This window comes from Podarcis filfolensis (genome assembly GCF_964270895.1).
Source record: "Podarcis filfolensis genome assembly, chromosome: 11".
Classification (NCBI taxonomy): Eukaryota; Metazoa; Chordata; class Lepidosauria; order Squamata; family Lacertidae; genus Podarcis; species Podarcis filfolensis.
The window spans coordinates 41,044,013-41,188,191 of NC_139613.1; the positions used below are offsets into that span (position 1 = coordinate 41,044,013).

The 144,179-nt window shown below is 42.0% G+C and overlaps 1 protein-coding gene across 1 annotated transcript; it reads left to right on the forward strand.

Annotated features, from left to right (window-relative positions):
- Positions 1 to 5,920: 5,920 nt before the first annotated feature.
- MAN2A1 (mannosidase alpha class 2A member 1) lies at positions 5,921 to 65,810 on the forward strand. Its single transcript, XM_083576586.1, has 22 exons — positions 5,921 to 8,051; positions 17,929 to 18,189; positions 21,824 to 21,968; positions 23,491 to 23,662; positions 27,526 to 27,653; positions 28,976 to 29,149; positions 32,380 to 32,566; positions 35,933 to 36,110; positions 36,791 to 36,993; positions 38,300 to 38,485; positions 38,716 to 38,830; positions 40,439 to 40,506; positions 52,172 to 52,337; positions 53,690 to 53,923; positions 54,034 to 54,156; positions 55,418 to 55,532; positions 56,649 to 56,782; positions 57,899 to 58,040; positions 58,430 to 58,563; positions 60,195 to 60,389; positions 62,208 to 62,318; positions 62,899 to 65,810. Exons 1-22 carry the CDS (start codon positions 7,917 to 7,919, stop codon positions 63,049 to 63,051), a joined length of 3,459 nt encoding a protein of 1,152 aa, XP_083432712.1. The 5' UTR covers positions 5,921 to 7,916; the 3' UTR covers positions 63,052 to 65,810.
- The last annotated feature ends 78,369 nt before the right edge of the window (positions 65,811 to 144,179 follow it).

The window sequence follows — 144,179 nt, forward strand, 5'->3', positions numbered from 1 at the left end:
ATGAATTAGCGGCACGGAAAGTGCAATAGTTTCTCGTCAGTGTTGGTGGGTGGGGGGTTGCAATTATGCAAATAGGTGTGAGAAGAGGGAGAACGTACGTCTCAATGGCACAGAAGCCTACAAACATGAGCAACCTTGCTATGGTTAATTTTCTGTAGCTTTTATGGAGGATTTTTTTTGGGGGGGGAGGAGGATTTCTTAGAGATTAAAAGTCAAAAGTGGATTAAACATATCCTGTTAACCCCTTCTTCTTCTGAGCATCCAAGTTACAATGCTGCCTCAGCCAGTGAAGCAGTCTGTAAGATGGGAGAGGACAAGCAAAGTCATATGATTAGGGCTAAAGTACATGCGATGAAGCAGGTCCGTGATCAGATTTTTGGATTCCTCCTACCCCCCCTGCGCCTCCCATCTACTGCCAAGCAGCCACAGGAAGCTAGTTATTTGAATGGGGGAGTAGAGTTGCGGGTTCAAACCACAACGCTGTAGAAGGAGCAAGAGAGAGGCGGGGCCTGGATTTTTTTGCATCGCCACTGAAATTTGAGAACCCAAAGTCTGCCACAGCCCAGACCAAGCTCCTTCTGTAAGCTACACCCCTCACCTGCACCCTCCGCGAGTGCTTTTGCTAAGCTAGAATGTGTCCTTGTTCATGATAATGGCCTTTGCTTACTCGGATGAAGAGGGGTGTCTATGGCGATGTGCCCTCTGACTTTTGAATGGCTGGAATGTATCCTGCTGCACAAAGCTAAGACATCATATTGCTTGCCTGGCCCAACTGTGTTTCTCCTCCCCCCACCTTTTGCTTCTGACCTTGCCTGCCTCTCACATGTGGCCCCCAGAAAGTTGCCTATGAGGGATTGTGGCCCTCAGGCTGAAAAGCTTTCACCATCTTTGGTGTTCAAAGCCCATAGCGCAGAATGATTTCATGAGCTAATGTAGTGTAGCAGCTGAGAAGCTGACCTACAATTTAAGACGTCTCCAGTTGGAATCTTCTTCCTTTTGCTGTGGGAGCTTTCTTAGGTAAGCTACTCTCTGCCTCAGTGTACAATATGGGATGATGATAATAATACTGAACTAGCTTGCAGGGTTATCAATGCGAATGCAATAAAATGCGAATGCAAATCAATTAGCTTTGATCTTTGGATTTTCTTCCTGGTTGTGCTATTTGTGTCTGTATTTAGGAATAACTGCACTGATGTGGCGTGCGCTTTCATAGAATCATAGTGCTGGAAGATACGCTGAGAATCATCTCACCCAACTGCCTGCAGTGCAAGAATATGCAGCTGGGGATCAAACCTGTGACTTTGGCGTTATTGGCACCGTGCTCTAACCAGCTGAGCTATCCAGTGTTCCAGTTGTCAGCTAACATTCCACAACACCTTTTGATTTGCTTTCCAAGTCTACAGTAAGTTACTGGAGCTTGTCTTCAGGAACTGAACAGAGCGGCCTATATAGTGACTTACATATGACCCCCAAGCCCCCATACCCGTTGTTTACCTTTACCTTTTTCACTTTCTCCTCTCTGCACTTATATTAATAGTCAATAATAATAAAGCAGTTTTATTTTAATTGTAAGTAGGGAGGATAACTCAGTAAACAAAGCTCTTTCCACCCCTTGCGCTACATTCAAGGAATAAATGTTTCCAGAAAGCCTGTTTGAAACTCTTACTATCCTCCCTATAGTGTGTACAACTCAACTTCCCCGAAATCTGACAGAAGTAATAAAATAATTTTTAAAAACCCACTTTGTATTTCAGTAAGTGCTAAGTAACAATCAGCACAAATTATGCAAATTGTGTTCCATATTGTCAAAATTATTCCAGGGACTGCAAATTCTGAGACATATGTGATGATTTAATTAGTTCGTGTACCATACGTTAAAACACCTGACACACACTCAGGAATGTTTGCATTCTGAAGTTATTATAGTGACTACTTTCTCTCTTTTTTAAAGTGAAGAATTCAAACAAACCACCAAAAGATGAATAAATAGTTAGGTGCAGTTGATGTTTTTTGCAACCATGGAAGCATATTCACAGAGGGGAAAAGAAAGCTCCTGAGTCACTCCAAACGGCAATTTTGTTCCAAACCGTGATGATTGTACAGTACAGATGTCTCTTTACCATTTGGCTTAGTGCTTACGTTGCATGGCCACAAAATACCTAGCCGTCAACATCCCGGAAGGCTTTGGGTTCAAGTGTTGCTTGTCTTTACATGAGCGACTGCCATGCAGAAGTTGGGAAACGATGCTTGGGATATAGCGCTAGTAAGAACATTCCAGCTCCTCTAACACAAATAAGCCCATCTAACGAAAATATGTCCTGCTAAGGATGCTGAAAATCAACTTTGCATCATTGGCTGTAGTCCTAAGCAAACCTTAACAGGTAAATAAACCTGCTTCTATTTAGGAATGCAAGGTTACATTTTCACTAGGAAGTGTCCTCAAAGAGGAAGTTCCTGTCTCAGGACTAGCAATTAAGCGTTCCCATGTGATGGGGTAGGGCGAAAAAACAGCCGCCAACACTAATTACAAGTATCCAGAGATTTCAGATAGAACGATGCAAAGGCTGGGACAAAAGCAAGCTTCCATGAATCAGCCTTTCAGTTCTCTTCTGCTTTTCTCAGACTGGTGTCCTAAGAGAATCCTGTTGGGCAGTGTTTAATTGTACACTATGCAACTTTATCACAAATGCAACATGTACTCAAGGCAAGGCAGAGTCTAATTTAAACTCCTGCGGTTTTCAGAGCCAGTTGAATTTGTGGCAACAAAGACAAGGAACATTTTTGAGATAAGCAAACTTTATTATTTCATAAGCTTTAATGAACTACAGTCCAGTCTAGTTTATCAGATGTGTTAGCTGGCAGGAGTGTGTGTGTACACACACACACACACACACAGAGAGAGAGAGAGAGAGAGAGAGAGAGGGATATATACGTTTGTGTAGGAATGTTAATGGATGAGTTCAGAAGGAAATAATGTTGCTTTCTGATATCAAAGATTTGAGGTTGAGAGTCTGGACAGTACTGAACGATTTCTCCAGCTGCTTCAGGTCAATTCTTTAGTATTGCTTTGGCAATAAACTGTAGGCAGAACTTAAAGGTCTTTCCTCAGCTTTAGCAAAAGGTATCAGATGAACTCTGACCAATACAGATTCACTTATTTGCTCTTCCAAGTTCCTATCTCTGCTTGGAATGTGGCTATACCCGACTGGCCTCTGTGCACACTTTCTGGTTTGAGTTTTAACTGTGCAATCCTAAACATGTTTACACAGAACTCCCCCCCCCCCCCCCACTCTGTAGTGTGCCTTGGATTTCAGCCTAAAATGCCTTTTGCTTCTCTAACACAGCTTCACCATTTTTCTATTCCAGGATCCAAACCAGGGATGTAGGTTGCAAAGCAGATTTCCCTGGGGCCAGCAATGAGTGTGCTTAAATCTGTGGACAATCGTTTAATTAAGGGTATTTTGCTAATGAAGCATCATGCAGTCCTTGAAGCCTGACTAGTCAAACCTGCCTTGCCACATTTCTCCTCCAGGCTTTTAAAATTCTCTCTTGCCCCCATATGTCACACTGGTTCAATTATGGGAGGTACTGAATATGGCCCCACTTAAGCCCTGGGACACCATTCTAACGTGTTTATACTTCTTTTCATTGTGGTGAGGTTTGATGATAAAAGATTTCACAGGACTTCAGTGAGGCCTATTTTTTTTTTTAAAAAGATGAATATTTAAGCAGAAGTATTTTTGAGTCTTGAACCAAAGTAGTAACCTCTTCACATTGTGGTTATGGATGGCTTCCACTCACATATTTTGAGCTATGGTGAATTATAAATGTGCAGTTTACAAAGATGTGCTCACATTGAGCAATAAGGTGAGATTAGCACCTACTCTTCCATGAGTAATAAAATTTGTACAGTGGTACCTCTGGTTACAGACTTAATTTGTTCCGGAGGTCCGTTCTTAACCTGAAGCACCATTTTAGCTAATGTGGTCCGGCGGCGCGGCGGCAGCAGGAGGCCCCAATTTCTGTTCTCATCCTGAAGCAAAGTTCTTAACCCAAGGTTCTTAACCCTATTTCTGGGTTAGCGGAGTCTGTAACCTGAAGTGTATGTAACCTGAAGCGTATGTAACCTGAGGTACCACTGTACTATGATTACTTTTTACCCCTTTGGTAAGGATGTGAACCGGTTGTGGGGGAAAATTAAAAATATTTGCTCATATTTCATGAAATAATGCAGAACTTTCTTTTTTTAGAATAAGATTTTATGATGTTGCAAACATGCGTTTTTTTTAAAAAAAACTATTGGTAACAGCAGTTTTATATAAACAACCTTGATACCTTGGTTTGCAGTTTTATGAAAATTATTATTAATAGTATAAAGGGGACTGGTATGCAGTATAATTTATCCAGGTATGAACAGACTGACCAATGCTGAAATTTACTCAATGGCTTGTAACTGTTCTCTATTTAAGTAACAGTCAATGAAGTGGAAGCATCATGCTGAAGAGATGAAAATGCATGATGGCTGACGATGGTGGCAGAAGGCTGCTCTAAATTTATTTTTCCTCCATTCTGACCAGTGAACTTTCTGGGCAGCTGAAAGCAAACTTTCTTGTGCTGAAAAGGGCACATAACAAAATAGCTGTAGTACAGTCCTACTCACAAGCCTCATGAATTTGACTGAATTATTCAAAGATAGCCTTAGACATGAGCACACAAATATTTTGCCGCCTCCCATCTACAACAAGGGTTACAGGAGGGATTCCCACAATATATGAATTCTGCATTGCCAATATTATATGTGCCTGCTTGCAAGTTAGTCCAACTGAGCTCAGCGAGACTTACTCCTATCCAAGTATGTATGTACAGTGGTACCTCAGGTTAAGTACTTAATTCGTTCCGGAGGTCTGTTCTTAACCTGAAACTGTTCTTAACCTGAAGCACCACTTTAGCTAATGGGGCCTCCTGCTGCTGCCGCACCGCTGTTCTTATCCTGAAGCAAAGTTCTTAACCTGAAGCACTATTTCTGGGTTAGCAGAGTCTGTAACCTGAAGCGTATGTAACCTGAGGTACCACTGTAAAGGACTGCAACTTTAAGTAACATTAGTCTAGGGAAACATGAACCTAAATACCCAGGCTGTCAATGGGGTTCCTCTGAGGAAAGTGTGAATGACATCCTATTCTATCTTTTTGCACAATTTTGGGGGAATACTGTAAACTCTCCCACTGAGCTCCAGAAGCTTGGAATGGTACATATGCAAGATACCACGCAGAAGTTACTACAGAAGACTAGGCCATTTGTTCAATATACCACAAGGCTGAAATCGTACACACATTCACCCAGGCATGAGTCTCCTTGAATCAAATGGTATTTGCTTATGTGTAGTCAAAGGATTATCGGGACGCGGATGGCGCTGTGGGTAAAACCTCAGCGCCTAGGACTTGCCGATTGCATGGTCGGCGGTTCGAATCCCCGCGGCGGGGTGCGCTCCTGTCGTTCGGTCCCAGTGCCTGCCAACCTAGCAGTTCGAAAGCACCCCCGGGTGCAAGTAGATAAATAGGGACCGCTTACCAGAGGGAAGGTAAACGGTGTTCCGTGTGCTGTGCTGGCTCGCCAGATGCAGCTTGTCACGCTAGCCACGTGACCCGGAAGTGTCTGTGGACAGCGCTGGCTCCCGGCCTATAGAGTGAGATGAGCGCACAACCCTAGAGTCTGGCAAGACTGGCCCATATGGGCAGGGGTACCTTTACCTTTAGTCAAAGGATTAAAGGCACAAACCCAGAAGTAAGTCCTATATAATTCAATGAGACTTGGTCATAAAGGTTAGGATTGCAGCCATAGTTATTTATACTTTCACCATAAGGTCCCAAGGCTTTCTATAGCATAATACTACAATATTAAAAATAAGTTTAAACAATTTACAACAGAATATTAAATATTAAATTCAGTTTTAATAATTAACATAAAAAAGAAGAGGGGTAGGCCCTAAAATATATATTCCAGTTGTCATAGAGCAGGCAAGGAAAGCCATACAATGGGGAGGAAATTCTACAAGTTTCGGGGCTGACACACAAACCGCCCTCTGGCGGACCACATAATAATTATAGTAATAATTTATTATTTATACCCCACCCATCTGGCTGGGTTTCCCCAGTCACTCTGGGCATCTCCCAACAGAATATTAAAGCACAATAAAACATCAAACATTGAAAACTTCCCTAAACAGGGGAATTATATTATTATGTATTATTATTGATAATATCCCATTCATCTGGCTGGGTTGTCCCAGCCATTCTGGGCGGCTTGCAACACATATGAAAACATAATAAAACGTCATTTTTTTGGGGGGGGAGGGACACTCCAAATCCCAAGTGTGAGGGAATTCCCGAGAGGCTCCCCCTGCGATCTCCAGCCCCACGCGGGAAGGATGAGGTTTTTCAGCTATTTCCGATCCCATCTCCCCTCGCTTCTTAGTGTGACTGAAGACTTCCGAGCAAGCACGCGATGCCAAGGCGCTGCGAGCTAAGCAGCCGCGCGCTCTTCCGGCCTCCATTGCCGAGCCCTGCAATTACCCCCCGACGTACGTGGGAGCGAGCCGCGCCTTCCGCTCCGCCCCCGGCAAGAGCGGGACAACTTTCTAACTCGTGCCGGGGAGGGAGGCCGCCCCACCCAGGCGAGCATCGAGGGCCCTCGCTCCCCTTTCGCGGAAGAGGAGCGCCAGGCAAGTGCCTGTGTCCCGCCTCGCACCTGCCCGCCGTCTCTAAGGCAGCAACAGCTGGAAGCCTCCGAAGGCTCCAGGGAAACGGGCGCAGCAGCTGCTGCTCCGCTCCCCGCGCCGCAAAACACAAAAGGCGCATTCTCCCGCCGGCCGGGCATGCCAAGCTCGCTTCCTCCCATTGACGCGCAGCTGCGATCCTATGCTAGCCCTCTTAGAGCAGCCTCGGCTTGAAGCGGTGGGAATCCCTTCCTAGGGCTCTGGGTTTGTGCAAGCGTCTTTTTTTGGGGGGGGGAGGGAAACTGATCTCTGCGCCGAGATCCCCCAAGTGCCGCCTTTCTGCGGGAAGCGCGATCGCTACGGCGCAAGCGGAACTACCGGGGCGCGCAGAACAGCCGCGAGCCGCCTCGCAAACGTAATAACGGCGGCAGAACGAGGCGCGATCGCCGAACGCCTCGCCGCCCGCCCGCCTCGCCTCCCAGCGTGGCCGTGGCGCTGTGTGGCTGGTGGTGGGCCAGGCTCCGCCTCGCCTCGCCTCTCCTCCCCGGTGCGTGTCTGGGGGCGGAGCGCGTCGCTCTCCGGCGGCGGCAGCAGGCGCTGTTGCTGCTGGACTGGCGGGCCAGGCGGCCGCGGCTCCTCCCCGCTTCCTTATCAGCCGCGCCGAGCGTGGGAGCGCCGAGCCCTCCTCGGCCACCGCCGCCGCCGGTTCCAAGTCCCGCTTCTGGCGGAGGCGATCAGGAAGCAGCGCATCCGGAGCTCCGGCTGTGTCGAGGCGCCCGGGCGGCTGGCTGCCCTTCGCCGGCCCCGCGCGGCTTCCTCGCTCCCCTTCGCGCCGGAGGAGCTCGAGCGGGGGAGCCCTCTCGCCTTTCCCCGAAACTCCCGGGCGTATCTTGGTGGATTTGTCGAGGGGCCCCGACGGGAGGGGAGAACTTGCCCCGAGGCACTCGGAGAAGCGGCTGGAGGCTTGGCTTCGCCCCGGCCCCGCTGGCTGGCGTCCGCCCGGGCCCGGGAGGGAACTTTTGCCCTTCCTGCCGAGCTCTCCGGCCCGGCGGCGGGGCCGGGATTGTTGGAGATCGCGCTCAGAAGTTTAGTTGGAGCCGGAGCCACTGCCGTCGCTACTGGGCGGGGTAGGGCGCAGGGCGCATTTGGGTAGCTGCGCTCGGGGCTCTTTTTTGTGCTTCTCCGCCTTTGCTCGGCGCGGCGATGAAGCTGAGCCGGCAGTTCACGGTGTTTGGCAGCGCGATCTTCTGCGTGGTGATCTTCTCGCTCTACTTGATGCTGGATCGGGGCCACCTGGACCATCCCAAGAACCACCGCCGCGAAGGCTCCTTCCCCCAGGTGAGTTGGTGCGGGGTTAAGGGGCAGATGGATCGCGGGTGCGCGTGTTTGTTGTGTGTATTTGTGTGTCATACAGGCTTGTATCGCAACTGTGAGCAGTTACCAGGAGAGAAGGAAATGCAGAAAGCTCGTTTGAGCGACCATAAACCGATTCCGGATCAGTGCCCTTGCCCGTAGATAGGATCTGAGTCAAGTAGGGTTAGGGGTTGGGGTGTCTCCGGAAAGGAAAGGGGAAGTTGCTCATACTTCCCCCTTGTTCGATGGAGAGTGGGGAGCACTAGGAGACTCCTATCTGCCCCCTTTCTGCGCCCACTTATCAGTCTGATTCGAGAGGACGAATTCCCTGGCGGAAACTGCACGTGGGATTGTAGCCTTCCCCTGGGGAAAAGTCGCATCCTGACCGACTTCGAATGGGAGCTCAGCGCCTTAGTGCCCTACTTTCTATGTTGGGTAGGCTTAATTCGAGCCGCAGGCCAGTCCCGGAGCCAGATTTGAATGTCACGCTCGGCACAGCCTTGGAGTACGTACTGTAGTAATAAAAAGTGCCTGCTTCTTTCTGTCCTTTACTTACTCCAGAGGAGTCATAGCCAGAGAGTAGGGTGCAAGGCTTCAGACAGGTGGCGTGGCTCTCAGAAAAGGACTACAATACTCTGCTGCCCTAAAGTAGACCTGGGAAACGAAGGGGATGGTGGCTGTTAACGGCTTGATAGGAGCTGCGTGAATGTGGGAGGGAAACTCATTTGGAGAAAAGCAAGTTTTTCCTGTGTGCCTGTTAAATGGGTGCTGTACTAGTCCCAAGGCACAACTGTTTTTTATTTGCAAAGTCTTATTTTTCTCACCCTCTATATTCCCCCTTATTCCCCAAAGAATGCAAGGCAAAATACATGGGAGCTGCCCTGTGTTTTTTTCCTAAAAAAAAAATTATTTGGCATACTTTAGGCCCTGTGTGCGAGGCTGGACTGAGGCTGCCAAGTTAGCATTGAGCTAGGTTTCCATGTTTGAAATCCATTGTAGTTACATTACATTATCAAGTTACTTGCTTGTTGCTAGAAAGTTAATACAGTGTGAAGGCATAGGGCTTATTTTCTACACATAAACACACCTTGTTTTATGATTTGTACTTTTCCTGTTCTTGTATGACAAGTACAAATCAAGTAATCTGACGTTCCTGGCTAGGATCAAGTCACCCAAAAGAGTTATGCCAGGCTGAATAATTTTCCTGGGATATATAAGAGGGTGTGCTTGCTTCTGAGACAGGTAACTTTGGCACAGAAAGGTGTGCATTTGAATTGGGTAAATGAGGCTTTTCAACTGCTTAACAGGTTAGAATGCACCGCTGGAAAAGAATTGAAATTAGTATCTTATATCAGTAGGAAAGAGCTTATTTTATTTAAACCAGCTTTTCCTGCAGACCTTGGCCTAATGCTCAGAACTGTAAAACTTAACGTGGGTTGTGTAACAAAGTAAGTGTATTTCAACATTTAGTACAGGGCTTGGGGGCGGGGGAATCTTGCTCTTTTCCAGCTCTGTGGTTCTAAAATTTCCAAATTCCTATGCTATTAAGTAAAGTATAGTTACCAAAGACTGCTAGTAAATCTATCATCTCTTGCGTAACCCGTGCTTTAATATACACATTCTAGAAAGTGGTATCCTTGCCTTTATGGAGCACAGATATTATGGAAATGATAGGTTTCTAAAGTGTTTAGTGCTTTGATTTTTTTTTTTTAAAAAGCTGCTTATAAAGTTTTCCTGCGCAACAGTACGTCAGCATGCTAGGTTTCATAGGAAGAAGGCCTTTGGAAGCTGTTGAAAAGAGTTGTGACATTCCTGGTTTTGTGTTTGAGAGAGCCTTAGCTCAGCAGCGGCTTGAAAATAGAGGGTTTTCTAGTTACTCCTAGTAACTTTTGTGGTGTGATTATCTCACCACAAAACACACTCAGATCAATAGTTGCTGCCACTTACTGAGGGAGCAGTATGGATTCTTACTACTTCAGTTAAAAGATCCGGTTAGGGTACTGAGTTGCAAGTATTCCACCTTTGGACCCTCTCAACAGCCATCTTCCCTCCCTAAAGGGATAATGATCAGTCTTTGCTGAACAGATAAAGCTCTCATGTGAGGTGACAAGAGCCTAGTTTAGAAATCTGTTCATATCAAGTTTCCTTAACCAAGAAGATCACTTTATTGTTTAAAACAAAACATTAAAAATGCACTTTCAGAAATAAAGGTAAAATGCAATTTCTAGTTTAAAACGTGCCTCTCGATAAATATGTTAGACAGATGTTTATGCTTGCCTGGTTACAGATCCAGAGGAAAAGGCAGTGATTCTTATTCAAATTCAGGACCTTTCTACTTGGCAGAAAGGTACAATGTAGTATTCATTAGTTCACCATTAAGCCTCCTACAATATTCCTGGTTGTATACTTGGCTGTGAACTAGCCCCAGGGCACGATCTGATCTTGAATGGCAGACCAGGGCAAGTTCCAGCTTGTCTTCACAGACAGTGTGGCATCTGGGGTGTTCAGATACTGTCTAGAGTGTCAGCTTAAGAAACACACACACAGTTCGCCCTTTGAAAAATAGGCAGGCTGGCCTCAGCAGATGCAGACTCAAAGCGATCATATTTAACTCAGATGGCGTCATATATTCCTAACACTACAGATAACTTAATTGCCTTGAGCACTTGTTTCTTCAGTATCCCAAAGTTTTTTTTTGAAGGGAGGAAATGTGTGATAAGGCATGTGAAGTAGTTGCTTCTTACCATTTGCATGCGTAGTGTCAAACAAAAGGACATTGTTTAGTGCATTTATATCTAGCCTTGCTTCCGTCATGAAACTCAACATGTGTACAAGGTGGTGTACTTTGGGTTCCCAGGTGGTCTCCTACCCAGGCACTGCCCAGACCAAAATAGACGAGATAACAAGTATAGCTTTGGTTCTATTATAGATTCTGGTTAATTGGAAGTTAAATTCAGTGTGTTGACATGTGGTTCTCCAATACGTGTTGGTTGAAATCTAAATAATAGGATTTACGCAGTGCTGTTTTTCTAGAAAAAGAGGTGCTGGAACTCAACATGATTTCCTCCCTCATTCTCTTAGAATGGCCATGGTGCCCACCTGAGAGAAGCTGGAACGGAGTTCCGGAGAGTTCCGGAAGAAAAAAAAGCGCCCTGGATTTATGGCCTGTTAGTATGCAGAGTCAGGCATATTTTAAAATATTCAGTGAGACCAGTGGATTTAAGTAAACCTAATTCTTCATAGGATTGGGCTGTTAATATGCAAGTGCTGAAAGGAACACAGTCCTGGTAGCTGTGCAGTTTTCTGACTGGAATGAGTTTGTCTCTTGCTTCATCAGTTTGTCACTTCTTTCAGACTACGGATTAAAGCCTTCCCAACCCAAAGGGACTTAGACACATCATTTCCATTCACAGCCTATTGTGTGTGATCTTGTGCCCACAATACACAAATATCCAGAGACTGAGGGTCATGAGTCAGACATGTCATAGACATAGGAGACTTCCTGGTATACCCATGGAAGACTCTAGTGGTGCTTTGCTGTGGCACTTTCCCCTAAAGAAAGGAAACTAATGTTTAAGAAACTAATTCTAAAGGTCCTGAAGTTTTTAAGTGTGGACAAAATGAAATAAGAACCCAAAATAGCAGAAGTCCTGCTACAGGTTTACAACATAATACTGTACACAATTCAGAAGGGGAGAGGGTGAGGACATATTGCGGGGGGGGGGGGGTAAGCAAGATCAGGCACCAGTCATTACACAATACTTGATTTTTTAAAGTGGGAAACTTGACTTAAAGTCACTTCAGTTTAAAAATCAATATGTACTTTGGGGGTAGAGTTCAGTGAAGTGCTCCTCAGCAAACTGAATCTGTGGAGATGGCAAGGCAGCGCCACACATTACAGAGTAAGATTGGTCCTTGTGTCTCACTGCCATGGGTAAACATCAACATTTTGGCATGATTGAAGGACACTTGAACACACAATCCATACGAGGCAAGGCAGATCAAATGCACTTTTCCTGTAACATCTGAAGAGAATTTAGCATAGGGGCCTGGTTTGCACATTTACAGTAAACCATAGTTAGTGGGTTTAATTTGAACACATATTTGTGGTCTGTCTTGCTCCCTCCCTGCTAGCACTGGCTCTGCGTTGCATCTGTAGTGTCGCTGTCAACGAAACAAACAAAACCGACAAAATTGGTCTGGTGTTCAGTGATGCAGAGCTCTTTATTGTAGCTCAGGTTCTTAAAATAAAACAGCAGCACCTAGTTCCTCAAAGCTAAGTACCTCAAAATCAGCCTGCAGCACAACATTGTTTTTTATTCTCTCGGTTTCTATGTCGAACATTTGTTTTGAGCCTTCCAAAGTTGGACGTAACAGTAATCCAGGGGTCAAGGTTTGCTTCATCTGCACATAAGCAGGAAGAAGCAAAAAAGCCCTTTTAAACTTTCCTCCCTGTGTTATCAGTGTTCTACTACCTGTCTCAAATGTGCAAACGTTTTGCAAACTTTACAGAACAGACACAATTGACCCAGTGTGGTAATGCACAGACTTGTTCTGTCACATGCAGAGCAGATCTCTCTGTCTCTCTCTCTCTCTTTATATAGTTGAAATATCAAAGAATAAGACTATCTGGGTGTTCAGTGGTTTCCTAGTTGAGCAAAGTTATTCCAAAGGGTAAGACTCCTTTGCCGTACATTTTTTAATTAACCCATCCAAGCATGCAGCTGAAAGTTGTTAGAAGAACAATGAAAAGTACGACTTGTGTTTGCAAAAGGAGTCAGCTCTGACTTTCTATACAAAAACAAGAGATTACCGATTCATTTACGGGCTGCAAGCTGAATCTTGCTAGATCTGTTAGTGGGAAAACAGATCAATGTTTCTGTAACACAGCATTCTCTAACAGCTCAAAAGATAACCTCAATGCATTTTGGCCTTAAAGTGTACATGGCACAAAATGCCTGGCTCTGTTTGAATATGATCCTCCCTGGAAAGTTTTGTGCCCTTTTTAGATTTATTGAACGATGTGACACTTGGCATGAATGCCATGAAATAATCAGTTAAGTGTGGCTTTCCTTAAATCTAAACTTCTTCCTTTAAACAAAGTGACTCCTTGGTTTTCTAAAGCAGCATCTGAGTGAAGCTAAAGTTTCAAAAATATAAACAGGGTTGTCATTACTGTTTGAATGGAAACTTTCAAGTCAGGCTTCCTCAACCTTGGCCCTCCAGATTTTTTGAGACTACAATTCCCATCATCCCTGACCACTGTTCCTGCTATCTAGGGTTCATGGGAGTTGTAGGCCAAAAACAAGGGCCAAGGTTGAAGAAGCCTGTTCCAAGTAGTCCAAAATTCAACTTCTAATTACTGGCTGGGGTTCCCTTCAGAATGCATATAATGCCTGTTTTAAAACAGCTGCATTGATTACCAGTCTGGGCTCAATTCAAGGTGCTCACATTAGTGTTTGAAACCCTAAATGACTTGGGTGCCAAATATCTGAAAAACCACCTCCTTCTCTACAGACTCTTGAGTATTAAGACCAGCAGTGGGAGCCCTCCCTCAGATGTTGGGCGGAAAAACGTATTATGTGTGGCAGATGTGTTTGGCATCTTCATTATGCAGCTTTTATCATATGATAAAGACACACCTCTTTGCCCAGACCTTTGATACTTGAGATAATGTGTTTTCAGGACCTACCCTATTCCTATGGCTGTCCTTTGTTCAAACAGCTTTTAATGTTGATTTTTAGATTGTTGTGGCCCATCTTGTGACTTCCTGGTGAAGTCCAGGCTGTAAATATTAATAACAATGCAGTAACAACATAATCTGTTGTAGTGTTCCTATAGTCATAGAATTGTAGAGTTAGATGGGACCACGAGGATCATCTAGTCCAACTCTTTTGAATCTTTTGCCCAACGTGGCAAAATCTCCCAAAGGACAGTGTAACCATCTCCTAACCTTAGTTGGAGCTTAGGAGCGTGTTGTCGGGTCTCATTCCTCCTTTTGTCTGATCTGTCATTTCCCATGCAAACTTCCCCTACTCTAGAGGGGAAGACTTGGGAGATCTGAATTTATATGTCTGCCAGTGTTAGATACTCACATATATGAGCTAATTGCCAAACGGCACCTAAAACCTAGGTTACAGCTGCCACAATGGAATGTCTAGACCAGGCACCCCCAACCTGCGGCCCTCCAGTTGTTTTGGCCTACAACTCCCATGATCCATAGCTAACAGGACCAGTGGTCAGGGATGGTGGGAATTGTAGTCCAAAACATCTGGAGGGCCAAAGGTTGGGGATGCCTGATCTAGACACCTTTTTTAAAAAAACAATGAAATTTATGGTGATGATGATTCATTTCATTTCTATACCTTTCTATATTTTAAAGAAAAAAATATCATAGCCATTTACAACACATTAAATAAAACAATTTGGTATGAAACAAATATAAGCTTCAATAAAAATAGATCCTTCCCTAAGTGACATTTTGCTTTCCCCATATTTATTTACCTACTTAATTTATATACCTGCCCCAAAGCAGAAGTACTCTAGGAAGCCAGTATAGTGTAGTGGTTAGTGTTGGACTGGGAGATCAGGGTTTAAATCCCTACTCAGTCATGAAGCTCACGGGTTACTTTGGGCCAGTTGCTGTAGGGATTAACTGAGGAGGGGAGTACTCCGTGGAGAAAAAGGTGGGATATAAATGCAATAAATAAGCTCTTATTTACCGGAGAGCCAGTGTGGTGTAGTGGTTAAGAGCGGTAGCCTCGTAATCTGGTGAACCGGGTTCGCTTCCCCGCTCCTCCACATGCAGCTGCTGGGTGACCTTGGGCTAGTCATACTTCTCTGAAGTCTCTCAGCCTCACTCACCTCACAAAGTGTTTGTTCTGGGGGAGGAAGGAAAAGGAGAACGTTAGCCGCTTTGAGACTCCTTCGGGTAGTGGTAAAGCGGGATATCAAATCCAAACTCCTCCTCTTCTGCTTACCATCTTAAGAAAGCAGGAGGGGCCAGCCAGATGGAGATGTCAGTTGCCAACTTGGCATCCAGTGATCTCTACGTGTTCGCAGTTGGACCTGCACAAGTCGCAAAATACGCCTAGAGCCTAGGGAATTTTTAACATTGAATTGTCTGCTCAGCTATTAAGCTTGCTTGGTAGTATTGTGCAAATCACTTTTATCGGCTAAATTGACTCTGATTACTGAGTTTTGGATACCCAGAACTTTGCATTGCTTCAGTGCTCCCCACATCTGGGAGGGGGTGGGAAGCCCATGAGTAAAGTATAATTATGAATGAAGCAATTCCTCTTCTAAAGCTACTTTATCTGTTGCAGCAAAAACAACAGTTTTGCATCACAAAGCCAAAGCTTTTTATTATGGCATAAGTTTTCAAGGAAGTGGACTGTAGTCCGTGAAAAGTTACATTCGCCAAAATAAGTGTATTATCATTAGGTGCTGTAAGAGTCTTTCATTTTTCTTCTAAAGCTGTTATATTCTTAAAGTATTTTTGATATTCCAGAATGCTACTAAAGAATGAAAGCCTTAAGCCCTGTGAGAATCCATAATTGCGAATACAAAGAATTCAAGTTTTGTACTGTTAGAGATGCAACTGTGAATTGAGGTTGTAAGGTTTCAAAAAATACCAAGTAAATTTTATATCTGGTGCTCCTGCTTGAAGAAGAGCAGGAACCAACTTGCATGTGGTTGCAAAACATTACTTCTGTAGTCAAATATCATATCTGTGTTTCCTGGAATCATTAGTTCAGGTGTTCCAAAATTATGATAATAAGGTAATAGATTTGAAATGCACACCACTTGCTCATTGTCTTAACTGGAAGTGATTTTGTTGTTGTATAATTCTCAAGGACTGCTAAGATTAGAATGTTTCAGCTAATTTTGGCCTTAGACATTTGGTTAATGTACCACCAGGGGGCATGAAGTAACACTTCAGTGCTTTAGCTCTTTTTTAAAAAAAACTTTCTCAGTGCTGCCATAATATTTATAAATTGCTTTCAGATGCTCAGCTTTGCAGATGCCAGAAAGAATACTGCGAACCTTTGTATCCCCCCCCCAAAAAAATCTGTCACATCAAAGGAATGATCTAATCAGCAACTAGTGTGGCTTGTAAACCTGATAAAAACTGTAACATTTGAATGGAAATGTATTAATGAGCATTCCTTTTAGAAAGCAGCTCATTCAGACAGAAGCTTAAAAAATGCAACTGTGTATTAAGACAGAAAATAAAGGAGCTAGCTGCAAATGGTCTAGACTGGGGGAAAGACAACAACCCCCAGGATTCCTGCAGAAATACTAATAAGAAACAGAAATGCCCCGAAGGAGAATTTATATGCTGTTGAATGGATTAGCGTTACTGTACCTGGTATAAAACAGGATGTGTTGTCCTTCAGTAGATAGAATTTGAGTTTTAGCTGGTTCGTCGTGTGTTCCTGTTCCTCTTGTGGACTTTGGGCAGATCACTGTCTTTAAACTTTATTTTTTTAAAAATAATTTTTATTGGTTTTTACACATGCTTTCCAAACATAACACAACATCCCATCTCATACAGTATAACAAACCTTTGGCTACCACAGCATAGGACTTCCGTCAACCTTGACTAATGGTTTTCTAGCTTTCTTTCTGATTTTGCATTTTATTTTAATAGTTATTGCTCTAAAATCCAGATCCTAAATAAACTCCCCCTTAGTTCTTTTTCGCAATAATTCATATAGTTCTCCTTACAAAACTTCTTGCAACCCTACAAGCGATGTCAGTTGATTACAATTGTCTTTCAAATATATCATAAATTTCTTCCAATCTTTAAGGAAAGTCTGGTCTTGCCGGTTCCGAATTTTCCCAGTTAATTTCGCCAACTCTGCATAGTCCATCAGTTTCATCTGCCACTCTTCTTTTGTTGGCACTGTCTTTAAACTTTCGGTCATCAGTGGATTAAAAGTTGCTGTTTTAGATTCTTGTGGCAATGTTAAAACTGGTATATAAACGATCGTTTTACATTTACATAAAATAGGTAGCTGACACCTGTCATGGCTCTGCATTTTTCCTCAAGTGCATTTGGTAGTTGGTTAAATGATCCTAGTCTAGACCAGTTTGCAACCAATATGTTGGTGACAATCCGCTTGACAACAGCTGTTGGACATTGAACAACAGTTGCCATAGCAAGGAATGCACTGGAGAAGTTACACTTCTCTGCACAGATTAGTGCCTTTTTGTGCCTGGGGAAGGCAGCATACATGACACAAGCAATAGCACAAGGGAAGATGTGTGGAAAAACTCCCAATAAACCAGGGAGGAAATAACACCTGCTTCCCAGAACATTGATGGTGTGGACAAGCCTCAGCTGGTCGAACTTGTTCTTTTGCTCTCCTGAAACTTTTTCCAGTTCCTCTCGAAAACGGGTTATTAAAATTATATGTCATAAAGAAAATGTCTGCATATTAATGAAAATATTAGACCGTCTTTTATTACCTTTTGCAGCAGGCCACAAAACCTTTCAGTCAGGTCTTACCTTAATAGGAAGACAAGTGCTTTTAGTTGAAAACATGGCTGAAAAGAATTGAAAAGATAAAATTTGAAAACGTCTGTCTCTTTACTTGATTTGTAACGGATTTGGTCAGTGTGCTTTCTTACTGTTTTTTTATATTAAGACTTTTAATTATTGAAGAAAACAGTCTTCATTATTTTAATCTTTTTCTGAGAAAGTTTTCTTTGGTCATCAGGGGCTTTTCTTTTTCATTTCTTTTCCTTTGGACTCTGAAGGCCTGTTTAGTAGAGTTGTGAGTTTCATTCAGTACATTTGGGATGTGAAATACAGTAGCTTGCACATCTGAAGGACTAATGTTGTGCCTCTCCACAGGGTCAGCTTTCAATACTGCAAGAGAAAATAGACCACCTGGAACGCTTATTGGCAGAAAATAATGAAATAATTTCAAACATAAGAGATTCTGTGATCAATTTGAGTGAATCTGTCAAAGATGGACAACGTACTCCAGAGGCTATAAACTTCAGTCAAGGAAACTTCTCTGAGCTGTCACCTCTTGCCACTATGTACCTCTCAGTTGACCCTGAAGATTGTCAGTTTGCATCAAAAAGTGGAAGCCAAGCCTCAGATGTACAGGTAAGAATATAGTGAATTTATTTCTAGGGATGAGCTGAGTATTTAATTCCTTTCCTTGCAGTCTCACTGGGTGCTCAGTCGTAGGTTAATCCTGTTTGTGCAGGGTTTCCCCCCCCTTCTTTAAGAATGCACAGAAAGTCCACATTTAAACTATAATTCTTGTATATACTTTTTACATAAAATACACCCATCCATAAAATATGCATTTTGTGCAGATCTTTTGCATCCCAAAAAGAAGTGTGTAATCAGGGGTCAGCAAACTTTTTCAGCAGGGGGCCGGTTCACTGTCCCTCAGACCTTGTCGGCCGGACTGTATTTTGAAGAAAAAAACAATGAATGAATTCCTATGCCCCACAAATAACCCAGAGATGCATTTTAAATAAAAGGACGCATTCTACTCATGTAAAACACGCTGATTCCCAGACTGTCCGCGGGCTGGATTTAAAAGACGATTGGGCCAGATCTGGCCCCCAGGCCTTAGTTTGCCTACCCATGGTATAATGCAACTGGAAACATTTTTTTCCAATCCTCAGCCAAAGTCAGGAAAACAGACTAGACTACTTCCTCCCCCATTCCTAACCACTACAGTGGTGCCCCGCAAGACGAATGCCTCGCAAGACGGAAAACCCGCTAGACGAAAGGGTTTTCCGTTTTGGAGGTGCTTCGCAAAACGAATTTCCTATGGGCTTGCTTTGCAAGACGAAAATGTCTTGCGAGTTCCTGCAGGGTTTTTTTCCTCCCCCCCCCCTTTTCCCCAAGCCGCTAAGCCGCTTATCAGCTGATCCGCTAAGCCGCTTAACAGCTGATCCGCTAAGCCGCTTATCAGCTGATCCGCTAAGCCGCTTATCAGCTGATCCGCTAAGCCCGCTAAGCCGCTAAGCCGCTAATGGGCTTGCTTCGCAAGACGAAAAAACCGCAAGACGAAGAGACTCGCGGAACGGATTCTTTTCGTCTTGCGAGGCACCACTGTACTAAGCTTTTTAAAGTGGGCCCTTAAGCGAGTTTCCCAAACAACTTAGTTGACTTGCAGGTTAACCAAACAACACTTGACTGTAAGTTATACTTAAGTCAGTGGGACTTACAAGAAAAGGTGGTTGAGTTGCAGCCTGAGGGATGTTTTTTGTTCAGTTCTTTGGTTTTAAGGAATTGCCTCATTCTTTCCAGGTGGAATCTGAGTGGATAACTGGTGGGTACTCTTGGCTCATCTAAGAGGTCATGCATGGGGTCGCATTATATACTTGCAGCATTCTCGTTGTGCTTTGGAATGGTTGTGCCCACAGAGAGTGTTTTTCTATTGGCATGTTAAAAGATACATCTTTATGATGCAAGTTACCTTTAAAAACTAAACTTAAATCTGAAAAGCTATAATATGGATGTTAAAATGTTTCAAGATATGAAGATACTGAATAATGGGAGGTCTGCAAGCTCAAAAGATTGAGCCAGGTTGCTGGTAGGGAATTAGCCTTGTTTTGTGTTGTAAGGCTTTTGCTTGAGTCCAACAGCCAGAGATTTGACTGTTTCCCCCAGGTCATTATGTAAATGTCTGCTTTTGTTGGCATTTTAGCTCTTGGTCACGTGAATGCGCCTGCTATTCTTTCTCAGCTTCTTTTCTTTCTCTGACCTCTTTTTTCCCCTTTTCTTTCCCATCCATCATATTCAACACTCCTTCCCCCCTTTTTACTGTAGTCCATTAACTGCCCAGGTATCTGCTGCTGCTTTTCCTGGGCCACAGCATCTTATTAGGTTTCCTTGTTTAGACCCTTTCTGTCTCCAGCCAGTGACAGCCAAGTGACTTTTCTAACCCCTTCCAACATTAAGAAAGTTTAGGTGATTGTTGACGGAGGCATCTGTGTCATAAATACAAAAATATTACTGCATTACTGTGTAGATGACAGCCACTGTGGTAAGATCAACGTCATACAAATCCCCCAAAGGAGACGATAATTCTAGTTGCATTGAATGGAATTCATTGATACCTGGTCAGCATCTCAGCAGTTGCAGTTAATATCAGTTATGCAAACCCTGATTTTGATCCGAAAGACTTTATTCTGCAACAGAATACTGACATGCAACTGCATGCTTTGCAAGGTTTAGATAGGATTTTAGTTTGTCAGACTGAAGATTGATGCCCATGTTGCAGCATCTTTATTAAAAAGGGTGTAGAATGCATCGTGTCCCTTTGTTCACTTACTGTAAGGTGTAATAGTTGCTTGGTTACCTTTGAGCAGGTTTTGTGGGGTAGGTAAGCCGTAATTGCAGAATCAAATGTTACATGGAGAGTAGTCACGCTCAGGCGTCCCTGTTTATGTCTTGTACGTTGAACAAATCAAGAAAAAGCACACATATCAGCTCACTGTGTTAATACTTGATTTAATGCTGATTCCATCAGCCTTGTGCTTGTAATTATAGTGGGTTATTAAGACTCATGTGATGGCACACTTGAAAAACAAATCCCAGCATAAAGACAGCAGGCTACTATTGCTAGAATACTTTCTTTCATGGGACAAAGGGAGCTCAAGGAAACGACAGCAACTAAACATGCCTTTAAGACAGAAAATATTTATACTTATTAGAGACTGGAGGGGGGTGGGACTTCCATGCTCACCTTGAAAGTGTTTTCAAGAAGTCTTGAATAAATATTAGATATATAAAAGATTTTTTGAGCATAATTGGGAACTGCTGGTGTGTGCAGGTGTCTGTTGTTTCGTTGGCTTTTCTCATACATTTGTACCTTGGAAGTCGAACGGAATCCGTTCCGGAAGTCCGTTCGACTTCCAAAATGTTCGGAAACTAAAGCACTGCTTCCGACTGGTTGCAGGAAGCTCCTGCAGCCAATCAGAAGCTGCGGAAGCCCCGTTGGACATTCAGGTTCCAAAAGAACATTTGCAAACCGGAACACTCACTTTTGGGTTTCTGGCGTTCAGGAGCCAAAACGTCTGAGTTCCAGGGCGTTCGGGAGCCAAGGTACGACTGTACAGTGGTGCCCCGCAAGACGAATGCCTCGCAAGACGAAAAACCCGCTAGACGAAAGGGTTTTCCATTTTTCGATGCGCTTCGCAAGACGAATTTCCCTATGGGCTTGTTTCGCAAGACGAAAACGTCTTGCGAGTCTTGCAATTTTTTCGCTCCCCCCCCCTTTTCTAAGCCGCTAATAGCCTTTTAGCCGCTAAGCCTTTAATAGCCGCTAAGCCGCTAATAGCGCTAATCCGCTAAGCCGCTAATAGGGTTGCTTCGCAAGACGAAAAAACCGCTAGACGAAGAGACTCGCGGAACGGATTATTTTGTCTTGCGAGGCACCACTGTAGTCGTATTTGATGCCTTGTTCTTGTTCAGAAAGGAGTTAACACTCTAGGCATGCAGAAAGTGGGGTTGTGGTGATTATTGATCACATTCAGTAGGTGCAAAGTTTCAATTAAATAACTTAAACAGATACTTTGCTCAAAGTATTCCATGTAAATTCTCCTTTGAATAAAGAACATAGACAAATTTTCAGTGTGAGTTTTTCCCCTTACTATTTTTTTTAAAAATAATAATAATTTGCAACTGACTACAGCCTTGCCTTTGTAAGTGCAGAACTGTGTACTTCAGCCACTGAATGTGTTCTCATGTAACCTTTTTTCTTCATCCATTTTAGATGCTAGATGTCTATGACATTCTTCCTTTTGATAATCCAGATGGTGGAGTTTGGAAACAAGGATTTGATATCACCTATGATGAACACGAGTGGGACAGTGAACCCCTTCAAGTTTTTGTTGTGCCTCATTCGCATAATGATCCAGGTAATGCAAAATTCTAAAAGGATTTGGAGATTTATTTTTGCATGGCAGTTGCCATCTGCTGGGCCTCGAATGTGGCTGAAATGTGACATTCTTTCTGTGTAGGACAGGTTTTATCCCTTGTTAGGGCAGTAGCACAAGGCATATCTGGCAAGTAAAAGTCTTAACACTCTAAAATCCAGAGCCATTTGATTGTTTGGATAAGACCAGTAAGCTTATTTAAGGAACAGACAGATTGAGAAATGCTGAGAGCCCAAAACTTGCATGGGAAACATGCCATTATTATTATTTTTTACATAAAACAGAAAAGGGCTAAAGCTAATAACATATTCCAATGGATAACTGTAAAGTTCTGCATTTACCTTGGAACAGAAGATGCAGAAATACAGGATAGGTGATGCTTGGTTTGGCAGCAGCATATATGAAAAGGAGGTAGAAGTATTAATGGCAATTAGGCTAAATAGGTCTGCAGCTTGATGCGAGATTGAAAAAGGCTGATGCAGTTCTAGGCTGCATCAATAGAAATATAAGGCCATTTCGCAAGAAGTAATCGTACTGCTCTATTCTGCTTTGGTCAGATATCACCTGGAGTACTGTGGTGAGTTATGGGCATTGCAGTTTAAGACAGATATTGACAAACTGGAATTTGTTCAGAGAGGAGGGATACAAAGATGGTGAGTGCCCTGGAGAACAAGTCCTTTGAGGAGAGATTGAAGGACTTGGATATACTTAGCTTGGAGAAGAGATGATTAAAAAGGCAATACGATAGACGTATTCAAATATTTGAAGGGCTGCCACATAGGTGATAGACAAAATGCATTTTTTGTTACTCCAGAGGGTAGGACCTGAACAAATGGGTTCAAGTTATAAGACAAAGGATTCAGAGGACATGTTAGGGAGAACTTCCTAACCCAATGTGTTTGCTGCTCATGGTATTTCTTTACAAAGGGATGACCATGCAGCTGAACTGACTTCTGTTGGTTCACTTTTTATTATTTCAAAACATGTGCCGTTCCCCATGAGTAGCTAATTTGGTGACCTCCAGAAGCTGCTCCCATCAGCCTCTGCCTTCATAGTCAATGGTGGGAGTTGTAGATGGTTACACCATTGTTTAGCACAGGCAAACTCGGCTCTCCAAATGTTTTGGGACTACAACACCCACCATCCCTAGCTAGCAGGACCAGGGGTCAGGGATGATGGGAGTTGTAGTCTCAGAAACATCTGGAGGGCCGAGTTTGCCTGTGCCTGGTTTAGCATCATGTTGTTTACCCCTGTCTTACAGCATTAGATGCTCAGATCATTGACCAAGATGCAGTATTACCACCATAACTTTTGTTTTTGAAGTGCTAAAAAGCAACAAGATATAGATGAACTTAGTGTGTGTGTGTGTGTGTGTGTGTGTTTGCCAGTCTGCAAACTGCTTCCAGTGTAACCTTAGTCAGGTAAATGACTCTTGACTATTGTTTCTGGTAAATCTTGTATTCTACTTAATTTAGTCACTGTGTGATCTATTTATGTTTAAAAGGCTGGCTGAAGACATTTGATGACTACTTTAGAGATCAGACGCAGCATATTCTCAATAACATGGTTCTAAAGCTGCAAGAAGACAAAGGGAGGAAATTTATATGGTCTGAAATCTCTTATTTTTCCAAGTGGTGGGATGGAATAGATAGTCAGAAGAAGGATGCTGTGAAAAGGTCTGTATATTTTATTTATTTATTGTATATATACGTATATGCCTCCCATTCTGTCAGAGGCCCTAAAGGCAGTTTAGTATTAAACTACATCAATATTAACTATAGTTGTTTTCGTTATTCACAGGTTCATAAATTGCAGTGTTCTAACATGTTGCTGTATCTGGGATTTCTCCCCCACCCTGATATACAATTTAGTGGAATTCCTTAACGGTTAAATTACCAAGCGCTATAAGATGAACACTTCAGAGCAGAAATCTTAAGTGGTAGCACAAGCAATTCTTCAGTGAAAACAGTGTCATGGGTTACCACATAAACAAACAAAAGAACAAAAACAAAAACAAAACCTTCAGTAAGGTGGTTATTTGGCTAGCTTTTAAGATACAGAAATGCCAGAATTCAGCTACTCTAGAAAGTTGTTGAATTAGGCATTTTTCTCCCAACGGTTTTACCGTTTCTTTGCTGTTCTCCTTCATGTAGTTGTCACTCATTTGTTGTAGCTTCAGTTGAATTTTCTGTTTCTGAAACCGGAAGCATTAACAATGCTGTAGAGAATGTGGCAAGTTGTTGGCAGGAGCCTTCCCTATAAGTATTCAAGTGCTTGCCACGGACCAAAGGGCAGGGCAGCGTAGCTTTATTAGCACTGCGTACAAGTCAAGTGGGGACAGTTCTCGAGGCTGATTGACGAGTGTGACTAAATCACAGGACTGGAAAGTGAAAATAGAATGACAAGTGAAAATGAAATTACTGCATCAGATCTGGTGCTCTTAACTCCACAGAGAGATGCAAATTAACTTTGTGTTGCTGACACAAAGCATACGGATCAACATTCATTTTTCTTGAAACCCTTTGAAAGAGATTTTGCTTGCAGTATTCATTGCTATGGTATTGTCCCAAATAGTGTTGTCATGATGCATAGTTTTTCAATAGTGAGCTTTATGGCTTAGTATATTTTGCATGCAAAACAAGCATATTGGTATTCTGAGTGTTCATTACACCCTGCTTGATAACGCCTCTAGGTTGCTATCCAGAAGCAATGTAGTTCAAGTCAGTGAGAGCCTTTCCAATTAGTGCTTTAAAAAGTTGATGCTGGAGAGAGAGCGTATTATTTTTTTAAATGCTCACCATTTTTTCCCGTACGAACTGCCTGTCTAGTCCAGCATTCTGTTTCAGATAGTTGCCCGTCACAAGCAGGGTGATGGCAGTGATCATTATCCTTTGTTGTTTGGCCCCCAACACTTGGTGGTACAGTGGTAGCTCCGCTTAAGTACTTAATTCGTTCTGGAGGTCCGTTCTTAACCTGAAACTGTTCTTAACCTGAAGCACCACTTTAGCTAATGGGGCCTCCTGCTGCTGCCGCGCTGCAGCTGCACGATTTCTGTTCTCATCCTGAAGCAAAGTTCTTAACCCGAGGTACTATTTCTGGGTTAGCGGAGTCTGTAACCTGAAGCGTATGTAACCTGAAGCATATGTAACCCGAGGTACCACTGTACTCAGATGCTGAATTTGTGATACAGCAACAGGCAGGGAGATTCATTTAGGTATCACGGCAAATTGTGGTGTGCCTTTTTCTTGCCGCAAACTTGACTCCTCTTCTCTGTGTTTGCCATTTTGTGTCAAGGAATCATAGAATTAAAGAGTTGCAAGGGACCATGAGAGTCATCTAGTCCAACCCCTTGCAACGCAGGGATCCTTTTCCCAACGTGGGGCTCGAACCCACAACCCTGAGATTAAGAGTCTCATGCTCTACCAACTTGAGCTAGGAGCACAGTACCTTCCACCAAAATCCAGCAGAAACAGTAAAGAAGGGAAATGCTCACAGGGACAAGCTAAGATGCTTGATCTGTGCTGAGGAAGAGAAGCCTTAGATTGGAAGAAGGACCTGGGTACTGTATATGGCAATGTAAATTCTATTACTGGGGTGTCTCTGGATCTCCTTAATGTCCGGGACACTCAGCCTGCCTGCTCCAAAAGTTTTGTGCAGCAATGAAAGAACCTCTTGGGCAGCTGAGCTAGAGCATAATTTGTGGGATCCTCACATTCTGTTAAAAATCCTGTTACTCTCAATTTAAAAAGAAGAAGAGGTACTAATCAACAAATTATTTATTGATTGTAAGAAAGTCCTCTTTGATACTGCTGCTAATTTATAATGACTTGGTAATTGGCAATTAGACACTTTTGACTTGCATTAAGACACAGAAGCTAGATCAAAGTGAATTTTCGTGCGTGGATTTCACGCTTTAGAACAGTGTAAATATATATACTTTCATTTTTCCCTGCCACACAAATTGGAATGTTCAACATTTGTTTCAGATTTGTCTGCGTATACGTTATTAGGGCAGAAGTTGATAAAATCTGCAGTGTGTTCCCCTTGGAGCCCAATTTTGGATACACCTTTCTATTCGCTTTTCGTCTACAAATTCTGCTGTCCACACTATGCGAGCTACTTTTAGTGGTCATCCTCTTTGAGGAATGAGTATTGAAGGGAATGATGAGGAGGCTTGAGCAAAGAGTTAGCAAGAGCCATTTCATGAATAAAAACCAGAACTGCCTATGGGTTTGAGGGAGAAGGAAGTGGAAAAGGGCCCAAAGGAAATTAATTCCTTCTCAATCCTCTTGTTTTTCTTAATTTAGTCAAAAGGATATGGCTTTTAAAATCTGGACATGGGCAGAGGCACGGGTATTCCAGGTGAATTGCCTGTGTCATATAAATAGCTGCTTTCTAGAGATAGATTACCTATCAACCTTTTCTAAACAAACGAGGGTAAACTATTGCTAACTCAGGTTAGTACAGCAACTTGAGAGTGAAACATCTTTTTATATGGGGTGGGGTGGGGAGGACAGACAACCCACCTATGTTTAAAATATAGGCACAGTCTGTCAACAGACTTTATTGAACCCACTGATTTAAGTTACACTGTCTTAATCCCACTGAACATGCCAGCTACACGACGGAAATACGTTAGGAGTCAAAAAGTGCTTAAGTTTGATTTAAGATACTGCCTGTGGCCATTCTTATTTCGAGAGGGTGCTGTTCAGAGCAGTCAAAGCTGAAGCTTTTAGAGCATTTTGGTTTCTGTAGAATTGAGTAAAGCAGGTTTTCGACAAGGGGTGAAGAATGTTTCACAGGCCAGTCACCCCAAACCACAGCCACCTGTCCACACCCAGCTGATGTCACTGGGTGATGTCAGTTGATGGGCTGAGGGGGCGGGGTTTAATGCTGCTGAGTTTCGGACCAGTCACCTTGAAAATGATTTTATTGTTAGAAGATGTTCCATACCAAGAAAGATGGTTAATTGTGTATATAATTCCTAATAGAATGTGCTTCTTAACTTTTTACAGAGGCCTAAGAGTGGTCGTGTTGAATGGTGAAAGTATTGTTGTTTGTATATAATTTTTATTAATTTTTTTCTTATTTAAAATACTCTTTTTTACATCCTTAAGATATAAATGACTTCTCTTTCCACGGTTCATGTTATATATCATAAACCCCTGCATATTTTACAAAAACTATACCATTCAGTATTCCATTATTGCATCCATCAAAGCTTATTAACACTGTTGAGTTTATCTTAATGCTGTCAGTGTTTTCAGCTGTACACAATTATTTCTCATATATTCAATCAATGTTTTCCAATCTTCTCTAAACGTTTGTTCTCTTATTCTGTATGGTAAGTCTGCAAGCTGCGCATATTCTGTCAACTTAAGTTGCCATTCTTCTTTCACCACAACGTCTATGGCATGGTGAAAGTATTGTTAATATTTAAGTATCATTGCTGCCAACATTGTATGTTGCTACTCCAGATAACTTATTGATTGGAAATAGTTACATGCATGAATAAAAGTTCAGTAAATATGTTTTTCAGGTTAATTGAAGATGGACAGTTTGAAATTGTAACAGGGGGATGGGTCATGCCTGACGAAGCATCTGCTCATTATTTTGCTATAATTGACCAGCTGATAGAAGGGCATCAGTGGCTCGAGAAGGCCCTAGGTGGGTTCATGTAACTTTTGCCTTGTGATTTCATTGTGACAAGGTATTTTATTTCATTAACAGTATTTTAGAAAAACTGTTTCCCGTTAATTAAATGATTGCGTTTTCAACATTGACAACCACAGTACAGTGGTACCTTGGTATACAAACTTAATCCATTCCGGAAGTCCGTTCTTAAACCAAGGCATGCTTTCCCATAGCAGCGGGGGACTCAGTGGGACTCAGTTCACAAATGGAACACACTCAACAGGAAGCGAAACATGTTCTTATTCCAAGGCAAAGTTCACACACCAAAACACCTATTTCTGGGTTTGCAGCGTTCTTAATCCAAGTTGTTCATAAACTAAGCTGTTCTGAAACCGAGGTACCAATGTACATTAGTTGCAGGAAAGTTATAAATAACAGTTGTTAGTTTATGTAATAGTGTACCTTTGAGTTTTATATGGCGAAACTCACTTTACCCAGAGTTATAGAGGAAGCAGATGTCATTGTGAAAACATGTAAGAGAACTCAGTTAAGCCTAAAACTGTTAATGTGGCAGATTTCTTACCACCTACAGATCAGAATAAATAATTCAGTTACTTACTGCTATTGATTATTTTTATCCATAGACTGCAGTGGTTTGCCATAGTAATCATTTTTAAATGCTTTCCTGGTCATAATCTATTGTGGTGTAATCCTAATCACGGCTAGCTTCAAAGTGCCCTGCTTTGAAGAAAAAAAACATGATTGAGCTACTAATGGTTAAAATTGGTGCCGCCATAATTCTGCACAGTGGTTAAGTTTCTTTTAAAAAAGGAGGGTGACTTTACATGTGGGAGGATGAGCATGCTAGTTTCTTAATAATTATTAAGAGATTGCAGTCTTGACATTCCCAATGTGTAATTTGAAACTTAAGCAATTAAAAATTGCGTAGAAAGAATCCTTAAAATAAATGCCACTTGAAAAACAACAACTTCAATTAGTAAAGTATAATTGCAGTCCTGTAGACAAGTGGAATGTCATTTTTAGCCATACTGTTTTGTTTTCATTCTTGCATAATTGGTTAGGGGTGTGAGCCAGACATTTTTGATATGAGAAAAAAAATATTTATTTTCCGTGAATCCGCAGGTGCATAAACAAACACTAGCCGAATTATAAAAGCTCTTCCCTGATAAGTAAATTAAATTTCTGGGTCGTTCCCCCCCTTCTCTTAACGTAGTTAAGTGGTAAGGATTTGAGTTTCTATAGGATGAGATCTTAACTGTGCAAGACTAGGTGCACTTTCATTTTTATTCCACTATGGCGTGCATTTTCAACGTGTATTCTTTTTTTTTTATTAGGAGTGAAACCAAAATCTGGTTGGGCAGTTGATCCCTTTGGACATTCACCAACCATGGCTTATCTTTTGAAACGCACTGGATTTTCCAATATGCTTATACAGAGAGTTCATTATTCAATTAAAAAGTATCATGCAGCCCAGAAGACTCTAGAATTTTTTTGGAGACAGAATTGGGGTATGTATTCCTTTTTTGCATGACCTTATGCGAAGAACTGTCATAGCAACAAATACTTTGAAACTGAAAGGTCTTGCTTTGACCCGGAACATTTAATAGATAATACAGTTTTCTATGTTGCTATCTTCAGAACTAATTTGTAACTTCAAAATGATTTATAGAACTACATGCAATACACTATTCATCCGATGCGCTAGACTTTAGTCTAACGAAAGCTCATACTATAATAAATTTCAGTTTGTAAGGTGCTGCAGGAGTCTTGCTCAGTTTTGCTGAAACACAAAAATATAGCTATTCAGAAATGAAAAGATAATGGGCTGGTTTGCACATAATGCTAAACCATGGTTTAGGGCTATGTGATGGAGCCTAGTAAATCATTGGCTCACGTTCTTTTTCTTCTCTTGCAGTCAGGAGGAGACCTTCTGTCATGTTTGCTTTCAGTTTCAAATAACCTTGACTTAGTTTTATGGATAAGTCAGGAATTCTGACTTACAACAGTGGTTGGTTAATGTTTAGCACGGGGTAGATGGAAATGTGTGAACCTGCTTCTCTAAGGCATGCTGAGGCGCCGCCATTTAGAATTAAACCATGGTTTAGTACAGCGTTCACACTTGCCCAGTGTTAATCTTGCACTGGAATTGTCAAAACAGGTCTTCACAACAGATTTTTTTCTTGAAAACTGTGGTGGGTAGTAGGTTAAAATATGCAATAATTGTAATCAGGTTGGTCAGTGTTCACTGAAGCCATGTCATGGGGAAGGGATCAGCAGTGGAAAATAGGATTTTTTTTGGCATTTCTTTATGCTCCTTTTAGCTATTTCCAGATTGCAGGTCACAAGGATGTTAAGGTGTTAAATGAGTGTTACTTTTACAGAACTCTGAAAATGCTCAGTGACCTTCAAGAAATTGCATGTGGAGCTCACCTATGTCATATCACATAAAGTACTGAAAGCAGCACCTTAAAGTTTGAAAAGCCGGGAGTGACTATGTAATATAGCTATTTAAAGCTCATGCTGGCAAACAAAGAGATTCTTTCTTTGTCCTTGGTGATTGAGGAATAATTGGAGTTTGCTTTGGAAAACTGAAGATAGAAAGTGTTTCAGGCAATTCTTTCTATTTGAGACAGAGGCAAAGGTTATACTTACAGAGGGAAGCAAATATTGGAAAGTGCCTGGGCTAAAGTTGACATATTTCAAAAAGTAAAAAATCAGGGCACCCTGAAAGTTGACTTGTCTAAGATCCAGGACAAAGCGCTGTTTTCAAAAATTCCCCGTGGACATCACTTCCACCTTTGAAAATCCCTGTAATATCCAGGAAAATCCGGACGTATGGCAGACCTAGCCTGGAAACTATTTGGCACCAGAAAACTTCCTTATTAAACTTAATCCTCCATTGCTGTAGGAAGTTGTCTCAACTATATTTGGCATGTTAAGTTTATGCAAGGAAATGTAGTGTCCCGGATTCTTTGTACAGCACACTTGCCAATTTCAAAGTTTGGCATACACAACAAGAACTAATAAGCAAAGCACACAACATATTGTTAAGCAATACTACAAAGAACTCCAAGGCCAATGTACAATATATAATTAAGGGATTTAAAATTATGCAACAAGTCAGATTATGATTGTATCTGTGGCTCAAAAAAGTGTGGTTATGGCTCTAAACAGATTTATTTGCCAGTATTCTTGTTTTGTTCAGCAGGCAGATTTTTTGACATTGCTTTGAACAAAATCCATTGAGTAAAACTGGGTGGTGGAATTGATCAAAATTTCGTTTACCCTATTTTGGGGGCTGCTTGGTTTCTCTTCCTTCTTTGCCTCTGCAGAGTAGACAGTGCTAACAAAGATAATAAAGGAATTTTATAAAATGAAAATTGAGGAAAGCTTGGAGTAGATGGGTTGGGTCTAAGGACTGGAACCATTTCCCCTCCTGACTTCAGTGGGTTAGCTTAAATGCACTGATGAAGACGATCAACTTTCAAAGTCTCCTTTTTAGAAACACAATGTTTGTAAGTCTCTAATGATAGATTGCTTTATTAAGATGGCGTTTCTATGTTTTTGAGCAGGGGCTTAAACCTGTTGCTTCTGAAGCTGTTTCAATCTCTTCCGTATTGAATTTGGCATTTCAGGGTAGCCTGGCATTGTATTTCATTGGGTTTCTCTGCACTATTCTTTACTTAACACTGTTATATTTATCTTTAAGACACTGAGTTATTGAAGTATTTGTGAGCAATCAATCTGGTTTACCTCATGTTAACTCGAATAACAGAAGCTTACTGGATTGAATATACAGTGAATTATTTTTACTGTGTGGCGAATTATTGGCAGTTTGGGTATCATTGCCAGGTTTGCAAAGCTTACCAGGCCCACAGGTATGGGAGGTAGTGTATGTCATAAGACCATTTATAGCTGCAAAACTTGTTACTGTTGCCTGTGATCCAACAGACTTCCAAAGGCCTTCCAACTGCAATTTCAGATTATAGAATGGGAAATTATTAAAGTACTAATTCTGTCAGCTGATAAGATGGAATGACAGTTTTTTGGCTCATGATGGGTCCTTCTAAATGGGCGCACTAAATAACAGACTTAGGGCGACATGGCCTAAAGTGACATGGATACCACACATGGACTTCCGTATTACATTAGTAGACTTGTCAAAAAAAGTACAGGCCAGAGGGCATACCTGGAGCTAATTACTGGTGGAAATGGGACGCAGGTGGTGCTGTGGTCTAAACCACTGAACCTCTTGGGCTTGCCGATCAGAAGGTCAGTGGTTCGAATCCCTGCGGCGGGGTGAGCTCCCGTTGCTCTGTCCTAGCTCCTGCCAATCTAGCAGTTTGAAAGCATGCCAGTGCAAGTAGATAAATAGGTACCGCTGTGGTGGGAAGGTATACGGCATTTCTGTGTACTCTGGTTTGCATCACGGGTGTTCTGTTGCACCAGAAGCGGTTTAGTCATGCTGGCCACATGACCCGGAAAGCTGTCTGTGGACAAACACTGGCTCCCTCGGCCTGAAAGGGAGATAAGCGCCGCAACCCCACAGTCGCCTTTGACTGGACTTAACCATCCAGGTGTCCTTTACCTTTACCATGTTTTACTGGTGTAAATAAAAATTCTCTGAAATGTTGTTCTCGTTAGAGAAAAGGCATGTCATGTAATGGGCATGAATGAGATATGAATGAGAAAGGACAGAGTATTCCTTTTATCTTTATCTTGCCTATTTTAATTCTAGATTTGGGATCTAATACGGATATTCTCTGCCACATGATGCCTTTTTATAGCTATGATATTCCTCACACTTGCGGACCAGATCCTAAAATTTGCTGCCAATTTGATTTTAAGCGCCTTCCTGGAGGAAGAGTCAGTTGTCCCTGGAGAGTTCCTCCTGAAGCCATTCATTCTGGAAACGTTCAGCACAGGTAAGTACACAGTGCTGCCTATTAATTTCACGGCCAGTCATATCTTGGAACAAATTCAACCATCTAAATTCAAAGTATGTAGGATGTGGAAATTAAATAATTTTAATATGAATAAAAGTTGGCTTTGTCAAGAGGTATGGGTGATCTTACTGACCCTGCAGGTGGCTTGTCTCATATTTTCAGACGGCGACAATGGCCCTGAATCCCTTGGGATGAAGTCTCACTTTGTGCAGGGAGCTGCACCTTGTCTTTGAACAGTCATTAATTTGGAATAGGCTTTACAATACAGTCGTACCTTGCAAGTCGAACGCAATACGTTCCAGAAGACTATTCGACTTCCAAAAGATTCAGAAACCAAAGTACAGCTTCTGATTGGCTGCAGGAAGCAGCAGAAGCCCCGCTGGATGTTTGGGTTCCAAAGAACGTTCGCAAACCGCAACACTCACTTCCGGGTTTGCGGCGTTCGGGAGCCAAAACGTTTGACTCGCAAGGCGTTCAGGATCCAAGGTACAACTGTACAGTGGTACCTCAGTCTACCAACAGCCCTGTTTACGAACTATTCAGTTTACTAACTCCGCAAAAGCAGAAGTAGTGTCCTGGTTTGCAAACTTTACCTCGGTCTAAGAACGGAAGCCGAACGGTGGAAGGGCACTGGCAGTGGGGGGCCTCATTAGGGAAAGCGTGCCTTGGTTTAATAACGCTTTGGTTTAAGAATGGACCTCCAGAAGTTTGTAAACCTCGATTGCTTTTGATGTCCTTTGATCCTTATTGTTTTCTGCTGAAGTGTTTTGTATCTTGCGGCAGTTCTGAAGAATTTGGACATATATACAAAACTAGGAAATGATAATAAACTGAGATGAGAATTCTTTACTAGCTAAATATTTATAAGGACCATTAATGCCCCACATGAGCCTGGATGTATACCGTATTTTTCGCTCTATAACACGCACCTGACCATAACACGCACGTAGTTTTTGGAGGAGGAAAACAAGAAAAAAATATTCTAAACGAAACAGTGGATGTATGATTTTTGTGGTTCATGCTGTGGCCACAGACGTGATCTGACGGTGAGTTTGGAGTAGCCCAATGCAAAAATCCTGAGGATCCATGTGGATCCATGCTTTGTAACCATGTTTTAAGTGGGGAGGGAAGGAAAAGCATTCAAGGGACAAGGAGTACGTGTGGGGTGTGTGGAGAAGGATGCTGCTAATAATGCAAGAGGGGTTTAAGGGGAGAAGGAACACACGTGGGGTGGGTGGAGAAGGATGCTGCTAATGATGCAGGAGAGGGGTTTAAGGGGAGAAGGAGCTCGCGTGGGGTGTGTGGAAAAGGAGCTTTTCGGCGAGCTGAGCGGGGAGGGGGGAGGGAAAGAGCACTGTTGCTTTAAAGGCGCCAACTGGACAGCAGCCACTTACAGCAATGTAAGCAGCTCCTTTCCTCTCCTGCTTTGCTCCTTCTCTCCCTCTTTGCTGCTTTATGCAGCTAATGGCGAATCCCCTGCAACCCAAGTCCTGCTCAGCGGATCAGCTGAGACGCTGGGAGAATCGTAATTTCCCCCTCTCCCTCATCCCGTGCCCTCCTGTCCCCAGCAGCCTTTTAAAAAACCTTTTTACTGGTTTTCACTGCGCTCGTGGCTCAGAGCCCTCCTGTGCCCTGCTGTCCCTCTGCAGCCTCATTGCTCCATTTAGAGAGCACACGGACCTTTGCTAGCTGAGGCTGCAGCAGCTGTTGCTGGCTACGGGGCGCTTTTTCCGGCTCGCTATGGCTCCCGTCTGTCCCTCCTCGTGTGTAAGCGGCTGCTGCCCGCTTTGCTGCCATGGCTCTCCTTCCCTCCCTCCTCCTTGGCTCCTCCCCCTCCTCCTGGCTGTAAAGCAAGCAAAGCTAGAGCCGCGCAAAGCGGGACAGAAGCCCTGCAAGCGGCTCCCGCTTTGCTTGACTGACGGCAGCCATGGCTCCGGTCGAGTGCATTCGCTCCGTAACATGCACAGGCATTTTCCCTTACTTTCTAGGAGCAAAAAAGTGCGTGTTTTGGAGCGAAAATTACGGTACTAATGTCATCAGAGGTGTCTTCCCTCCTCCTATTCTGAAGGGAGGCAAGTGATAACAGGAGAGAATGTCCTGCATTGACAACCCCACCCCATCGGTCTTATCTGGCACTCAATTTAATTTCTTTTCCAAGCCGGGTAAATTATCTTTTTGCTTATACAGATCTCCCTGTGGGCAAACTAAGCTTGTTTTAACTTTACAGTTTTTACCCTATGTTTTTGACTAAGTGTGTTTTATGATTGTTGCAACTGTCCTGGGATTTTCTTAAACTAAAACTCTTGGAAGAATTCCTTGAGCAGAATATCCTTTCTGTTGTACGACAGAAGCTCTCAATATCTTGAAAGGGTGTTCTCGGTGGATTGGGATGTAGACAGTTTTTATAGTACAGACAGACACCTAAGTCTGCTGTCATCCATCATTGTTTTAAAAAACGAATCCTTTAAAAAAAGAATCTGTTGATTTTAGTGGATGTGGGGGAAAATATATTACAGTGGTACTTCGGGTTAAGAACTTAATTCGTTCCGGAGGTTCATTCTTAACCTGAAACTGTTCTTAACCTGAGGTACCACTAATGGGGCCTCCCGCTGCTGCTGCGCGATTTCTGTTCTCATCCTGAAGCAAAGTTCTTAACCCGAGGTACTATTTCTGGGTTAGTGGAGTCTGTAACCTGAAGCGTCTGTAACCCGAGGTACCGCTGTACTTATGGACCATGAACTGCAAAGATTAGATGTACTTGAGAACAGAGGAAATTACATGGAATTAAATTCCATGTGATTTGCATGGAATTTAAACTATAAAACCTAAATAGGCTGAAAAACAATATTAAATGTTGAAATTTCATTGATATGTGATTTGTAGATGCATTGATTCTTTTATAATTAAGTTACTCTTAGAAGCATTGTAGTATTTGTGCTCCTTGTACTGACTGAACACAAATCATCTAAGGCTACAGCCTTATATATACTTTGGAATATTGTCACATTGAACTTGGTGGGACTTCGTTTTCTATAAGCATGCATAGGACTGGGTTGCACCAGTTTATTTATTTTTTTTGAAGAGTTGTGCCCCAACTTGCAATCATTATAAAAAAAAAATAGTCCAGCTGCTCTTCCTCCTCACTTCTGCTGTCAGAACTGTAGGTCAGAACTATTGGAATTAAATCAATTTGGCTGCCGTAACTCTTTTAGAAAACTTTAATTCACCCCAGTCAGGTGAAATTTTGCAGACTTAGTAAGAATGAGTATTGTTGCAAAATATCTGTTCATGTTGGTTTATCCACTTATTCTATCTTTCCCCCTCAAATTTTATTTTTTTCCCAAGGGCATGGATGATTTTAGATCAGTACAGAAAGAAATCGAAGCTTTTCCGGACCAAAGTTTTGTTGGCTCCCCTGGGAGATGATTTCCGCTACACTGAGAGTTCAGAATGGGATCAGCAGTATCAAAATTATCAGAAGCTTTTTGATTACATGAATTCTCACCCAGAGTTCCATGTTAAGGTAAGGTAGAGTCCTACTAAGTCAGTTGTTAAACGGATTTTGTTGCCTTCACGGGTCATTTAAACTTCAGCTTTGCTTTTTTGCTGGTTGGTTATGCATTCTCAGTGATAGAAAGAACTCTAGAATGAATCCAGGTGCAGTAAGCCACCTTGAACACAGAGGAATATACTTCATAGTAAACATATTCCTGCACATGTTTTAAGAAAATGTGGGTGATATACAACTAAGTCGTATTCAGGTGACTTTACATGCTTGGCGTTTAAAACGGGGGGGGGGGGGCAGGTGTGTGTGTTGGGGGGAGAGTATTTGGCAGTCCCACGCGCCATGGCACTCAGCATGTTTTGACTATATACAGTTTTGACTTCCGGCGTGAACCCTGGGATGTAACTCCCATGTAACTTGCTGGCTTACTGTATGCATGAACACTGAATGTAATTCTTAGACTCTCTCTATAAATTCTCAAACTTGAAGATTCATGATTTTATGTCTACAGAGAAGGTGGGGTGGGGTGGAGAAAGGATGAGGGTAGGTTCCATTCCAGAGCTAATGGAAGCAACGTGAGCTTCAGTACTGAAACGGAACAGCAGATGCCTGCCAAAAACGTCGGTCTCCAAGAACAAAATGTGCTTCGACTGAACGCAGTGTAAAGAACTTATATACCATATTTTAATTTGCTTCAGGCTCAGTTTGGGACTTTGTCAGATTATTTTGAGGCTCTCCGTAAAGCTAGTAATTTGGATGAAAAGAACAGTAATTCAGTGTTTCCTGTTCTGAGTGGCGATTTCTTCACATATGCAGACAGAGATAATCATTACTGGAGTGGATATTTTACTTCACGCCCCTTCTACAAACGCCTAGATAGGATTCTAGAGTCATATTTAAGGTAAGTGGGGTCACTGGCTTTTTTGGGCAGGGGATCCCCCTGAGGGTTTTTCCCTTAAGGTTGAGTTAGTTTGCACTACTTCAAACGTGGGGTTACTTCCAGTTGTACTGATCTTGTGCCTGTTTCCCTGAACAATATAGTGTGGGACTAGGAGTGCTGGGTTGTCCTCTAGCTAAAAGGCCAGATTGACTGGCATCATTGGTCTTGCAATCCTTCTTTTAAAAGGAAGTGCTAGGGTGGTTGGAAAGAAGGGTTGCTGCTTCCATTTGCCTGTGAACATTGGTGTTTTGTGTTGGGGGAGTTACGCATCTGTTCTTTTCCTCCCATGTTTCAGCAAATGTGTTTGATACGTTTTTAGTTTGGAGTTTTCTAGCATTTCCTGTACAGTGGTACCTCGGGCTAAGTACTTAATTCGTTCCGGAGGTCCGTACTTAACCTGAAACTGTTCTTAACCTGAAGCACCACTTTAGCTAATGGGGCCTCCTGCTGCTGCTGCGCCGCCGGAGCGTGATTTCTGTTCTTATCCTGAAGCAAAGTTCTTAACCTGAAGCATTATTTCTGGGTTAGCGGAGTCTGTAACCTGAAGTGGATGTAACCTGAAGCGTATGTAACCCGAGGTACCACTGTATTTTGAGTTCTTCTTGGGAAAGGAAATGTAGGTGGAGTGGCAAAATGGCGCACCACACCAAAGTTGGTTCTTTCAAATAGTTAAAAGCAACTTGTGTGAATACTTAGCTCTGTAGTCAACGGTGCACCCTATTGTGTAAAAATTATCTGACGTTAGAAGCTAGTTAGGTTGCTTTCTTCATGCTTTACCCCCCGAGAGCTAGCTAGGGATTTGTTACTTTGCATGACATACTGCTGGTGAAGACGGTATTGAACGGTCAGGTGTGTGTCTTTGTACATACCGTTGGGTCCAGTTTAATTCCTTTCCTAAAATGGTCTGCTCTTATGGCTTTGCGTATAGCAGAAAGTAGCTTAAGAGAAAGTTAGTGAAGACTTGATCACTTGACAACATATCAAATGTGCTTGAGGAAAACAGGAACCAGAACTTGCAATAGATGCTAGGTGTATTTTAAGTAGTTCTAAACATGAACAAGTTTTAATACTTAAGGCTTTGTTAGCCTTGTGTTTCAGACCCTTGAAAGAAAGTAGCTTCTCATTGACCTAATGCTGAAGTGAATAATAGGATGTTGTAAGTCTTGTTCAGTTCTATTATGGAAACCTCTTGGGGAACCTTTATGTTGAAAGGTGGTATACAAATACTGTAAACATTTTTTTTTAAAAAAATATCTTTTTGTTTCAGGGCTGCTGAAATTCTTTACTCCTTGGCTCTGGTACAGTCTAAAAAAACCGAGAAAATGAAAGCATTTCCTTCAGTGGACCACTACAAATTACTAACAGAGGCTAGAAGAAACTTGGGACTTTTTCAACATCATGATGCTATCACAGGAACAGCTAAAGACTGGGTTGTTGTGGATTATGGCACTAGGTAAGTGTCACGCATTTCATACTGCCTCTGGTGTGTTTCTTGGCTTGAGGGGAGATCTGATTATTTGGTCTCCTATTTTGGACAAACTTCTCTTGATTTTGTATTTAAGTAAACATATTAATAGCTTTGTGTTAGTCAACACTTAGTAATTGCTGCTTTTTTGTAGCCCTTTAACATAAAGAATGCTTGAATCCAACCTCCCGCAGCTGCAGTATTTATTTTGTTCACAGGCTATTCCATTCGTTAATAAACGTGAAGAAAATTATCACTGATTCTGCTCACGTTCTTATTCTAAAGGACCAAGAAACGTATCATTACAACCCATCAACCCCATTTCTTACAATGGTGAGTTTGTGGTAATAATCCTTATAATCATGAAGAAATTCTTTCCAGGAGGCCACAATTGTGTTGGTGAATAGGCCAGTCTTGTTTTAGGTTCTTAGCATGAGATGGTTGGATGCATTATGCACCTCACCTGGCACCTAATGCAGCCTGGACAACATTTTTTTGTAATCATACCATAAAAAAATGGTTTGGGAGAAGGAATGTGCTAAATTTTGCTGGTGAACTTATTAGCCATTTACTTCATGTGGTGTTCAACTGTGTTCTCTTGATGAAAAGAATGTCAATGGCATGAGGGGAAGGGAGATAATTTTCAGTGTTCCTTTCAAACCCCCTGAGCAGATTTAGGGGAGTTGCAGGGGGAGGAAAAATTGCTGGAAATGGCATCCTTCCCCATCCTGTTCCATTGACAAATTCATTCTTTGAGTGAACGGACACTTTAGATGCCTACATTGTTTACAAGGTACTGTATAATACAATTATACTGGGTGACCAAGTTAAGTTGTAGTACAGTGAATGTTACACCTAAACTAACTGTGCTCGCAACAGGGTAGGTACTGTGACTAGTTATAACAATTTCCAGTTGGCTTCTCAAATAGTTAAATAGTGAACAAAAATGAAAAACTCCCCCCCCCCCCAGTAATGTTATTTCATTGGTTATTTCTTATTTGAGTTTAAAATAGCTTGACTGTATGAAACTGTAGCATGAAAGCATGACAAATCACATCTTGTATAATTTGCATGATTAAAGAGTTTCAAATTCCCAGACTGGGGAGCTGAGTTGCCTAGAGCAATCATTTACTTCAACTTGAACTATTTGTGCACTGATACCTACTTCAGGTCCCTTCTTCCAGGTGTCTTCGTCATCTGTGGTTGAGGCAGATAGTGATGGGGAGAGGCTCTCTTAGTGGTGTGTGGCTTGCTACCTGTTAATTCTTGCTGAGATCACTTCAGTGCTTCCTTTTACGCTTTATCTTGTGGTGATGGCTTAAACATTTTCCCCTCACCCTTAGAATTTGAGGGCAGTGGACCATCAGTCATGGTAATACAAAAACGAAAGTATAAAGTGCAGTGTATAAAATTAATTTGCAATGGATTTGAAACATCTGGGTCAGTAAACAACGATTTTACATGGCACCAGAAGATTTGCAATATTGGGGAGGATGTTCCAAAGGCCCAGGACATTGCCACTGAAGTAGCCTTCCCTCTTGACTGATCACTTCTGAAATAAGGAGGTCCCTGAAGGTCTCAAAGAATAGGAGAATTAGTATGGAAAGAGGCACTGAACGAGTTTGGATCCCAAGCCATTTTATTGGTGGATTTGATTTTATTACTAAATTTTATAAGCCACCCTCAAAACATTTAAAATTAAAGAGGGATCAGTATACTTCCTTAAAAATAAAGTGAATGGGATTTGAATGACCTCATGCGTTCTGTGGCATGGTAGGCTCAACTCTGTTCAGCAGCACAGTCTTATCCACTGAGTTCAGTGAGACTTGCTGCCAGATAAGTGGGTACAGGATTGCAGCATTGGTGAATTTTCAAACAGACTTTTCTTCTTATGCGCTGTGTTGTATCTGCAAGTAACCTCAACATTTTTCCCATTGGAAGGATGATGCGCAGTCTTCACAGGACTCTTTGCCACACAAGACTGTCATAGAACTGAGTAAACAGCCAAGGTAAATGCTTTCTTTCTTAATACATGAGAATACGCAGAATGTTAAAAGTTCTACTATTGTTTTGATTTTTTTAAAAAAATTAACTATTCCGTTTCAGGGAGATATTACGGGACTTGCTAAAATTACAAAATCAAGGTGGTATAGTTGCAGTAAATTAATTTTTAGTTAATGTTTTATCCTTTTTTGTAAATAGAGATGAGATTTCCTTATTTACAGTGTATACATTTTATGAAATAAAAATAAAGCAAATTTAACCCATAAAAATAGGATAGTTCATGATTTATGAAGAAATTAGAATAGGAAGCTTGGGTGGGAGGAAGAAAAGTTATAGATAACCCCCAAAGCAGTGTCATTTCATTTATGTTTGCATTTTTTGATATGCCAAGACTAAAGCCATAGTTTGTTTTTTAAAAAGAAATACATTTGAGGATTTAGCAATAAGGCAGCATTGAGAAAACAAAGTACCATCTATATCTCATCTCAAAGCTTATGCTTTGCTTGAAAAACTGCTCTAATAACCAAACACTTAAATACATATTTATTTATAGGATTACTTACGTAGCCCTCACCATAACGTCTCATTGCGAGTTACAACAATATAGTCATACAATTTAATATCAGACAAAATCATTAAAATAATGAACCAAAGTTTAAATAAATAAATAAAAGATGTCAAAGACCAAAGTAAAGAGGTGTGTCTTCAGCATCTGCTGAAAGCTCTACAATGAAGGTGATAGATACACCTCTAGCTAAGAAAGGTAACCATGACAGTGCCTTTTTAATCTGCTGTGAAATAGTCACAGAAGCACTGAGCAGTAGGGTTAAGTAAAACATAATTTATTCGCTCTTTTTTTTAAAAAAAAAACCTGACGCTGCTTATGGTTGAAAATGTCTTAGTATTGCATGGTATCTGTTTACTATACTGTACTGTGTACTATACTATTGCATAGTATATGTGTAGCATAATGTCTTGATATACTTCAGTATTTCTCAATCTTGAACAACAATATTGGTAGCAAATAAACTAGGTGAAAGAATTGATTACTGTAGTGTTTCAGAATTTGCAGTTTGGTGCTTTTTTGGGTTGAACTGTAGCTCATTTCAAGAATAAACACTAGGAATACCTCTTTATTAATATTATAGGTATCTTATCTAGTTCAGATATGTGGTGTTTTAAATTAGTATGTTGTGTGCAAGTTTGTACAGAAGTGAATAACACTGAAACTTTGTAATTGCCTAGTTGTCTGTGGTAATAGTTACAGCAGATATCTCCATTGCTGTCACAAGGGCCACTAATACTGGGACTGCAGCCATAGCAGTAGCCCTCATAGTACTGCCCTGCGTTCAGCAAAGCAGGGCTATGAAACCTGTGGTCATGACCCCTTTCTCTTTTCTAACCTGAGGAATTGGAAGGAAATGGAATTGGAAGTGGTGTTTGTGCAGCTTCTAATAATAATGCCAATAGTTTGCAAACAGTGCCATGGAGACTCTGAATTCCTCTTTTCTAGACCATAGAAGTTCCTCACATGCTTTGTTTTGCCATGAGATCAGCACTTTTGATAGTCTCATTCGGTATGGCAACCGTAACCAGTAACATTTGAGTTGGGGAGAAGAGGCGATGAGTGGTCTAGCCCAAGTACTGCTTAAGTATTTATTGCTCAGCAGTAAATACTTTGAGGCTCAGCAAAGATTGTACAGCCGCCTTACTTTCTGCTTACGAACTTGTGAAGTAATTTTTGATAGGTCTCAAGAGGGTTGCATGCCAACTTGATGCACTCCAGATGTTTGAAGCACAGTCCCCATTGGTCCTAAATAGGATGGCTGGAGCCGAAGGGAGTTGTATCCAAACCATCAAGAGGGCACCAGGTTGAGGCTGATGTAGAGTATTTCAGAGGGTTATGGGTTGTCACCATAGAATGTCTGGTTAGTTTGCAAAGGTTGCAATTTAGGTGTTGCCTGTGTTACAGATTTGTTTGCATAAACATCAGAACTGTCTTCTTGGATACAATGTTGATGAGGAGGCTATGGGTGGTGTTATAAATGCATGTACAGTGGTACCTCTGGATATGAACAGGATCCGTTCTGGAGCCCCGTTCGCATCCTGAAGTAAACGCAACCTGTGTGTGTGCGGGTTGCGATTCGCCACTTTCGCGCATGCGTGTGACATCATTTGAACCATCTGCGTATGCGCGAGCGGCGAAAGCAGGAAGTAACGTGTTCCATTACTTCTGGGTTGCTGCGGAGAGCAACCCGAAAGCACTCAACCTGAAGAAACTTCAACCTGAGGTATGACTGTAAACCTAATTTTGGAACAGACAATGTGGTTACAGTGGTACCTCGGGTTAAGTACTTAATTCATTCCGGAGGTCTGTTCTTAACCTGAAACTGTTCTTAACCTGAAGCACCACTTTAGCTAATGGGGCGTCCTGCTGTTGCCGCGCCGCCAGAGCACGATTTCTGTTCTCATCCTGAAGCAAAGTTCTTAACCTGCAGCGCTATTTCTGGGTTAGCGGAGTCTGTAACCTGAAGCGTATGTAACCTTAAGCGTATGTAACCCGAGGTACCACAGTATATCTTTCTTTGCATATCTGTGCTAGATAAAAACCCATGGTCTGATTACCTGGTGTAGGTACTAGGTGATTATCCAGTGCCGCAAGTGAATGCAGCAGGGTTTTCTTTCCCTGCAGCCATGGGTCTTTCAACTCAACCTTCGGAGCTGTCATGTGCCACAGCCAGGACAAGGGTAGGCATGGCATGATCTGTCAGAGGACGAGAGCCTCAATTGTGGGTGGGCAAGTTTCCAGTAATGATGGTGAAGAGGGTCTTGTGGCACTGCTGCTGACTTCTTCTGTAAGGGAGCAGGAGTCTGCTGGGTCAGTTCCTATACAGTCTCCTGAGCACAAAGTTCCCAGGGTAGCTAAAGAGGCAGGTAGCCATTTGGCCAAGCAAGCTGAGTTAGAGGTAGGGGCTTGGATTCTGTGCCCATCACAAAAGACATGCCACCATCTGAACAGACCCAGCAGCTCCCCTTGTAGGAGTACTCCCTTGCAAGGTTTTTGCTGCGGATGAGAACCACATAACCGACTGGTCCTGTGATGGTGCCTGCTTATGCTTAGCCATGATCCTAGAACTCTCATGAACAATGTATTCTGTGCTTAGAGCTGATACTGAGACTGTGTGCTGATTTATCAATAAATCCTTTGGGATTTCCTGAGCTGAGAGTCCTCTGAGTCTCTTGTCTGAGAGTGGGAGCCAGGGCAAGACCAAATTTTGGGGCTGCAGGGGAAAGAAGTCCCATTAGGTGAGTGGATATTAATTCCACAAGTGGGAAACACCTTTGAATGTCACCTATTGATTCTTTTACCACAATTGTAGTATTTGCAGAAATCATTGATACATTTGAAGAAAAGTGCTTAGGACATTTTTTTAAAATGTTGGAAAATATTATATTAGGTTTTGGGATTCTGTAAAAGTTTGTAAAGGTATGGCTTAAAATTTGGTACATGTTTCTGACTTCTTAAGAGGGTAAAATATACTGCAGTGTACTATATAAATATAAAAGTTAACTTTTACTCAGAGTACACCCATTGAAATTAATGACCATGACTAACTTAGGTCCATTAATTTCAGTGGGTGTACACTGGATTGCATTCAACTAACTTTTACTCAGTGTGCTGAAAGTACTTCCAATATCATTTTTCACCATTTCTTACAATGGTCTTTTAAGCTTGCACAACTTTATTATTCCGTACTAAAAACTTGAGCTTGAAATCAAGAACCTTCATTTCATAATTTATGCTCTTGGGCACTGTACTACAATAAATAAATGCAGCAAAGGTCCAAAAGTCTAGGAATTGTCATAACTCGTCAGGAGAGAGCAGGCAGAGGTCTGTGCTATCTTTAATTTTAATCAGATTTCTTCTAGTGCCTCTCTTTGCTTTACCCCTTCCAGACTTGTGTGTAGTCAGATACTGTTTGTAGGCTTTTTGTTGTGATTTTTCAGGAAATATTTTTACTGTTGAATTCAGCTGATAAATAAATCTTTTTCAGGCTCATGCTTGTTTATTTAGCTGATATTTATACATGGTGGTTGTGGTAGATGACATACAGCTTGTGACATACTCAGTTTCTTACAGGTTACCTATAGATCTTGCCATTTTGGGGTGTGTGTTCTGCCTCTTCAGGTTGCAAGAGAGTCCTTATATAACTTTGAAAATCAACCGGACTTTAATGTATTGCCATTTGCTGCCATTAGTAGTTTGTTTTCATAGGTTATCACCCAGGCTGTGATATGATATCTAACCTACGTACTTTGTGTAGTCACATTGAAATCGGTATAGTTAAGTGAACTGATTTCATTGGGTTTGCTCGGAGTCCTCACCTTGTGTTTTATGGCATTAGGTCAGCAGCAAGACAATATACTAGTTTAACAGAACCACCTGTGCTATGAAAAATACTATGCTTTATTTTATACTGCCTAATAAGGAAAATAGGTGAAAGACTAGAGACAGCAGCATATGTTCACCAACCATGAGTGTGTGTGCAGTATTAGAAACAGAGATATGAAAGCTAGGGGCTAAATGGCTCCTTAAATCTAGGTTATGGGTGCAACAACAGAATGTCCAGGCACACTTTTTTTTAATAACAAGAATACAAAGCTGAAAATGAATGAATTGCTGCTAAAATATTACAATCATTTTTCTCATGGTCTAGTCCTTCCCCTGCCCACCCCCCTAATATTCTTAAGAGGGTCTCTTCTCCAGTCTTCAGAGAGCAGCTGGAAGTGGGGAGGCAGAAAAAGGCCCTCCTTTCCTTCCACACTACAATTTTAGTCTGAAATCTTAGTCGCAGTACTGCGCCCAGAACTCGAAAACTGCTCACCCTAATGAAGTTCCCTGTTGCAAAATGCGCCTAGAACAATGGGAGTTTCGAACACGTACGTGTGTGTGTGTGTGTGTGTGTGTGTGTGTATCTGAGAGAAGTGAGTGATGTAGTCAATTCAGGAACATGTTGAGAGTCTGGGGGTTAGCACTCAAGTTTTGTAATCATTTTGTGGCTACATAGAGGAAAACAAAAACCCAATGACTTCAGAATTTAGAGATCTGATCAGAACAGAGTTGCTCTTAAGATTGTTAGCAGGGAGGGGAGGATGTTTGAGAGAGATGAGAGGAACAAAGGAAAAGGTGAATTTAACAGGATTGGAGTCTAGAGCACTTGCGCCACGGACTCATTATCGCTTGTTCTGGCTCTGTCTCAGAGACTCAGTTGGTAGTTGAAAGATTAAATTGAGCTGAAAGTATTTATTGCTTGTGAGTGTAGTGGTAAGGTTGAACACCAAATCTTATTTAGAGTAGCTATGAACAGTAAATACAAACAGATGTAAAAAAATAAAGGTAACCTTTGCCTAATTAAAATTTGTTTGAAGAAACAAACTTAAATAAAACTATTGAAGTGTACCTATGCTGTGCGATATTGTCACCTCTAAGTGGATGCTTTCATTTAAATAATTATTGTGATTGCTTCATATAATGGAGCGGCATTTTTAGTGCTGCTTCATTTTCCCTTGTAAAATCCACCAGAGCATGTAGCACTGTGGTAGAGATTTTCTGTGGAGTTAAAAAAATTGGCAGATTTGCATGCACTTTTGTCATCAATGGATCATGGATCTTGAAGTATTTGTGGAACTGGCAGAGATGCAGGATGGCTTTTGGAGTAAATTATGAAGTAGATGAGAATTTAGAGTTTTGAGTGCAAAGTGCTTCTGCTTCTACTGGGATTATAGAAAATGGTTAGACATAAAGGATTAAATGGAGAATGTTTTTTTAAATATAAAAGTATATACTGCTATCTCATAAAAAATGAAGATGGTATGCACAGGAATATAACGTGATTGATGAGATATATAAGATATTTAAATTGTTTGTTTTGGCAATTTAGCCCACTGTTTATTAAAACAATCCCAAAGTAGGGCACAATGTATAAAAACAAATGCAAAATACCAAGAATAAATAACATAAACCAGTCTTAGGCAAACTCGGCCCTCCAGATGTTTTGAGACTACAATTCCTATAATTTCTGACCACTGGTCCTGTCAGCTAGGGATAATGGGAGTTGTAGTCCCAAAACATCTGCAGGGCTGAGTTTGCCTATGCCTGACATAAACCCATAATCACATATAACATACCAGTGAATCCAGCAGGGACAAGCTGCCTACCCCCACAACCAGTTCTGCCCAAAGCCTGGGTGGATAAAAATGGTTTTTAACTGGCACCAAAAACCCATCAGGGTTGACGCCTGTCAGATCTGTGAGGAGAGAACATTCCCCAAAAAGGTGCTGAGAACACGCACTCACACCCTTAGTTCATAATGCAAATTTAGCACCATTAAGAGGGCATGACCACCTGATTGTCATGTTCAGGAAATCTTATATGGGAGCCGGTAAAGGTAAAGGAATCCCTGACCGTTAGGTCCAGTCGCAGACGACTCTGGGGTTGCGGCGCTCATTTCGCTTTACTGGCTGAGGGAGCCGACATTTGTCTGCAGACAGTTTTTCCAGATCATGTGGCCAGCATGACTAAAGCCGCTTCTGGCGAACCAGAGCAGCGCACGGAAACACTGTTTACCTTCCTGCCGGAGCGGTACCTATTTATCTACTTGCACTTTGACATGCTTTCAAACTTCTAGGCTGACAGGAGCAGGGACCAAGCAACAGGAGCTCACCCCATCGCAGGGATTTGAACCACCTACCTGCTGATCAGCAAGCCCTAGGCTCTGTGGTTTAACCCACAGCGCCACCCGCGTCCCTTATATGGGAGCAGACAACCCATCAAATATTTAGATCCTAAGCCATTTAGGACTTAAATTCATATATTACATGAATGTAAGTAGTATATGAATATTGGTTATAATATTGCTGTCAATGCTCAAAAGCCCAATCTCATCCCCTGAATTGTGTATCATATTTGCAGTGTGATTGGGCAAAATAGTGTGGGGTGTGCATATGAAAGCCTTTAGGCCTCAGCTCAGTTCCATGAAGGAGTGTTGTCATGGCGGTTCTTTTTTTGGCCATTAGTCTCTTGTTTTGCATACATGTTGATGTAAGGAAATACATGTAGTAGAACAGATTTTGTAATGCTACTTCGTTTTCCCTTGTACAATTTGCTTGAGAAACCTGCTCAAGTTTGGACTTTATTATTATTTCTTTCTCTGTAGACATCGTTTTCGAGTTTAAATACATTAGCTCTTATTCAGGTTTCCCCCCCTACTTTTGGCAGAGATATTAAAAACATTCATATTGATGGCTTTTGACTTATATGCTAAGGCTTTGAGAGATGAGATTTTGGGTGTGAGGTTGCATATTACCTTACATTAATATTCATGGTCACCTAACAGTAGAGCATCTTCGCTTTCTCAGAAGCAGACATTTGCCTTTTTATCAAACTTGCACTTTATTTCTATATCTTGTGACCACTGAAGAAATAATAATAATAATAATTACTACTATTATAATCATCATCACAATAAACTATTTGGCTGTTGCATAATCATAATCTTGAGAGTCCCATGGACTGCAAGAAGATCAAACGCATCCATTCTTCAGGAAATCAGCCCTGAGTGCTCACTGGAAGGACAGATCATGAAGCTGAGGCTCCAATACTTTGGCCACCTCATGAGAAGAGAAGACTCCCTGGAAAAGACCCTGATGTTGGGAAAGATGGAGGGAACAAGGAGAAGGGGACGACAGAGGACGAGATGGTTGGACAGTGTTCTCGAAGCTATGAACATGAGTTTGACTAAACTGCGGGAGGCAGTGGAAGACAGGAGTGCCTGGCGTGCTCTGGTCCATGGGGTCAAGAAGAGTCGGACACGACTAAACAACAACAACAACAACAACAAAATAATCAAAACGCTGGAAGATATAGTACTATATCATTGAAGGAGTTTCATTAAATTTTCCTGCTTCAGAGCAGATTTGATGAAATTTAATCCTAGTTGCAATTTATATGATGCCATGTCCGGCATATGTTTATGTATGAATTCTGCTTGAAAGTATCTCTGGCACTATAGAGGTAAGTGTTTTTCTTGAAAAAGGTTAAGAGCAGCAGGTGGTGGCGTCTGTCTCTGGAAAATGTTCTTTGGTAATCTTATTGAGAACGTCTGTTCTGTTACTATTGTGTGTGGGCAATCAGATCTTTATGACCTCATTTGCTTGTATTTCTAATGCCCCTAAGACTTCATAAGGGGCACTTTTTTGTTCGTGAAAACTCTTAATGGTGGCCACCACCAGTTTTAGTGCATGAGCCCAAAGCTCAGGTACCTTCCAGAATAGAGTTATTTTCGTGGAATGTGGCAGTTAAGAGTCAGAGAAAACTTAGTGGTGTGAGGAGTCATTGGCATTTTGGAGAGCACTTTAATGATGGACTAGGCCGAGCCTCACTACTGAATCTGGGGTAAAATGTTCTGACTGGAAATTTTTTTCTTCAGGGTCTTTCTGGCTGATGGAAACAGGAGAGCAATTTTAAATTTTTGAAGGAAGAAATCAATTCCAGCAATAGACCCTGAGGCAGTGCCACAAAGAAGTGCTCTGAATGGTGAGAGCAGCACAGCTGCCTATTGCCTCTGAAACAGAGGTAGATGTTCAATTTCTCCGAGTTCTTGTCTTAAGTCCAGTTTTAACGGGACCTTTTTAGATGGTACGAAAAGCCTCCTTCAGTAAACCTGCCTCCATGCTTGGTTTTTTTTTTTTTTGTGGGTGGGTTACATCTAGCATTTGTCTTTCCACATGGGTGGATGTTGTGCTGTGCCGCATAGTATGAGTGAAGTAGAGTCTTTTGTGAGTGTGGTGTCTTGATTTTTATTGTAGATCTCTATCTTGTTACAGGTGACATGTTATTTTAAGTGATGGAACTGATGCAAAGCTTTAAAAATAGTATCGCAGAGCTGTATTAGTCATAAATGTAAAACACACAATTGTGTACCTGAAATTGACAAGGACGTGCCCTGTTGTTTGCATGGTGTTTACATTTCCCAAATTGCGGGCTTAATTCTTGGCTAAAATCACAATATAAGTTTCCTCTTCTTATTGGACTCCTAATTTCCTATTTCACCTTCCCTTCTGTTTGTTCCCCAGTTACATTTTAATACATGGTTGAGTTTGGTTGACCTCAACTTTTGGGGGTTCTAGGTACATTTATCATTAAATTATTCTCTGACCTTCCCCCACCAGAGAGCGGCTTTGGATAATATTTCTGCATTGCAACTTCCTGTTCATGTGCATCTTTGTTTTTAATCTGACATAGGACTTCCACATCTGCACTGCTTGGAGATTCAAGGACAATTTCAGGCAGCAGTTATTTTTAAATTGCTGTTCAGATGATGTGGAAACAAGAACAACTTGTCACTTGGTTTTCCTTTTGTATCAATATCTCTTAAAGACACTATGCTGAAGGAGAGAGAGAGAGAGAGAGAGAGAGAGAGAGAGAGAGAGAGAGAATATTAAGTTCTTATATGGCCTGAATTTCTGTTGTGAAATTCTTCTCGGTAGTGGCACCTTCCCTTCAGATGTCAAGGAAATAAACAACTATCTGACTTTTAGAAGACATCTGAAGGCAGCCCTGTATAGGGAGGTTTTTAAGGATTGATGTTTTTATTATGTTTTAGATATGTTGTAAGATGCCTAGAAACCAGCCAGAAGGGTGAGGTAAAAATAAAATTATTATTATTATTATTATTATTATTATTATTATTCACAGACGTTAAAATTCAGAGAGATTAGAGGCAACTTTGAGGTGTGGATCTGTTCTCCCATTCCGTGGAAAGTACCATGTACATAGATGACACCACATAATTAATAATAACATATCTCAGAATCAAGCATCTACATAGTCTATGCAAGCCTAGGCTGGCTATGTCTATGAAGGACATTGAATTTACACTACATAAAAATAATATGCAAAAAACCCCAACACATTTCCTGCCATTTTTTTCCCATAGAAAAATTTATGTCATCATTTTTAATATTTGTGTCTTAGATTGAACTGTTGAAGTGCAAGCGGTGTGTCTCATAATTTGTTGCAGCTCATGTAAAGTTAGAGACAGCTGTAGTTCTGCATTTGAATGAATAGGATATGTTCTCTTGTACAGAGAACAGAATAAACCTTGAGAAGGTCAAGACTTAAGGCATGCTGGTACTTCCTAGTGGTGAGATGAAAAACTGGGTGGTGCATATATACAACCACGTCGCCGTGATAAGTTTCACTAGTACAGGCATCTCCCCACTTATGTAGGGGTTACATTGCAGGCCCGTGTGCGCATAAGTGAAGTTGTGTGAAGTTTAAATGTCATCTCTGCCACTCTCTCCTCAATCCATACCAAAAAAAAAAAAAAATGCTTTCTCCAAAAATATCCACAACTAGAATTGAAGCTGTGGAGCTGGCAGGAGGCTGGAGGGATGTGTGGGAAAGTGGTGGCAGTGGCAGCTGCACTACCCCACACATCAGCTGTTAGGTGGGGAGGCTGAGCTGCATAAACAAAGCCGAGTCTCTTCAGGGCTTTCTCCACCTTCACTGATACCCTCTTCCGGCTCTGGGGTTGGTCTTTTCGTGAGCCACAAGAACTCCTTCCTGGTTTGAATCAAATTATTTATTTCCCGTCACTGCATGTATACGCGGTCACACGTGAGTTGATCATGTGCAAGTGGGTGACGCTTGCACGTCTCTTAGATGCCAGTGAACATGGGGAGTAACTCAAACAAGGGGTATCTGAATGTTTAGCAATATAAATACTCTTCTTTGCCATTGTTCTCAGGTTAATTTTGGATGAATTTTATTGGGAAAGGGTCATTCAGTTGCTTTTAACTCTTTGGATTCTTTAAATATCAACCTTTTAAATAGAGGTCATGTCATTATATTCACATTGACCAGTGCAGCTTACAAATATGCTCCCGCAAGAAATCACCTAGGAAGTTAAGTAACTGAGACAAAGTAGTGTGATAGAAAGTGTAAGAACAGAAATTGATAAAATGTATACCAGTGTTTTCATTATATTCCAACAGTTTTTCTCTCTCTTTAATTTATGTGAATGCATATTTTAAGATATAGCTGCATCATTTCTTTCTATACTAATTGCTTGTGGTTTGGGCTAAGAAATAGCAACTGTCCAGTTGTTCTTTGATTCAGCTACAATACTTGGCTTCGTTTGTTGGGTGATATTCAGTGTTTTGCAGATAGATCTCAAAAGCACCTTTCTGAAGGAGGAAAATGTTTCCTCCAACAGGGGAAGCTCATTTGAACCCAACCCAATGATATAAAGTAATTTCAATAAGTTATATATGCTTTTAAGAGAATATACACACCATATTAAACTGTATTTTGAGGCTCTAGACATGAAACACTTCAGGTGACTGGTAAATGAATAGATTTATCTGAAAAAGATTTGCCAAGAACTTTTCAAATTTTTTTTCCTTCAAAAGTGTTCTTAAAAGAAAAACTCTTAATAACTAGCTAGCATATTAGATGCATTGTGCAACTAGATGTTTTGTGCCCATGTATTCTTTTTGTTTTAATGTTTTCTTGGTATAACTTCCTATCTTGGTAATTCAGGTGAAAAAAGAAGTCTTTGATCAAATAACTTTGTTTTTGTAAAGATCTGGCAACATTTCTTGCAGGTACCTTTTGATTTATAATCCTACAGAACAAGAACGCTCATCAGTGGTTTCAGTCTACGTGAATACACCTCGAGTTAAAGTATTGTCTCCTTCTGGAAAACCAGTTGTGGTCCAGCTTACTGCAGTATGGGATGGAGCTGCTAAAATAACATACGATGCATACCAGGCAAGCTATTTGTAATACATCTATGAACGTGTATTGAACAAGCATGCGAATATTTTGTATGTGGGAAGCAGTAGTACAAATGACAAACCAAAAAGGAATTCAGTCATCTACAGCTGTTGCTAGATAATGTATTTGGGAAATTTTTAAAAGCATACAAGTAATAATTTTAACTTTGGGATTTGATTATTGTCTCCCCCTTTATAAATAGTAATGAGATGCCTATGCATTTGAGACTTGGAAGGTGCATAAAATTACTACAACATGCGTGTTTACTTGGAAGTAAGCTCACTTTAATTTCTTGGAGGTTTCTCCTAAGAAATTGGGTATAGGATTGTAGTCCTACTAAAGCTTTCTTTTAATCCAGGTTATAGTTCCAAAGTGACAAAAAAAATATAATTTTTCATTTCAAATATTTAGTTTAATTATGTTTTTCCTGGTGGTGAGAAGTCAGAGCAGAATGTGTAAGTTTGAAGTTAACAATTCTCTGGACATAAAGTAAGTTATTTTGTTTGTCTCTCTGGAAAAGGAGAATCCAGGTTACGTTTCCTTTCAAATTCTCTTGGCTCTCCAATTTCATAAAATTCTGTGGAATTTCCATCAACATTTTTTTCTGCTGTAAGCCTTATGCTTTTTGTAACAGTTTTCCTAAAAGTTCAAAATGAAAACATTTTCCCCCCTGCAACTGCTGAAGTATAAGCAACCTGCTGAGGGGATGCAGCTGTAGTGTTTGAGCATGCAGAAAATGACGGTTCTTGATTTCCCTTTCTGTCTCTTGCTTGAAATATAAGTAAGCGTCTTTACTTGTGTGAAACAGCTTTAAAGAAAAGCATTGCAGTGCTTTTAATATTCTTTATATATTCAAGTAGGAGTACATGCAACGATTAAAACAAGGATGGTTTGTTGCTCCAAAATATTTTTTTGTTGATTCATTGCTCCTCAAGTTTCTCAAACGTAGAAGAATTTGATTGCATCATTACCTTTGAATTTCTTAGAATAGAAGAAAATGAGGATAAATTGAGGTAGTGGAATCTTTGACTGAACGCAGTTTATTTGAAAGGCAGCTATTGTAGCTAATATTGTGTCCTAGGTTCTGCTTTATTGTAGGGAAAGCATGGATTTAATAAACTGAAAAGAATCCTGCTAAATGAGATCTAGCTCTCTTGAGTACCATTATTTTCACATGTCTGTTCATAACAAGGATGTTGGCTTTGATTAGAAAATAGTTCCTAGCACAGTTGTGAGTTTAGGATCTTGGTATAAGTCATCCTTTGGGGACCAAATAATTTTGTTTACACTTGGATGTCTGCTCTTGATATTGGAAAAAATAACCTTTCTTTGCCTTCACTTAACAGATTTCTTTCTTGGTTCGTATACCACCCTTGGGTTTTGGAGTTTACCAGCTGCTGGAGGGTCTGAGTTCTGAAGCTGCATTGGCGGACTATAATCTCTATCATAACGACAAAGCTAAGCTAGTCAAGCCCTATAGAGTTTTCAACGTTAAAGAGATACAGAATGCTCTGGATGAGATCATGCTAGAGAACTCTTACATGAAAGTCTGGTTCTCTGGGAATTCTGGGCTTCTTGAGGTATGTATATTTAACTATTTGAAAATATTTTGAGATTGAAATAATGTGGAATAACAGTATTATTATTATTATTATTATTATTATTATTATTATTATTATTATTCCTTTAGAAAGTAAATACGAAAGAAAACAATAAAAATCACCGTGTCAAGATGGAATTTGTTTGGTATGGGACTACAAGTAACCGAGATAAGAGTGGGGCTTATCTCTTCTTACCGGATGGAGACGCCAAGGTAATAATAATAGGCTTGTGTTTGGACTATATTGAGGAAAGCAGGGAAGAGTGTATATACTGACTTTGATCCAGAGGTACCCTTCTGCTAGTGGAAAACTTCCCCCACTTTTGAAATAGATGTTGTGACCTCCCAGAAGAGCACTGGATTGAGAAAAGTGAGCCATGACTGACTGGGAAGAAAAGAGGATGATTCTTTTGAGAGTCAGTGCTCATTTAGCTATCCATTAGTGGTAAACTGGGATCTGATCAAGAACATTTTTATCACTTGTCGTGTTATATAGGTATCACTAAAAAAAAATATGGACTTAATCCAGATATGCTCTTATTGGAAGAAACAGAGGTAGGGCGATTTTTGCTGATTATGCCTTCCTGCTGCGGCCCCTTTGTGTTTCTTGAAAACATACTCTTAAAGATTGGGAGAACTAGGTTGTAAGAGATGAGGTGAGGAAATCAGGGGGAATTGTCTTGTACTCCACAGCTTCTTCCATCAATGGAAGGAAGCTTTCCGTTTGTGGAAGGGCAACTGCACAGCCAACCTAAAATATTGAAGTAGATAGTGAAATGGGCCTTCATTTTTAACTGAAGATAAACTGCAGATACAAAACATTTTGGAAACGGGGATCTACAACAGGATTGAGGAGCATCCAACCCACAGACCTAATTAGGTCTGGGAGGGGTCACTGCTTGACTCATGAAGCTGTAACCCACCCACCCCCAAAACCACAATCACCTGTCCCAGGCCTCCATCAGATGAGGGGCAGGTGGAGATGTGGCAGCCAGTGAATGATCAGGACCTTGGAAATGTTCTCCTGGTTGTGCATTTATAAGGGGAGGGGGCTCGCTGTCGCTGCCCATGACTCAGAAGGCCATCTCCCAGTTTTCTTGGGATTTCCATAAATAAATATTCCAATTTTATGAAAAGCTGTGCCAGAAAGGGGGAAGCTATTTAATTAGCGATCAGATGTTGTTGAATAACAATTGTCCTTTGTATATAGCTCTTGGTTGAAGCTTGAGGGATCTTTGACAAGATAAATGTGGCCCAAAATCCATCTCTCTCATACAAAGTATGATTTTAACTTGGAGCTCTTTCAAGGCGTTCCACGGATGTGGTGAAAGAGGATGTTTGAGGGACATGCTTCTTCCTACTTTTTGGAGTTCCTCTGAAGGGTCGCAACAACAGTGCCCCCCGCCCTTAAGCAAGACAATGAAATGTGAAGATTCAAAGTACTAACATAATTTTGCTTTTGTCTTTTTTGCAGCCCTATGTTTTCTCTGATCCACCTATCATACGAGTTACACATGGGAGGATCTTTTCTGAAGTTACTACTTTTTTCCATCATTTGACACACACAATACGACTTTACAAAGTTCATGGTAATGTATTGTTAGCAAATCTAGCTGTGCAATTATGTTCCAGTTCTTTTAGGGTTTAATATTGTCTTGTTTCGGTGCATGTGAATACAGTTGACTTTCCTACAGTTTCCCATTTTAGAAACTTGTTAACAGCAGTGAGAGTTGTTCAGAAATGAACTCTTTGATCTCATACATTTATTCAGCCTACTTTAGATTAATGTAATCCATTATTTGTGGTGGTGCCTTTGACTCTCACTCAAGTATAAGCCATGGGGGACTTTTTCAGCATAAAAAAATTGCTGAAAAAGTCGGCTTATACTCAAGTATATACGGTAAACATTATACAACCTTTAAAATACCCAGTGGCTTCCCTTCTTCTCCTTCCATAGTTCATATTACAAATCATACTTTCCTGCATATTTTACTATAACAATTCAAGTCAATTTTCCACTTTTACATCAATCAAATATTGTTTACTCTGTTGAATTTATCTTAATGCTGCCAGTGTTTTCAGCTGTGTACAATTATTCTCCATATATTCAATAAATATTTTCCATTCTTCTTTAAATATACGTTCTTCTTGCTCTCTTATTCTGTGGGTTAAACCTGCAAGTTTTTCTTCATATTCTAACATCTAAAGTTGCCAGTGCTCTTTACAAGGGACCTTTGCTCACTTTCCATTTGGGGGCTAACATGTTGCATACATAAACAAAACTTTTCTGGCACCTGGGAATTTCTGTCTGGGTTATTCCCAACAAAAAGGGCTCTGGTTTTTTGGTGGAAGGTAGATCTAAACATCCCCCCCAACTCATCATAAATAATTTCCCAACTCATTCTTTAATTCACACTACTTTTGAAAATCAAAGGAGAGCAACAAAGGTGAAATCAGTTGAATTAATAAATATATCATGTGCAAAAGGTGGCGTCTTCTGACATCTTTCCTTTGGTTCCAGTCCTCTTCTAAAGCAGGATATGCAGCTCTAGAGATTTAACCGATAGAAGCATCTAGAAACCCCTCTTTACGTGGCTCCAATTGAGCTGCAAATATATGTTGCGCTTGACTGGTTCCTTACTGCTTAGGATCATGGGTTTGACAGACTAGTATTTGGAAATTACTGAATCTCATTTTATATTTAGGGCTTGAAGGTCAGTCCCTTGAGGTATCCAATATTGTGGACATTAGAGGAGAATACAATCGTGAGATTGCAATGCGGATTTCATCTGACATAGAAAGCCATAACAGATTTTACACTGACCTCAATGGATACCAGGTAAACGCCATATGTTAATTTAAACACGGGGGTTATGTTCTACGTTTTAGATTAGCCTTTTTGTTAACATTTACTCTCATCTTTTATTGGAGTGGTGTTTTTTAAAAAATTAGTAACAATTAAAAAAAATTCTATAAACTGGGTGAAAATCTTAAAATATTTATGTTATCTTCCCATCCTCCTCATCCCCCCTTTTTTTAATTCCACTCAATTTTATCAGACATTAATGAAGAAATGCCACCTTTTATCTCCCACTAATGATACCATGTCTGTCCCCGTGTTTTGTCTCTCTCACTTACCTGGATTCCCAAGTCAGGACAGCAGAGAGGTGCTTCCATTCCCTTTAAAAGGGAGTTATCAACTAGCATAACCTGAGGTTGGTGCAATCAGTATGTTTGCTGATGAACCCACAGCCATGGTGGAATGCAGCAGACCTCACTCAGGCAAGCCCCCTGTATTTTCAGCAACATGTATGCAAGCTCTTGCACATGGTAAATTAGAAGATAAGGAGGCACACAGAAAGCAAGTGAATCTCAAAAATGATGATGAGAAATAAAAACCCAGTTGTTAACCACCTTCTCTTATACCAGTTCACCCTTTCACTGAGATTATAGTCTGTGACTTTCCTCTGGGAGCTCCCACAGATTTAGCTGTGTTGCATACAGATGTTTGTTTGTTAAAATATTAGTAAGAAAGATAACTTGTTTATAGGCTGTCATCAATAACTTGGTTTTAGGGAGAGAAACAGAAATTGGGCAAGCCTGAAAGTATAGTAGAGTCATTCCTTGGCTCCCTAACACCTTGGGAGTTGAACATTTCAGCTCCCAGACGATCGAAAACCGGACGTGAGTGTTCCGGTTTTCAAATGTTCTTTCGGAAGCTGAATGTCCGATGGGGCTTCTGCAGCTTCCAGTTGGCTGCCGGATGCTCCTGCAGCCAATCATAAGCCACGCATTGGAAGTCAAATGTTTTGGAAGTCGAACGGACTTCCGGAACAGATTCTATTCAGCTTCCAAGGTACGACTGTATTCAATTACCATTTAGCAAAAGGTTTTTTTCTATTTGTCTTATGTAAATTATCAATGAAATTTACTGAAGTCACATTTGATAATTTAGATTCAGCCTAGACAGACAATGAGCAAATTGCCTCTTCAAGCAAATATTTACCCAATGGCAACAATGGCTTATGTCCAGGATAGCAAGATACGCTTGTCTCTTCTTTCTGCTCAGTCTCTTGGCGTTGCAAGTTTAAAAAGTGGTAAGTAACACTAGAAGGTTTTAAAGACTGACTATGCTGGAAAGTAAACAATGTTGTGGTCATAACATAGCTCAAAGGCCCTGCAAGTTCCATGGAATTCTCCAGGGCTAATCAAGGCTCTATGAATAGTTGATAAGATATGTAGGTGCTTGCTAAAACATTAGAGGAAAAACTAATATAAATAGAGCAATGTTTATGAATATTTTGGACAAAAGATCTTGGATTAGGAGAGTTTTAAGACACCCAATTTTGTATACCTGTTAATAATTCTATCCTTTATGTATATGTAGAATAATGGGTAGTCTGTCTTTTCGTAGCAGTATGATTTTTAGATACTTTAACAGAGTGCTGAGTGGTGGATCCAAAATAAGACGAATGTTTGTTTTTAGGCCAATTAGAGGTCATCATGGATCGCCGACTTATGCAGGACGACAATCGAGGTTTAGGACAAGGCGTACAAGATAACAAAATCACAGCTAATCTATTCCGAATTCTGTTGGAGAAAAGAAATGGAGTAGATATGGTAGGAGAAGTGTTACAAATAACTTGATTTCAGTTTCTTAAATATTAGCTTCCAAATATATGTACATGTATATGTATCATAAGAACATTTTACCAAGGGATTCTCTATATCTCTAATTAGTACATTAATCTTTCAGTTTTCCAAATATGGATTCACTTATGTTATTGAACCTGACCATGGTGTGTCATAAAGTTTTTCTGTTCTTCCCTGTTTTAGGGAGTTCATATGAAAGAATATGTTGCTATAATGCCACTTGCCAAGTCCAAATAAATTCTGGTGGAAGGGGGTTGGGTGAAAGATGATTCTTCCATCTGTAGAACTGTAGACATCAGGCATCACTGTAAGACTCCTGTGATTTGCAGGGGAGCACATGGGGCCTTCTACATGCAGAAGGAGGGAATAGGGATAGGGAAAGAAACAGTGATTGTGGTGGTAAAAGCAATGGGGACCAACAGTAGGCTCATTGTTGGGAGAGGGAAAGCAGTGACAATAGTTGAATATTTGGTCCTCTACACTATTAAGATGAAATATTTCAGCATCATGCTTTGCGTCATATGACTTTATCTACTATAGAGTGAAGTCATACAGATGCACAACTTAGCAAATTTTCACAGGGGTGCATAAAGAACACCCTGAGAGTACAAGTCAACCTGCTTTAAATTAAATGTATTTATTTATCACAGTCTTAAGTGGTACAGATTTGACAAAGATAAACACCGTTCCAGTCTATGGTGTAGTCACAGATCATTATACTGGGACCCCAGGGAAGTCTGAGGTTGTAGCAGTTAAATTTAAAATCTTTATTAACGCTGCCTGAAAAACCATAAATAGTGCTACAAATGTTGGATACAGGCAGAGTATAGCAGGTTACCTAGTTAAATGAGACACACAGAGAAACAGCCCAGTAAACCAAGAAAAGGCTATCTCTGTTTCCTTCAGGACTAAAAGAACACACTGTTCAGTCATTGGTCAGGAACCAGCATGACAGAAGGATGCAAAAGACCCCCACAGAGAGTATGAATGATGAAGAACCAGTTTCTTTGGGATATGCATATAGACCCCCAATAGATCAGCTAAGCACTCCCAAATGCTGCATAATCACTTCTATATGAGAGAAATAGAAACTACACAATTCACATACAGTGGTACCTCGGATTAAGTACTTAATTCGTTCCGGAGGTCCTTTCTTAACCTGAAACTGTTCTTAACCTGAAGCACCACTTTAGCTAATGGGGCCGCCGCGCCACCGGAGCACGATTTCTGTTCTCATCCTGAAGCAAAGTTTTTAACCTGAGGTACTATTTCTGGGTTAGCGGAGTGTGTAAGCTGAAATGTATGTAACCTGAAGCGTATGTAACCTGAAGCGTATGTAGCCCGAGGTACCACTGTACTGTGCCATAGGTTAAAGTATGTGCCCTAACTGTGCTGTGGCTTCTTTCGGCCTCTAGAGTGTATGTCTGTTTATGGTAATCTTTTGGGGGCACTGTTGACTTTAAAACACTGTTGGCTATCTGTGTCCCAAATGCCATTTAGTTTTATTCATGGGTTCATTTATCAGCTTAAATGAATGCAAATATGTTCATTGTACCACAACTGAAAATAGCTTACTACTATCTTCTTCTTTTTAATAGAAAGAAGAAAAATCGACAGTCAGCTTTCCTTCTCTCCTTAGTCATATAACATCATCTTTCATAAATCATCCTTTGATTCCAATGATTACCTATGCAGACATCGGCATCCCATCGCTGTTGAATAGCTTTTCTCCATTAATGTCATCCATGCCCTGTGATATGAATATAGTTAACTTAAGAACCATACAATCAAAGGTAAGCTTGAAATAAGTTTGAAATAGTTGTTTCAGTATACTCAAAACTATAGCTTTCTAGAAAGCCCCTTTACAAGACTTCTGAAATGGGTCTCCGAAGAAATTAGTACAGTCTTAGCATCTTTTACTCCTAAACACTATAAAATGTGCCTGACATTATTGACACTGTTAATGATACTCTCTGGTGTCAAAGAGCAGTGCAGAAGAAATAAGTTTGAGAAGTGAGCAAGGGCTTGAGTCTGATTACTAGGATGATTTACTTGAGATGCACAGCTCCTTACCTACTTATAACAATGCTTTGCAACCTAGCTTGTGTCATGTACTTCCATGAATGTAGATTTACAGATGCAGTCACTTCTTTTCTACACCACAAACAGAATTAATTTCTATGGGCAATAACTCTGTGTATGCTACGTATGGGCTTTCATTATGTGAGTCTACTGAAGTAGAGAGTGATAAATGTCTGCTTCCTTATAGACCACAAACCATCATTTTTGTACAAGGAACAATAAAATTGTAGATTTCTCTGCCTAATGATGCATATTATTGGAATGATAAACGTCAACATATTTAAGACAATGTGAAATTACATAATGTTGCAATCTTTCATTAGTAGCATTAAAATACTCAGATTTAAACCAGACAGTGAATAAGATGAATTTTGGTAATCAAGAAGAACCAAAAGACTTTTCCAGATAATGTTTGCCTCTGTTCTCTCTCTCTTGGCAGTAGCATCCCCCCACCCCCACCCCTGCAAAAATAGGGAAGGTGTGATGAAGCCTTGTCATAAAATAGCCATGCTCCTGTTCACAGCGTTAAATAAATAAAGGGAGAAGTGTTCTTACACACTGGGTACATAGTGGGCAGCCTTTAGAATACAAATATTTTCAAGCAAAAGCCTAACAAAAAAGCAGACAATCTTGCTTAATGGGTAACAGGTAGGCATGCTGAAATTCGCTGCCGTATTTGTTTTGCTATCATTAAAGGGATAGATGATACGCCTGAAATGTACTTCAGTGCAGGGCACAACATACTATTGCCATAAGATATGGCGGTGGCCACTAGTTTTAATTGGCTTTAATTAGACAGCTTCACGGAGGATACGTCTGTCAATGGCTACTAGTAATGGATGGCTCTTTGTGTAAATTTCTCTAATGGTGTTTTCAGTGTCATTTAGTAGCTGATAGCATGAGTTTTGAGAGTTCCGCTTCAAAAAAATGTACATATTTTGCACACCTATCATGTATTCCCATCTTCTGCCTTTTAGAAGAGCTATTGTATGTGCCTGCTAACATTGTAGGCTCCTGAATCCTTAAAAAAAATCAAAAACTAAAAAAGCTTAGACACTTCCTTTTTGTACAATTGTATGCACTGTTTTAGTTATGTGGGAGGTTATTTTGCCTGAATTTCTGGCTTAGTTTTTAGTGCCACTGCCAAGTGAATCTAATGGTATATAAAGTAACAGATGCTTTGTTCATCTTACTGAGCTGTTTATTAGCCCATAACCTGCTTCAGATAACATCTGTATTCCTGCACACATGCATTTGGGGATATAACTGCTATGTATGCCAAAATCTTCTAAGTTTTAATATAGCAATTAAAATTATGTATGTGACTGAACCTGTTATGGCCATATAACTGAGGTCTAAAATCATAGCAATAATCAGTGAAGTTAGGCAATGTTGGGCTCCAGAGTAACTTGTCAATTTCCTAGCAGTTTCAGTCACGATTCAAAAGTTTGTGCCTCTGCCCAGACGCTACAGTTCTTTCCTCCTTTCCCCACCCCCTTTTGCCCACAATTTCTCCTTTTGTTTTGCAGGCAGATTCTGGGCCGTCTGAGGAAGCAGCCCTGATCGTTCACAGGAAGGGATTCGATTGTAGGTTCTCAAGCACAGACCTGGGCCTCCTCTGCTCTACAACTCAGGGAAAGGTATTCTACAATATTTTAGATTTATTCATATGGTAGTAGAGAAACAAATGGGCAGAGATTGAGTCAGCTGCTTTTGATAATGGTTTGGACCTGCATAATTGGATTTTCTACCTTCTTTCCTTGGAATAGCAGGCTCTTATACTATGTCACAAACCAGTCCTGAAAGTTTAAGAGACGTCTCCCATGTTGCATGACGAGGGACTGCTGCTTGAGAAACACAATCAAACACTTAAGTGAGCAGAATTATAGTGCCCTGTTCACCTCTGCATAGTTCCATGCTTATTTCAGACATCATGGTATATTGTGATGTTTTGCTGGTGATATATCACGATTTTGAAAGCCAGATATTGCCCAGCCCTCACACACATTGTGATTTGTGATATATTGCCAGGTTATAAATATTACAAAACGGTTTTCCCGATGTGAACTTCAAGCCGGTTTTGGACGATATATCCATATTTTGCCCAGCCCTAGTTAGAATCTACTTACGAGGAACTTAGTTGGAAAATCATTAAAGAGTGAAGTTAAAATTCATGTCCAATTCTGTGTTGTAAATAATGATCTTTTTTTACTTCTCCAGCTAAAGGTGCACAGACTCTTTAACAAGTTCCATGTGGGAAGTCTTATACCTACATCCTTATCTTTGATGCATTCACCTCCAGATGCCAGAAACATTAGTGAAATCAGTATGAGTCCTATGGAGATAAACACATACAGAATTCAGCTGAGATGAAACTTGACCTTTAGAACTCAAATGCTAAAGAAGAATCTGCAACTTTTCTCAAAGATTGGTGTGCAATAAGAAGCACATTTCTATTCCAGCTTCTTGGATACTGTGACAGTACATTCACTCTAGAATTTATTTGATCTCCAGCACAGTAAAAAGCCATGATGCAAGCAAGCAACTTTACCATTAACAAAATGCCAACATCAGTATAAGAAGTGGAAGAAAAACAAAGGATATTTTCATCGACATAGTGAATCTCAGGTTAAATGTTAGTTTATGGCTTCTAAGTTTATGATTTTGTGTTTGAAAGGTTGGGACTGTTGATTTTTAAATGGTTTTCTGATCTGTAATTGGGTCTTAAATAATTACATATTGTTGAAATACCAGATACTACAGTCTGGAATTAAAACCCTGAATATGCTCTGGCAAAGCTATTGTCCAAATACTTGTAAAGACTTCTATAAGCGACAGTTACAATTTTGTTCCACATGGAGTCTGCATTTATCCCACTCTAGCCGTAGAGTGAAATCCAAGAGCCTCTGAGAAGTGTGGAAAATTATAATCACTTGTCCTACCATTTTGAAGTGGCAGAAGTTAAAATTCCGGAATTTTAGATTCATCTTTCTGGGAAATGTCAAACAAAACTTCTGTTTCATTACTTGACACATTGGGATATGTGCAATTACTCCATTATGAAGAGTAAGGAAAGTTAAGTCTATAATTTCATGAATACAAGATTTTTTTACAGAACATTTGGATACTAATTCTCTCTGAAAGCCTTTTTCTATTTCAATATTTCAATATCAAAATAAATGTGCCTTATTTTTTGATACATCTTGTTACTCTTTTGGTGTCCATGTAGTGTTTTTTGGGGGGGAAGGGGGAAGGAATTAAAACACATATTTTTTATTTGACAGTGGTGGTTACATTCCGTTCTCCTGCACCAAATTTGTTCTGGTGGTGGTGGTGGTCTGAATGCTCTAACTGAATGTAGAAAATGATGTAATGAATTAAAACAATGGAAGAAAATAATACTGTAAAATTCATCTATCAGTTAAACAGCAACATACACATAAATTTAAAGGTGTGCAAAAGCTGCCTTGCCATGTATATTGTAGCAAACAGTGCATTGAGAATCATGTGCCTATATTTTTAAAATGTCACTGTACAAACTTAAATGTCCATGCTTATTTTGCTAATGTTTGTTACATATTTCTGAAGATGCTATTCCTCAGTATTTCTGCCTCCAGTATTTTACACTGAGTTCTTGAAGCCATGGGGATTTAAAAGTTCCACTTCCCTAAATAAAGTTACTGTTTACTATTGGCAACCAGTAAAGGCTGCAATCCTATAAACACCTAGGGGCATGTTCCATTGAACCCAATGGGACTTGCTCCTGTGTAGACATATGTAGGAATGCACTGTAAATTGCAATTCTGTATGATTCCAGTTCCTTTAACCTTCACCTTTTTAAAAGTTTTGCTGATACATAATTTCCTCTGAAACTAATATTTTAATCGGGGAATGGCTTTTATAGTCGCACATTTTTGTACTGTAGTAATCTGATCTATGCCATGTTGATATCCAGGCACATTTCCCATCTTAATGACATTAAATTCTTTTATAATTTTCATGTTTCGAAGGCATTCTTCAGAGGACACTATATAGATTCCCTATTTCATTTTTTGTATTCACACAATTTCATGTGGACTGTTGGGAAAAAATAGTACAGTGGAAGAGTATTAAGAAGCTATAAATGAATCATTTTATGCAATAAACATAAAAAATGAATACTTTTTCTTTAGCTGAAATCCTTAAATGCCAGCAGAACATTCCTGCAACTACTTTTTCAGTTTTATGATGTCCATAAGTGGGAAATATTTACTGGAAGCCTCTAATTGTTCTTAAGGGAGTAAAAATTATTCAAAAGGTTAAAATTCAGAAAAATAAAAAGATGCAATGAATTGTAGTCTGTTTACTTGTAAAACACGCTTCCAAATAATGTTTCATGTGACTAGACCTACAGCCCAATCTTACGACATGTTCCCTCAGAAATCCTATTGCGTAAGTCTACATTAAAATGCATGTCTACTTGGAAGTTGCGTTGAATGGGACTTACTTCCTGGTAAGTGTGTTCAGGATTGCAGCCTAAACTACTTAGTTAGCAAGCATAGGATTGCAGCCTATTTTTTTACTCATTTATTTTTCATTGGCTGTATAATCATGCCTGAATGTTCCTTAACCAGCAGACGTTTGTATTAAGTCAAAATAATTCTTGTCTGAAAGCTAATGCCTTCTAAGGCAGTGGCAATTAATTCAATACAAAATATAAAGTTGTCAAAATTGCAGTCCAGTTCATACTAATCTAAGGAAAGGGGGGAAAAATCACGATTTACTGTTTTTATTCCTTGCATTTCCTGTGAACGTTTTTCAAACTTGTACACATTTTTAATGTCAGTTTTGATGCCCATATATATTAAGAACAATTTATCATACGTTCATTTTTTTTTTTTAATGGAAGAAATCAGTGCATTTAAAGCAATCATGTAAAGCTGAATCTAAATTTCTTGTTGCAGGAGTTCCACCATGCTAAGGATTTTTAACATTCCTTTACGTTGTGTCTCATTTTTTTCATACTGTCCCTTGAAGCCAGCTGATTTAATTGGAAGGTTTTCATATATATATATATATTTCCCTAGGAAGATTTTATATCTTTGGGGGCAGGGTGTGTGATGCAAGATTGCTAATAAAAAAAAATGTGATAACTTTTTTGTCGAGCTGCTTTGATCACTATTTTAGAGATAAAATATTCAGCTCTGGCCTTCTCTGTTGCAATAGTATTCAATATAATCCAAAGATTTCTCTGTTGCCAAAGCATCAGTTTGTGTCGCTCTTCTGTCTGTGCCAATAAGAGTGTAACATCAGGGCTTACCGTTAGGAAGACATGATCCTTAGGTTACAGACTATGTACAAGATCTTCGCAGTAACCAGAGAACCTGGAATACCTCATCTAATTCTCTTTGCTGTATAGACTCCTGATGAGTGAAAGCATGAGGAAAATAACTTACAAAACCATATACATCCTAACTGTTGGACACCATTTATGGCCAGGGGGGCAGGGGCTGTATCAACTTAAAGGCTTAGTTGGAAGTATAGTTGGTTGATTTCAAAATTACTGCAGATCATTCACATACAGGCAATGGCCATTTTGCACATGATCAAAGCATTTGTGGGAGGAAAAGGGCGTAATGGGTTTATCCAAGCTTTGCTGTTGCACAACTCCTGTGCAAGTAGTGCAAGTAAAGTGATGTGCCAATCTAGTCTTAATACAAAAGCTATCCGTGTACCTTAGATTTCAGAATGTTAACCTAAATTCCTTGCGTGGGGTAGCAGGAATTCCATGCGGGCGACAACAGAAAATAGGCATAGGTAAAATATTGGACTCATAACAGAAGAGAGAACAAATCAAATCAATACATCTTAAAAGTTACTATATTTTAAAGTTAATAATAAAAGGATACTTTCTTCAAAATGGCATTACAAATAAATCAGTATTCTGGGCTTAAAGTAAATAAAAGGATATTGCCTACCCTGTTGCAGCAGCCCCTCTCCAGGGAGCCAGGCCACCATGGGCGAATGAAAGGATGCAACAACATTTTGGGATTGAAAAATGGCCACAACTTTGTTTTCAATTGTAGGTAAACCTTGGCATAAGCATTGGACGTGTATCCCTCTCAACTCCCAGCCGGGGGTCTGAGGCATGACAGGGTCAGTTGGGGGGAAATGGGACCACGGCAAAATGTGTGTTTACACAAATGGTCGGTGTTATATACTGAAGTTCTCACCCTGGGCCAGCAGGGGGATACTGTAGTTTTCACTCAGGTCCACATATGCAAATAAGGGATTGAAAGTGACGTTCAGTGATTGGATAGTTACAGAAAATGGTTACTGTTGCGTTCTAGTGGAGCTCTATATAAGCAGGCTGGCTGAACAGTTCAGTTCTGTTCTGGCCTGTGAGTAAACAAGAGCTGCTGAAGAATCGCTGTATCGTCCGATATGTTCACCCACAACTTAACAGTCCCCCTCCCCAGGTGCTGAGGGAATCTTTTACAGTCCTCCAGCCACACGCTTCTGGCTTTATGGACAGAGACTTCCCTCAGTACCCCTCTAACCGGGTACCTTGTTATCGCCAACTGCCAAAGTTGTTGCTACGAGGAAGATGAAAACCTGATAAGCAGGGGAAATTCCTTGCTGGCTCTGCAAAACACCGAAACCATTAAAAAAAACCATAGCAAGGCCGCTGACCTGGAAAGAAAAAGGTTGCAAAAGAGGCATGATTAGAGGGTGAGTTGGGTTGGGTGGGTGATGTGCTGGGCCAACTGTGCTGTTGAGAGCAGCACCGGCCTGTTTAAATGCCCCGGAGCGGAGAATTGACCCCCATAATTGTGGGATACATAGAGTATGAAGTGGCTCAGGTCTGCTTGAAAAGTTTTTACAATTTTCAAACAGCAACATCATAGAAGGAATATTCTCCCTGATGCAAATTGAAGACCTAGCTGCTTACCTGGGCTTTTGAGGCATGAACGCCAATTGGAATTTCAGCAGCTGCTGTTGTTTTTTCTTCCATATTTGGTAAGAGCTTTATTTTAAGATGTTTTTAATTTTCTGATTGTAATTTTTGTGTTCAGCACCACAGATTCCCACTAGGAGAAGAGCAGTATAGAAATAAAGTAAGAACAGCAGCAGTTGTTTGCTGAAAAATTCTCGCCTGAATTTTCTGCTGGCCTTGTATGCTCTTATTGTTTCCTGAACATAATTGCATAGAACGAGTTGTTATTACAGTATTACAGCCACATTTTATAGAAACGTTGCAACAAATCTTAATACTGTCCCACTGAAAGGAATTTCACTCACCCGCCAACGATTTGTATCGGATAGCAGTTGCCATGACGATGGGCCTGGTCTTCCCTGCTCGGCATTTGTGCTGGCTCTCAGCATACTATGCTTAGCTTGTGTTTTCTGCTCCAAATTTTCTTACAAAAGGAGTAGATAAGATAAAGCTAATAGAAGATTAACAGCAAACATGATAAGAAAAACATGTTGGATGGTAAATTGTCTTCAAATAAAAAGGATGTTGTGTACTCTGAATACAAAATGCCTTGAAATCTGGATTGCATGGGCAACCAAGCAGCCATTTTCTACAAGAGTACCCTTAGTGGGATTTTGGGTTCAACTCCACCGGGCTCCCTTTTGCCAGACGAGGAGGTACCACTCCAGAAAAGATCGTGGTGGTTGCATGACAATGCTCCAGCTGCCTCCCATGACATTCCCAGGTCACTCAAATGAAAACACAGGTGAGCCAAGAAGGGCAGCTGGATGGAAGCAGCTTAGAGCATTAAGCAGACATGCAGGGCAGCTGCATAAAAGGGAATGTTGGAGGATGAGGATCTAAGACATTGATGAGTGAAAGAAGCAGGTGTTGGAAGAGGGACAAGGGCAAGACAAGCAAGGGAGGAAGAAACCTGGACTGGTTAGAGCCAGAAAGGTAGGAGATTAAGTCTGGGGGTAACCCCCAGTGGCAAGCCAGAATAGTATGGACAGGTGAATGGAATCACTACATTAGACATTTAGGGGTATAGGTAGGAAAGTCCTACACCTTGGAAATAAAAACAGAAAGGGGGTCTTGTGATGAGAAAGAAATTGCCAGGCCATTGAGGGAAAGGGTCCCATCCAGCATTCTCTGAGGCTAAGGGGTCACCTGGAGTTTGCAGGATCCTAGGGACCGAAAGATTCTGACACTTTTGTATAACACACACACACACACACGTGTGTGTGAGTTTCTTCACCTTGTAAGTTGGATTGTCAGAGAGGTTTCTAGCCGAGTTTCTATGTCAAGCCAGTTTTCCACATGGGTAGGTTCTATTTTTTTATTTTTAATGAGGAACATTCAGTCATATTAAGCCCCACCGGAAACAGTACAGTCCTGACACCAGTTTACAAGTTGAGGATTAAATTCTAAACACAGCAGGAGCAGCACTTTGAAGACACAAGTGTTTACAACTCACTCAGAAGTATGTTTTGTATCGGTTCATTTTAAGTCTGCTTTCAGCAAAAGCAGAGCAGCAGCCATAATGACTTCTAAAATGGCACCTCTTGATAAATGTGAGCCATAAGTACCGTGGCTTCCACAGAATGAGCAGTAACTTTCCCCATCAGCAAGGAAGTGCAAGTTTTGAGATTAGTTATGCATTAAACAATCAATTTAGGGACACTAATTGGAAAAAGGAAGACCTTGAAATTGAAGTCAATTTTTAAAAAGAAACTTGATTAGACTAGCTTTTCTACCACATTTGTCATTCATTTTATCAAAGTTGGTAGGTAGACTGTTCGTTAACCATAAAAAAAAAGAAAGATCGGCAAAGGAGGCCTTCTTGGAAAGCTTTCAGTATAAAAGTGTACAGATAGGAACACAAGAGTTAGAATCTATAATATTACACAACTCCATTTGTATTCGTATGAAAGATCATACAAACTTTAGCCTATCAAGTTACAAAATGCAGCACTGAATTGGAACAAGTGTTCAAACTATGGCTCATTGGATATGGCTCATTTTCCAGAATACTCCATTCCTTAACCTCCACCCCATAGTTTTCTGTTTTTCCTGCTCCAATAATCTGCATTCCATGATTACAGAGTGTGTTCAGTCTTCATTGTGGTATTTTGGACAGATCTCTCCCTTTCAGGGTCCTCGCTCCAAAGATTTTTCTCTGTACTTTGACAGTCCTTGGGGTTCCCCTAACCCCACTGATACATAAGGAAGCCTTAGTATATAGCAGAGGTGAGGTCATGTTCAGCCCAAGGACCACATTACCTTATCAGCAACCATCCATGGGCTACATGCCACTGATGGGTGGAGCAATGGATGTCACTGTGCAGTAGGCTATATTCCAGCCACACACAGGCCAAGGTTTATTCTCTCCTCCCCTCCCCCCTTCCCCTCCCTCTCCATCGCACACCCATATTCCCCCTCCATCCAAGCAAAAACAGACATCTCTTTCATAGGTATATATATAAAAAAGAGAGAAACTAGAGGGCCGGTCTAAATTAAACTATGGTAGTACCTGGATTAAACAAGGATCTGGTGCTTCTAAAATTTAAAAAAGGAAGAACAATGAGTAACAAAGGCAGTGGCTTTCCAGTGTTACTGTGCATGTTACTAGACAAAGATTGGTGACCATTTATTGCAGATGGAAGTTTATAATGCCTGATTTACTTATGGATGTAAATCAACGGATTCATAGTTTTTTAGTTGTATCCACAAATATAAAAGGTCTGTTTCAGGTATTTGATCTGTGATGGCTGTTACACTAATGGAAATCATCACTTGATGATGCATCAGTCATGGGGGGCGGAGAATCATACATGGGTGTCCATTGTCCAATCTGTTGATTGCATAATCTCACAACTTCTATTAAAATCGCAGCACTGTGTTAAAAATGGCATCTGGTTAAATGGTTGTGCATCACTGGGGGGGGGCGGGCATCACTGATTTTTCCCACTTTATTGTTTTAATAGCAAAAGTTTATATTTGTAATTAAAGTAAAATACATTCTTGGTCAAGGGCCGAGGACACGTTATTACAAGAAAGCTGTATGTTCTACGTGAAGGCCCAAAGCTAACAAATTATGAAACTATCTGAAAGGTTACTAAAATATCTAACATACCATACTGTTTCTAAATGTGCGTTTCTTTCAGACATAATTTAAATAATAGCTCCACGGAGATAAGGTATCGCTCCAGCCTTTGGAAGTCTTCCCTGCACAAATCTGCTGGGCATTCACTTTGCTGTCTTTGAGATGCTACCTCATTCTATACTTTTCAACTGATGATCTTTTAAGAGCAAGTGTCTGATACTGTTTCCTATAAGTAGTTATACTTTTGTTTGTATTGTTTATGCTTTAATTTCATTATGTCACATTCTCATTGGTGAGTAAACCCATGTTGAAGGGTTCTGTTTTTTTTTAGTGGAAAGACTGGGTAATTGAAAATATATTTTACAGAAACGAATTAGGAATTCAAAGTTAAGGCCAGGGGAAGCATTTACTAGCCAAAGGGTGCGTGTTTTCTTTTAGAAATTCTTAAATTTCAGACGTGTGTCCAATATACTTCTCTCACTGAAATGAATGGTCCTCAGTTTTGCATGTGTGCAGATTTGTAACCTTTGGAATAAGTCCAGCTTTCCAAATACAGCATGTATGTCCAACAATCCATTTCTGCTCTCCCGTGTTCCTTTATATGTGTGTTCACATCACCTTTGCTGTAAAGTAGAAGTTGTTCTGGTCATCTTTATACAGAGGCAACGAACAATGCAAAAGAGCATCACAGTACAGTACAGTACAGCAGCACATACACTTCAGGTTACATACGCTTCAGGTTATGGACTCCGCTAACCCAGAAATATTACCTCAGGTTAAGAACTTTGCTTCAGGATGAGAACAGAAATCGTGTGGCAGCAGTGTAGCAGCAGCGGGAGGCCCCATTAGCTAAAGTGGTGCTTCAGGTTAAGAACAGTTTCAGGTTAAGAAAAGACCTCCGGAACTAGAGCTACCACTGTATCTTAGCAATAGTTTCCAAACTCAGGAGGAGGGTTGGTTAGATTATTTATTCAAAATGTAGATGACATCTTTTGCTGTTTTAAAATGAAACTTAGTATTTTTCCTCACTGTTATAGCATGTTGGTTCTAGCATCAGGGTCATTAACTGATGGGCCAATGTGTGCAGGGCTAATGGACTAGAAATCCTTTTAAATTATGTTATAAGAAAAAACTGCTCCTTTCCCCTTATGGGGTATTCAAGAGCCTGTATAGAGTCCTTAAGTGGGCTCCCTATTGGTAGGAGAAAATAACAGAGGCCAAACAGAGAATTTTGAGAAGTAAAGCAGCAATAATAATAATAATAATAATAATAATAATAATAATAATTTATTTGTATCCTGAGTTTCCCCAGCCACTCTGGGCAGCTCCCAATCGAGTGTTAAAAACAAAAACAAAACAGCATTAAATATTAAAAACTTCCCTAAACAGGGCTGCCTTCAGATGTCTTTTAAAGATAGGTTGCTGCTTATTTCCTTCACGTCTGAAGGGAGGGTGTTCCACAGGGTGGGCGCCACTACCAAGAAGGCCCTCTGTCTGATTCCCTGTAACCTCACTTTCCGCAATGAGGGAAGCGCCAGAAGGCCCTCGGCGCTGGATCTCAGTGTCCGGGCTGAACGATGGGGGTGGAGACACTCCTTCAGGTATACAGGTAAGCATGGACTTTATTAAACTATTGCAACAGGGTCCTCATTCACCACACGTGGGAGAGAGGAGGAACCCCGAACAATAGTGTGCAAGCCCTTATATAGAATTTTGAAATTGCCCACCCTGTAGCTCAAGACCACCCCTCAAAACATCATACATACATCACAGAAGGAGGTGGGTCTACAGCAGAAATATATCACAGGAGGCTGTCTACAGAAGAAATCTGGTTTGCCAGGATATCTGTTAATGGTCACTGGTTGCTTTACCTGGGCAGCCTAGCCACTCTTTTGTGATGGTAAACACTTTTAGTTCCTGAAACCAGGTCACAGGCTCACCCTATTCATACACAAATACACCCTTAAGACAGGTAAGCAAAAGACAATGGAGAGGCTTTCCCATTTCCTCCCTCCTTGCAGAGAAATATTTGAGGTCAATTTGGGAGAGTCAAAATGATTTGGGAGAGTCAAAATGGCTTCAGGATTGCTCTCCTGTCCTATTTCAGACACTTGGTTTATATACTTATATGTGCGTTTGCCTTATACATTTATGAACGTTTATTTTATATTTGGGACCTTAGAATTCTTATAACAATCAGGACTGTGCATTTGATTTTGGATGAAGTAGGTTCAAGTCAAAGTGACCTGCTCTCAACATATTTGGACTTGAAATGACCTGGGTCCAGAGCAGGCAAGTCCTAAAGCTTCAGAACAGCTTCTGAGCCTTAGAAAACACGTGCTGTTTCTCTGGCCCATTTGACACAGTTGTGAAACTTTCCCCAAGCTGTCCACGACTGGAAAATACCAGGGAGAGGAAACGGAGACACAGGAATGGGATGTGAGTCTGTGACAGACAGTTCTAAATTTCCATCTGGGAATGACTTTACCAGAGTACTCCTTTTACTTCCACCAACTGAGGATGTTTTTTCTTTTAAGAGATGCAGAAGGGATGCAAATGGAACACACCAGAAATTGTTTGAGTTATTTTCTCTGCTCCTTGCAGAGTTTTCAAAGGTGGCTGGCATGATTGTGTGACTTAAGTTTCTTTCAGTTCCTTCCTTATTCCAGACCAGCTTTGTCCTAAAATCCAACCCCTTTCACCCTACATCTTTTTCTCTGCTTTTCCTATTGTATATTTGTTTCTGTCTTGACTCTTTAGTCTACAGTGGTACCTCGGGTTAAGTACTTAATTCGTTCCGGAGGTCCGTACTTAACCTGAAACTGTTCTTAACCTGAAGCACCACTTTAGCTAATGGGGCCTCCTGTTGCCGCTGCGCCGCTGGAGCACGATTTCTGTTCTCACCCTGAAGCAAAGTTCTTAACCTGAGGTAATATTTCTGGGTTACCACTGTACTCTGTGGTAAAGTTTCTTCCCTTTCCTCACACGGCCCTAGTAGCATTTCCTGTTGCCCTAAACATGCTTGCAATGTCCTCTATGTGGTCACAGCAGCTGACCAATGGCAGATAACAAAAGAACCATGAGCTGCATCAGCTCCATTGATGTCACTACAGCTCTTGCAAGTCTAGAGTAAGGCAGCTGTCTAAACATCCAAGAACAACAAAAGCTTCTGTGACATCACAACAGATCGGCCAATTGCAGCAAGAGAAGTGAGGTTAGGAAGAAAGTTTGACCATGCTTATGGCCGATAAAAACCAACAGGCTATTCACTACTAACGTATAAAACAGAGGAATGAAAAGGGGAAGTGAGACAGGGTGAATATCTCAGAGTACACTTCATACAATGACAGTATTCTGCAAGGCTCAACGATTCATTTTAAACTTGCTTGCGAAAGTGTCTGCTTAAATGCTCCTGTTAACTCATCTGAATGGTTGTTAATCGGAAAAACTTTGAAAAACAATATTTCTCTGTATAGCTCATATTCATCCTCACCCATTAGATGCTCAATTAGCTGAAACAAAGCTTAAATCATATGCCAGAGGCTTAATTTAATTTGCCCAGCCTAAGCAGCTAACCATAGCAGTTAAGCCTGCATTTTAAAGAAATTACTATGGGGTAGTCAAGCAAAAAAACTATTAAGCACTAGAAGGCTATAGGCAAGTTAAAACTGAGCTTCTTATAACTTCTAGAGCGACAGGCACTTGACGTGAGAATATTTGTGCACTCGGCATAATCTATTAGGAACTTCTGCAAAACTCCTATCGAATTAAACTGCAAGTGCATAGACCGCATAGTAGCAATCTACTTTAAATAATGTAAATATATTCAACATTCCCCTCATCCATGTGCCCTTAAGATACTATCATAAAGGAATATTTTTATAGCATAATATTCACATAGATAAAGCAGATGAGCTAATCAGCAAAAGTCAGCATCTTAATGGCGGCTTCAGTCCAAGAGTCTTCCAGTCCTATGGAAAACCCTCTTGCATTAATAATTTATATTAAAGCATCAGTTTCCTGCTTCCATCTGTTGGTCACACTGAACTTTCAATGAGCATATCCAGTATTTAATATATCATTTAATCATAGCTTCTTGGACAGATTCTTCCTTGCAGGAATTCTCTCCCTACATCGCATTCAGTGCTAGAGTAGTTCATCTAATCTGAAACAAAAGCAGAAAACCTTTTTTACAATAATGGTCTGTAATCTCAGGAAGGGCCACTCCACTGCCACCCCTTTTCTCTTGCCGTCCTTCTCCGCACAGTGGGCTGCCAGGGGAGGGGCAGGTCATTTTTGCCAGAGGTCTGAAGCCATCGCTGGAGTGGTACCTATTTGTCTACTTGCACTTTTTGGCGTGCTTTTGAACTGCTAGGTTGGCAGGAGCTGGGGCCAAGCAACAGGAGCTCACCCCGTCACGGGGATTTGAACTGCCAACCTTCTGAGTGGCAAGCCCAAGAGGCCTAGTAAAGAGCAAATCTGTCAACATGACAAAAGGGGTTGATGGGCCATCTGAGAGGAATCCTTTGGCCTGGGAAGACAGATGTTGCCAAGGTGATACATTGTGTGTTTGAAGTGACAAGAAAAGAGAGTTTTGAGCAAGGTGTTCTGGGAAGAAGAATGGAGAAGAAAGTTGGGATCCATCTTGGGTAGGCTGGCTAAAGGTTGGCAGGGAGAGATAATAATAATAATAATATATTATTTATATCCCACCCATCTGGCTGGATTCCCCAGCCACTCTGGGTGGCTTCCAGCAGAATATTAAAATACAATGATTCATCAAATATTAAAAGCTTCCCTAAACAGGGCTGCCTTCATATGTCTTCTAAAAGTCAGATAGTTGTTTATTTCCTTGACATCTGATGGGAGGGCGTTCCACAGGGCGGACGCCACTACCGAGAAGGCCCTCTGCCTGGTTCCCTTCACCTCACTTCTCACAGAGAGGGAACCGCCAGAAGGCCCTCGGAGCTGGACCTCAGTGTCCGGGCAGAACGATGGGGATAGAGATACTCCTTCAGGTATACTGGGCCGAGGCTGTTTAGGGCTTTAAAGGTCAGCACCAAAACTTTGAACTGTGCCCAGAAACATACTGGGAGCCAATGTAGGTCTTTCAGGACCGGTGTTATGTGGTCTTGGCGGTCATTCCCAGTCACCAGTCTAGCTGCCGCATTCTGGATTAGTTGTAGTTTCCAGGTCACCTTCAAAGGTAGAGTGCATTGCAGTGGTCCAAGCAGAAGATAACCAGAGCAGCTGCACTGCTGTGGGGGACAAGCCCCTCTTGAAATGACCATGCTGTAAAACCTGGACTCCCCCTATTCATAGTGAAGGTGTAAATAGGTAAATAAACCATATTTCTTAAAGCTGTGACAGTCTCTGCCATGTCTGAATTCTCCAAAGGAACACAGACCCTGAGTGAGTGCATGGAACCCCCAGGAATCTTGCAGAGAGTGGGCGTGGCACCCAACCTTCGTGACACCGCCCTACTCTTTCCTATTAACATTTGATAGCCACATTGCTTGTTGATGATTAATGCACTTGGCTCGCTGAAAAGATTCATGAAAATGTACAATTCTACAATTGACTTCCTACCTCTTGCAGCTGCAGAGAGGCAAATGTGAAATATTTTTCTAGTCAGTCATTGCAAGAGTAATTCTTTTGTGTCAAAAAACAAATACACACTTACATGCAACACAAAAGCAGGTTGCCTTCAAAGTCTCCAAAAGCTATTCTGAGAAATCATTCTTTGCTAACACTCAAATTACCCTGTGGGGAAAAGGCACAGAATGTTTAGCTAGTTCCATTATTGTCAATGAAGTCATACAGGAGGCTGGGGAAGAGCCCAGGGGGGACGCTGTACAATGAAATGTGTAAATACATCAGCAGGCATTGAAAAGCTGTGATTACAAACCGGAAAACATGCTACACACAGCAGAACAGATCACCTGCGAGCACAAAATGGCATGTGCAAACTAGCCTTGTCCGTCATATCTGGGCCTTTGCTGGTGTTGATATCCTGTCTTAATCATTGCTTAAGTTAAGCCATTGATTTCAGGGTGTCTCTGTGTTCTTTAAACCAGTCCTGTGATTTTAATAAACAGATTGCCATGTACTCGACCCCCAACACAACAGGTCCATAGTAACAAATTAGAGGAGGAGGAGGAGGATGATACATTAACAGTCACCAGAGATATCAGATTTGTGTAAAATAGAAGAATACCAAATAACTAAATAGATGTATTTAATGAAGTGGGAAAGTGGCAGTTACTAGCGAAAGATCTTGTCTCAAAGCCATAAATCATTGTCATCATTAAAGACTGTTGTGAAGCCTTTCACAAAGACTCCTGACTATGCAACAGTCAGTGTGGTCATGGGTGATGGGAGTTATAACCCAACATCAGGAAGGGGACAGGTTCCCTATCTCTGTTTTTAGGGATGATGAGCATGAGATAATGCCTTTCTTGTTGCAATAGACATTCAAAGCAAATTGTGGAGTGTGACATGGAATTCAAGTACAGTGGTACCTCTGGTTACAAACTTAATGCGTTCCAGAGGTCCGTTCTTAACCTGAAACCATTCTTAACCTGAGGTACCACTTTAGCTAATAGGGCCTCCTGCTGCCGCCGTGCAATTTCTGTTCTCATCCTGGGGCAAAGTTCTTAACCCGAGGTACTACTTCTGGGTTAGCAGAGTCTGTAACCCTAAGTGTTTGTAACCCAAGGTGTTTGTAACCCGAGGTACCACTGTACTCTGATCTTTGTGGGCAACCTTTGGCAAGCTTTCAAGAAGTGGCTTGAAATGGAGAGGATGAGAGAGAAAGTACTATGGAGTCTTCCTTCCTCCCCCCAGGTGGCCCCCAGCCAGAAGGACCAATGATCAGGGATGTCAGGTGAGTCAGGCCCCATTTCCATGTGCATCAAACACCGTGGTTCCAACTGTACAACTGTATGTGAATAAAGCAGCGAGGTGACCATCACATAGATCTTTAATACCCAATTGTTTCATTCAGATATTGGTGTACCATGGGGCAGTGTCAGGGACTGGCAAGAGCAGAGGGCCAGGGGATTGTCCCAGGAGAGGGGACCAGTGATTTATGGGGTTTGGCATCACCTGCATGGCAGGAGTCAGGGCAGGGAGGAGGAAGAAGAAGGGTCAGAGCCATCTGAGATGGAGGGAAGAACTAAGGATGTCTCAGTGGCAGAGGAAGAGGTGAGGGATTGGCCAGTTGACTCCCCACCATCCCCTTCCACCCTGTCTCCTAGCCTGAAGAGGGAAGAGCAGCGATGGCGTCTGTGTAGGAGAAGCCCTCAGGTTGACTGTGTGCACCTCATCAGATGAGGGTACATAAGCTGGCGGGTTGGGGGGGGGAGCGTGGTTTCCTGTTGCTGCAACTCCTCTGTAGAACAACAACAAACCTCTGGTTACATGAAACGTATTCAATAAACACACAAGACGCAACCTGCTGTACGTTTGAATAACTAAGGTATACTATTCATTGTATTAAATTGTAGATTTCAACAGAAGTAGCTCATAAAGTTCAACGGAAAAAGCAGAAGACCCAGTGGATCAGTTCATTCTCTAATCAGTTCATGCATATATGTGTAAGTGTCTATTCCACCTGTCTGTTCATAGATTCCAGCAATCCGCACGAAAGGTTGTTACAGTTCCACAGAATCTTTTCACAGCGTCTAAGACAAGGATTTCGGAATATTAGCCTTGTTTCGCCGTCCTGGGCTTCATCAGTAGTACAAACTCTAGGTAAGGCAAATAAATACAATATTGTAATCTCACACATTTTTACAGCAAAAATAATATAAAAACCATCAACAACTCCTCTGCAGGGCACAGATCTGGGTACAGCTGCCTAGAAGCTAGAAGTTGTATGCGTGTATCTGGAGAACCATGGAAGTTGCTGTAAGTACATACTTTTGTCAATAAAGAAACTATCATATGTGCACCCATGGGCATAGCCAGGATTTTTGTTGGGAGGGGGGCAGGACTCACATGATTGGTCAGTTAGTTATTTCTACTGGTTTACTTGATGGGGGGGTGCTGCCCTCAGCCCCCCTTTGGCCATGCTCATGTGTGTACCTTTCTTGGCTGGGATGCCTAGGACAGGAAGTGACTTCCACATCAATATAAGATAGGGAAATAATTACTGCTGAGCAACAATGGGGGGGATTATTTATTTATTTTTTTGGCAAATGTTTCCACCTCTGTAAAATATGCCCCCATTTCTTCTGAATGTTGTAGCCTTTTTTAAAGGGTTGTGCAAATTGGAAAGGACGAGAGAAATGGGTTCCTGGTGCCAAGGCAATCAGATCAATGATCCTTCACTCCAATCCAGTCACACGTACCAGACCGGCTGCAGCAGAATATAGATGAGTTTGCACATCACACTGAAAGCAGTGGAATTTATTGCTGTCCACAATGCCTAATGCACACCCCATTGAAAGTAATGCAGCATATTAATTAACGTTCAGATTCGGTTGTGGATCAGATATGTTTTTTGTACCGATATATCACATTATTTTATATTGGATGTATACTATGATGGCAATGTAAATACACAGCATTATTTTCAGTGGGATCTTCATTCCCATCAGATACAGTGCACTATGTTCAATCAGATGCCAATCTGCATTCATGATCTGCCCAAATCATGTATAAATACATGCGTGGCTGGGACAAAAGTCATGCCATGTAGCACTGATGGACAATAAGCCCACACAGTTTGAAAAGAGAGTGTTGGTCAGTTGGCCTGGCAACAGGGATGCATTCCCTTTAGAAGCCAAAAAGACAGCAGTACACAGGGTTTCCAAAAACAGGTTCAAAAATTATCTACTCCTTCTCCCTTCCTTGTACAGAGTGAGGAGGGTTGCACAAAAGGTTTCTTTGCTATCAGTGATGACATCACATAACCATATCTGATTGGGAATATAGTACTGTAATATTCTTTACATAATCTCAAATTGGCTGAGGAAATATTTGATGGAGCCTTTCAAATTTGTGTGTTTGTGTTTTTTGTTTTGTTGTTTTGTTTATAAAAGCTGCCAAAGCATCAGATTAAAGGACTAAAGGGTACAACAGACATGAAAAAATACATAAAAGAGTAGAAGGCAGGGGTTGTGGGGAGTGAATGCCTCCATCCTTCCTCTTTTTTTGTCTTGAACTTCAAGCAACAAGATAATTCAGTGCAGTGCTAAGTAGAATAGGAATGAGTGAGGTGTAAGTAGCTGCACAGAGTTCTGGCTTCAAAGGGACTAGTTCAGTCATCTCAGGTTTGTGCTTTGTAGTTATGAGAACAGGAAACTATTTTGCCAGGAATTCTGAGGAGCCACAATGACATGCTCCATTGTTAATATAGTCCCAGTAATGGCTGCGAATTAAACATCTTCAGTACAGATTTAGCTTTAGATACAACTTCTACGTTAAGAAGCTTCATTAGCCATTAATGTAGCTTCCAAGCATCTAAAGTCCTCATTTTGGAATATAAGTATGCATGTGACTCCTTATTGCATGGTAACATTTACCCAGTTAAAAATAGCTCCTTCCTAGCAAATGAAGTGCTCTTTGTCAATATTACTGGATGAACTCTTAACTCGGTGAATTGATGCAGGAAAAATATGACAGCTTTTATCTGATTTGTAAGGGCTGTGTTGTTTATGTGATCTTTGGCAGTTCAATTGGCATTTGGCCTTTAGGAAATCTGGAATTCCTGCAGATGGGAGAGTTTGGAAATTCAGAGCAAGCAGGGATTTTTATTAACCCCTTTGCCTTTCAGCTTCAACTGATTCCCAACCGAAAATTCAAAAATTAGCTGAATGACAGTATTATTTGTGACTATTCAAGAATGGTGCTCAATAACTCATATTTCAACATACATATTTGCCTTTTCACATTTGGAGGTGACTCCATTTTCATCCAACCAGCGCATTTTTGGGGGGTGGTACTTTGGTTAAATGGATATAATTTAGTTTTGCTTGGTAAATAACTACATAAAAATATTGACTATTTTACTTTTTTTAATCTAATAATTTTAAACTTGTCTTACTGACTTTTTGTGTGAAAATGAGTGTAGAAATGAAAGTAGACTGGTTCTATTGGGCCACATCAAACTGGCTTGCCAGGTCTCCCTCAGCATAACAGGAAAGTCAAAAAGTGTAACTGGCAAAAAGACGAGAGAGGAAGGCTTGCTGGATATAAGCAGAGAAGTAAGCAGGATGCTTCAATCAATATGAAGATGGAAATGATGGAAGTTATGAACTCACATTAGGAAAACCAAGTATGCCTTCCACTTCTGATAAAAAAGACAGAGTACAACACATTAGAAATATATAATGTTGCTATGCAGAGCATCAGATACGGTGTTGGCCTACAAGCCACAGCTGCCATCATCACTGCCACTTTTATGAATGCTGGCTTGATCAGTGAATAATAATAATAATAATAATAATAATAATAATAATAATAATAATTTTTATTTATACCCCGCCCTCCCCAGCCAAGGCCGGGCTCGGGACGGCTGCCAAGCAATAATAAAAACAAGTTGAATGATTACAACTTACAAACAAAATTAAAATACAACATTAAAATATTGAAACATTAAAATATTAAAATGTAGCCTCATCGCAGGAGGAGAAAGGAAAATAAAAAAGAAAGAGAGGGAGGGAGGGAATCAAATTGCGAATCAAGAAGACGGGAGAGGTGAGAATGGGACCCGATGAGCCCCCTGCCTGAGCCCCCTAACAACAACAACAACAACGACAACAACAACAACAACAACAACTGTACCCTGCCCATCTGACTGGGTTGCCCCAGCCACTCTGGGCAGCTTCCAGCATATACAAAAACAAAATAAAACACTAAACATTAATAAGCTTCCCTATGCAGGGCTACCTTCACAGGTCTTCTAAAGGTTTTATTGTTACTCATCTCCTTGACATCTGGTGGGAGGGCGCTCCAAAGGGAGGGCACCGCTGCCTAGAAGGCCCTCTGCCTGGTTCCCTGTAGCTTCACTTCTTGCGGTGAGGGAACCGCCAGAAGGACCTCAGAGATGGATTTCAGTGTCTGGCCTGGATGATGCGGGTGGAGACACTCCTTCAGGTATACTGGGCCAAGGCCATTTAGGGCTTTAAAGGTCAGCACCAACACTTTGAATTATGCTCGGAAACATAAATATGCAGTCGGTCCTGACTACAGTGCAGCAGCTCCTGACTGCAAACTGGTTGCATGAAAAGGAAAGGCCAAGCTGGGTGCCATTTTGAAGAGGTATATTAAAGAGGTACCAGCTTGTGAAGCTAAAGCGGTAAAGGTGGCCCTTAGAATGCAACACTACCATGACATTAAGCAGATCACTTCAACCTTAGGCAGTTTGAAAACAAACCCTTTGAAGTTATGGCTAAAGAACATAAATGGGACCGAGAAACATCGGTTCAAGTTACTTCCTTTCAGCTTGACACTGAAGGTCAGGAAAAGGACAGATGCTTAAAAGCAAGTTAAGAACAAATATTTCTCCTTTTCACTCCATTTAATACATATTCTGAATCTTCACAGTGCATTTTGAAGAGAGAGAGAGAGAGAGAGAGAGAGAGAGAGAGAGAAAGAACAAAATCAGACCTATACATGCAAATTGCCCCTTCTCTCTTGAGAGAGCTTTGAAAAGCAGCATATGAAACTCTGTTCTGATTTAATATTTCACAGGACTATAATCTCTGTGGTATTCTGCATATTCCCAGTGTCTATATCCTTTTTCCTAAGAGTGAATATTAACACTAGCCTGGGCTCCAAGGACACGCAGCTTCTTTTGCTGGATCTGAACTTTCGGTAATGATGGATATAAATGTAGGACACAATGTTATCTAGTTAGTTAATTAACAGTGCAATCCTATTCACGTCTACTCAGAAGCAGGTCCCACTAGGATCAATGGAGCTTATTCCTAGGTAAATGTGTATAGGATTTCAGCTTAAATATTTAAAACTAAAACCAGCAATAGCATAGAATGTGTGAGGCTGAAACAGCCTTCCCAGAAACTGTCTGTCATTCAGGCTTGCACTGGGCTACTTACATGATGTGTGTTTACTGCATATCCTGCTTACATCCTGTTCCCTAAACACCAGACGATAAAAGCAGCTTAGGACCTGTCCTTGACAACCATTGCAATATTATCAGTTCAGGAGTAAGAACAAAAAAGTCACTGTGACTATTATGCATGATGCTCAGGGCAGGAGAGAACTTGCAATGAAACAGATATAAAGAAATGCCTCCAAAAGTATGCACTTAGCTGGAATATACAGTTAACCCCCTCTTTCTGTGTGGGGTGGGGTTGTGGTCCTGGCCCCTGCTCCATCCTGTTCCGCTGCATTTAGGGTGCACTGTGGCGATCACACAGGGTCCCCGGACGTTTCATCGTCTATTGATCCCTGTGCCACCACTTTATTTCTCTCTGCCACCACCCAGGCCCTACCTGGGACAATACTGAGTCCAGTCAGGGTTAAATTGGAACATAAACTTCTGTTTATTTATGGCAGTTTAACAAGCGTGTGGTTTCATAAACGGTATCGGTCCATTACAATCATAGGGTGCCTATCCAGACCTATAACTTTCGCTACTTGCTCTCACTCACTAAACCACCTCTCAGATATTTCCTTGTCTTCCTAGTTCCTAACTGTTCCTGACTCAGCCTATTTCGCTACACTAACTCAACCTACTCACAGACTCTATCCCAATTCACTCCTGCTCCAACCAACCAGTGGCGTAGCGTGGGTTGTCAGCACCCAGGGCAAGGCAAGTAATTTGTGCCCCCTAACCCGTGGATTTGTGCCCCCTAACCCTAACCCCCAGATGTTGTGCCCGGTGCGGCCGACCCCCCCTGCACCCCCCACACTACGCCACTGCAACCAACCACCCAACTCCCAACGAACTCCCCTTTGCCCCTCCCAGAGCTGGTTTTATAGTCCCTCTGACTCCACTCTGACTATCCTGCTTACATCCTGTCGGTAAAAAGCAGCTTAAGACCTCTCCTTGACAACCATTGCAATATTATCAGTTCAGGAGTAAGAACAAAAAAGTCACTGTAACTATTATGCATGATGCTCAGGGCAGGAGAGAACTTGCAATGAAACAGATATAAAGATATGCCTTCCATAAGTATGCACTTAGCTGGAATATACAGGCAACCCCCTCTTTCTGTGTGGGGTGGGGTTGTGGTCCTGGCCCCTGTTCCGCTGCATTTAGGGGGCACTTCCAGGCCAGCGGCATGTGTGTGGTTGCACGTCCATCAAACACATGTAAAATGGTCACTGCAAAATAAATAAATAAAATGCAAAAATGTCTTGCATACTCCATTACAACAAAGGCCTATCTCAACTCGGACAGGGGATCTGATTCAGCACTCCGCATATCTAAAAAGGACGGAGACTTTTAATATCAAGGTCATGGGTTCAAGCCCCACATGGGGCAAAAGATTCCTGCAGTGCAGAGGGTTGGGCTGGGTGACCATTGTGGTCCCTTCCAACTCTACGATTCTGTTATCGTTTTCTGTGAAACGTTAGCTCTTAATCTCTAGCCAAGTCCCAAAGAAGAGGTGAAAAAGGTTAAAAGGAGAACACTGAAGACAACGATCTGTCTCCAGTCACCAGAGACTTTCTGGCGGCCAAGACTGAGGAGCAAAAATGCAAGGCTTTCTGCCAACTCTTTAGGCAGAACACGAAGTTGTAGTGGCTTTATCGGAGAAATTAGTCCATGATTAGAGCTTTAAACGAGAATCTGGAATTTTGACTCATTTAAAGCTACCAGAATAAAATGCCGCAAGCCTCTAAGAAAGCCTACTTATCCTCCTGTTAAGTGTGGGATTGGAGCTCTTGAGCATCAACTGCGTTTGGAGACCCAGCGCCGCTAACAGCCAATTGAGGCCTGTTACAGAAATAGCAGCTTTGCTTAATGGTTGAGTAGGAACGTGAACTTTTGCATCAACATCCCCATTGCTCCTTTCAAGTTTGAGTTATTCTTTAAAGTCAAGGCAGTTTGAATTGGAGGGGAAAAAAGGGAGAATAAATAATTCGTTATCACAGGACCACAAATAAGAGTTAACAGCTATTTCATCTCTATTTAAATTCTGGCTGACTCTGACCTACTTCTTTGCTTGTGTATTTTAATTGGATTATTAATTGATTAAATGCAAAAACACACAATAAATATCTAAGAACCTTCCGTGGATCCTTAGAATGGATTAGTAGCCCACTCAACCCAATACACAGTCTGCCACATCAGCCAGATCTGGACACTTCAAAGGAAGTGAATCCAGCATCAACCACTCAGAAAGTATTCCAGCCAATTTCTACAGCTTCTAGGCTCTGTCATTCTAACACGCTCTTTGAATTGATAATTCATGAACTGACTGCAAATTCCTGGACACTTGGAACCGATTTGTAGTTTAAAGAGCTAAGCTTCCTTTGACATTTAGCTTGCTTAAATATAATTTCGAAATCGTGCCTGTCTTTCAGTTTCGTTGCACAGGGTGACTCTTTTCTTCTTTCCTGTCTGAACCTGTGACTTGTCCAAGCCTAGCGAGGCTTCCTTCACACATCTTCTTTTTCTTGGTTTCTCTGCAGAGGCACACTAGACAAACCTTGTCGTCGTGGGATTTTCTTCTCTTTCGCACCTGTCATTGTGGGCCAATTTAAACGTTACAGCTTTATGCAGAACATGTTGAAAGGTGCTTCTAGATAGTTGTGAAACTCTGTTAGTTGACCAAAGCATGTGCAATGTCTCCATGCCAGAGCTGTACAGCTGGGCAGCAAGCGGTATTGGTATAGACATACCCAGTGCCGGTAGTCTCCATTAAGTTGTTACAGTAAGTGCCATACTTTTACCTACGGGACCGCCTCTCCTGGTATGCCCTGCGGAGCACCTTAAGGTCCACAAAGGACAAAATTTTGGGGGTCCCAAGTCGCAAGGTGGTTAGATTGGTCTCAGCTAGGGCCAGGGCCTTTTCAGTACTGGCCCCGACTTGGTGGAATGCTCTGTCACAAGAAACTAGGGCCCTGCGGGACTTGACATTTTTCCGCAGGGCCTGCAAGACAGAGCTGTTCCGCCTGGCCTTTGGTTTGGACTCAGTCTGACCCTTATGTTTCCCTCCCCTTATGGTTTTGATCCATGGGCTACTTTTAAAATTAGGCTGCATTTTAAATTGTATTTTAGTCTGTATTGTAAATTGTTTTTCCCCCCCTGTTATGTTTTTATTGTAATTTTACTGGTGTTAGCCGCCCTGAGCCTGGCTCTGGCTGGGGAGGGGAAGGTATAAATAAAGCTGCCTCTTCTTCTTCTTCTTCTTCTTCTTCTTCTTCTTCTTCTTCTTCTTCCCAGTGCTTTTCTTCTAGCAAAATGGCACTGTCACTACATGTCAGGGAACTGCCATCGGAGCCAAGAGTGGAGGTAAGGCTCCCCAACGATGCAGGAGAAGGGACCAGCAGGGAGAGAGACAACACTTCCTTTGGGGAAGGAAATCGGCGTGACACCAGGAAGAAAGGGGAGCAGGGAAGGACTTCGGAGAGATGGCTCCAAGACTCTTCCACAGAGGCCAGCGGGGAGAGCCCAGGACCTCCGCTGGCCACGCCCACTCTGCGCAGAAGACGTCCGCGCAGGGAGGCTAGGCGGAGACTTGGCGTCAAAGAGCTTTTATGTTGGAAGAAGTTCAGGAAACGCCCACTGACGGATTCTGCCAGTGACTGACACAGCCACGGAGAAAGGGCTGTCCAGCCAGGGAAAGGTTTAGCCAGACAACGTTGCCTAGAGCAACAGCCCCCTTACGCACGAGCAACCCCCAATTCCCTTTACACTACATACCTTTGAGTACCCCCAGAAAAAAGTACTGGGCATACCACATGCCAGGGTGTGCAAGATTCCCTTATTTTTTCATTATTAACACCTAATCAATTTCATAATTCCTTCAATTCACATATATATTTTTCCGCTGGAAGACTGAATTGTTTTTCTGCTGCTTGCAACGTCCAACACAGGCATTACACAATTCAGCATTTTAAGTAACAAAATTATGCTTTACGCAAATAGAGAAAGGTTTTTCTCCCTTTCTCATAATACTCAGGGATGTTTAATAAACACCAGGAAAGACAAAAGTCAGTACTTCTTCACACATACACGTCAACATTTCTCCAACGAAAATAGGGGCGTCCAAAAGGAAAAGTGGGACGTTTCAGGATCAAATCAGAAACCGGGACAGCTTCTGTAAATCCAGGACTGTCCTTGGAAAACAGGGACACTTGGAGGGTCTATATTAATCCTGCTGCTACGGTTTATATTGTAGTTGTAACTCTGCAATTTTACCTCTCCTTATATATTTAAAGTGGGTGGATTATTGTTGTTTAAACCATTTGTAACCCACCCTGAGGTCTGTGGGTGATGGGGCAGGCTAAAAAGAATGCCTAAAATAAATATATAAATGACCCATGGGTTAAGAGATGTAACTGGTGTACTTACACTGAATTAATATTGCAGTGTTTTAAATTATTGATTTTGCCATGCCATCCTCTCGGAGAAAAAGCTGAAACATTGTGGTAGACCCAGACTTTAAAGTTATTTTTTAATATGCAGTGGACAAAGTTGCTAATAGGCTGGGGTGCTGCTGTTCCATAATTCTTCCTTCATCAGGAGCCAAGCAGGATTTAGCGCTGGCAATTTTTGAGGGACAAGCTTTTAGGCACGGAAGTGGGCATGCATATAAAATTAAATTGTTGTTTCTGCTCCATTGTTAATGAAAGAAAAATGATCCATGTACTCTACTGGGATAACCAAGTTCGGAATATATTTATCTCGTGATTTAGAAGCTCTGCGAATTGTCAACAAATCATTCAACAACCATTAATGAGCTTTCATTCATACCTTGTGAATTTATTAACTGCCCTGCTACGTACATTTCTATGTGGCGCATGCGAGACAAACTCTAGAACTTCGGCAAAAAAAACCAAAACCCCAAATTAAACAAGAATGATTCTTATCAAGTGCAAGAGAAAGTATAATTAGATACAGGAAGCGTCCTTTGTATTTATAAACACCTGTTTAAAACCGCATAGGTGTCAGGAATTGGCAGAGTGTGTGTCTGGCGGCTGACCCAGGAGAGGCGGCCAGCGATTTTGGGGGTTTGGTGCCACCTGCGAGGCAAAAGCCAAGGCAGGAGGAAGGGGAAGGGGAGGAAGAGGCAGGGGAGGGGAGCAAGACGTGTCAGAAGTAGAGGGAGAAGTGGGCTGGCGGAATCCTTGCTGTCCCCTGCCCCACTGTCTTCTAGAACCAGGAGGTGTCTGAAGAGGGAAGCACAGCAGCAACTTCCATGCAGCTGAAGTTGTGTGCACATACTTGCTCAGCCGAGGGTACAGAAACTCAGTGGACAGGTGTGGTCCCACTGTTGCTTCAACTGCTCCACTGGGCATGAACCTGAGAAAGTTAATGCCAGCTAATAATAATAATAATAATAATAATAATAATAATAATAATAATAATAATTTTATTGTTTTATACCCCATCCATCTGGCTGGGTTTCCCCTACATAGTCACTAGAAGCGTGTGTGTGTGTGTGTGATGCACCTTATGAATTGGTAAGTGCATGCTTTTGTCAATAAAGAAGTAGCTATCATCACTTTGTCCTCCTTGGTGTTTCTGACACGTCTTGCTTCTCTCCCCTCCCCCTTCCTCCTGCCTTGGCACCAAACCCCCAAATACCCCCAATAGGCAGCTTAGTTGTTACCTCTTTTTATGCCAAGTACATTTGCATATCAGCCAACTTCCTTTTGTCTTTACAGCTAATTTAGAGACCCTTTTTGAGTGGCGCATGGAAGAGAATGCAGACTTGGTGAGTTGTCCCCAAACAGTGGAACTGATCATGTTTTTACTGGCAACGTTTCAGAACCTTTTGCTAACTTGCACAAGAGAAGGCAAATGTATTCTGTGTTTGAGTTTGCTAGAGCTCTTTATTATCAAGCAGATTTCTATTTTCCTATGTGCAACACAAAATAAAATTGTAGAATGGATCAGGCAGTCCCACCCAGGTACATTACCCTATGCTCAAAGCTTCTCATATGCCTAACCATCTATTTCCCTCTTAACTTTCAAAGACAGGAAACTGGTTGTATGGTTGTAATATACATGGTTCTGGAGGGAGAGAAGGGAACAGACTTCTCGTTTCTTAGCATAAGCAACCAACTATTTCCTTTGTCATTTGGGGATGCCAAAGAGGTCACAAGAGTTGTATTGGAGGGACGGACACTGCAGTTTGCTGTACAAGAAATAATTCCCAATCCTTGCGAGTCCTCTTGAAAAACAACAACCTTACAGCATAAATGTGAATGACAGCTAGGCAATCCTCCATAGAACTGTTGTTACTCATTCACATGCACTTGCCAACCCACTCCGGGTGCTGTGGGTGGAAGATGAATGATAAAGCTACAGTTTGGAAAGACTAGAAACTCTGAAACTGTTCCTTCCCAAACAAGCACATCCCTATCCCTTGCAAATTAAAATATGCCATTGGGCAATTGATCAGCAAGCTCTCTCCCCCCTTTTCTTTTTTAATGAGTTAGAATTGCATCAAAATGTACCTTCTGTTCTCCTAATTGTGCCCATGTTTCCATGTTTGTGTGTGTGTATTTTACTGTTGCAGTTGCAGTCGTATCCCATTCATCATTTGCCATGGAGCATCATAATCAATTGACTGTGCAGTAAACTTGCTATAAATATAACAAGGTATTTCACTGTCTTAATAATTAGTGCAGGGCTGTCGGTAGGCTAGCTCTCACAAGAGACTTAGATGTTATGTCTTCAGCTTCTAAAAAGAAACTGTTGACCATCAAAAGATTTGCCCTCTTCATTCCGCCCCCATTGGTAGAAGAAATAGTTTGAGCAAAGGGGGGGGGGGGGAGAGGCATCAGTCCTTCATGATGAGATAAAACATTCTGGTAGGTGTCAAATAAGGGAGGACGAAGTTTATGAGGCCTCCGCAAATTGGGGAAGAGCAAATTAATAAGGAAGATGTGGATGATGTAAAGCTTCTTCAGCCTCAAGAGTATCAAGAAAGGTCAACAATTCCACCCTCTACAATTTCAGAGTCTAGGTGCCTTTATGCATATTCATTTGTACTGTTCTTCCTGCTTCAATCTATCAGCTGGTGCTAGAAGAATGTCTAGAAGGAACAGTACAATATGGCTAATTCTCCAGGCAGAGTCTGCTTGGCGAACAACACGGGTGGTGGTGGTGGTGGGGAATCACTGCTGTGAGTAAAATCCAGGGGTCATTATAGATGCCTCGTAGGAATGTTTAGTTATTTTCCTCCTCCAACAATATGTTTCCCCCAAAATTCATGACTGATCTGCTGTGTGTCACACATCCCTACTGTTAGGAGTGCGTGCAGGAGCCAGGCCCTGTGACCAGTAGGGCTGCCAGGACTGGGGCTTTCCTAAGTTTGTTCTGAAGAGGCAAGGTGCGGCCGCACAGGTGAGGCCGATTGGTAACTCACAGCCCCTGGTGGCAAGAGCTGGGAAGGGATATATGGTCAGCATTTCCCTTTGGCTCTTTGCCACAGCAACACGCTTCCCGCCTTGTTGCATTTGGCTTCTTGACTCCTTGCTTCCTGATCCTCAGACCCTTGGCTTCTGGATTCCTTGCTTCCTGACCCTTGGACCCTTGACTCCTGGTTTCCTGACCCTTGGACCCTTGGCTTCTTGACTCCCATCTTCCAGACTCCCGTTCCTGCTCCCACCCCGCTGTCTTGTCGGCATGCAGAGGGCTGGGAGGCCAGCTGGCTAGTCCCGGCTGGGCCGTCTCCTTCCAGCCCTCCCTCTGTGGAGACCATCGCCTCTGTTCCGACGGAAATCAGTGACCCGGGCTTCTGAGCCAGCACACACTATCAGCAGATCGAACTGCGCACACAGAATAGGTGTGAGCCTTGTGGAAGCATACTACAACTACAGATTTATTAATCATAAATCAGGACAAAGAGACATGTCGTCTCTCTCTCGCGTCATCTCAGAGAGAACAGGAAAAGCAAAAGCTATACACAACGGAAGTTCCCAGCAAGCTGTGCTGGAATGTAAACAGACATGTGACACGCAACAATTCCACATGTCTGCTCCTTAAGGTGGAATGGAAATGTCAACACTTCTTGCCCCCGGTCCCGATGTCCTCTGCCAGGACTTCGACTGCCCATAAACCGGACCGTGACACCTACATCCCCATGAGAACTAGCCAAGATCCCAAACAGGGCAAAACCTCCTTATTGGAGAAGAACACCACCAGCCTCAGCAGATACAGAGGAGGCAACAGACCCCAACATCCCAAAGGTGCCATCTGGTGAGGCGTCCCATAATTTACAGCAGGATTTCCCAACCTAGGTCTTCAGCTGTTTTTGGAATACATTTCCCATCACCTCACCCCTGACCACTGGTCCTGCTAGCTAGGGATGATAGGAGTTGTAGGCCAGAAACAGCTGGAGATCCAAGTTTGGGAAACCCTGGTTTACAGAGTTAAACCAATTGCTTCAGGTTCTTCATTATGAGCCCTAGCTTCAGTCTCCAGCACTGAGCAGGAGAAAACTCCTGCCTGAAACCCTGAACAGCCAATCAGTGTTGACAGCACTGGACTGAATGGAACAATGGTATAAGTCAATCTCCTATGTTGCTAGAAACTGAAACCCAGACCAGAAGACGCAGTAAGCATCTGGGAGAACGAGGTCTTCTATCTCTGAGCCATGCTTAGGAGAAGAACCATAAACCAAGAAGTTCTGTGGGCCATCGGTTCTCTAGAAAGGAATGGCACAACAAGTCCAGCTCTGAAACCCTTTGCTTGCTGCCTAGCTGTTGCTGTGGCAACTCCGCATTGTGTTCAGTTCCTAGCTCTGTGGGGTAGTTTGGAATCTTTAGCTGGACAGCTTCCCCAGCATTGCCACAGACCCGCTCCTTGCCCTTCCGGACAGTTTTCTGGCACTGCCAACAATAACATTCAAGCCACACAGCAATGGTGTGAATAAGACAATATGTTGCACAGTGGGGAGATATCTGTTTAAGAAACTAACTGTTGCTGCAGCAAGATTTTCTGAACTGTTGCCCATGCATGCAGTTCAACATCGTATAATTAACTTTTGGGGTTAGACGAAGAATGATGTGATTATACTTGTTTATTACTATGTTTATTAAAGGCAGCTGCCTCAACTTTTCTTGGCTGCCAGCTGACATCTCCCAGTCCTTTTTGCCACCAGACTCTACTGGAAAGCATTGCTGTAAACCATGGGTGACCAACCCCCTGTTCAGGGACCTAATGCAGCTCCCCTGCCCCAAGGAAATTATTTTGGCTCCCTGGGCACCACACTAATTTTTGCAGCAGCAGCAAAAGCAAATAATAATAATAAAGTAGATAAAGTGCTGGGGTTGGTGGAGAGATTTTAAACCTCCCCACCCAGCCCAGTGCCCAAAGTGAAGCTGTAAATGGGACCCTCCCCAGCCACCATTTGATGAGTGCAGTAGGCATAACTCCTCCCTCTCAGATGGTTTGCATAGATCAGCTGATGGTGGGCTATGTGCATTTATGCATTTGTGGCCAGAGTGTGTGCCTGTGGGATGGCCACACTGACCGCTAGGCATGTAGCTTGTGGAGGCTGGCTAAGGGGAAATGTGGCTGCAAAGCAAAAAGAAGGTGGTTTGCCATCCCTGGTGTAAATAGACAGACTGCAGGATTTGATACAGAGAGAAGGAACAAAGATTCCTGTCTACAATCTGATTTCGCCTGGCTTCCTTCATTTGCATAGGGGAGGTTAAAGAGGCAAAGGCCCTTGAGTTGGGTTGAGATACGCTGGATGTAATAAGAATTCCAAGCAGGTTAAAAAGGGAGCTGTTGCTATGTTATGGCAGCCCACTTGCTGGCCCCTGAGGTCTATTCTAATTCCATAATACTGCGTTTTTAATCAATTAATTGATTGCTTAATTGAGTTAAGCAGGATCATTAATAAACCAAAACGCTATAATCAGTTGACAGTCCCACTTTATTGTGCATACATTAGTTATTAGCCCAAGTCTTATAAATGGCTTATACATTGTCTCCTTATGCTAATAGAGGGGGAAAAGGAAGGAAGATTCTGCTTATATGAGCCATCCTTGCGGATGGCTCTTCTGGAAACAGCAACAGAGTCCAACACACACACACACACACACAGAGAGAGAGAGAGAGAGAGAGAGAGAGAGAGAGAGAGAGAGAGAGAGTTATTGCAGATCTCTTTTGCAATACCTCCCTGGGATTTTGCTGCTATGGTGGATAACAACCATTTGGATTGTAAAAGGGACTCATCCTTCCTCTCTCCCTTTGGAGGTTGGTGCCAACTGCAGAGGATCTGCTCAACCTAGAAAAGACCGTCTTGTGTTTGTGTAAAGGCTAGTTTAGCGCACATGTGAAGTGTTCTTCATTAGCTTGGATCCTAAGAACTTACAGAAGTTCAAGGAATAGATGTTTTCCCGTTCCTCCCTTCCACCCAAAGCCACCTGTGACCCTGGATGTCCTATTCTAGAACAACCCAGAACTATGTAGGTGGGGAAGAGGCAATAAGGGCTTTGCAGAGGAAGGGAAATTGGGACCTAAGATATTCTTCATGGAAGAAAAGTTTCCCCATCCCATTCTTCTTACATCAACTAAGGTAAACGGCGTTTCCGTGTGCTCTGGCACTCATCACAGTGTACCGTTGTGCCAGAAGTGGTTTAGTCATGCTAGCCACATGACCCGGAAAGCTGTCTGTGGACAAACGCTGGCTCCCTTGGCCTGAAAAGCGAGATGAGCGCCACACCCCATAGTTGCCTTTGACTGGACTTAACTGTCAAGGTTCCTTATACCAGCTCCCTAAGTTTCAGCCCAGCCCATATTGTTCAGGAGGACACTCAGTCCTTTCAACCCTGGAGAGAGACTTTTCAGGGGTCACAAATGACTGTTGGGGGGAATGATAGGAAACTTTGTTTCCATTCACTTTGGAATGAAAGTGCAATCCTCTGGGTTAGCTTATTTTAGAATCAGAGTTAGCCACCCCAACCTGGTGCCCTCAGAAATTGCTATATTTCTCTTCACCTCTGGCTGTTGGACATGTTGGCTGAAGATGATGGGGACTGTAGTGAAGGGACCACATTAGCTACCCTTGCTTTAAACAAACAAACCTGGCTTCAGAAAGGCCCAAACATTTTGCTGCCTGAAGAAAAGGCTGAGATCTCACACCTCCCAATTCCACATGCAGAAGATGACTGGACAGGCATTTGAACCTGACCTCAACACTGCTGATGAGATAGTATCCTTCACGCACTGGAGGCTGAGGCAGCAGGTCACATTATGAGGGCCAGGAGATGCCACGTGGCAACAGACGGAAACAGATGCAGGCTGTGGAGGAATAGCCAGGGGCTGCTTGCTGTTGCACCTGAACACCTGCCACCTGAGGCAGTTGCCTCATTCTGCCTAATGGTGGAACTGGCTCTGTTTGACTTGCACAACACAGAGTTGTCTGCTTCACTTTTGATGCTACAGGTGTTTGAAAAGCAGCAATGCAATTCAAAGGACCTCATCATCTGTTGTTTTGACCTGGTGCCCCTTTCTTCTGCAAGATACTCACCTGACCAATTTTTGTAAGAGGAGCACTTGTCTCCAGTGTTTTCTTTCTTGCAAAAATGATATTGCGTACCCTTGATTACCCCTAGAAAAAAACAACACTGTGCTGTTCTTCCCCTTTATGAAATAAATGCTAGAATGAATATGACCCGTTAAATCTTTATAAATCTTACAGTATCTGCTACTTTTGCATGTGGAAGAGTATTTTTCATGCAAGAGCAATAAATATTGGTGCAAAACAAAGGGACCAAGCAGGAGCTACTAAATTCAACACAAGGCTTTCCCTTAAGTTCAGCATGCTGTTGACCAGGCAAAAAGATAAGAGGGGCTTTATTATTAATCTTAGGGCAGTCTGATGAATCATCAGAAAAATGCACTCCAGGGCCTCAGCTCTATGATTCAAAGGAAGGAGTGGGTTAAGTTTTATTGCTAGCCATAATGATTTGTTTCTGCTGTCTGAAGAGGATGTGAATATGATATACTTGAGCTGTGGTCTTACAGATCAACATAACAGATTACCATTTACTGGTCAAGCTTTGCCTTCTCAGAACTGGAGGCGAGATAGTGCACAGTATTGCACAGAAGGCTTTTTCAGGTTTTGGTATTCCAGCATTAGGATCCCCCCACCCGCCTCTGAACCTAGCCAAGTTCAGGATATGATCTGATAGGTGACCATGTTGCTGAAGAAGAAGAAGAAGAAGAAGAAGAAGAAGAAGAAGAAGAAGAAGAAGAAGAAGAAGAAGAATTTGGATTTGATATCCCGCTTTATCACTACCCTAAGGAGTCTCAAAGCGGCTAACAATCTCCTTTCCCTTCCTCCCCCACAACAAACACTCTGTGAGGTGAGTGGGGCTGAGAGACTTCAGAGAAGTGTGACTAGCCCAAGGTCACCCAGCAGCTGCATGTGGAGGAGCGGGGAAGCGAACCCGGTTCACCAGATTACAAGTCCACCACTCTGAACCACTACACCACACTGGCTCACGGAAGCGGAGAGTGCCTGGGTCTGGTTGCTATCTGGATAGGTGACTGCCTTGGGAACCACATGCACATCACTGCCTTGGTTTTCATGGTGGAAGAAAGGTAGTTCTGCATATGAAGGTAAGAAAATAAATGAAAAAAAATCTTAACGTTCTGCATGACTCATAAGGATGCACACAAAGCTCGTGTGGGGAGAATGGGTGCCCATCTGATTATGCATACTGACCCACAACATGTGCGGAAGTGAATTGGGAGAGAGTTGGCTCAACTGGGAGAATTCACCCAATTCATCAGTAGTAGTAATAGTAGTAGTAGTAGTAGTAGTAGTAATATTTGTACCCTGCCCTTATGACTGGGTTGCCCCAGCCGCCCTAGGTGGCTTCCAGCATATACAGAAACATAATAAAACATCAAACATTAAAAAATTCCCCATACAGGGCTGCCTTCAGATGTCTTCTAAAGATTGTATAGTTACTTATCTCCTTGACATCTGACGGGAGGGTGTTCCACAGGGTGGGCGCCACTACTGAGAAGGCCCTCTGCAGCTCCCATTTTTCTCTAACACTAATTTATTTATATAAACAGTTTCGAACCCCTTCAAAAAACAAACCATATGGGAGACACGCCCCAAAATGTTAATGAAATCTCCCCATTTACTGGCACCCCTTTTCATCTCATCACTAATAAAATGCCGGGAATAATTTGTAACCTTGCACCAGGGATGTGGGGAACCTGGGCCCTCCAGATGTAGCTGGATGTCAGCTCCCATCAGATCAGGGATAACTGGAGCTGTAGTTCAACAACATCTGGAGGGCCACAGGTCTACTGCCATGTTGTGAGGGTGAATGAGATAAAGAGGGTAAACAAGATGCCAACAAAATGTCTGCCAACAAAAACTGTCTCTTTCCAACGATCTTTAGAAATGCTGAGTTTTTAGACTCCCAAACCATGCATTCATGCATTGTGGGATCATGCCTGCTAGCTGCCACTCACTGTAACCCTAGTGATGTTACGTGTACACACACTCATCCTCAAAAGTGTGAGCCTTTTGTGGCGCTTCTTTCACACATGCATGCCGCCAAACCTACAGTCACAGGTGGGGAGCTGGATGGCACGGAGATGGCAAGAAGGCCGTCACCAGCAGGCACAATCCTGGCCCCTTGGCCACATTTTCACTCAAATGTGTTGGGCGAGGGGCAGAGTCAAAGAAAGCTAAAGTCAAGAGCAACTTGCAGGGGACACTATTCTCCATTAGAGTTGTGTTGGGTTCACGAAATCATATTTTATTCACTCGTTAGTATTATTTTATTGAATTTACATCCCATCCTTTTTCTCCAACGAGCTCCAGATTTGGCATATGTGGTTCTCCCCTTCCTCATTTAATCCTCACAAGAAACCTGTGAGGTAAAGTTAAGCTGAGAGGCAGTGACTGGCCCAAGGTCACCTCCATCGACAAACATTTGCTTCTTGTGGATATAGCTTGACCCTGAACCGCAGTGCCTTTGAACACGTTTGCCTTTTGAATTCTGTCCAGAATATTTCTGCTCAAAAATCGGACAGTTCTTAAACCAATCACATCTGCTTTCCCTCTTCTGTGAGGCAACTGCAAAGCTGAACTTGTGGAGGGGGAAACCGCCACAACCCAAGTCTGAGACCACCTTTATAAAGAAAGAATGGCAGGAAAACAGACACCAGCTTTTCTCCGTTTCCTATTTCCAAAGTGCAGACGCAGCTGATAATAAGCATTTGCTCCTGTGCAGGTTTGAAACCAGTCCAATTTTGGTGTGCGTTCCTGCAGTCTGTGTGTGTGTGTGTGTAGCCAGGCCGCACTCGCAGCTAAATCTCCCTGCACCGAAGTGGATACTTTCCAAATGTCACACAGGCCTCTCAGGTCTAAATCTACTGCAGACTCACTCCATTTAAAGAGATTGGTTTTTGGATCTTACTTGAAAGTTGTGGGTACTTAATCATGACGCGCATATGAATGAGCTGAATGAATTCATTACTGAAAAGCTAAATTAAGTTCTGCAGCTGTTCTGCCCTGAGACTTTGTTCTGAGTGTGGCCAGAGCAGCTGAGAGAAAGAGAGAGGGAAAGAAAAAGAGAGAGAGAGAACGTCTCTCTCTCTCTTTTGAGAGACTGCATTTTAGGAGGCAGTCTAAGGTAGGAAGTAGCATTAAAAATGCTTGATGGGAAGAGAATTGAACATGACATGCCTGCTTATAGGGCCCGAGTTCTGTGTAGCTGCTGAGCAGCAGGTAAATTGTAATAGAAATATGAGGCATTGCACTCCAGCTGCCTGACCTTGAGCGTGCTAATTTCTGCCTTTAGCGCAGCTGTGGCAGTCACAGCAAGCATTCACATCCAGCATGTCAAAGGAGCTTTACAAATTGCAAATCAAACGCAGGATGTTAGTAACAATAGCGGAAACCCAAGGGGAGCAGGTGTGCGGGCAGGTGTGCGCATGAGCTCACACGCGAAAGCGGAATTCCCTATTGCTCACTTTCAACTGCTCTCTCCTGGTCATATTTTGATTATCTTCTCTATAGGACCTTGTTCTCCTCTTCCTTCATGTGGAATTGTATGCCAGAAAGCAGATAAGCAGTGACACTTTACAAGCAAGCGGAGTTTGGGGAGGGGGGAGTTTTCTCAGCAACTGCTTTATTTCCGTCGACTGGGAGTAGCTGCAAATGTGACCTGGATGCAGAGGGAACAGGAAGTGGGGGGGGGCGTAGTGCATTGGCAGAGCATCTTGCCTTGCCTACAGAAGGTCCCCGGTTCATTTCTTGTTGTCTCCCAGTAAGGCTGGAAGAGACCACTGTCTGGGACCTTAGAGAGCTGCTGTCCCTCTCATCCAAAATATAATTGTGGTTCCCCCCCTTTTAAGGTAATGTGGTCTAGGGCTGCCATACGTCTGGATTTTCCTGGACATTACCAGGATTTCAAAGGTAGAAGTCACGTCCCGGGGGTGGGGTCTGGAAGGCTGTGGTCTGTCCTGGATCCAAGGCAAGTCAATTGAAAAATCACGGTTTTGGGGTGTTTTTGGAAGAAAAAAGTGTAGGTGGCTTCCTGTGAGGCAAGGCACAGTGATAACAGCAATAACCTTAATTGAAATAACAGAACTGGACAACAGTGGCAAAGCAACTGCTTATATACATTTCTGAAGGCCTGGGCTACTCCCAACGTGATTGGCTGTCTAAACTCATGACTCAGAGTTTAAGGGCCAGTGGCAGAGGCCCAGATCCAGAAATGTTCTGTGATTGGATATCATGTATCGAATCAGAGAACAGGGGCTCAGAATACTTAGTCCAGACTCAAGCTCGGGCAAACACAGACCACTGAATACATAACACCCTGGTTCTTACTTTTTGAAATATGGCAACCCTAAAAATATTAACTATTTTTTAAAAAACAAGATTCCCTATCTAAAGAGCATGCTTCGCTTCGTCCTTTCTTAGGAGGGAGAGGTACACAATTTCTAATTTAAATAAGACACAAAGTGAAACTAGTCATGACACCATTCATGCCATTAGCCATCAACGCCAATGAGACCTTTCCTCCAGAAGGACAGGTGTAATGGTCCAATTCAGGCTTGGTCCCATTCAGATCAAGAGAGGTCAAATAACTGACCCCTCCCTACAAGAGATTAAATCTGGATCAGGGGCCCCTTGTCTGCTGAGCATTCTAAAATTATTAACAATAACAATAACAATAACAATAACAATAATAATAATAATATTGTTTACATAAAAGGTAAAGGTAAAGGACCTCTGGACAGTTAAGTCCAGTCAAAGGCGACTATGGGGTTGCAGCACTCATCTTGCCTTCAGGCCAAGGGAGCCGGTGTTTGTCCACAGACAGCTTTCCGGGTCATGTGGCCAGCATGACTAAACTCTTCTGGCACAATGGAACACAGTGACGAAAACCAGAATGCACAAAAATGCTGTTTACCCTCCCACCGCAGTACTGGTGTGCTGGATGGGTTGCCTCAGCCACTCTGGGCTGGACAATTTTTTAATTTATTTCATCAGCACTGCCTGTTATTCTGGTGGCAGAAGTAAAGTACCACATGGGGGTCAGTTAAAATTAAATATACGATACTCATTAACATGTATTTGATTATGTTTCTCTGTTCCTAAGTTCAACACACACAACCCCCACTGATAGCACTTGGGGCACTGGAGACAGCATTCATGAAAGATCATGGGCTTATAAAAGGGGTTTCTTGCATTTCCAGTGCACCCTGCTCAGAGATTTACCCACAAGGCCTTTCATGACCATCCTTCTCTTCTGACACCACACTGCTTGTGCAAAAGACTATTTGCATGAATGGCTAGGTGTGCAAGTTAGAACCAATTGACGTTATATGAACTGCCTTTGGCTCCCTTATGCGGCTGATTCAGCACTTCCATGGGAGTGTTGTCTGCGGAGCTTGGCATGCCCATTTCTGCTATCTTCCATCCCTCAGTGAAGTTTTAAGCTCAATGTCATACATCCTGTGACTTGGCTTTTCACGCAAGTGTAGATAGTGATGCAACCTATTTACATTTCACTCCCCTTTTTAGCACCATCCTCATCTGGTGCCAATGGCAGCCAGTGTGGTGTAGTGGTTAAGAGCGGTGGACTCGTAATCTGGGGAACCGGGTTCGATTCCCCGCTCCTCCACATGCAGCTGCTGGGTGACCTTGGGCCAGTCACACTTCTCTGAAGTCTCTCAGCCCCACTCACCTCACAGAGTGTTTGTTGTGGGGGAGGAAGGGAAAGGAGAATGTTAGCCGCTTTGAGACTCCTTCGGGTAGTGATAAAGGGGGATATCAAATCCAAACTCAAATCCAAACTCTCCCAGACTAAACAGCAGCTTTGAGAAATGGGGAATTAAACTGGGGCTCTGTCCTCTTATGAAGCTGCCAGTTCAAGCTTTTAAAAAATGAGAAGCAGGCATCACCATTCACTTAAAATATGCACTTAACATGTAGTTTGATCCTTAAGAGGTCCATTGTATAAATGACATGGAATCAGAACTAAGGTGCTGGTCTCAAAGCAGGATGCCTTTCCCTATACATTTTCTTATGCATGTGCTTTGCGGGTTCATTTCACAAACCATAATAAGCAAAAGTAATTCATTTTGTGATAAATGTGACTTTAAGTGCAGCAGTAGAGATAATTGATGATTCTGGACTGTGTTTGTGTACGGGTAATGGCATATTCCCCAATGTGCTGTTCATTCATGTGAAACAATCTCGACTGAGGAGGCATACTTGTACTCTAAGAAACACACAGCTAGTGTCTTAAAAAATATCAGCTATCTACACATCACAGCTGCCACTGTGACCAAGGAATGCAGAGAGGGCATCAAACAACACCCTTGTAAAAATAAATGAAGCAGACCCACCTCTGGCAGAGCAAGTATCAGGATGTGACATATAGTTTAATCTGAAATTAAACTGGAACGCCGCACGATCATTTCAGATGCATCACCTCTCTAGTTTTTAGCCTAAAAAAATATAAATGCTCCAGAGTGTGTGATTTTGAAAGCACTGTGACAAAAGTGACACTTGAGAAGCAAACAATATTTTAAAACCCAACAGAAGCAATGCTTTGCATACAATATTTTTAGGTATCTATACTGAAAGCCCTCCCCACACCCTTTTGAGTCATTCTCTGTGGTTGATTTTAAATCAGTTATAAAACAGAGTATTTGAGTTGCAAGAGATCTACGCCTGTAATTCTAACTTTAAGCTTGGATTGTGCACAGGATATTTTATAACAAAAAACTGATGACTTCCCAGTATATTTTATATTGGTCATAGTTTGTGGGGTTGGCTGTTTCAGGGAAATGTCACAAGTAATATGCACCTAATGAGGTATTAGGAGAGGCTTTTTGGTTTTCCTGCAGTACTTAATACTCTTTAATTTGTTTAAATCCAGTTGCTGTTCATCAAAATAGTTTTGCAATCAAATACATATAAATAAATATATATTAAAAAAAGAAGCAACAAGGAAATTGATAGGATGTTTCCCTGGATATTGCTGGCATAACTTTTGGCCTTCATGGCTGATTAAACCTAGTTAGTGGGGGGAAGATGACTGGGTGGGTTCAGGGTATGGTGCAGACCACCTTGAAGGAGATGATAGCTCAGCCCTGAAAAAGCCCATCGCGGACCCTTTGAGGGCAAGGTACTTGACAGGATCATACCAGTGCATCTGCAGGCGTTCCTGGAAGAAACTGTCTATAGACCCATTCCAATCTGGGTTCAGCCACAGGTTTGGGGCTGAATCTGCCTTTACCCTGATGAATGTCCTCTATCAGGGGAGGGATGAGAGTAAGGGGACCCTGTTGCTCTTATTAGGTCTCTCAAGGGCTACCATAATATCCTCCTGAACCATCTTATGGGAGATGGATATCAGGACACAATGGTTCATGTGTTATCTCCAGGGATAGTTCCAGAAGATAGCATTGGATGAGTGCCTCTTGGCCCCTAGTCTCTTGAGCTGTGAGGTGCTGTAAGCTCCAAATTGTCTCCCATGCTATTTAACATCTACATGATGCCCATCAGCCCCATCCTGCACAGCCAATTTTATTTATTTATTTATTTATTTATTATATTTATATCCCACCTTTCCTCCAAGACACTCAAGGTGATGTACAGTACATAGTTCTCTGCCTCCCCATTTCATTCTCACAACCCTGTGAGATTGCGTAGGCTAAGAGATAGCAACTGGCCCAAGGTCACCCAGTGAGCTTCATGGCTGAGTGGGCATTTAAACCCTGATCTCCTAGGTCCTAGACCAACACTCTAACCACTACACCACACTGGCTCCCAGTGGACCTGGAAGCTCATAGGTTCTCCACCCTGATTTATTCCAACATCCTGTTTTTTAGCAATGGTGGCAAATGGATGGCCTTGGCCCAGTATACCTGAAGGAGAGTCTCTACCTCCATCGTTCAGCACTGAGGTCCAGCGCCGAGGGCCTTCTGGCGGTTCCCTCCTTGCGACAAGTGAAGCTACACAGAACCAGGCAGAGGGTCTTCTCGGTAGTGGTGCCCGCCCTTGGGGAACACCCTCCCATCAGATGTCAAGGAAATAAACAACTATCTAACCTTTAGAAGGCATCTGAAGGCAGCCCTGTTTAGGGAAGTTTTTAATGTTTGATGTTTTATTGTATTTTTAATATTTTGTTGGAAGCAGCCCAAACATGTGGTATGTAGAGGCATAGTGTCTCTAGCTATCCTAGCCACCCATAGACCAATCTCCATGACTTCTCTAAGCTTTCATAAAAACAGTCCATCTCAGGAAGTGGTAATCATCACATTCTGTGGCAGTGAATTTCATATATACAAAGTAGCCCACAACTTCCACCATCCCTGACCTGTTGGCCATGTTGACTGTGGCCGATGGGAATTGTGGTCCTGGAGAACGTAATGTTGGCTACCTGGCACAGGAAATAGTCACGTCTCAGATAACATGCGTATGTGCTTTGAATAGGATAGTCAAGAGAACACACTATTTCTAGGAAAAAAATAATTAGAAGGGAATTTGCCCCAAGGCTCTGAACATCAAGACAAAGGCATCCACCAGTGCTGATGCACAGAGCTGCATATCCCTTATCTGAGGGCAGGAGATTAAAAAGCATCAGACTTCCTGAAACTTGTAACCCAAGGTGTTGATCAAGGATTGTGGACGTGTTTTCATCTGTTTTATTTTGTCACTGTTGCTCCAAAGGGGTTATACTCATTTTCTGTAACTCGTGCACCTATTTCATTTAAACTCTGTTTCTCTCTCTATTTTAGTAAACTTTTGAAATCATTACAAAAACTTGGCAAGGTCTCTCTTATTTTAACACCCTCATGCCTGGAAGGTCATATTACTTTAAAAGGCTTCATGGAGACCCCACCCAGGAAAGTTATTTAGGATAATTGATAACGGGGCAGCCTTCATTTATTTTTTATTTTTAACAACCCTTCCTTTTTCTGGTGGCAAAAAATTGTTTAAGGGGTAAAGGTGGGCTGAGAAGTGGGGTGCATTTGGTTGTGGCCAGATCTCTCAAATGGAGATCTGGGATTTGGCCTTCACGGTAACCATCTTCATTTACCCAGTATGTGAATCATCATTATTATAAACTGCTGCCATTTCACACAACTCTGTGACCCGAGAGTGGTAAGAAATACAGTTTTCAGAACATCATTAGTATTTTTCAGATGACATATCCAATAAATATGTAGAAGGGGAAAAGGATTGTGTCTGGTGACCCTGTCCTGATCTCTGGGTGGGCAGCTGAATCTGTGAACAGAATTCTCCCTAAAAGTTTGATAATTTGGTGAGCTTTCAGGTGAATTTGTTTCCTTCTGGAATAAGGCAGACCATATCTGAAGCTACAAAGAAGGGCAAAAGAAGGGGCGGGGGAGCCTGCATTTGTTTTTCCCCTCATGGATTTTTAAAATGGAAACAGACCTCTTCCCTCAGACAATTCCCATTAAGACTCTTATATCAAAATGAAATAGGTACAGCTTGAATAACTGAGATTTTCAACACACAAAACCCTTCAGATGCCCCTTTCATCTTCTTGCTTTGAGAAAGAGAAGTTGACAGGCTTTTCAAAAATCTGTGTTATATATGCACCTGAGAGACATTTTAATTGACTTCAGTCATTCACAGGCAAGGGAGAGAAGAATTAATTAGGGTTCCTGCCTTTTTGGCAGTTCAAGTGTGGCTCTTTTAAAGGGGCAGCACAGTTAATTCCTCTTCCCAAGCAAGTGATTATTTGATCAAATGTTTAAGGTCACCTTCTTTGTTATTGTTTATTTGCAGCACAGCATTGCCTAGAGGCCCCATGACTTGGAGGAGCACAGAGCGCCATTATTTGGCTGAGTAGCTAAAATATGGAGCATTGGAGGGTGATTTTTGCATTTGGATGAGAAATCACTGATAGAGCCCATATATTCTTCCATGTATTTATTACAGAGAGTCTACAAGGTTATAAGACAGTACCCATTATTCAATGTAGCTAGATTAATTAGGGGTGAAACCAAGGAGCTTTCCCCCAATTTGTGAACAATGTGTAAATATAGTCCATTTGATTGATGAACATTTCTTCTAATTTTTATTTTTGCTCACTGAGATATCCTTGGCTCATCAGCCCATCTAAAGTTCTTTTTCTGCTTCACTTACTACTGTCAGATGCTTTATACACCTCAACCAAATACTCAATAAGAACAAGGTGGCCTCGGAGGTTTTGGCGCCTGAGGCAAAGGACTATTCCATGTGCAGGAACCGACAAGACCAGCACTTGAAATCTGTGTGCTCCCTTCACCAGAGACTCTAGTAGGGCAGGTTGTGCAGCAAACATAGTTCTGAACTCCTTGTCACCCCCTGTCCTGTGCTCCCCCAACTTATGCTGTCTGAGGACAACCCACCCCACCAAATCTGAATCTAAGGTCACATCCACACCTTATATTTTAATCACTATTATTGTACTTTAACATTCATCGTTTGCTTCCAAGTATCCCGAAATGGTAATTTGCTAAGGCGTGCTGAGAGTTTCTGTTGTTGTTGTTTAGTCGTTTAGTCATGTCCAACTCTTCGTGACCCCATGGACCAGAGCACGCCAGGCCCTCCTGTCTTCCACTGCCTCCCACAGTTTGGTCAAACTCATGTTAGTAGCTTCGAGAACACTGTCCAACCATCTTGTCCTCTGTCATCTCCTTCTCCTTGGGCCCTCAGTCTTTCCCAATGTCAGGGTCTTTTCCAGGGCGTCTTCTCTTCTCATGAGGTGGCCAAAGTATTGAGGCCTCAGCTTCAGGATCTGTTCTTCCAGTGAGCACTCAGGGCTGATTTCCTTAAGAATGGATGGGTTTGATCTTCTTGCAGTCCATGGGACTCTCAAGAGTCTCCTTCAGCACCATAATTTAAAAGCATCAATTCTTCAGCGATCAGCCTTCTTTATGGTCCAGCTCTCACTTCCATACATAACTACTGGGAAAACCATAGCTTTAACTATATGGAACTTTGTTGGCAAGGTGATGTCTCTGCTTTTTAAGATGCTGTCTAGGTTTGTCATCGCTTTTTCTCCCAAGAATCAGGCATCTTTTAATTTTGTGATTGCTGTCACCATTTGCAATGATCATGGAGCCCAAGAAAGTAAAATCTCTTACTGCCTCCATTTCTCCCCTTTCTTTTTTTTAATATAATTTTTATTAACAGGCCAATCAAATCACATTATTTCCAAATCACATTAGTTCAAAATTATACAGCCAAATTTTTAAATTTTTGTTGAGGGTACCCATACATCAAGCTCCGGAAGGGGACTAAACATCACTCATATTGCTGCTTTAATTAAGCAGTTCTATCCAGTTCTGTCCAGATAGTCTCTTTATTACTTTCCTCATCTTCTTGTTGTTATCATATATTCCTTTCTTTGCGATCTCTGATAATCTTCACCAGCGGGTTAAAAAACAAACATCCTCTGTGTGGGTTTTACAGCTCCAAAAATCATATCGCATAAGGACAGCTGCCATTTCCACACCTCCATAAAGAGACTTTTCCTCGGACTGTCCCTTGATTTTCCCAGGCTTGCCAAACATATCTCCGAGGGCTCTGCCAAGGTCTAAATCACATTCCTATAAGCATTCACATTCCAGTGACCCTGGTCCTCCTCCCCCGTCCTTCTTAGGCAAGCCTGTCTTGGCAAGACGCCATTTGAAACTGCGTCATAAAATTTCCCTCTGTTCTCCTCCATTCTCCGATGTTTACCAGTCCTCTCTTTGAGTGATAATTCACTCCACACAGTTCTTGAATTCCTGCTTGTGATTAATAAATTGCAACGATTCTTTCTGGGGTGGAGGGTTATTAATACTCACATAAGGCAAAGAAAAAGAAAAGTTTTTTCCTCCACCCCCCTTTCCGTTTCACACCAAACATACCAGTCTTTTAATGGCGATTCATCACTTGATTTATTTGTCCCGCCCGTCGCTCCGCTCCCAGAGATCCATTAATCAGCAGTCTTAACTCCCAATCTTCGCTTGATGTATGTGCTTTAGCTTCTTTCCAATTATATATTTCCAATTATATGTTTCAAGCTAAAACAACCAGTGCGCTGATTGGAGACAGCGTCTGGGAAGAGCCGACTTCACACAAGGGCTGGTGCCAAGTGTCCGCACCCCCTTCTTTCGAATCCGGGGGTGAATTATGGACACCGCTGGCAAGGCAGTCCCCCCCCATCTCCTTGGGGGGGGGGCAGGAAGACTGCATACTTCCCATAGCAGCCTCTTAATTACCTCGTGTGGGTCGGAGAGATGTTATTGTCGGCCATCTTCCAATGCGCCCCCTGGTGGCCCTTCCATTTCTTCCCCTTCTATTTGCCAGGAGGTGATGGGACCAGTGGCCATGATCTTCGTTTTTTTGATGTTGATCTTCAGACCATATTTTGTGCTCTCCTCTTTCACCCTCATTAAGAGGTTCTTTAATTCCTCCTCACTTTCTGCCATCAAAGTTGTGTCATCTGCATGTCTGAGGTTGTTGAGATTTCTTCCAGCAATCTTAATTCTGGCTTGGGATTCATCCAGTCCAGCCTCTAGGGAACCCCAATTCCCCGCACAGAGCTACGGTCAGAGTTTTTTTTGAGTCAGAACTCGCTGGGACTCAGTTTTGGCACCTATCAGGTGGGCACCATTTCTATTATAAGAGAACAAAGAAGGTGTTCATGGTGAGTTCCAGCACCTCTTTTTCTGGAAAAATAGCTCTGGCTACAGTTCAAAGAGTAGTTTAATAATCAAGCCTTCTTCCTATCGAATTCTGGTAATTGCAGCTCTCTTAATGGAATGGTGGTCTCCTAACAATTCTTAGTAACCTCAAGAAACTTCAGTTCCCAGGGTTCTTTGAGGGAAGCTCATGGAGTGGTATAATAGCACTTTAAATGTATGGCATGAGCATCACCCAGCTTCTTTTTCACATTTGAAAATTTGATTTGAAAAGGACCCAAGAAGGTTGAAGTAAATCAAGAGAGTATGAGAATTTTGAGATTATAAACTCAAATTGAAATGCTATGATCTGAGTCCTCTCCATTTTAAAACAAACTTGATCAATATTTTGCTAAGAATTACAAAGGTGAGGTGCTCCTTAATTTTAATTCTTGTATTTCTTATGTACAATGATTTAAAATGATCTCCCTTCTGCTTTCTATACTGTATCAGCTATGGAAATTACACATCTCAGACTTGAAGGTGTTTGTGTTATCACTTGTGGCAACATTTTTCCCGTTTGCCCATATACGTGTTTTCCCCATGGCTGGCTTAACACTATATTCACGCATGTAAGAAGAAGGACCTAGAAGAGCAGTTTTGCAGCATTCTCACTTTTAGAATAGGCCATGGAGGCTAATATTGCAAGTCTCTGGCCTGCTATTCAAATTAGCAGACATCAGCGCTGGGATCATGTTGCTGCAGGTGTCAAAAGAGCTGAATTTGCAAGCATAGCACCTCCTAAAGATGACATCAGCTCCTCAGACTAACAAAAAATGTGCTTCGTTGCGACTGTTTTCAAAGATATCTGTGTCACCTTGACGGCCTGCAGTCCCACTGCCTCATGGCACTCAAGTATGGGCCATAAAAAGCTTTGTCAATACTTAACTTCAGAGACTGGTAAAGTTAGTATACCACCTTCGAGAATCAGGCAGTTGCTGGAGCTGAAAAAAATGATGGGTAGGCTGAAGAAGATGCCAGTTTTAATGCTCAATAAAAACATAGGTTCAGTGTAAAATTATAATATTTCTAAAGGACAGTTTTTTAAAAAGGCTACGGAGGCTGATTTATATTTAACATATCCAACTAGCTTTGTTTGCTAATTAGCTGCTTAATTTACAGGTATCTTATAATTTTATTCTTTCAATTCACTTTTTACAGATGTTCAAATAACTCTTAAAATTATGAAGATTTTTTTGAAAAAAACAACAACAAAACAAATTGAGAGACTGGGTTGCTATTGGCTATAAAGTACCCACACTTTCCCAATTCCGGTGGGAGGTTAGATTTAGTCCAGAGGCCTGATTCAAGAACACCCCCCCAGCATCTAGAACCTCATGAGGAATCCTATTATTGTGGGGCAGGGGGAGACCTTTAACCATGACTTCTTGGTTGGCGGGCCTAGCCAATGATGTTTATATACCCAATGGAGGGTGGGATTCTGAGGTACCAACTTGAGCAGAAGATGGGCGGAATGATGTGCACATTATGTGTGCATGATGCCGGGATGGTGTGAGTAGCCAGGGGGCGGAGCTGAATGTGCAGCAGCTGTGCAGCTTCATGGCTGATGGCTCCTCCTCTCTGGCACTCAGTCTCCTAATTCTCCTCCTCCTCCTCCTCCTCCTCCTCCTCCTCACACTACCACCCTCCTTCCTGTCCACAGCAGGAGAAGGAGAAGGAGCCGCCAGCCACTGAAGCTACACCATGCCATGCTTGGCTCTGCAATCAGCCTCCTCCACGATTTATTGTTCTCAGTATTGGCTGCCCCAAATATTTTATGAAGGGGCCTGGGCCCCTTAGAGTTGGGACCTATGGTTGGCTTCCTCTCTGTGTCCCTCCTGAAACCACATCCCTCAGTTCTTTCTATTTCTTTTGGGTCTTCCATCCAATTTGAGTACCCCTGCACAGAGCACGGTCCATCTCTCTCCACATCAGTGCCTGCACCTCCTCCCCTCCTTTAAAAAAAAACAAAACAATTTTTATTTGATTTTACAAATGTAAATTAATCACAATACCAAATACATAGCCATAAAATGAGATTTCTCTGAATCTTGAGACTCCTCCCCCCATTCCCTCCATGGATCCTATTGTCAACATTTCCAACTGCATATTATTTCATAGTCAATGTTTTGTATCTATCCATATTGTCCATAGTATTTGTACATTACAAGTAAGATTAAAATCCTGCTAATGTTTTAAACTGCTTACAGTGGTCTCCTAAATAAATTATAAACTTTCCCCATTCTTTCTTGAATTTCTTGTCTTCTTGGTCTCTGAGTTTTCCAGTCAGTTTTGCTATTTCAGCGTATTCTAACAGCTTAGTTTGCCATTGCTCTCTGGTAGGGACTCTTTCTTCTTTCCATCTCTGGGCTGGTGCCTGCACCTCCTTCATCTCTCACTCTTAGGCTTCAGTCCACTTCCTTTCCATTCTGGTTCTGTTCTCTCCATCTCAAATCTGCCTCATTTGCCACCTGCATCCGTCAGGCCATGTTTTTCTCCCACTCCCACATCATAAGTTCCCCAACTGCTCATTCTGTGTGTCGTGTTGTTTTTTTGCTACAGTTCTTTATTATCAGTGGTTGCCATTTTGTGTGTTTCTGCATGGAATAACTGAAACAGCCAGTGTGGTGTAGTGGTTAAGAGCGGTAGTCTTGTAATCTGGTGAACCGGGTTCGCTTCCCTGTTCCTCCACATGGAGCTGCTGGGTGACCTTGGGCTAGTCACACTTGTCTGAAGTCTCTCAGCCCCACTCACCTCAGAGTGTTTGTTGTGGGGGAGGAAGGGAAAGGAGATTGTTAGCTGCTTTGAGACTCCTTAGGGTAGTGATAAAGCGGGCTATTAAATCCAAACTACTATTCTTATTCTCCTTCTCCTCCTCCTCCTCCTCCTCCTCCTCCTCCTTCTTCTTTGTTTTTTTTTCTGGGGAGGGGCAGGAGGAGGAACCACCAAAATGTTTAGTGACAAAACCTGGCTATGGTAGGCCGTGATATAATAGGGGGCAGAAACAACAATGCCAGCCTTTATGACCTGGTGCCTATGATTGCACTTTAACAGAAAAAAAATGGCTGGTTTGTGGACTTGTACGTTTTTGCCCACGTAAAGAAGGTACGTTGCTAAAATACAGGTGGAACAGCTGCAGTTAGAGTCTCCTCTTCTCTCTTATAGGTAAAGAAATGTGTGTAGACCAGCTGTAATAAGAAGTTAAGTTGAGAAGCTGATGGTGAATTGCCAACTTTATGGCAGAAAAGTTGAAAAAAGAACCCACAATAGTGAAATAAGAGTGTATAAAAGCAATAAATTAGAGTCGTTTTATGTCTGCAAAGAACACTTTTGTGGCTCCCCCAATACAAAATAGTGCCTACTAAATCATAGCAATATTCAGTATAAAATGAAATTGATATTAGAACAACTTTATCACCTGATAGATCAAATGTGCACATGTCATAGTTAATATAACATTTACTGAAACAAATATACCGGGAAATGAACTGAATTAATTGCCAAATGAGCCTACTTGCTAGTGAAAGACAAATCTCCTATTCCATATATTCACCAAAATTTAGCAAGGGAGTATTCTATGCAAAACTGGATGTGAGAGAACAGCTGTTCTGCTTTGATATGAACAAAGAACTGAGATCCTTAATAATAACACTTTAGTACTATTAGGGTTGCCATATTTCAAACAGTGAAAATCTGGACAGAAAAGTTGTTGAGCTCTTTTTAGTTTTGTGCAAAGTTTTTGAGCTATTTTTATGGTAGAACAGCAAAAACGGCACTGCCACCATGGGCTCTCATACGTCCAAATTTTCCTGGACATTTACCCATTTCCTGAAGGGTGTTTTTGGGGTGGGGGTAGGGAAAGGAAGAGGACCTTAAAGCAAATCACCTTGGAGCATTGTTATGTTCTATTTTATTCTTCTTGATTAAACCGTCATCCAAGAAAATTGCTGTTATTGATATCGGTGTATCCTAACTCAGCCTATCCTCCTCCCATCTCTGCTATGAGGAACTGGAAAGTAATAATGATGTAGAAAGTACTTTCCATTTGAAAAGAGAAAGCTTTGTCACAACATTTCACTATTGATTGTGTAGCTTCTGTATTGATTGTTTCAGTTAAGTGTCAATTGTATTTTATTGATTTTAATACGTTAATCACCCAGAAGATATCATTAAGCAGGCTGCGTACAAATACTATAAAAAATTAATTTCACATACAAAAATGGGGACACATTTATAATACCTCAGTTCTCATCCCAAGGAGATGTTCCCCATCGCAGGCACACAATTTCACATAAACAGAAGTTCTACTGCTTGATGTGCTTCATTTTCTCTGCAATTACCCCTCTTCCTCTTTCATTGAATTAAAAAACCAAGAGGCTCTTTGTTCTTTTGGTTAAAGGTGCAGTAGAATACCTAATTGTTATTTAATATATTGACAACAGTGCAAGGCTATACATTTTTCAACTGCAGTGTGTGGGAAATGGCAGAATGCACATTGCATGGTGCAGTGGTGTTCATGTGCCTGCATATATGTGCAGAAGAGATCGATGCTCAAAAATTGACTGTCTAGACTAGAGACTCTGGGGTGGGAACTGAACGATGACAATGCTAGCATCTTACACTAACAAAAAATTAACAAGGCATTCAGATTATTGGAAAGGGACTAATCCAATAGACTGGGGTAGCCAACAGGGTCACCTCCAGATGTTCTTGGGACTACAATGTCCATCAGTTCCAGCTGATGTAGCCAGTAGTCAGGAATGATGGGAGTCATAGTTCAATAGCTGTGGGCATCGCATTGGCTACTTCTACAGCAGAATAGTGTATGGGAAAGGGGGCAGCGGCAGACTTCATACACAACCTACGTGTGTTCCATTATTTCTACATCTGAAATGATGCTACATGCATATATTTGTATGAGCATAGGCATCTCTCTCTGAAGTCTTCAGGGTTTGTCCAAACAGCATACCCTCCAACATTTCTCTGATGAAAATAGGGATACCCTGTTTAATAAATAATAATAATAATAATAATAATAATAATAATAATACAGTGGTACCTCGGGTTACATACGCTTCAGGTTACATATGCTTTAGTTTACAGACTCCGCTAACCCAGAAATAGTGCTTCAGGTTAAGAACTTTGCTTCAGGATAAGTACAGAAATCAGGCTCCAGTGGCATGGCAGCAGCAGGAGGCCCCATTAGCTAAAATGGTGCTTCAGGTTAAGAACAGTTTCAGGTTAAGAATGGACCTCCGGAACGAATTAAGTACTTAACCCAAAGTACCACTGTAATAATAATAATGTTATTTATACATCGCTCATCTGACTGGGTTTGCCCAGACACTCTAGGCGGCTTCCAACACATATATGAACATAATAAAACTATACAGGACTGCCGTCAGATGTCTTCTAAAGCTTGGATCTCCTTGGCTCAGGGTTGGGTGGCACTGTGGTCTAAACCATTGAACCTCTTGGGCTGGCCGATCAGAAGGTTGGCGGTTCGAATCCCCGTGACAGGGTGAGTTCCCATTGCTCTGTCCCAGCTCCTGCCAGCCTAGCAGTTCAAAAGCATGCCAGTGCAAGCGAGATGAGTGTCATAACCCCATAGTAGTCTTTGACTGGACTTAACCATCCAGGGGTCCTTTACCTTTACCTTTTACTATATAACTCCATACCATCCAACATTCTCTGATGAAAATAAGGATGTCCTAAGGAAAAGGGGGATGTTCCAAGATCAAATCAGAAACCAGGGGAGCTTCTGTAAATCCACGACTGTCCCTGGAAAACAGGGGCACTTGGAGAGTCTGAAACAGGTCTTAATAGCTTGCAACAAATTGGTCATTATATCAGTCTGATTCAGCAAGCATTTCTTTGCTTGCCTCACCACTCAAACTCCCCTCCTCTACACACACACACACACAAACACACAGATATAGATATTTATATACTAAATTTCATTTCATTTCAAGAGTCAGATGCTTGTTTTTAGCTTATTTTTCTTTCGAAAAAGAATCACAAACTTGCTTGGACTTGAAATAAATAATTTAGCATCTGGATCTTACAGGTGCTGAATTGTACACTCAAATGCATTCCTCCAAATGAAATTGTTCAGAAAATATACAGAAACCTAACCATGTTATTTTTGTATTGTTTATGATGTGGAGCATATGGGCTGTGATCCTTGTGTATTTATAATATATATGAGCATAAAAAATGCATGAGGAAGAAATTTGGGCCCGCATGCCATCCTGGGTGATTGATCTCAAACCTACTTTCATGCTTTCTCACTATATTGCCCTTTATTACTGTTTGCTCCAAAATTGCTTAGTGTTGCAGCTTAAAATCCAATTACAGGGAACCTTTTCTCGCAGCCTTTTTGTTTGAAAAGTTCTGCCTCATTTCTTGGCTCAATATTTCTGTCTTAATTCTACAATTATGATCCTGGTTTGCCAGAACCCTTTTATCAACATTAGCACGTCAGAATTCTTTTTCTTTCTTTTTTTAAAAAAGCCTTTTTATTAAATCATATAAATGGTGCTTCAGATCTAAAAGATTCCACAGCCGCTTCTCAGAATATTAACCATTAGATCACAGTGTTACTGCTCTAGTGGCTTCAAGGTCTGTCAGTTTGCACCATCATAAAACGACAGATAGGTTCTCACAGATTTCTTGATCAGTGCATTTAGTATGCGCATTACATCTTTTGATGAGAAATAATTCCCTCGCTTACACCACATTTATTTTTCTCGGGGAACACTGAGAAACTTAGTATTCCTGAAAAACAAGGTTTCAATTTGTTGCAGCCAGTGTGATGGGGCATCATTGCAGCTTACCTACATAGGTGCATAGGTGAGCAGAGCTGTATTAGCCATTAAGCAAAATAAGCATGTTCCTAGGGCATCAATAGGACGCGGGTGGCACTGTGGCCTAAACCACTGAGCCTCTTGGGCTTGCCGATCGGAAGGTCAGAGGTTTGAATCCCCATGACAGGGTGAGCTCCCATTGTTTGGTCCCAGCTCCTGTCAACCTAGCAGTTCGAAAGCTTGCAGTGCAAGTAGATAAATAGGTACCGCTCCAGCGGAAAGGTAAACAGCGTTTCTGTGTGCTGCTCTGGTTTCGCCAGAAGCGGTTTAGTCATGCTGGCCACATGACCCAGGAAAACTGTCTGCGGACAAACACCGGCTCCCTTGGCCTGTAAAGCAAGATGAATGCCGCAACCCCAGAGTCGTCTGCGACTGGACTTAACTGTCAGGGGTCCTTTACCTTTACCTTTAGGGTATCAAGGGAAGGGGGGCACCACGAAAATTTTCCATTGCCAGATTTTTAACATTAGTGGTCACAAATTGCTCAGTGGAGCATTCATTTTCTCAGTTGAAGTATATTAAAAAATCCCAACAGAACAACTATGCAAGAAGGCATTATTTATACCCTGCCCATCTGGCTGGGTTTCCCCAGCCACTCTGGGCAGCTGCCAATAAAAGATTAAAAATACATTAAAACATCAGTCATTAAAAACTTCCCTAAACAGGGCTGCCTTCAGATGTTTTCTAAAAGTCCAATAGTTGTTTATTTCCTTGACATCTGATGGGAAGGCATTCCACAGGGTCGGTGCCACTACTGAGAAGGCCCTCTGCCTGTTTCCCAGTAACCTCACTTCTCGCAGTGAGGGAACTGCCAGAAGGCCCTTGGCGCTGGACCTCAGTGTCCGGGCTGAATGATGGGGTTGGAGATGCTCCTTCAGGTATACTGGGGCCGAGGTCGTTTAGGGCTTTAAAGGTCAGCACCAACACTTTGAATTGTGCTCGGAAACGTACTTGGAAAAGAATCAGATGTGTAACTAAAATATTAGTTTGACGATCTGATCAAAGACTTTTCAATTAGAAAAAGTAGGAGAATTTCCCCCCCCAAATATAAATAAAGTGGAAGTATACCAAAAGAAACAATGTTTTCCATTTTACTGTAGATTTTGTTCCAATGAAAAATAACACAACTTGTTCCCAGTAATCCCATGAATTCCGTTCATGGAACAAAAACTAAGATCCAAACGTATGTTTATATGTTTACTATTTGTTTTGCTCTTTTAAAACAAAAAACAAAAACGGAAATGCATTACAGATAATCAAGGCATATTACAATATTACGCTTCCACTTCTCTTTTGTAAAATAATATTTTAATTAAAAGGCAATTTCATTTATGCAACAGTGCGTCTAGGAATAGGTGCAAATTCGCCCCCTATAATGGTCATTTGTGGCACTGTATTTTGTGCACTAATGGACAATGTCTCCAGGTGGTGCCTCTCAGGAGGGTGGCTCTGTGGCCCTGCCCCACCACACTAGCCACAAATGTTTGGATTACTTCCAGAGAAATAGTTTTTACTGTGCCTGCTGCCTTTTCTCAACAGATGGGTTGAAAAAGAAGTTACCAACGTATGTTAGTAAACTCAATTTCCAAACATTTGCACCTTTCCATTTAGGGGCTATACAACAAATTTTAAAGGTGGCAGGGCAGGGAGAAGGTTGGTTTTATCCAGGCCTTAGATAAAAATAGTCTAGGTTTCTCAAAGCTTATTAAACTTTAATATTTCAATTTACGAACAGACTTCCAGAAAATTTGTACTAATGTATAAACTAATGTACAAACTCTCCCTGGAGGGAAAAGATATTCTGTCTACATTAGGTCATTTTAAAGCACAAATGTACACTTAATATTCTAAAGGTTTATTTGGAGATTTAATAATCTGAGCCAGGAAGATGACCCTCTTGACTCCATATCCACCTACTCACAAATAGTTTGATTGTTTTTGCGGGGCAGGGGCATGTTAATTGAATCCTAGAGTGAATGGCTACAGATTTCAGAAGAAACGTAGGTTCTGCTTCTGGCTTTCATGTTGGGTATTTCCTTGGCATAAAGAGATTATTCTTGTCTCAAAATGTGGGCAGTTATGGGTGCTTCCTTCTTAGCTTCTGAGTTTGAGCTCCTTCCCACCTGGAACAGCCCAGTGCCCAGCACTGCTATAACATGAGCCCCACCCTTCTGGCACAAAGAGTTAATTATAATAATACAGTGGACGCTCGGGTTGCAAACATGATCCATGTGGGATGCACGTTCGCAACCTGCAGTGTTCACAACCCGCAGCGGCGCATCTGTGCACTCACGGGTTGCGATTCAGTGCTCATTCACAAAGCGTGATTTAGCGCTTCTGCGCATGTGCGATTGCTGAAACCCGGAAGTAAGCCATTCCAGTACTTCCAGGTTTCGGCGGTCCATAACCCAAAAAACCCGCAACCTGAAGCGTCTGTAACCTGAGGTATGACTGTAATAATAAATAACAACAACAACAACAATATTTATACCCTGCCCATCTGGCTGGGTTTCCCCAGCCACTCTGGGCAGCTCCCAACAGAATATTAAAAACACAGCAAAACATCAAACATTAAAAACTTCCCTAAGTTGTTGGGACAACTCTGTCTCCATGGAAAGTTAGGCCAGGATTCTGAGCACAGCAATGCTGGTCTTGCCACTCACCTTTGGCGCAGCTGTCTGACAGCTACTGCCAGCAGGTGTAACACATCCTTTCCCCCCTTTTTTTCTTCTTGAGGTCTGAAGCATAATAAGAATGTGCTGCACCATTGCAGCGCCGCATCACTGGAAACCTCCCTTACCTGGGTTGCATGGCAGCACCAGTGAAGCGACAATGCATTCTGGAGAGATCTCACAAGAACTTGTGTGCTCCATGCGATCTCATGAGATTTCGGCGATGTCTTGTGAGGCGGAGGTGGCAGGGCAGGCGGCGCCTCCTCTTGGGTTTCCGTCGCCCGAGGCAGCTGCCTCCGGAAGCATATGCTTGTCTCAAAGATTAAGCCCTGCATGGCTATGCACAGCCATGCATTACAATGCAACTGAAGATGGCTCATTAAATCAGTTATGGCGCCTTTGGTTGCTCTGTTACTTGGAAAACTCTGATAATCCTTACTCACGTCTGTGAAAGGTGCACTGAACCAATCATAGGTAAAAGAGACTTTTATTAGTTACGGTCACTAATAAAGTGCTGTTAATATGAATATTCAGAACTTTAAAGTACACTTTGTGCTTGAAGCACTCATAAATCTTAACTGCTGGTAATGGATGATAGGACACAGAATATTCCGGTTTTGTGTCCTCATGAAGTTCTTACATCAGTCTATTTGTTTAACTTTATTGCTATTAGCAAAGAATAACTTTTGCTGCACTTACCCAGAGTCCCCACAGCAAAAAGTAATCAAGCACACTCACAAAATACAAAGACAGTTAATCATTCCATTTAAGCGAAAAATGCACCAAACCCCAGAAATAAACTACAGTACAAACAAATTACCCCACATTTTATACAACTAACATACTGTTAAGTAATTTAAGTACCTAGTTTCACCTGTCATTAATTTTCTATCTTTTTTGTACAACAACAACCAAAAACATTCAACTATGGACCTTGTCAGGTTGATCTGGGGTAAAATTCTAAGCATATTTCCTAGGGACTAAGCCCAACAGAAGAATACCAGCTGTCTTACTTCAAAGTAAACAGTCATTGGATTATCCTGTTTGTTAATTCATTTCTTTTTACCTAGAGACTACTCTTTACTGAAAGCTTCCAGGCCAGATTACATACAACATCACAATTTAAAACAATATACAGTTCATTAAAACTATGAATTAAAATCACGACAAAGGCAGACAAAATCACTGGATTTCTGCAAGTCTTGAGGGTCAATTCAATGGGGCTCATAAAACAAAACAGGATAAATGAACCCAGCTAACCCTAATTAAACTGTCTCTTACCCTAAGATTCTGTTGGGCAAAAGTTTTAAGGGCAAAGTCCTTGAGCTCCTATATTAGGTAGCAGTTCCTCTGGCTAGTGAATCTTCATCTTTAATTCTTCCATTGGACCTCAGAAGACTTTCTATTGCTGGTAGTGGCCCAATTATACCCTTTAGCTACCTTTAGCTATCATATACCTTTATCTATCATAATTAACAACCCACAAACAAACCAGCCCATCTATCGTCTTAATCCTATCTGCAGATTACTTTCTGTCCAGCCCAGTCTTTTCTCATTCATTTATAGGTAAAAATGTAAAGGACCCCTGGATGGTTTAGTCCAGTCAAAGGTGACTATGGGGTTGCAGCACACATCTCACTTTTAGGGCAAGGGAGCTGGCATTTGGCCACAGACAGCTTTCCAGGTCATGTGGCCAGCATGACTAAACCGCTTCTGGTGCAACAGGACACCGTGACGGAAACCAGAGTGCACGGAAATGCCGCTTACCTTCCCGCCACAGCGGTAACTGTTTATCTACTTGCACAGGTGTCCTTTCAAACTGCTAGGTTGGCAGGAGCTGGGACCGAGCAACGGGAGCTCACCCCGTTGTGGGGATTCAAACTACTGACCTTCTGATCAGCAAGCCCAAGAGGCTCAGTGGTTTAGACTGCAGTGCCACCCACATTCATTTATAGCACCCACTGAAGTGCTTACCTGAGAGAAAGGGTTGGCTCCAGAAAGCAAATTAACCCCATCATTGCCAGGCCAAACCATATCCTAGATTTCCATTTCTATTTAAACAGCCCATTTATTTCACAGTCCCAGATTAGGCCATACTGACTGCAGGTGATGGGTGTTGGAGCCCAACAAGATCTGAAGAGCCACAGGTTTCCCACAACCTGCTTTGACACCAGCCAGTCGCTACAGCCTAAAACTGTGCCTATGTTGCTACAGCAGTCCATTAGACACTGGAGGGATATGATTCTAGAAAACCCATGCCATTCGGAACCTAAGTGTTATATCCTACAGCAACTGAATGTCAGCTTCTGGGAAGAAACTTACTAAGGAAGCAAAAGTCACTCAGATTTAGTTATCAAGAATTGTTTTTAAAGCTAAGCAAAAATCCATCTGCATACATGAACAGCTGACTACTTTCACCATCACCTCTATGGTCATAAGACCTCTTATGAAGTTAATATATCAAGAATATCTCAAGTCGTGCTATCGAGTTTAGTTCCGGGTGTAATTGCTTTTATAAATGTTAGCAGCTGTACTGTATCAGTCTTTTAATTTACCAGGTGATATATCTATTCAAGCGTGCTCTGTACCTGACATTGACTTGATACTGATATGATTTAAAAGGTGATAACTTTGATTCAGTAACTAGGGCATATACAGTAATTCAGAAAAGGGTGACTGATTTGATATTTAGTGCTCACACTTTAAAAGTTCATCCTGTTTTGAAACCTTCTGCATCTTTAGAGCAAGTACCTAAATTAAAAGAGGGGGCAGGGAACGGCACAGAGCAGATGGGAGATGCCACACTCATCAGAAATAACAACAAGCTGAGGTGTTTCCGACGCCCCCCCCCCCGATACATGAAATGTCTGACATGATGAATATTCAGCTCTTAGTTCTATAAGAGGTGGAGAGCATAACATTTAATATGGCATCATGTTTTACGGGGACAGGATCTAGTTTATAATGTGAATTTTAAGTTGGTGGCACAAGGATTGTGTAGTAAAATTGCATACATAATTCATATATTGAAGTGTCGTTCTGAGCTGAAAAGTGACTGTAAAAATGTCACCGCAGGACTTCATGTTTGTGTTGCGGTAATGTCTAAACCGAAATTATATCTCTTTTCCCCCTACTGACAAGTCTGAACATTCATCTTGGTGTTGGAAATTGTGGATGGATTTCTTACCCATTATCACTAGCAATATACACATCTTACAGGGCAAATTATATTCGCAGCAGCTCATTGTCCACCAGGACTATGCTCAATGACATTCATGCAGACCCAGTGACACCTGTGGCCTTTTCTGGAGTGGGCATTTCAAAAGAGGAAACGCAGAATGGAATCAGATCCATTGTTCCATTCTGTATGGAAGCTGGGATTTTAAAGTGCTGTTTTTAGGAAGCAGTAATTAACCTGTACTCTGGGGTGAAATCTATTGAGCGAGAAGGCATCGTTTATGTTTAGCCATTCTCAGAGTTTTGACATTATGCAGAGAAAGATACAGAAAGGGAAAATGAAATTTATTTTTTCCCCAGGCCATCTATGTCTTTTCCCATTCCTCTGCCCATTCTGCCAGGCCACTTCCTTGTAATCTAAAGAATCAGGAAGATGGCCAACATCTGGATTTCTATCTTAATGGTAATTTGAGAGATCATGCTGATGCTCTGTGTGATGTGGATTATCTCAAGCACAGTAATTTGATGGAGCTAAGACAAAGTGTTTCTTGGCACATGCAGGGAAATTCATAGGACTGCTTCTCTCTCCAAGGTGATTCCTACTATTCCCATAATCAGATCTTGTAAAAAAAGTGAATTGTTTAAAGGATGCAACATGTGTTCCATCAGAAGACCACAGCTAGCAAATCCAATTTTTAAAGTACTCTGATATACACAGTGACTCAGAAGCCTAATAGTTGTAGGACATTTAGCTTCATCTAATTATTTGTAAATCAGATAATGAGATAAGTGAAAAATGCCATCTCATGGCGAATCCACTTTAGGAAGAATAATAATCCTGTTTTGGATCATTGTCCACCTCGTTTGGATTCCTCTGGCAGCCCCTTGTAATGGTCTGAATTTGTTACTTCGCTTCATATTATATCACTTGATATAATCACACTACTGACCAGAATATTTGCGTACCACGAAACTTGTTCTCATTCTGTTGAATGGCAGAAAAATGCACTGCACGCTAGGATCTAATTTTATGTCTATATTTTTTGTGTGTTTCCTTAGCCTTGCAGGGATTTCTTCCATGATCAAGCTCTCTCAGCCAAGTTAAAAAAATAAAAATCGATGTACCTTTTGTAAAAAAAAAAAAGGAAAAAAAGCTTCGATCCACTGAAGACCAAAGATGCATTCTCTCTCTCTCTCTCTCTCTCTCTCTCTCTCTCTCTCTCTCTGCCAAAGAAATACATTACAAATAGCAGCAATTTAAACCTTTGTAACACCTTGCTAAAGTGTTTCATTATGGACTGGATTGACAGTCTCTAGACATCAAACAGCATTTCAGCTAACTTGTGGCCTCCTCCCCAAGTTTCTGTAGTAGTACGAAGGAGAGAAATGTTTTATCCCCCGTGTGTGTGTGTGTGTGTGTGTGTGTGAGAGAGAGAGAGAGAGAGAGAGATGGCTCTTAAGAATTTGTCTATAAAAATGCCAGCACGCCACAGGCAAGGCTTGGCTCTTAACAATTTTACCCCTGAAAAAGTAAAAGCATTGCCTCTTCACTCTACCATGGAGCCCATTTCTTTAATGATGGATAGAGGCTGAAGGTGGGAAAATAATGTTCTCTCAGGAATAGGCTACTATCACTTTATGGGAAGGCAGGTATTTTCATACAGATAAATATAATTAATTGTAGTTGTTGCATGCTGGTTTCAACTAAAAAGAGAGAGACCCGCTTACACATGCATATTTCCATAGACATGGTTGCTGCTGCCCTTCCACATCCTTTCACACCCATCCAACTTTGTGAAAAGATTTCAACCCACATGGCTCTTCTGGATGGGATATTTACATAATGCTAATGGAGGAGTGAGGAACCTCAGGCCCTGGAGTCATGTGGTCCTCCAGACTTCTCTATCTGGCCCTTAGGACTCTCCCCAGGCCATGATCCTCTCTCCAGGTAACACCTCCACCAGCCCTGTTCCATGTGTTGAAAGTGAAAGGACCCCTGGACCATTAACTCCAGTCAAATTAGATTATGGGGTGCAGCTCTCATCTCTGCTTTCAGGCCAAGGGAGCTGGCGTTTGTCCGCAGACAGCTTTCTGGGTCATGTGGCCAGCATGACTAAACCGCTTCTGGCGCAATGGGACACCGTGATGAGAGCTCACGGAAACGCTGTTTATGTTCCCATCACAGCAGTACCTATTTTCCTACTTGTGCGGGTATGCTTTCAAACTACTAGGTTGGCAGGAGCTAGGACAGAGCAACGGGAGCTCACCCCATCATGCAGATTTGAACTTACGTTTGGCAAACCCAAGAGACTCAGTGGCTTAGACCACAGCAACACCTGTGTGTTGATCACCCAGGGATCACTCAGTGTGCAACAGTATGTGGATTAACGTCAAATAGCCAAGATAGGGACAGGTTAGCAACCAGGAAGAGTGGCATGATTTTCTTTGAGGTACCATGTGCTCTGCTTGACTATGTGGTTCTGAGGGAGTTTACCTCTGTATATTTTGAATGAATATTCCTCTGCTATGTCCAATAAGGTTGAACATTCAGGACAAAGTACTGCCTTTAGAACCACCACCCCCCCGACATAATTTCTGCCTTTGAAATCCCAGTAATGTCCAGGAAAATCTGAACGTATGGCAGCCCTAAAGTACTAGGCCTGACATAAGAAAGGCAAACCCTCTCTATTCCTTCTTCTTTTAATCATGCACTGTTTTCAGTTTTGCTGTAAAGTGTTACTATATCAGTTATGCTAGATACTGACATTAGTATGAAAACAGAGTTCATAGCATACGCTTTACATATTACATTTGTATGTGTAGGGTTAAAAAAATTAACACAAAAAATACATTTTTCTATCTAGTAGTGTTCATAAACTGCAAAATGACCCAGAGTTAAATAGAAATCTAAAACAGGAAAGATGTAAGCATTTGTAGGAGTTTGCAACAGAGGGCACAGCTTAAATAATAGATGCATACCAACGAAAGTGAGAGATATTTGAGAGGTTTGCTGGCAGGTGCACGGTATCCTTTTACTAGTCTAAAATCATCCAGATTGATCATCCAGACTAATGTATAGCATCTGTTGGGCTTTTGGAAATGGAATTAATCACTTTTGTAAAGACAATGAAATAGGCAAGGGCATTAATGTTATTTATTTCAGTCGCTTGCTCTCTGCAGACAGGCGAGGACACATTGTCCCTGACTCAAAGAATTTGTAAACTATTGTAGCAAAGCAGACAAGGAAGAACAGAAGCGAGAAACTGTACAGACAGCCTGTAGAACTAGACAGTCTATGGAACTGCACCATTGAGTTCATGCTGAAGAATAATGGTTTGCAGAATTCGGGCCATTTGGTCTAGAAAATTAGCCAAAACTTTAGAATTTCATCTTCCCTAAAAAGAAAACAGCAACAACAACACCTGGTACTGAAAGAATTAAAGTAGGAAATGTACAACAAACATACCCTTTAAAATGTCTCAGAGGATCCTATGAGATTTTAGTAGACAATGACCTACTGTATTCTGCCATATTCTGCCAGCTTTAATGGTCAGCTGGGAGGAAAGGGTCTTCACCTTTCAGCTGAGCAAGTTCTCTTGAATATAGAGACAGGAAACAGTTTCATTTTCTATCAGCCTATGCCTGTTGGGGAAGAGCAATCGCTCAGTGTTAGAGCATCCGCCTTGTGTGAAGACGGTCCCAGGTGCAGTACCCAATATTTCCTGGTAGGGCTTGCAGAGGCCCCTGTCTGAGAGCCACTGCTAGATGGACAAATGGTTTGACATGATATAAAGTAGCATCCTATGAACCTGTGCCAAGTTGCCTGAGGAATATCTTCTTTGGCTTATCCTATGCTCCTCAACCAGTTGAGGGAAGCCTACTCCAAGATGTGCACTCAGCTGCAAAATAGTCATATGTCGTGAGAAGGGGTGAAGGGTTTTCTCTTCAACTCTGGGAGAAAGCCAGCAGGAGCTGAGAATATCCCAGTTCAGGATAAATAATTCCTAAGGGTTGAGTTTCAATCAGATTGTTCTAATGGGAGAAGGATAGAACCACACAGTGAAAAAGCAGAGGGACAAAACAGCAATCCCAAGATGTCAAAATGCTATACAGCGGTACCTCTACTTACGAACCTGATCCATTTCAGGGTGCCATTCACACCCTGAAAAGTCCGTAAATAGAGTGCTGCTACTGCGAGTGTGCGAAGTGCGATAGAGCACTTCTGCGCATGCGTGAAATGCGCAGATCGCTTCTGCGCATGAACAAAGCAGGCAGATCATTTCTGCACATGCGCACACGGTGAAACCCGGAAGTGTATACGTTGTATATGTTGCCACGTTGGCAACCCGAAAATCTGCAACATGCAGTGAACACAACCAGAGGTATGCCTGTACTAGCAGGCATGTCCAGCAGGTAGATCCCGATTTACCGGTAGATCGTGGGGTGTTTCTGGTAGATCCTGGTAGATCTATGGGCCCTCAGTGATCTCCTCCCCCTCCCAAAAAAGAGGAAAACACAGCTGTGGCTTCCTAAAAAAGCTCAACAACTTTGGTCCACTCAACGACAATGGGTAGATATCACTGCCAGTTTTTTAATACTATGAGTAGATCAGTCTATTGGGAGATGGACGTCCCTGTGCTATAGGATACGACATGTTAGAGACATACGGAGGGAGACAGTATACTGATGAGTCAAGACACCTGAGCTTAGAGTGCTGGGTTATAAGGGAGAACATAGAATAGCTAAAAGGTCCATTTCCCACCCATCAGAAGAAGGACCTCTGTAGCTGACTGAAGGTCCTGGGGATGCTCATAAGTGGGATGTGATTCAGGCTTTGAAGGTCAACGCTGGCACTTTCAGCTGAGCCCAGAAGCAAAACCGTTCGCTGGTATTCTACACTTTCCTTTTGTTTGCTTCTTTGACCTGCTTGTCATTATATTGCTGAGCAGCTCCGTAATAAATCTTCTGGGGTTCTCTTTGTTATTTGTTTGTGAATAAGCTGGAGAGAAAAGCAATTGACAATAAATAAGAGGCAGCTGTAAATGTTCAAATAATTAATGTTGAAAATATGCTGGTTGTCCTGCTTTGACAAGAGGGAATAGCTCTGTTATTCTAAAGACCACATTAATTTTGTCCGGGTATGTAAAGGGACACTATTCACCAATGTGTGCTCAACAGATAGTCAAATTGCCTCATTCATAGTAGCAGGAGACATATTCTCCCCGCCAGAGTTAGCAAACTTCGCATTGTTTGCCTATTCACTGTATTTCTTGGCTGCAATCCGGGCTGCATATCAATCACCAACACCTCCACTTGCATTAAACATTTCGTGCTCTTTCTCCTGTGACAAGTGAATTATTGTCACGTTTGACAAGGTTTGTGCTTGTGTCATGTCAGCTGTGGTCAGGAAACTTTTTCTCTAATTCAGCAAGGACTGCACCCTTGTTTAGACAGCCCCTTTGCTTAACCCTCAGTGTCCTATGTCCCAGCTGTCTTGCCAATAAAGTTGTGGCTTCTTAAATAAATAAGGTACCGAGTGAACAAACATCAGCAGCAAAACAACTTCTCCAGAGGATGTGGAACTTCAGAAAAGCTTGTTAGCGGTGGTGAAAGTAATGGAAAGATGTCAAAACATTATGGAGCCTTCCCAAAACATTTCGCCCACATGCACCTTTTACTGTTAGGGAGCCGTGCAACATAAAAGCGATTCGAGCAAAACCCTTCTTCCATTCACATCACTCCTTGTTAGATTGTTCAGAAATTTAATACGAACATTTATATAGTATTAACAGAATGGTAGAAGCTGTATAATACCAAAATGACAAGATCTCTGCCCCAGAAAGCATGCAGTAGAAATTCAGAAGGCGAGAGAGAAAGAGAAGTGAAGTGAGCTTTCCCCATCTATCAGGGAGATGCCTCCATTGCCTGCTCCCTTGGTAGTAGACAATAGAGGGAATCGTGCTTCTTCAAGGTTTTGTTCTAACACTCAAAAGCATTTGTTCCAAAACTCTCCCTTGAGGTGTTCAGAACATTCAAATAAAACATTCAAAGGGCAAGCATGAGGAGAGGGGTTTTTTTCTGTGGTGTTGTCTCCACTTTTGAATACCTTTCTGAGAGAAGTCAACTGTTTTCAACAGTTGGCTTGAGGGTAAGATCTTTTGAGCTCAAGATTAAGATTGTCTTCTTCACCCAGGCATTTTAAACAGATTGTGTTTGCTTTTTAGCTGCTGCTACTGTTGTTATTTTTAGTTGTTATTTTATTATGAGCTATGCTTACCACCTGCCCTGTTCACCATTGTCCATCTTGGTTTCTTAGAAATAGCCAAAGGTGTCTGATTGGGTGAGTCCAATGAGGGATTAATGCTTCATTAGATGAGTGAGAGGTACCACTCGCCTTGAAGGAGATTGTGGCACACCCCCTCCTTAAGAGGATCTCCTTGGACATAGAATCACTTAACAAATATCATCCAGTGGATAATATCTCTTCTGAGGGCAAAGTGCTTGAGAAGGTGGTAGCAGCCACCTGTTTGGAGGAAATTGATCATGTGGCTCCATTTCAGTCCAGCTTCAGGTCCAGTTACAGCACTGAAAATGCCTCAATTGCCCTGGTTGGTGACATTTATCAGAAGGATGGGTCACTCTACTTGGCTTTGATAACATTAACCACAGTATCCTTCGGGAGCCGTTCTGGCTGCTGGGCGTTGGGAACTGTTCTTCAGCAGTTCCACTCCTACTTCTAGGGCCATTTCCAGAAAGTAGTTATGGGGGATCATTGTTTGGTGCCATGGGAGTTGTTATATGGCATCCTACCTGGTTGCATTTTGTCCTCCTTGTGCTATTTAGCCTCTATCTGAATGCTGAGAATGTTCATCAGGAGATCTAGAGTGACATGTCACCAATATGCAGGTGATACCCAGCTCTGCCTCTCTGTTCCATCTGAACCAGGAGAGGAGATTGAAGTTCTAGACTGCTGCTCAAAGGCATTGATGGGCTGGATGTGAGCCAATAAATCAAAGCTGAATTCTGATCAGACAGAAGTATTATATGTTCTGGAACCTGAGAAGTGGAAAAGCTGGCCTGTTACACTCCCGTAGAAGGAGCAGGTCTGTAGCTTAGGTGTACTCATGAATCCAATATTGTTGCTTGAGGCTCAGATGGTCTAAGTGGCCAGGAGTGCCGCCATTTTCTGTATGAAGTAGAATGTTGGGGACCAGGCTCTAGGCTACCTTACATAAGCTGTTGCCTTGGTAGGTGCAAAACCTTCCACAGATCAGATAGTTCTCAAATTAAGGGCTGGAGAGAGAATTCACTTGCATGAAAGAAGCTGTAACACAAGCTTGGAACAATTTCATCAAGATTCCAAAATGTGTGGAATATGTAAATGGATTTCTAAAACAAGCCTAGAAGGGTGAGGTCACTTATTCAGTTATTGCTCAGTTTCAAATGTTTAAACTCAGGACCATTCATATTATAATAGGCTGTTTATTGTCTACAACAAACAACCCATCTATATCCATCATGCTACGGCTCTCACCCCTGAGCAAAAAAGAAATGTTGTTTGATCAAATGTTGATTGTGTGGACAAATACCTTTTGTATTTTAAAGAAGAAACAGTTTTCCTCCCTAGCCCCAGGCCTATAATGAGAGTTAAGGCTACACTTTGAAGGCCAAGGAAATGTTGGCACAGGCAATAAATATACAAAAATGGGCACTGCAACAGAGATTTATTGGTGGGAGCAATCATTAACAGAGTCCCTGCTATATGTCATCACAGCTCTTTGAAAACAATGGCCTTTGGTGGACTTCTAGCAGACTTCTACAATTTTCGCCTTCCAGCTTTCCCCCCTTAGCTTACCCAAGTTAAAACAAGCAAATAAACGTCATCTGATAAAAATGGTGTGCTTTAGATCGTTTGCTTGCAGGTAGAAAGCGGTTTGGCTGGGCATTTGTTTGTTTGTTGATAGTGTGTGTGTGTGTGTGTGTGTGTGTGTGTGTGTGTGTGTGTGTGTACTTTTTACAGAACCCAGTTATTCTAGCTGCTTAATAATACATATTATTATATCACTAAATGGAGAAGGGTAGGACTCTGCAAAAGATTCCTCCCACCCTCAGGTTTTATACTTTATACTGCATAGAGAAAATATGCCAAACTCATGCTGCGCTTCCTGCAATAATGTGTAACTAGTTGACCTCCTTGGTTCTTTCCCTTCTCTCATTTTAAAAAATCAAGCTGTGCTCTGAAATGCCCATCCTAGACAAATGAAGCAAATGGAAGTCCCAGAACCGTATCAGAAATGCTATCATAGCCAGATAACAGTCCATACCAGTGAGCAAGCTTGAATCCAGATCTATTCTTCCCGTCCATCCTCATATAACTGACTCTGTTCATCATCAACTCCAGAAGGACACTGAAAAGTTTCCCCACCATTTCTGTCTCTCCTGCTCGATTTTGTGCCTGTGTGTTTTGTTTTGCTGAAAGCAGGAAAACCTCCTTGGTTGCGAACATGCAACACTCCATTTTCAGCGCTCGTTTTCTTTCTCTTCCACCCTAGGAACTATGCAGTTTTTTCTTGCTGGCTGTGTTTTCAACCAGAAGGTCAATTCAGTCAGGAAAAAAATTTAATCACTCTCTGTAATTAAAAGTGTATTTGTTTTATGGTGAAGGTAGCCAACATGTTGCCCTTCAGATGTTGTACTCCTGTTTCTACCAGCCTCAGCCAACATGACTAATAGTCAGGATATGGGACTTGTAGTCCAGCAATATCCTGAAGGAACCACATTAGCTCTTTTACAATGATGACACCTGTCATCATGCATGTTAAGGCTGCACTCAAGTTCCAGATGTAGTTACCAAATGCATGTGGTGGGAGATTGAGAATCCAGGACTCTGGAATAGTACATGCCTGCAGTAATCATGACTTATTATTGTATTTTTAAATTAGTTTGTATTAAAGTTTTTTGTGTTACAAAACAAACAGACAAAGAGGGAAAGATACATCTATTGTCTCCACTTTCAATTTGTAGACTACTTTTTTACAGTTCACAGTGGGAGACACTTTTGTCATAGAGATTTATTATTGCTGTTATTAATATTATTATTAATGTATTTGTATGCATTCCGTTACCTGACAGCACATCTACCAAAGTCCTCCAGGCATGTTACAAAAAAATCAACAGAATACACAAATACAATTAAAAAAACTAAATGCAAATGATATAGAAGGCAGCATAAAACAGGACCAGAGCAGTATAGAATTAATTAAAAAACTAATACAGAATACAAACTTAATAATAATAATAGGCATGCATATAGCACTTGAGTATAACACTATTATCTCTATATTCTGCTCATGATCAAAGCATGCTTTGGAGATGATGCTTTTGTCTGTTTGCTCCTAGAGGAGTAGCTGGCAAGGCAGGAAGCAGGAATAGGAAGAACAGGTAAGCCGGGAAGAAAGATCAGGTAAGAGAAGGACAGAGACGCTACTGAAAAGCTCAAGGGTATCTCAGAATCAAGTGTGAGGATCTGCAGTCCTCTTGTGACCCTAGAATATACCTGTTGTGTTTGAGACCCAATTGCATGTGATGCCGCTCTCGTGACATCTGGAACTGCTGGATGCATGGGTAAGTTAGTTTCCAGTGCAGGGAAAATGGTCAATCTTCCTGAGCATAGATGGATTTATGCTGCGCAAGCAAGGCCTGTTCTTGGATTAGCAATAACACATCGAAGAGCGCTTGATGCTTATCTGTGTTGGAATATTTTCTGGTTTGAGGTTTTTAATTTGTCCATTGCTCCTACCCCTTTTCATGTGAAGTAAAGATCCTCTGCTGCAAGAACTCGCCTTGGCCTCAAATGTCGTTTTCGTAATACTGTTAACCATCATTCTCGTTTCTTTATCTGTTTTTGCTATCCTCTTTCTATTACTACATTTTCTTCCTCTTCAGGGCTTTACTCTCAGTTTACAATTGGTCTTTCTATCTCTCCCCTTTCAGATTTTATCTAGAAATTAATATTTGAGGAAAAAATAATTTCTTAAACCAGTAGTTGATCTATATTTTAAAAATATGTTCACATAACTACAAAATTGAAAGCCTTGAATGCAGCTATTATGGACACCAATCAGCGACGACAGTTCCTGGGGACCGAGCCCTTTTGGGGGGGCCCTGTATTTGGGGGGTAGGGGTCACCCCCATGTCCAAAAAGCGCAGAGGCAAAGTGTGGAACTGTCCGCAGTGTGGCTTCAGTGGCCAGCTCCTTCTTCTCCTGCTGCTGCTGTGGAAGGTCAAAACAGCCACTGCCGCCGAGAGGAGACAGAGGGGGAGCCACCAGCCATTGAAATCACATGGCCACCAGGTTCAGCTCCGCCCCTGACTCCTCCCAATGTCTTGAAATCACACACATGACACTGTGATGTCACATACACGACATTGGCTTTCCCCAATCACCCTCGCAAGATGGCGCCTCTGTCACCAACAACTCATCCATACAAGGTTGTGAAGCAATCCCAGTCATATTTACTGAGAAATAAGTCCCTTTGAGTTTAATGGGGCTTACTCCTAAGAAGCATACGTCGGATTGCAGTGGTTATTAGAGAAGATGTTCCACCACAAAGTTCTAAATCCTACCTGTATGTGTCAGGCTATCGGACCTTGGTAACGAGCGTTGGCTGAGCGACATCAGGCATGGCCTGATTGACTGGTTGGAGGATGGCAAAGGCGTTTTTCAGATGTAGGTAGTCTTGGCGGCGAGACTGCAATCTTTGCAGTCTCGGGTGGCGGTATCAGGCCTTGGGCGGAATCCTTTAGTCCATCTTCCTCTTTGCGGCGGCGATACCAGGGTTCCCCGTTAAAGGGGTTTTCTGAAGGGAGGCTTTGACCGTACGCCGAAAGGTCGTCATTGCTCTCCCCTGCGGCAGCGGCGGCGGCGTAACGGGGGCGGCTATCTCTGCTTGAACATATGTTCTCCAGAGCCGGCCCATCCCCCCCCCACACACTGGATAACCCTGATGCTCCCTAGGTCCCCGGCGGGGGACTGGGGAGGGAGAACGCCCAATGCCTGAGCCAAGGTCTACCCACATTTGAAATTTAATAAAGTTGTGGCCAATTTAATCCCATAGCACGTTGTCTTGAGTCGTTATTCCACATGACGGGGGGACCGCGCGGGATCTGGGGACTCCGCCTGTCCACGCAAATAAGTCCCTTTGAGTTTAATGGGGCTTACTCCTAAGAAGCATACGTCGGATTGCAGTGGTTATTAGAGAAGATGTTCCACCACAAAGTTCTAAAGCCTACCTGTATGTGTCAGGCTTCAGGGAATCTGATCCGCCTCCCTCACAGCTGGCAACCAGAAATGGGAAAACAAGAAGTTCTTACCATGTTATTTAATTCAATATTCACAGAGGAGAAGAAGAAGAAGAAGAAGTGTTTGGATTTGATATCCCGCTTTATCACTCCCCTTAAGGAGTCTCAAAGTGGCTAACATTCTCCTTTCCCTTCCTCCCCCACAACAAACACTCTGTGAGGTGAGTGGGGCTGAGAGACTTCAAAGAAGTGTGACTAGCCCAAGGTCACCCAGCAGCTGCATATGGAGGAGTGGAGACGTGAACTCGGTTCACCAGATTACAAGTCCACTGCTCTTAACCACTATACCACACTGGCTCTCAAGACATATGATGCCGCCTTTTGGATAATGGCATTGCTCCGAGTAAAGTCCCCCCCCTCCATCTCTGCTATCATATGTCATCCCTGTGCCGGCTGATCTGTGCTTTCTGCCTCTGAGCTTTCTGTTCTACTACTCTCAATGCCCGCCAGGTCCTGGGAGAGAGGGGGTCAGGAATGCTCTCTAAAGACACTGAGTCTGTCAGCTGTCTCTCCCCCAGTGCTTATTCTTCCTCCTGCCCCAGTATTCCCCAGCTTCTCTCCTCTGCAGCTTCTGAACTATGACCTTCTGCAAACCACTGCTGTAAATCTATACTGTCCTCCTCTTCTCAGGAAGGTTCAGGAGGAGGGGGGAGGGCTGTCTCCACCATTCCTCCTCAGTTCAGTCTCTGACATCATGTTAGGATTTGATCTAGACATTTTAAGAGAGAAAGACTCTCTCTCCTTTATTTCAGTTGCTTTTGGGTGTCCTTTTATTTTGTGCTATGAAGAAGAAGAAGAAGAGTTTGGATTTGATATCCCACCTTTCACTCCCTTTAAGGAGTCTCAAAGCGGCTCACATTCTCCTTTCCCTTCCTCCCCCACAACAAACACTCTGTGAGGTGAGTAAGGCTGAGAGACTTCAAAGAAGTGTGACTGGCCCAAGGTCACCCAGCAGCTGCATGTGGAGGAGCGGAGACGCGAACCCGGTCTATTGCTCTTAACCACTACACCACACTGAGTTTAGGACAGGGCAGCTCACGCCATGCCCTTCAGATGTTGGACTGAAACTCCCATCAGCACCAGCCAGCATGGCCAACGGACAGGGATGATGGGAGTTGTAGTTCGGCAAGCACCATGTTGATTGCCCTTGGCTTAGGACAATGAGAGCCCCTGGTATTCCTTTTTCATATTATTCTAATACACATCCTTATCTGGTAGATGTGTATCATATAATGAGTATGGTTGAGCAGACTGCATACAGGAGCAAGGGCACCTGAGTAACACTTGATAAAAATGAAGATTGAGTGCATGTGTGTGTGTGTGTTCCCATTCCCAGTACAGCCGGAACATTTTGTTTTATTCCCATTCTTATCCGTCCTTTTATTTCTTCCTTCCTTCTCTTATCGCACTGCCATGCAAACATCTATTCGTCCCACTCAGTCACCTGCAGCCCAGTAAACACAGATAATCCAAACACTCTATGCTTCCAAGAATGATAGAAACAGAAAAGGCTTCTAAAGCATAAATCATTCCCAAATCAAATTGAAACGTTCCTGATCTATAAGTCTCTCTGTGTTGGGGCTGATGAGATAGGAAAGCATATTGATGTGTATGGCACAGCAACAGCTAAGGCATAGTGTGGCCCACACGACGGGCGCATGAGAATTTATCTGAGAGAGACAGTGTGGTGGATTGGTTGGAGAGCTAGATTAAGGCTTTCTACACACAAGACATTTAAAGCACATGATTTATCCCAAATACTCTTGGGCACTTTATCCTTTGCAGAGCTACAATTCCTAGCACCCTTAACAAACTACAGTGCCCAGATTTCTTTTTTGGGGGGTGGGGGTGGGAATAATGTGCTTTAGAAATATGGTGTGTATGTGCAGCCTCAGGTTAAGAGATCCCAGACTCGAAATTCCTGTTCAGCTATGAAATTTACCAGGTGAGTTTGGGGCAGCCAATCTCCCCTTGTTAAACCTATTTCACGGAGTTGTTGTGAAGATAAAATAGGGGTGGGGGTAGGGTGGGGCGGGGTGGGGTTATTCCTGGTGGAATGCTCTGACCCATGAGACTAGGGCCCTTCAGGATTTAACCTCCTTCCGTCGGGCCTGTAAGACAGAGCTATTCCACCTGGCCTTTAATTTGAATTCAGCCTGGTCTTTTATTTCCCTTCCCTTCCCTCCCCCTCCCCCTCCCCTTTTATGAAGATCACTCACTCTGAGACCCCACAGCTAATTCTCCCCTGGCCTCCACACTGGCCCAAGTAGGACCAATTCAGCCAGCTAGCCCTGGGGATTATCATTCTAATGCTTATTTCTCCTAAACTGATTTTTGAATTTTGAATTTTATTGTTATTCATGTTTTTATACTGTATTTTATGCTGCTTTTATAATTAAGTGTTTTAAATTTGTTGTTAGCCGCCCTGAGCCCAGTTTTTGAACTGGGAAGGGCGGGGTATAAATAAAAAAATATTATTATTATTTGTTTGTTTGTTTATCATCTGATTTTCTTCCATCATGGAATTTAACCCATGTCCCAGGCACTGAGACAGGCACTGATGAAACCCAGATCTGCTGCTCTCCAAGGTTACTGCATCATGTTCCCTCAACTCCAAGTTGGTTTGGAGACAAAGGCCGGGGTTGGAAAGCAGAGTGAAGAGTTCAGGATTGGGTTGGGGGATTTTAATTTTTTTTGAACGAAAGGCCAGTCTGTTAAATGAAGCAAGCTGGAGAGGGAAACCAGAGCACAACGTGGGCTGCCTGCTTTGAATCTGAGGCTGCAGCTCTTGGAGTGCTTTGAACCTTTCCATCATAGACTCAGGTTGTATATATGTGTAAAGAAAACCTGGAAGAGAAACTGAATGTAGGTTAGAACATACTGTGAGGGGACTGCATTTGGGACTCTCCTCACAGAGTTCTGTGGATAGTGCTTTTGGCTCTTCTTTCGCGTGATGCAGTCATCCAAAATCTCAAATCTATCCTGGCCATCATGCCACATATAGATGGCCTGTGTGTTTTTCTCTTCTTTCTCTTTGAAATGTGACTCTAATGCAAATCCACCAACTCATTAAGGTGTCTCTGTTTAAATACTTAATCAATTCCACTTCACTAACATTATCTTGTTTAGCAATTGTTACCTGTTACAGTGTACGGCAAATAACAATTAGGGATCTAATGAGTGGGTGGCATTGGCAGCAAAAAGGAACAAAATAATATGCAATCCCTAAATAATCACACTATCTTCATTCGTGTGCCATCTTTACAGTTTCTGAAGTGAAACTTCAGAATTTGTTTTAAAATAAGAGCTCTGCAATTGCAGTCATAGCATCATTTTTGACCTTTGTACCTAGTGTTTTTGGCTATGTAGCATTACTATGAGAAAATCTATAAGAAGAATACTTAGCATGAACACTTTAAAGTGTTCACTTACAACAACTCTGGAAACCAAGACAGTACTATTGTCTTCCATATAGCAGATGGAGACAGAGAAATAATGGGTTAAACCACAGAGCCTAGGAGTTGCTGATCAGAAAGTCAGCAGTTTGAATTCCCGCAATGGGGTGAGCTCCCGTTGATCGGTCCCAGCTCCTGCCAACTTAGCAGTTCGAAAGCACGTCAAAGTGCAAGTAGATAAATAGGTACCGCTCCGGTGGGAAGGTAAACAGCATTTCTGTGCGCTGCTCTGGTTCGCCAGAAGCGGCTTAGTCATGCTGGCCCCATGACCCGGAAGCTATAAGCCGGCTCCCTTGGCCAATAAAGCGAGATGAGCGCTGCAACCCCAGAGTCGGTCACGACTGAACCTAATGGTCAGGGGTCCCTTTACCTTTACCTTTAAGACCACCACATGAGTTTGTGGCAGGGGTGGGATTCAAACTAGGGACTTCTTGATTCATAGCTCAGCTTTGTTGCCACTCTTCTAAACCAGCTTTTTAAAATAATACCCACCCCACTCACACATGGAAACAAAGTTCACCACAGTCAATCACAAACAAACAACCGCACCCTAAGCCAACCCCAACCTCTCTCACCACCAAAGGAACACAAGCGAATCATAAAGAGAGCCCGCACAAACGATGCTGACACAAAACCCCACACATACATTAAGTAAAATAGAAACATCACCACCCGACTCCACCCCCACCCACCATTGTCCCCTCCACCTCTTTCCTCCTTTTCTTCCTAATGTAACACAAATGTCTCAATGAATGAAACTGATCTGTAGAAAATGTAACTTGAAAAAAGAGAGATTGCACATACTTTTGTAAACCAAGAAATCTTTAATTACAAATACGTTAATAATAATAATATGTTTCATCTCTGTAAGCTCTTCATTCAAAAGTGATAAAATGACTGCATGTTGGGGGGTAGAGTCCTCAGTGACAGACTCTGCTGCATACCCATTATAACAATGGGAAAGAGTCTCCATGCATTTAGCTATTCCCATGCAGGACCCCTAGTAATCTTGTATCTCCACCCCCCTTGTAAACTTGGGATGATGATGATGATGATGATTTCACTTTATTCCTCTTGAAAGAACCCAGGGGGGCCGACATAACAATGATAAAACATTTTTTTAAAAAAAAGAACAAGTAAAAACAGTTTAATTTTAAAAATGTTGTTTGATTGATTGATTTATATCCCAACCTTCCTCCTGCAAGAGCCCAGGGCAGCAGGCACAGCAATGATAAAAACTTTTTTAGAAAACCTATAACAACTAAAAGCGGTTTAAAAACATGTCTCTCTCAAACAGAGGGCATCAATCAGGGCAACCAAGGCTGTTTTGGTGCCAAAACCAGGCCTGAAACCAGACTGAAATGGATCTAGGTAATCGTGTACATGTCAAGCACCAGGGGATCCAACAAGCCCCACTGGTAGGTTGACAGGAATGGATAAGACAAGGAAAGTTCTTACCAGTGTTGTTTATTCAATATTCACAGAGAGAGGCTTAGATATGCAGCCTCTGGGAGCATTACTCCGAGTAAATCTCCACCCCCCTTTTCTCCCATTTCCTCATTCGTCAACAGCACCACCCACCTTACCGTGGCCACTTAGGGCCATTTGTCTTTGAGCCCTTTGCTCTCTTACTTTCAATGCTCGCCGGGTTCTGGGAGATGGTGGGTCTGGAATGCTTTCCGTGATAACGTGTCAGCCCACTGCTCCTGCTCTGCCTCTTCTTCTTCCTCCTCCTCTCCCGATATTTCCCAACTTCTCCCCTCATCTGCCTCTGAGCTATGACCTCCTGCAAACCCCTGTTGTAAATCTATACCATCTTCCTCTTCTCTGGAAGGGTCAGGCTGGGGAGGAGGTCTCCACCATTCCTCCTCTGCCCAGTCCCTGACAGTACGTGTGTGCGATCTCTAAAGACGTTGCATGTGCTTGTATGTATCTATGGAGCTCTCCACACTGGCAACTCTGCTCTTACTGAGCACTGCCCAGGTGCACAGCTCTATGCGCAGGGGCTCTCGACAGATGTCCTAAGGAAGACACATGGGGTGGGAGTAGGAAATGATGCCCTCCTCTAGCCTGCCATAGAGATTCACTTGACGTCAATCTGTAAGGGTCTCTCATCCGCAACCTGCCTATCTGTGGTGACCTAACACCACATGCTATTCATTTGAAGGGTCCTTGGCTGCTTGAGGTACATCCTATTTCTTTATTTTAAAAAGCATTTCTTCAGTATCAAATAAGGGTCATGTACAGCATTAAAACAGACAACACAACTCAGAGAATACATTCTTTTCACACTCTACCTGTGTAGATGCAATTGCCATTCAGGCGATATTCCACATTCATTAAGAAATACTAATATCTTTTTGTTAAGGCCTGGATTGCTCATTCTCAGTGATTTAGCCAGCCAGAGTCACAACACTAGATCTTTTGATTATGTGATTACAATCAGTTACATGCTATCGACAAGAAGTTACATTTTGAGTTGATTTTTGTTTCTGTGATTAAGAGAAATTCTCCACTGGTGTGCTTTTTTTAAAAAAAGCAAACATCGTTCTATAACTTTGCAGTTCTGCCTGCATCATCTTCTGCTGAAGTGCTTTTTGCCAGTGTTGGCAAGAAATATTCCACACCAAAGCTGGTGGTGGAGCAGGGAGGATGGACTGCAACCCTTGCAACCTCCCCCCCCCCCATTTTTTTAATTAGTTTTTACAAATTTTAAACACACAAACAAATAAGCAAACAAACATAAATCCTAACCTTATTAAAACCAACCTTGTTAACATTGTTAAGCGACTTCCTCGTATCCCCTTGGTTGAATTTCAATGCCTATCATTTTACCGGTTTTCCATAACCTATAGTCTCATAAAATTAACTTGGTCACTTAACATCTTTCTTTCTTTCCTAATCTCAATTTCATCATATTAATTTATCACATTACATATTTAAATCCTAAGCCTATCTGGTATTTGCAAGCTTTTCCAATTAATTTAACTTAACATATTTAACCAGATATTCATTAAATTTTGTCCATTCTTCCTGGTAGTCCTCCTCCTTCTGATCACGGACTCTTCCAGTCAGGTCGGCTAGCTCCGAAAAGTCCATCATTTTCATCTGCCAGTCTTCCACTGTTGGTATTTCTTGTGTTTTCCAGTTCTTAGCTAATAAAATTCGAACAGCAGTTGTGGCATACAAAAATAATTTAACATCTTTCTTGGGTAATTCCAAGAAGAAAGGCCTCTGGTTTCTTAATAAATGTATATTTCAACATTTTTTTCAATTCATTATAAATCTTCTCCTAGAAGTCTTTCACCTTGGGACAAGTCCACCACATATGATAAAAGGTACCTTCTTTTTCTTTACATTTTGCAACCTTTTATTTGGGAGAGAGGCCTTCCTGTGCTTCCCCACTCCATTGCCTCCAAGGAAACGGCACTGAGGAATAGAAGCATTTTACCCCTGGCCACTGGCTAAAAGTTAAGTCCAGTCAAAGGTGACTAGGGGGTTGCGGTGCTCATCTCACTTTCAGGCCGAGGGAGCCAGCATTTGTCCGCAGACTGCTTTCCAGGTCATGTGGCCAGCTTGACTAAACCAGTTCTGCCACAACCGAACACCATGACGGAAGCCAGTGCTGCCTGGGTCTTATGGGAATCACAGTGAAACAACATATGGCGGGCAACAGGTTGGGAAGGCTGTTTTAAAAAGATATCGCTGCCTTTGTGACATCAGCATTCTTCTAATTCCCACCCTGGGATGGCACTCAGGTGCATATCTAGCAACTGATGCTGCTCAGACTAATGAAGGATGCAGAGCCAGCCATGCTCAACAGGCCTTGGGGCAAAGAGTCAAGAATGATGTGGGGGCAAACAGAAATGAGCCACAACCAGCACTGGGTCAACCAATTACCTACAGCCCATCAATTTTTTTATGACACATAGAATCATAGTGGAATCATAGGATTGTAGAGTTGGAAGGAACCACAAGGACATAGCTGTCAATGTTTCCCTTTTTAAAAGGGAAATTCCCTTATTCCAAATAGGATTCCTCGCAAGAAAAGGGAAAGTTGACAGCTATGCACGAGGGTCATCTAGTCCAACCCCCCTGCAATGCAGGACTCTTTTGCCCAATGTGGGGCTCAGACAGGAAACTGCTCCCCCAACTCCTCAGGAACAGTTTCCATACCAGAAGGACCCATCTGCTCCCCTCCTTCTGGCACCTCCAGAAAGAGGTGGCTCCTCTGGCAGGCTCTTAGGCACCTCCATTTCCTCCTCTACCACAGTAGGCAGCTTGCCTTACCAGCCCTTCTCCTCCCGCACCTCTTTTTCCACAGCCAGCACCCAGGAAGTAGAAAGATTGATTAGCAGTACCTCTTGTAAGCTCCCAGCCACCTCCATTTTCTCCTCCTCCGCAGTAAACTTCAAGGAAGTGGAGAAATCAATTAGCAGCCATTGTCCCACCATTTTGGAGGGAGAGTTTTGTGTTGTTGCTGTTGTTTTGTATGTTTATTATAAGGAAAAATTATATATTAAACTGCGTGCAGGAATTTTTTTTAAAAAATCTAAGGAGCATCTTAGTGAAGGTTTTGGGAAAAGTGCAAAGCAGAGGCTATTTGGAGGGAGGTAGATCTGATACAAGGAGCAACAGAGGCTCAAAATATAAAAACTTCTTACACCTACTGAAAAGCTTTCTATAGCTGTTGTGCAGCAAGTGTGTGCATTTGCAGTGTGGGTGGGAATTCACAAACCTTTCTTGTTGCTTGATTTCTTATGCAGACGCTGTTCTTTCCCGAATCCCCCTTTAAGTTGAGCAGTGTCTGTTGACATTTCTGTTACGCTCCAGGTAGGCATCAAGGGAAGGCAAGCAGCATCAAAAATCTAGATAAATCAGATTCTACTGGAATTCATATTTGCAAACAGAATGCTCATTAAATGTCAGGTGTAGCTTTCTAAATAAAGCATAAACCTATACATATGTGTAATGTACCGAGTATCGTCCAACATCTCATTTTGTGTTATTCTCTTGACAGTGCTCAGTAGATAGGGGCAGCTACACAAAATAAAACATATTCAGATCTGTAACCATTCTGCATTTGCTAAATTTGCTGCAACTAAGAAAAACAAGCGGGTGGGCTATTTAACTAACTGGATTTACATTTATACCACCGAATCATCAAGCGGCAGCTATTCAGAAGTATGTCCAGATACAGAAAAAGGAATACATTTATGGTTTTTGTGGTCACATAGATGTGTCTGAGCATAAGTTGCTCTCATTCTCATGAAATAGCACCGGAATTTAGAGTAGGGATAGTTATTATGCTGTGCAGAGTAGCCAGCCAGGCTAAGTAAATGGCCATGCCCCGGCCCCAGGGCCACTGTGGATTGGCTCGTTCAAAGGACGGGTTTGGTGGGAACCCACGAGCCTCTGCGGTGGCCAGAGGGGACGGGAAAACATCTTAAAATGTTGCCCTGTGTCTGGGCAAAAGAGGAGGTGCTGTGTTGGGCTGCAACTGCCACTCACCAGCAAGACAGTAAGCAGCCATTATGGTGCCCTCCAAATGTTGTTAGGGATGCGGGTGGCGCTGTGGGTTAAACCACAGAGCCTAGGACTTGCCGATCAGAAGGTTGGCGGTTCGAATCCCCGCGACGGGGTGAGCTTCCATTGCTCAGTCCCTGCTCCTGCCAACCTAGCAGTTCAAAAGCACGCCAAAGTGAAAGTAGATAAATAGGTACCGCTCCGGCGGGAAGGTAAACGGCGTTTCCGTGCACTGCTCTGGTTCGCCAGAAGCGGCTTAGTCATGCTGGTCACATGACCCGGAAGCTGTACGCCGGCTCCCTTGGCCAATAAAGCGAGATGAACGCCGCAACCCCAGAGTCAGCCACGACTGGACCTAATGGTCAGGGGTCCCTTTACCTTTACATGTTGTTAGACTCCAGCTCCCATCAGCCTCAGCAAGCGTGGCCAGTGGTCAGGAATGATGGAACTTGGAGTCCAGCAACTTCTGCCTATGTTCCCTCCCCCCCTTCTTTTGTTTTTTTCTTAATGCTGTTCACGTCAGATCTTTCTCTGCAGGGTAATGAACAAAGAGTATGTCTCTCCTTCATGGATCTGTGGCTTGTGCATTGGCTTTGTTTTAATTGATTTTTTTCAAGGAGATGTTGGCATTATGTTGAGTCGCTTCTGGTTTACTATATGTATTGATCTATATTTGGGGCCAGATCCTCTGGATGTGCAAGTACAACCCTTCCCCCTGCCCCCCCCCAAATAAGCAGTTTCTAAAAACATATTTTCAGGTCCTGTGACTCCTTTGCATTGGGTTGCTTTAGACACATATCAGATGAGCCTCATGTTTTCCTATGAATTTTTAAGAAAGGTTTGGAAAGACCCACTTTCTTCTGAATGGAGGTGGACAGGTTGCTTCCATGTCCCTATGCAGAATCACAAGAAGTTGCTTTATTTGTCATTGGTCCATCTAGCTCACTCTCCCCCAGCCTGTGATCTCCAGATGTTTTTGGCTACAGCTCCCATCAGTCCCAGCTAGCATAGGCAGTGGTCAGGGATGAAAGGAATTCTAGTATAAAATATCTGGAGGGCACCAGGTTGGGGAACACACACACACACACAGAGAGAGAGAGAAGGAAACAGGCTCTACTGCTTTGCTTTTTGAGAAGACCATCAATTTCCCAGTGCCTGTAGCAGTCGCTTGTGTGCACATAATTATTTGCACCAAAATGTTCCAGTTCCAACTTGCATGGTAGAACAGAACACCATACTTTTGCTGCAATACAAGATCTATGTGCTTTGAAAGTATATATTGAACTGAGGCTGCAATTGAATCCTATACACATTTACCTGGGCATAAACCCCATTGAACACCATGCTTGCTTGTGAGAAGAGATTGATAACATTGCACTACTAAAGTATTAAAAACTCCAGGCAAATATTAGATATAAATTGCAGTTGTGTGTATTATTTTTTTTTTAAAAAAGCAGCCTTGGGGAATGGTGGGGTGGTGCTTATGTTTAACCATTTACACTCCAGCCATTTCCCACTCAACCCCACACCCCTATTAATTGCTGTTTGCACCACAAGGATAAAGCAGTTCCCCACCCTCATGTGCAGAAAAGCTCTTCATCTGTTAACATTTGCAGCATCTTGATATTTGCTTTTGGTTAAATATATATATCCATGCAACCTTGCATTCCCATAACATAGTAGGGTATCAGATCCAGGTCACCTGAGATCAATTCTCCCCATCATCCTTCACCCTCACTTTTGAAGGATTTCTTTTTTATTATTATATTTTATCTATTATATTTTTTCCCCAAAACACATAGAGCATACTTTCAATGCACGTTACTTATTCCATTACCCTTTAGAATTTAGTGATCCTGCTAATAATAATAATAAAAGATTTAAAACCCCTAGTAATCCTGTTTATTCAGTTTGCCATATCCCACTGATAAAAACTATGTACTTCTGCCTGACAATACCAGAAGTTTCATCGCTCTCATCTGAAGCTGTGGCACACATTTCACTCAGCGTTGGCTCCTTTATGTGCTCCCCTCTTGAATTTAGCAACACATGACAGGGTTCCTGAGAGCCAGGAAAAGCAGGGGCACACATCCAAGCAGGAAGGAATTTTAGAAACCATTCTCTGAATCAATGCGCACAATGTATGTGTGTATGTGTGTGTGTGAGTGAGAGAGCCTTTTATAACTTATATGTTTGTACAAAAAACAACAACACCCCACTACACTGTCAAAATGCTTCCATTCTTCTTTTGTTATCCATTCAGTAAAAGAGAAAAGGCAGGCTGACCTTTTCTCCCCTTACAGCTGGCAAGTATGGATGTTGTTCTGCATATTCTGCCTGACCCATTCTTGTTTAACAAACCAGATTTTTAAAAAATGAAAAATGCTTTTATTAAAAGATTTTCCTGGGTAGCAAAAGTACATACAGCACCTCTGTTTTTCAATACACAGAGTCCTTTATAGAGATCAGTTACATTCGATGTGAGACACTACTGTTATAGGTGGTATGAGGTTGGGAGAAAAGAAAGATGGGGAGAGAAAGCAGGTGAGAAAGCAATGGAGGGAGGATAGTGAACTTTCCTTCTTTTACGTAGTGTATGTGTATGGTTTCTGTGTCAGCATCTTGTGGCTAGGTTCTTCAACTATTTATGTGTTTTCATTGGCAGTGAAAGAGATTGGTGAGCTCAAGGAGCAGTTGGTAGGCAATGGAAGGCCTGGCACGAGTGAACATGGACCACTGGTACCAAACCAAAGGGGAAACAGCCCTACTAGAAAAGCTAACCAACGCATTGAAATTAGCACGGGGACAAACAAAAGAGGATGCCTTCACACTGGTGAGGCTTCCCTTTATTACACACACAGCCCAACAAGACAACAACATTACCCCCCTCCCTGATAGCATACAAATTAATATGGCCAACTCGACCCAACAACCGCCTTCCCCTCACAGATACAAACAAGTCAGAAATCTTATACAGTGATACCTCGGGTTACATATGCTTCAGGTTACATTCGCTTCAGGTTACAGACTCCGCTAACCCAGAAATCGTACCTCGGGTTAAGAACTTTGCTTCAGGATGAGAACAGAAATCATGCTCTGGCGGCGCGGCAGCAGCGGGAGGCCCCATTAGCTAAAGTGGTGCTTCAGATTAAGAACAGTTTCAGCTTAAGAACGGACCTCCAGAACGAATTAAGTACTTAACCAGAGGTACCACTGTACTCATTTCCCGAATTTTTGATGCATACCACCCTTCTTCAACTTCCACTAGGTTGGCAGCGCAAAATATTGAAGGGTCAGGTTCAAAATCAGCACATCATACTGTTGGGCGAATGTTAGGGCCCTGTGGACCTGGAGAGCTCATTGTGGCTAATGCCAGCCGCCAACACCATTCTCTACGTACCTAGTTTTAGGCTGGCCCCATTCAACCTAGTGCTGCGAAGAGAAGTGTAAGTTGTGGCCACAACCACTGTCTTCCTTGCCCTAGAATAACACTGAGCCCCACTACATAGTGGCAACAGAGTTCTTTCATTTATTTCAATTGCACAAACCAAAATTTTGGGTATTCACTGAAATCCCTCCTGCAACTTTGGCTGCATGCGTGAACCAGCCTGTAATTACCATGGATGGATAGAGATGCACCCAAAGTACCATAGCTGACATGGAAACCAAAGGTGCAAATTTCCAGCCCCGTCTCGATATAACTGACACTGTGGTGCCCTCCTGATACTTCTGAATTCTTGATCTGGCATATTTAATCTTCTTCCCTACAGCTCCCGTTTCCTTGAGTTTCTTCTCCAGCAATCACTCCACTGCCTGTCACCAAAAAAAAAAAGGGAGCAGAGCTATTCTAGGATGACCCCATTAACCCTACTAGGATCTGCACTCATGAGCAGAATTTGATAAAACACACACATATTTTATGCATAGCAGATTGAATACTCGGCTGATGAGGTGAATCTGGATGCCTTGCTTTTGCTGAATATTTTCAAAGGTGCTGTGACACTGTTTTGCTTCAGGAATGCCAATTGTCTCGGCAA

Excerpts from the sequence above, each read along its gene's own strand:
- MAN2A1 (XM_083576586.1), top strand. The coding sequence starts at position 7,917 with ATGAAGCTGAGCCGGCAGTTCACGGTGTTTGGCAGCGCGATCTTCTGC. Across the intron at positions 29,150-32,379 it reads TTTTTGGAGACAGAATTGGG|ATTTGGGATCTAATACGGAT; the intron begins GTATGTATTCCT and ends TTTTAATTCTAG. Across the intron at positions 40,507-52,171 it reads GAACTGAGTAAACAGCCAAG|GTACCTTTTGATTTATAATC; the intron begins GTAAATGCTTTC and ends CATTTCTTGCAG.